Consider the following 139206-nt stretch of genomic DNA (forward strand, 5'->3'; position numbering starts at 1 on the left):
CGTCATCTGTGTATCCGATCTCTCATGCGCAGCTTTATGTTTCATAGATTGTGTTCAAACCCTTGTCATCACTTTTTTTTTAATACTACATTTAATAGTTTCACTGTAATCCTTATGGCAGAAGGTGTAGGTGACACTGATCAGCGACAGGTAGTAAACTCATAGGGTATTATTAGCATAAACAAAGAAAACAGTGTTTAAATTATGAAGACGTGAGGATGTATCATGTGGTGTAGTGTTTAATTTGTCCACCAGATGGCGCTCCAGCTTCACTTACATTGCATGAGCTGCCCTGTGTCGTTGAGGGAGTTCATCAGAGTTATCAGACTGTTTCCTTTGAACACTGTTTCTTTGTTGCTCGTCGTTACAGTACGTCTGTGTTCACACTGAACTGGACTTAAGGGTCAAGCGAATTCGGGTCCCTGATGTGAAACCACCCTAAATCCTAAATGGAACGAACCTTTAAACTTTGATATGATTCTATTAAAAATCTGTTTCAAGCTACAGCAACAAAAATAGATTCCTGGATGGCCTGCATAAATATTTATTTTTGTTTATCAGATTGCAGGAAAACTGTGGCACATGTTCTAAATTATACAAACAAACTGTTTCTGTGCAGTTTAGACCGTGTACAGGAGTTTGCTTCAGTGTTTGATGGCGTCCTTCCTCTCACCTGATGAAAAAGAAAAACTAGGGGCTTTCTGACCGATTTGAGTCGGTGGCGAGCTCAATTTGAAGGTGGGATTTTATAGCCCTGTTCCTCCTTGCCTGCAGTGTGTCACACACACACAGAGGCTGGTGGTCGAGTCATGGTCGAGCACGGTGTGAATGGGCCGAATAGTGTTGGAAAAGTGGGACAGACACCTTAGACCCCTTGGAGGAAGGGGCCTTTAATGGACCTGAAATAAATATGGAGCTTTTTGTTGTTTTGCCAGCTCCACCCTCTTGTCAAAACATTACCAACAAATTTGTGTACTTCAGACAGTGTTCACAAGTTTCTCTGCAGCATAGACTGTAAATATTACTGCAGTTAAAAAACAAGAAATGATCCGATATTGGGCCTCTGGGAGATATTTTTTGTTGCAGTGGTAGTTTTAAGTTTTATAATCTGGTATCGTGACTCCCGTAGTTTGAAGGAGTGAAGAAGATTCCAGATGTTTCTTCAAAACGTTTATTTTATCATCACACAGACAGAAATTAAAAAATGCTCAAATTGTCTCATTTTGGGGTAAAAGCAAAAATGAATAACGGGTCCTTTGTGCATCTGTGACGTCTCCACACAGCCAGGGTCAGTGTGTGTGTGTCACAGACAAAGTCCTCTTGTCTTCAGTATTTCCTTCCATCACAGTGTTTATCCTTGTCTGTTCCTTCCACTAAAGTGATTTTTTAGACATTTTTAATTTCTTTCAAATGTTTCTTATCTTCAGATGTACTGTCGTGATCACAGAGTGATGTGAAGCTCCAAAGGTTCTTCAGTCTGCTCTCATGTTTGAGGTTTAAGGAATTTATTTAAGGACTTAAAGGAGGAATATGTAGCTATATGTAGTAATGGAAAAATTCTGTTTACTGTCGAGGACACATTTGACTTACAGCTCGCTTGACAAATGCTACAATAAGTTAATACGTAATATTCTTGTTTTGTCTTTACCCAAGGATGAAGGTTTCTCACAAATAGCTAGACTTGGAAGTTTCCTTGACATTACTGTTGTGCGACGAGTTGAAGTGACAAAAGTATTTGATATTTGACTGCGCCTGTATCTGCAATCCTTTTATAGGCATGAAGGTTTTTCTGTAAAGCATGTGTATATAAACCCAAGCATATTGGCCCTCACTTATCAAACGTATGTACGGCAAAAAAATGGGTGTACGGTCATTTCCACACAAAGTTCGGCACTTATCAATTTGGACGTGAGCGGAGGGTACGCTCAAATCCCACGCCAGGTCTCAGTTCGTGTACGCACGTGCAGCGAATCTGTCTGTGTCTGAGAATCATATCATACTATAACAGTGCTTGTTAAGACGGATAGATAGAGGTTCACAGATTTATTGTTAGATAAGATATGGCATCTAAAATGTATTTTATATTACGCTCCACCTCTAACGATCTCTGTAGGCTACATTGCTTTTTAAATAATGTTGAGCATCGCGAGCTGTCAAGTGATTTCTTTAATTGTGTATTTTATTTGATGAATGAATGTTTGTTAATCGATTTACTTTAAAGATTAAAGATTAGAGAGGCTGCTTTCAGTAAATACATGTTAAATGTTCAGCGCACAGGAATATCGCTGCAGAAAATACTGAGACAAATTAAAACAGAAAAAAACTTCCAGAGATACTAAATACAACTTTTAGCCTCTGAAATATGAAATATTTAAGAATTCAGAACATTAACATTAGATCATAACTAATCGGTATGTTCGGAGATTAAAATAATAAATACGCTGATGTGCCACATGCGTAATTGGGCAGCAGACGCACAGAGACTACATGTGACATAATAACGAAAAAATAAATCTGGAGGCTGTAAGACGGAGTCAGGACCTTCTTGTATGTAAGTGTTAAAGAGCCCATATTCTGCCCTTTTTGGGATTCGTATATTTAATCTATGTACCTACTTTTGTACGTTCACAATAGCTAAGCCTGTCTGTTTTCATGTACTGCTCCTCCTTGCTCCCTCTACGCTCTGAGTCCATTAGCTACACTCTGCTGAGCCCACACTGTTAGACGCCACGTGGGCCAAGTCTGCTCTGATTGGTCTGCCAATCCGCTCTGTCGTTATTGGTCTCTTTTACCATATTGGGAATGCAGCCACTGGCTTCGTCCGAGGGGAGCATAAACATTAGCACCTTAGCACTACTGTGCTGGCGGCGGATATGTCAGAAAAACATTTGTCTCACCGCAGCCGAAGTTATCCGACACAGATGCAGGCTTGCCTGTACCACTTGTGCGTGATATTGAGGCTGAACCGATGAAAGAAGCCTCTCGCTCCTCGATCTGGGATAATTTCAGGTGGGGTCCAGCTGGTGTCCTCCGGTCCTGGTGCTTCTTTTAAGACCCGCAAAACTAGCCTATATTGTAGCGATCGTACAATCTGACCAGTTTTAAAAAAAACTAAAAGTAAAAAATTGTGATTATATTATAGCCTAGATTATGTACGTTACACGGATGTTTAATTAATTATTAAAAACGCTGCTAGAGTTCGGATATCCACACCAACGCTATTGAGATTTCCATGCAGGCACATTTCTTCTGAAGCTCTTTAATCCTACATTTCAGGCTGCCAGACAACACAATGTTATTCCTCTTTACTTTTCTCTGTTATGGTGTCACTCAGGTCATATCTCGTTTCTCTTCTTTTCCGTATTAAGTATCTCCATGCCGTAAACTTTGGGGGAGAGGACAGCTGAGCCGTGAATAAATAGCGACGTGGTATTTAAATGACGATCTTTTCCAGCCGCAACACCCGGTCTTGCGTACGCTGTGATCAGCCAGATACGCACGTTTCATAGGTCCCACGTGGACCCTGTCATACAATGATTTCTACACCCAAATCTGCGCTGGTTTCTACACCAGATTGATAAGTGAGGGCCAATGTGATTACTTCAAGCTTTCCTTCAGACTGTATTGACACTCTGAAGCTTTGTTCCTTCTACTTGCAAGAAGAATTAAACTAAACAAAGATATTGATTGTATCATGATCCTTTCTTTTGCATTGTTAACAGAAATTTCCAGCACAACACCTAGTGTTTAAAATGGGTACTGCAGTCTAAATTCTAATCATTGTAGAGAGCTGTCTCCCCCCGCCCTCTCCTCTCTCGAGTTGATGCTCATGCAGGTTGCCATGTAGTGAACACTGAAGCTTCAGTGTTTAGCCAGCTCTGCATCTGTCTGTAAACCTTTCTGTGTTCTAACCTCTCTCCATTTTTCAAAAGCATCTCCAATATTGATCCTAGTTTGAGAACGTTTCTGCTCGTGGAGCTTATTAGAAACATGCAGAGGCTTTTTAGGTCGGGTACAATCACTTCTATCTGAATCAGTTCTCTTGTTCGCTTCCATCGCTGCAACACCTGTTGGTTTGACCTGATAACTGATCTCATATCTGGCAAACCGAGGGGCATCCAAAACGGCCGTGTGGGGGTGCCTTAAAACCGTCTACCTTCTCTGGTCCAAACAAATCCAGGACCAGAATCTAAAAACTAGTGTCAGAGGAATAGGAGCGAGTAAGGCGTGCTGAAATAAGTATGAAACAGATGGGTTGTGTTTGAGGCGTGGTTTATGTTTCTGAACCAAGTTTTTAATAAACTATATTTGGAGAACATTTATCTTCATTACCCCCCCCCCACACACACACACACACACACACACACACACACACACAACAGGAGATTAGATCGTAAATAATGAATTCACTGCTTGTGAATAAATTCCTTCAACAGTCAGAATCTGAAGATTTTCTCACTTTTCACCCGATGAATGTTTCATGAAGACTGCCGACGTTCACAACATGAGAATCAATGAAGTCTTCATTGTACAGACACACAAACTCACTGTGTGTGAGTGTGTAGCCCCTCCCCCTGCAGAGTCACACTGTGTCATCGTCTCAAATGGGACAATAAACACACACGCACACATGCACTCACAGGATGGACGTGGTCTCGCCTCACTGCTGTCGCACGCTTCAGACCTTCATCATCCTTGTCCTGTCAGGTGAGAATCAGACTGATGACATCACAACAACACGGGAAGTGCTCGGATTGTTTTTTACAGTTAAAGCTCCAATCGTACACTGTAAAAAATACTGAAGTAGAAAAATGTTCTTTATGTGTCTTATCATTGCATTATTAGGACTCGGGCATTCAGCATGATTTACTGTTCAAGCTTTTATTTGAGTAATTGTATCAAAAATTACTGAGACGTCTGTTTTTGATGCCGTGGTATCAAACAAGTTTTGTTTTATTTTTACTAGAATCACATCAACAGAATCCTGTCCATTATTACCGTGCCGGACTACAACTTCTAAGAATGTGCTCGAGTTAAGGCGTGCAGTGTGACCTTAAGTTTAACAGTAAAAAGAGTGTCGTCATGATGGTAAAAGGCAAAGACAATGAAAAGCAACATTTTCCTTCTTTCCTCATCTCTGATCGAGCCCTCAGCAGGGCTCGGGTCTGTGTGATGCACAGACCCGATGTTAAAACAGAGCTGACTGTACTCTGCTGTTTAAACTGATCACTCGTGGTGAAATCACAGTCAAGCTGTGATGAGAACGTTACAGGTGGCGTCTAAAGATGCATTTAGGACAGTGGTTCTCAAACTTTTTTTTTACCACCTCCGAAAATATTTGGCTCTCCAAGTACCACCATTATGGTAGATGTTAAAATACACTGTAGGCCTATTTCTACACACATTTTACGCAGGAGGTTATTTATTATTGACTGTTGGCAGCCACACTATAGAACTACTAAGGGCTAGCGTTAGAACTGGCACTTAAACTAACACAACTCTGACATTTGCCCAAATCAAAAAAAAGTAGAGCACAATAAAAATGACAACTTTATACCAACAACCTGTTTGAGAATATTTAGTCTCCAGTGTTTCCCACACAAAGACGATACCTGGGCCCAAGTATATTTCCGACCTGTTCTCATTTAATTTTTCATTTATTCATATAATTGCTGCGTGCCTGAGAGAGCGAGAGGGAGCGCGTGAGAGTGCAGGCACCGTGCAACCAGAGCCGCTTTATTTTAAGTCTCTGCGTTCAACATAGCAAAACTGCCTTTTTTTTTAAAAAATCCTTCTCTACTCCTACGGAGTGTTAAGACAACAAAAGAGAGCAGAATCACATCAGCTTCAGAGCAAGAGAGAGAGATAGAGAGGGTGAGCGACTGTCCGTACATGCATCACAACTGAAGCTCCTCCTGGCTCCGTTTTAAAAATGTACAGCTGCTTGCTGCCGATTGTGTGCTGAACTCCAATAAATAACAGAATATTCAGCTGCTTGCTGGTGTTTCAGTGCTGAACTATAACGGAATATCGAGTGGAACTTTTCAAAACGCGAGGCGTACTCCTGTTGTTGTTTATGTCTGTGCATGCGCACGAGCAAAAATTGAGCAGATTAAAGTTGTTTGTTGCAAAAACTAGATTAATTTAGAGGGGAAAACACATTTGATATAAATATAACCCAAAGATACAAGACAGATAAGATAAGAGTATGACAAAAATAAAAAATGTCATTTTATGCTGAACAGGTTTTTAAAAAAAATATATTGTGGAGATTTCTTTGCGTACCACCGGTGGTATGCGTACCATAGTTTGAGAACCACTGATTTAGGATATTTATACCAACATGGACGAGTGCAGGTCAGACGTTTGTTTGTCTCCACATTTCATGCTGTGACATTTTATGTATAAATTAATTTGTTGATTAATTGATTCAGAAATTGTTAAATCATAATGTCTCTCCTCAGCCCACACTAACCCCCAATTCACGCATACTCGTGCGCGCTGCGGTCCGTCAGCGCCACGGTTTTGCTCCGTCGGACGGCTCGCACCCATTCATACGTTTCTGGGACATCAGCGCAGCGGAGCGCACCAATGACACATCACAGGAGAACTACAAGATCCCGCGGGAATAAAGAGAAAAACATGCAAACAACATGTTGTTTTGTCTTTCTGAGGATGCATTGTTGTTAATTCGGTGCCTGTATTGACGTAATGTTGATAAAGTGATGAAAAATCCGATCACGAGTCCGTATATTGTGTTTTAATTTGAAATTGACCGGATGTTCTGTGCGTTTCCTGGTCTGACTTCCTGTCCGGGCTGTGATATTCTGTCCAGCGAAAATAGACTCGTTAAATATAGACTTGAAACGGAGCAGAACGTAGTGCCGTTGGTGGCACGCGCCGAAGACAGGCCGCAGCGCGCCCTGTGTGAGCACAATGATTGACTAGAGTGGCAGCTAAGTACAATGTAGTGCGTGACGCAGACAGACCGCGGCGCGCACGGAGTATGTGTGAATTGGGGGTAATAGTCACACCTGCAGAAAACTTCCTGAAGTGTTCAGGCTGAGCGTCATGTTTGAACACAAACAGCTGAATGTTTCTCTCTTCACACAGAGTTTTTCCTCCAGCCTCCTCGTATTTATTCTGCAGAAAGTCAGAGTGAGCTGATGTGAGAACGCAGCAGGATATAATCAGGAGAATCCACCTGGAGCGAGTGGGAGGGGGTGGTGACTTTTATTCCCTGTGATCGCTGCACGACCATAGACTGTCTGCACGCCACCTCTGCGATATAAGTGCTCTAATAAACCTGCTGCATTATGTTTCCTGTCCCCCTCTTTATTTACCTTTAAACTCTGGATTCTGATCGTTGTCTTCATTAATAACCTGAGTGTTTGGTTTGTGTGTGTTTGTCCGTGCTGCAGGTCTTCACGTGTCCTCAGTTTCCTCTTTTAAAGTGACGGAGGGGGGCGTGGCTTCTCTGTCCTGTCAGTACTCCGTGAAGCGTTTCGGTCTGAGTCGGGTGTGTTGGGGTCGAGGTTGCGGGACCTTCTGGTGCAGCAACATCCTGGTGCAGACGGACGAGAACGGCGTCATCTCCAAGGTCAGGATAAGACAATTAAATACAGAAAAAGAGGGAGAAGAAACAAAGCGGCGTTGGTGTTGAAAAATGACACTGATGCTGAAGTGTAAAATCCTGCAGTTCCTCGAGTGTCCACCAGACGCACCAGACAGACGGCTGGCTGCAGAAGCACAGGAAGTCACGTACACACCCATTCTAAAAAGCCTGTTTTTACAGCAGAGATTAACATGTTTACAGCCTGGTTCAAAAAAACTAATAGGTCTGATTAGCTCATGTCTCGATCAACACACACTGTACGGGGGGTTGAATGTTTTGATGACTCATCCGTTTTGATTTGATGAAGGATAAGAGTTATTCACAATAAGGCGTGTAGCTGACCTGAGTGACAGGCGGGCGCGGTGTAACGGTTTATCAGGAGGTTTAAAACCAGCCTAGGCTCCAGGTCTTGGGCTGAGACAGCATTTCCAGCATGGAGACCACCATTGTAGAAGCTGCGGCTAGGAGTTGCGGCCAGAAGACCATCGGTGCCTGTCGTGGCGGCAACCTTAGAACCCGCTGGTGGACACCAGTGGTGAAGTAAGCCGTCAGGCGGAAGAAGGAGGCCTTTCGGGCTTGGTTGGTTAGCCCAGGGGTCTCTGGAAGCAGCTGACAGGTATCAGGTGGCTCGTAGGGCTGTGGCTTCAGTGGTTGCAGAAGCAAAGACCCGGGTGTGGGAGGAGTTCGGGGAGGCTTTGGAGAAGGACTTTCGGTTGGTCTCAAGGAGGTTCTGGCAAACCGTCCGACGGCTCAGGAAGGGAAAGCAGGGTTTGCCCCAGGCTGCTATCAGCAGGGGTGAAGAACTGCTGACCCGAACTGGGGACATTGTTGGGCGGTGGAAGGAATACTTTGAGGAACTCCTGAACCCAGACAAAACATCCTTTGAAGAGGAGGCAGAGTCTGAAGATCCAGGGGAAGCCTTACCACTAGCCTTGGCAGAGGTCACTGAGGCAGTTAGAAAGCTCCTCAGTGGCAAGGCACCAGGTGTGGATGAGATTTGCCCTAAGATGCTAAAGGCTCTGGACATAGTTGGGCTGTCTTGGCTGACATGCCTTTTCAATGTCGTGTGGAAATCTGGGACAGTGCCTGTGGAGTGGCAGGCTGGTGTGGTGGTTCCCATTTTCAAAAAGGGGGACCGGAGGGTGTGCTCCAATTATCGGGGTATCACACTTCTCAGCCTTCCGGGGAAAGCTTACTCTAGGGTGCTGGAAAGGAGGCTTTGGCCGATTGTCAAACCTCAGATACAGGAGGGACAATGTGGATTCCGTCCCAGCTGTGGGACAGTGGACCAGCTCTTAACCCTTGCAGGGCTTATAGGGGGAGCATGGGAATTTGCTCATCCAGTCATGTGCTTTGTGGTTTTGGCGAAGGCCTTTGACTGTGTCCCTCGGGGGACCATGTGGGCGGTACTGCGGGAATATGGGGCCCCAGGGCCATTGGTACGAGCCATCCGGTCCTTGTATGACTAAAGTGGGAGCTGTGTCCGCATCCACGGCACAAAGTCAGACACATTTCCAGTGTTGCCCCTTGTCACCGGTCCTGTTTGTGATCTTTATGGACAGGATCTCAAGGAGCAGCCAGGGGGAGGAGGGTTTCCAGTTTGGGGATCTCAAAATCTTGTCTCTGCTTTTTGCAGATGACGTGGTTTTGTTGGCTTCCTCAAGCTGGGACCTCCAGCAGGCATTGGGGTGGTTTGCAACCGAGTGTGAAGGGATGAGGGTTAGCACCTCCAAGTCCGAGGCCATGGTTCTCTGCCGTAAAAAGGTGGATTGCTCTCTCCGGGTGGGGAGTGACTCCTTGCCCCAAGTGGAGGAGTTCAAGTATCTCGGGGTCTTGTTCACGAGTGAGGGTAGGATGGAACGTAAGATTGACAGACGGATTGGCTCGGCATCAGCAGTAATGCAGGCATTGTGCCGGACCGTTGTGGCGAAGAGGGAGCTGAGCCTGAAGGCAAAGCTCTCAATTTACCGGTCGATCTATGTTCCAACACTCACCTATGGTCATGAGCTATGGGTAGTGACCGAAAGAATGAGATCGCGGATACAAGCGGCCAAAATGAGCTTCCTCTGGAGGGTGGCTGGGCTCAGCCTTAGAGATAGGGTGAGGAGCTCAGACAGTCAGGGGAGCTCGGAGTAGAGCTGCTGCTCTCCGCATCGAAAGGAGCCAGTTGAGGTGGTTTGGGCATCTGTTAAGGATGCCTCCTGGACGCCTCCCTTTAGAGGTTTTCCTGGCACGACCAACTGGGAGGAGACCTCAGGGCAGACCCAGAATGCGCTGGAGGGATTATATATCCCGTCTAACCTGGGAAGGCCTCAGAATCCCCCAGGAAGAGCTGGAAAACGTGGCTGTGGAGAGGGAAATCTGGGTTGACTTACTGTGCCTGCTACCACCGCGACCAGACCTCGGATAAGCGGAAGAAAATGGATGGATGGATGGAGACCGCCATTGATGGGACTCCAGCGCCCCCTGCAGGAACAGATGGGTGGCGTCACTCAGGCTTCATTAATATTTACAGTCGATGGGCTCAACTATATCAAGATCAAACAATCCTCTTTATTCTCACACTGCTAGTTCGGTCTTTTAAACGTAGTTTGAGGTTTGATTTAAACACAGATCAGAACATTTACGATACCAAAATCAGATCGCTTACAGATTCAGATTAATATTCATCATTTGTAAATAGAGATTAGATCAAACTTAAATTGATGTGGATAAGTCCTGGAGAATCCTGATCCGTTTCCCATAAACTGTCGGATGGTTTAGATTTGATTGAAAGAGAGATCAAACTCAAAGGCTCTGACACCTCCCTGCTACAGGTGGAGGACCGGTACAGGCTGACCGGGGACGTCCTTGACGGACAGATGGATCTTGACATCGTGAACGTGAGGCGGACGGACAGCGGGCCGTACTGCTGCAGGGTGGACATCGACGGGATCTTCAACGACAAGAAGTCCATCATGAACCTGCGAGTGGTGAAAGGTGAGCCACTCTTTGCCCCCTGTGTCGATTATCAGCAGTTTGTCTAACCTGGTCTTTCTCCTCTTTTTACTGGATTTGTTTACCTGTGTATCACCTATGGACCAAACATCTCTGATCCTGTGACTAACTTTCGTCTGTTGTGTTCCTGCACAGCTCTGGTCACAAGTTCTCCTCCAACGACTACCACGACACCAACAACGAATCAAGTAACAGAGCCGTCGTCCTCCACAGGTGAGACCACCAGGAATCTACCGGCATGTTGACCAGTGCACAGGTGATCCTGAAGGACTGCTTCAGACTTTAATATCTGGGTCGTTTGTACGGTTGTAGTAAACTGGAGATCCCTGCTGTCGTCTCAGCTCGACCTGCTGAGGAAGAACTCCACCCTGCTGCGCCCCGACACCATCACCGTGAGTTACCGCCAACCAGAGCTGTGAGACTTACAGCAGACGTCTCTCTCTCTGATCACCTCCATGTGAAGCATTGGGTTTGATATTAAAGAAGTCTAACCTCTCTCTCTCTCTCTCAGGGGGAGGACTCTCTGCCCTCTCTCTCTCTTCAGATCAATGTTCCCGTCCTCTCTCTCTCCCTCACTGTGATGTCCATCGTGGCCGGAGTTTTCCTCTTTCTGGCCTTCAAACGTACATTATCGCTCTCTCTCTATCTGTCTCTCTTTGACAAATACTCTGCTTTATATCTTCTTCATAGAGGACATGCTGCCTGGAGGATGAGGAGAGAGCTCTCTCCTCATCCTCCAGGCAGCAGTATTCCACTAAAATGGTCTTATTTGAGTGACTTTCTGATGTAGCCCTTGTGTTTTTCTGCAGGTGGAATCTACAACAGAGCCCTGAAGGCCGACTGGTGAGCTCCTTTAAGTCCTTTCATTCATTACCTCCATATTGAATTTGAAGTGGCTGATGGTTTGGCTGCAGGATGCATTGTGGAACTTTGTGTGAACTATTCTTTTCAGTTTCTCGTCTGAAGAGCCGCCTCACATCATCTATGAGATCCGGATGAGACGGCCAGTCCAGGAGAACATCTACACTCTGGACTGAGAGCCTCTGATGGAACAAAGAAAATAATTAATGTGGTACAACAGTTAAATAAAGTCAATCAGACACCTCTTCATGAAGTTACAGTATTGGCTGACTTTAAACGTTTTATGAAAAACTTGCTGAATAAAAATCATCAATACACAAAAATCCACGCGTCCCTCACACTTTGTGAAACGAAACAAAACGTACACAGTCCATGAAAATATCATGGACGTTTAATCTACGTCTTTAGTCTTTAAAAAGGTGTGACTAATGGACATGTATTTAACATGGGGCTCTATGATGACAGACTCACTGCAGGAGACAAACTCTAGTGGACACTTGAGGAACTGCAGCTGTAAAGTTGGACATTTTAACATGGGGCTCTATGGGGACTGACTCACTGCAGGAGACAGACTCTAGTGGACACAGGAGGAACTGCAGCTGTAAAGTTGGACATTTTAACATGGGGCTCTATGGGGACTGACTCACTGCAGGAGACAGACTCTAGTGGAGGCTGGAGGAACTGCAGGCTTTTAAAATGTAAGTGTTAGCTTTAGTTTCAGCCCTGTGGGTTAATACTTGTTTTTTACTTTGAAAATATGTGATAAGAATTCAAACATTTAAAGTTCTGTAAACCTGTCATCACACCAACTCTTCAGCTCACCTGTCAGCTGTGAAACACACCTCCTGTGTCAGTCAGGTGTTAGCTGTCTTTGTTTAATCATATAACAGCCTGGAGTGTGTGTGCACCTCCATGTTGAGAGAAGCCTGAGGGAGAGGCGCTACAACACAACACACACACTCCTCTCTGTCACAAGAGCCGACGCAGAGGCAAAGCGCCATGTTGTCATCTGATCTTTGATTCTGATCGCACCCTGCCACATCTGAACACCTAAAATGCGCAATCGTGCTCAGGCATGGTACGAAACATCCGTGCAGTCAGTTTATGTTCTGTGAATGAGTCCAGACCAAACAGCTTAGCAGAGATTTAATTAGTACTTCATTATTTCCCTGTTTGATATCGTTACGTCTGTCTGCCTGCCTGCCAGCCTGTCTGTCTGTCTGTCTGTCCAGAACATGTCTTCCAGTCCTCAGATGAAATGTCACCCGCCGGTCGTTTCTTTATTCTGTAGTTTGAAAGTCAATGGCAGCTCCTTTATTCCCATTATGTTTTTCTGCAGCCATTTAAAGACCTCATTCCTGCTGCTGTCAATGTGTAAATGTCTTCTCCCCTGCAGTCATGAGGTTAAGTCAAACAGTCGTGTTCACAACGTGTTTGTCCTGTCATATTTAATCAAAAAAACTCTTGACACACGCAACACTGAAGCGGTCATGGCAGCTGTGGGAACTCCAATGTGGTGAGAGGGACAAACCCCAGCGTGGAGTTGATGTGCAGACCAGAGATGATCCGTTTGAAGGGGAACCTGCTGCCCTGTAAGTCCGTCTGTCTGACAGGTAATGCTCAGGGTGTTATTTAGCAAACATTACAGAGAGGATCCGTACAGAGACAGACCTCTGAGTAAAAGAGGAAGATAGCAACCTGACTGCTCAGAAACAGACCTGAGTTTGGGGTCTGGCATGGTCTGTTTATGGACAGGTGCAGTCTGGGATTTCTAAATCTGCAGCTGAGAACGGGTCAGTGACCCCGAGGCGAGGAGTCTTTACTTTTGGATTGGCTTTACATCACCTGTGTGTTCACTGTAGGATGTGTGTGCTCAAATGTTCACTTGATGCTTTTCTGCATCTTAGATTTTAGACATCTTGAAGACTTCTTTAAGTCTCTCTGAGAACGCTGAGAGTTAATGATCATAATGAATCTAAAATGAAAAAAGTATGTCTGTTATTCCTGTTTTAAGAGTTACAGATAATTGGCCGTAAAATAAAAACACAATATACAACTGACAATCGTATTTTCTATCATGTTATCAACATGGCGTCAAAACAACAAATCATCCAAAGACAAAGCAACATGTTGTTTGTACATTTTTCTCTTTAGTCTCACGTGATCTTGTAGTTCTCCTGTGATCTTGTAGTTCTCCTGTGCACTTGCATTTTGGAATTGGACCCAGTGGGGTAATGCGAGTGCGTTCAGAAGAACGCTGCTCACACAGATCCTGTGGAATCCAAGTTATAAGTTATGTGGCGCAGTTACCACCAACTCTCAGTAGATGGTCAAAATGTAACTTTGTGAGTGGCTGTCAACGCTGTTGTTTGTGAACGAGATGTTTTCTTGCCGTAAGCAAGTACCAAATACACACCTCACGCAAACTGGAGTCAAGGAACAGGTACTGTGACAAGAACATACATAAATACACCTGATCGTCAGATCGGGCAAAAACAGAAACAAACTAAAGACAAGAGGAGAAGGTTTGTCTGTGCACAGAAGGCTTTGTGAGACTTTCCAAAGATTCTGCAGATCTGATGGATCGTTGGAGTTGATTCCAGAGGGCAGTACTGGTTGAATGGAAAGTTTAGCTGACTTCAGCTATTAATGCCTTTTTCAAGAGGGGCCCCGGGAGCCTAGTGGTTAGTGCACATGCTGTAGTCCTCTTAAGCCAGCAGCCCGGTTTCCAGCCCGGCTTGTAATTCCCCACTCTCCCTGATTTCTAACTCTATCGCCTGTCCTGTCTCTATAATAAACCTTTAATGCCTTTCCCATCCTTCATTTAGTGTAAATGTTACTGTAACATAGAATTATGTTTATTGGTAGCATTGGTTAGCTGTTGTTTAGGTGATGCTAAAGAGTGAAAATATGTGTTTTAACCACACATGCCCTGAGCATGCTGTCTGAGGAAAATAGCTGCTGTGCTGACATGTTTAGAAGATATCTATGGGAACCCGACTCTCTCTTTCTCTTTCAGGTCTAGCTGTTCTCGCCCTGCTTTCTGTAACTGGTGAGTTTTGAACTTTAAAGTACATACATCAGGATCTTAAGTCTTTACAAACACGAACTAGTGACATGCCAACTTCTCCAGGCATGTAGACATTAAAGTCAAAGTGGCCGTGCAGTCCACAGTCTCTCCATATCAAGAATAGAAACATTATATTTCAAGTATCGATCCAGAATTGATGGAAATGAAATGCGATGCTTTCGATAAAGAGAGTAGTTGTTGATGTGCCCTGCAGGTGAATCCAGTTGTAAAACATCCCCCCGATCATCTTTACTATCAGAGGAGAACACAGGGTAAGACAATCTGTTGCTTATGTTTCTGAAAAATTTACCATCATCATCCATGTGTTCTTGTTTACATTACGTTAAAGACAGAGTCAGCAGCTTGTTCCTACAAAATAAATACAGACTTCTCCTAAAGTGAAGCTGCTCCATCGTCCCTTCTGGGCCTCCATACATGTGTGGTGGTGACTGTGTCTGCAGAGACTCTGTCCTCTCACTGGATTTTACTGTTCTGGTTTGTTTTGGTTGACTCGGGACGTTTCTGGGCGGAGCTGGTGTGTTTCCTCCAGCCAATGACAGCGCAGCAGGTGAGTTTAGGAGTGGATACAGTTCAGTGATTGGACACCATTCGAAACTGTGAATATGACGGACGTGGACGTAGCAGCAAAGAAGAGAAAATATAATCACAGTGAGGAGAAACACCAAGTGGATAAAGCTTGTTTTAAAACGAGGGTGAACCTTGTGTTGTCTTTTACCCGTGGACGTGGAGTTGGTCTACTTCCTGTTGGACAGGCAGGTGACAAACACCGGCAGTTAGCTTGTGCTAGCTTGCAGTGTAGCTACAAGCAGTAAACGTACACATTATGTCCTGCAGCGAGGGTAAGCTTCTGTGGGCGATAAGCCCAAGAGAAAGGGTCCAGTTTGAAGGTTGTGTTTACAAACATTACTGCTGACTCCACCTCTAACATCTGATTTGAAGTCAGGGTGCTGCACTGAAAGGTCAACATTGTCCTGTATTCTTGTTTGTGTGGTTTAAGGTAAAAAGTCAACAGGAAGTGATAAACAAAGTGAGGGGTTACAGTCCTGACGCTGGTCTAGGTGTAGGTCTGGGATCAAATTAATTGTGTGTATGACTTTGATTTAAAGGTTATAATAGAGGTAAAGTAACATGACACAATAAAAGCGATATGATTTTTTTGTTCCTTTTTTATAAAAAATACTCTGGATATTTATGTCCCCAAAATGAAGAGAAATAAAATGAGTGTGAGGCCAATGAAAACATTAACACTCATCTTTCACTTTTTCTCTTTTACTCACAACAGTGGAGAAACCGAACCAGCACCTCCCATCTACAGGCAACCAACACTTTCCTTCATCAACAACCCACTCGCTCCAATCAGACGAAACCCAAAGTGTCCCTTTGGCAACAAATCAAAGCTTCCCTTCATCAGCAAACAGAAAGTTCCCAACAGGAACAAACCAACAGTTTCAACCAGGAACAAACTAAACTTCTCCATAGGTGACAAAACAAAGTGTCGCTTGAAACTTAACTCGATTATTTCCACCAACAACAACCTGAAAATACCAAAAATCAAAAAACTAAAGTCTCCCTTCAGATACTCTCGGAGAGCGCCATGTAACAAGAAACCAAACGTTTCAAAAGTTCCCATCAGAAAACAAACAAAGTGTGCCATCAGCAAGAAAACAACAAGTCTCTTTGGCAAAAACTCTGAAGTACCTGCCAGGAAAAAATCCAAGTGTCTTTACAGCAACAAACAAAAAGTTCCTGTTAAGAAAAAAAAAAAATGTACCATCAGCAAAAAGCCCACAGTTACTAGCAGCAACAAACCTAAACTCTCATTATATCCCATCAAGAAAACCTCAAAATATCCCGTCAGCAACAAGCGGACATTAACCATCAGCATCAAACCAAGGTGTGGTTTAAGGACCAACCCAAAAGTCAGAGAGAAAACAAAATGTCCTATGAGCAACAACCCATTAGTTACCATCAGCCGTAAACCAAATGGTCTTAAAGTACCTGCCAGGACAAAACCAAAGTGTCCTTTCAGCAAAAACCTAAAAGTTCCTGTGAAAAAACAAAACAAATGTCCCATCAGCAATAAACCAAGTAGTCTCTTGGACAGCCAAAAAGTTCCAGTCAGAAAGAGAACAAAATGTCCAATCAGCAACAACCCAAAAGTACCAGCCAGGGAAAAATCTAAGTGTCCTTTCAGCAGAAACCCAAAAGTTCCCATCAGCAACAACAAACAACCGAGGTTCCCTATCAGCAATATTTCAAAGTGTCAATTAAAAACCAAAAAAATTGTTCCCTCCAGCAAGAAACCAAATGTTTCCTTTGGCAACAAACCAAAGATGCCGAATACGAATGATTTTAGGATTAAAATACGATTCAGGCTACGCTTTTTTATCAGCTTCAGACCCAGAATGTGTCTCTGCAGAGGATCAGCGTTTCACTCAAGATTCCCGTTCCTCTTCAAACCTCCTCCTCCTCAGAACACACCGAGTGTTTCCTCTAAGTTTGAAAGTGTGATCTGCGAGGGAAGATTGGGCCAGTTTGCATGCCGTAAGTCTCCCTCCCATGCAGCATGGTTTCTCTCCCAGTTGGTCTCTATTTGATGGTCGCTCCTCTGTTTCTCTCTGTAGCTGATGGGCAAAGGATCCAAATAGAGTCGGCGGTCTATGGGCGTCAGAATGAACGCATGTGTTGGACCTACAACATATACAGGAAAAATCAAAACACCAACTGCAGGCGGGATGTCACTGCAATCCTGCGTAATATGTAAGACACAATTTACTGTTTTAACTCTTTGCGAAAAGTTGTTTGATTGTGGTGCTTCTCAATGAGGGCTCTGGAGAGACAAAGACAAGATCTCTTGTAGTTGTTGATCTGAAGAGATCAGGAAGGAGGTTGGATTGTTCCTTTATGTGATGTCAAGGATCCAAGATAGAGAGCTTTCTGTAATTTGTAAGGATCAGTAAAGAAATATGTCAAATGTTAAGCTATGCTTTAAAGGCAGAATATGCAACTTTTTGATCCAGCAGATGTCGCCCTTGAGCACCAGCATGAAACCATAACAACTCGCGCTGTAGTGTTGTGTTAGCATGCTAATGCTAGCAATCTTTATTATGCTCCTGTCTTCACACTGTATGTAAATTTACACAAAATGTCCGTGATCTAAAAACGCTTACGTGACATTCAATTAAGCAGTGAGTACAGTATGTTATTCTTCTTTTCTCTAGTCCCTCAATTAAATAACTTTTATACGCAAGGTGATGAGCCGGCCGGCCGTCCAGGCGATGTAAACAAAGAGTAGCTTCGAGACTGCCTGTTTGTAAAATGAGCACTCTTCATAATAACATAAAGCTATGCATGTGCTGTATTACAACGTTATGTAGAAGAGGTGTTTTGTGTTTACAATAATTTAGGATTATTGCATTCTATTGGCAATGAGACTTTAGTATCTGATTTAAAGTCAGAAAAATAATGCTACAAATGAACTAATAAGGTACAATAGATATTTACATCATAATGAGCAACCGTTTGTTCACTTTAACCTTTTTTACTGCTTTGAATTACTGTTTTACCTGGTCGCACCTCCTGACACCATTAGTTGTAATGACAGAAAAAATGCTGAATAAATTGTTAGTGTTACGGGTACACACAGCCCCACAGCTAAATGCTATCCTAGCGCCTATGCTAAGGCTAGTGAGCCCGTAACCTAAACGCCTCTCCTTACGTGTTGCATAAACGTGAATGTGTATCCTGCCTTATCTGAACATGTGTGCAACTGTCCTGTCTGTTTGAGGGGTGCATGTAGGTGACTCACCCCAAAGATACTCGTACGTGCCGTGACCAGCTCACGGCACGGCACCACACAGCTACCACACCCCCCTCAGGTGTGTCATCAGTACTGACCCTGTGTCTCCTCCTACTAACCACGCCTACCGCTAAAGACACTGAAGTGAATCCTCAAGTATATATATCCAAGTTTATTTCCGACCTGTTTTAACTACATTTTTCATTTATTCATGAGTGCAGGCAGGTGTTTGATGAAGCTTCTGCTTCTTTTCCCTGCCCCTCTCTCTGCTGTCATGACTGTGTGCATCACGGGGCATGCTGAGACACACCAACATTGCTGCACAAACGCACATGCGCACACGCACACACACACGCACGCACACGCACACACACACACACACACACACACACATTGGAGCGCCAGCCACCACATGCATCTTTTTACTTTTAGTGCAACAGCACACAGTTGATCCGTGATCTGTACGGACTGAGTCGGGAACACACCTGATTGACTCAAACACTCAACTTTACTCTGTTCACTCTCAACGTGTCTGCAGCTAATTTAATAATAGCAACATCATCTCACAGCCTGCTGTAGTCTTTGAACATCTCCACTCATTTTTTATACGTATAAAAACGTAATATTAAAATATACCCTAAATTATGATTTTCAAAAAATAGTATGTTTAATAAATAGTATGTCGCCCCCCTGTGGACAAAGCTGTGCGTCATTTGTCTTTGCTGATCTTGCTATCGCTGCTAAACAGTTGGGCAAAACAAACAGGAAAAAAATACTTTATTTAATGTGGTAATATCCTAACTGGCTGAAGTGGAATTAAGGTTTAAGATGTTTACAGAGCGGGGCACGTTGGTGGCGCAGTGGCATGGCGCACGTCCCATGTGTTGAGACTCTCATCTCGAGCGGCAGGCCCGGGTTCGCCTCCACCCGTGGCCCCTCTCTGCATGTCATTCCCCGCTCTCTCTCCCTGGTTTCTGACTCTATCCACTGTCCTCCCTCTGCATTAAAGGCACAAAAAAGCCCAAAATAAATCTTTAAAAAAAAAAAGATGTTTACAGAGCAACTTCAGGACGCTGAAAATGTTGGATTGAAACCAATGGAAGAACATTTTTCATCTCTTTCAGGTGTGACCATAAGACCCTGTGTTACATCTACGTGGACAACAAAGAGATGGGAGGAGATCCGTGTCCACGCACGTACAAATACGTGCAGTTCACTGCCAGCTGTGTGTAACAGGTGAGGCATACATTAGCACCACATTCACACCTCTGCATTGAACTGATGGCTCTGAGCTTCTAAGGCACTGTGTGATTGAATGTGTTCACATGGACTAGAGTCCTGTTCTGAGTCTTCCTTCTGGTTCTGGTCATCTTCAGGTTGTAGTGTTAACCTGCACTCAGAGAAACCGGGTTCTTCATCTCCCTGTATACATGAAAAATACTTGTATCCTGCTTTATGATGACTGCTACTCATTTATGCAGGTGAACATTTAGTAATCTGAGAAACATGTTTACGTGAACAAACACAAAAACAGGAAACTTAAAAAACCCAGTCTAAACCAGGACACTCCAGTCCATGTAAACACTCTCATTTTTGTTGAGTTTTATCTTGTATGTTGTTCAGACACATTTTGATCTTTCTCTCTGCACAATCAGAACCTGAACATTTTCTGTCCACGCTACATAGATCCATCAAGCGGCCCTGACATGGAGCTCAAACTGACTATGAAACCATCGGCCTACTTTGTCCATCTCCAGTTTGAATCAAGTTTGTTTTCCTCAACAGCGCTGATCAACAGACTATGTGCAGTTTGCAAGACAGTAATGATAAATATAGAGTCAGAGCTGGAAGATATACGGATCGGTTTCATCACAGTCAAGACTGTAAAACAATACGGCAATAACATGATGAGTCTGACTTTTGATTTAGTGTTACATTTTGAGTCACACATTAACAGGCTTGGAGGCAGTTCAATAATAAAAGATAAATAAAACATTACGATAATGACATTATAAAATCCTAAGTAAAAGCCAGAATTATTAAATATATTTTGAGTCTAATAAATCCAGCTCCTCTCAAATCTTCCTGCAAACTGTTCCAGGGTCTCAGAGCGTGACAACAGAACGCAGCTGTCTTTATTTTACTCCGTGGATCTGAGGGGCTGTCCTGGTTCATAATCTAAAAGCATCTCTTAGATGTAGTCCAGGTCATAAAGTAATGAAATCATTTTTAAATCAACAAGAAAACTTGCAGGCAGCCAGTGTCAGGATTTTAGAAGTGGGGTAATGTGAGCTCTCCTTCCGGTCAGCATTCGAGCTGCTGCATTTGCATTAGTCTGTCTGTGTTGCTCAGGGACACAAATGGCCTCTTTAAATGATAAAATGCTGTTTTTCTGATGGAGCGTACACGGGGCTTTGAATTAAAAACAGAACCAATATAACACTTCGATTTCTTACTTCTTGGGCCGGGGCTAATCGTAAATAGACTTTAGATTGTATATTTTTTCTTTTCTAGACTTCTGACGACAAAGCATTTTACACCGAAGGTCACACCTACACGTTCACACACTGATGGTAGAGGCTGCTGTGTAAAGAGTCCATCAGTATTAACTCATCGATTCATACACATTCACACACTGATGGTAGAGGCTGCTGTGTAAAGAGTCAATCAGTATTAACTCATCCATTCATACACATTCACAAACATTCACACACTGATGGTAAAGGCTGCTGTGTGGTGAGGTGGGGTTTTGCAGAGCTCATATACGCTCAACAATTGTGGTGGGGGTTTTATGTGGTCACATTTGGCTATTAAATTAATAATAATTAGGATTAATAAATCCTGTATTTAATTAATGTAAACATGTTTTGTTGTTTTACTTTTTGCTATTTATGCTGATTTTATTCCTGTTTTTTTGTTGTAACAACTAAATTCCGCCAATGGGGGATCAATAAAGTTTTATCTTATTTTATGAAAAGAAAGGTCAATGTTAAAAGGACAGAAACCACAGTTAAAAGATAGCGGCATACAGCATTTCCGACAGCCATCTGTATACCAAACAGTCATAGCACAATAAAAAGTGAATAGGACATATCCAAACATATCAGCCATAATGAAGGCAAAACACAGTCATTACATGTACAACGTGTTCTTACATGAACTCACAACAGCAGCTATTGCTATGAAACCTGTTTCTCCAGTTTACTCACAGTGGCATCATGTGCCTATAGAGAAGCACGGGTGTTCAGGGTGTGGCATATTGTAATGTTTGTATTTCAAGCTTGCATCTGCCGACAGGAGAGTTACTTTTCATCCTAGTTTTAAATCGTCCTCTGTCTGACCATGGAGCATCGAAGGAATAGGAGAAAACATAAATACCACTCTGTAGCAGGTTGCCACCTGAAGCTGAATGACCTGAAAGAAGTAGCTCAGGGTTTGGATAACCGGTACTTGAAGAAAGAAAACATCCCTCTTTACCCCCAGCCTGAGTTTCATGTGTCTCACCTGAAACACGACACAAACCGAGATGGATTACAGGGCATCTGGGAGAAGCAGGGCTTCGTGAACCCCTCCAGTGACTCCCTGATGTGGTGGAGTCTGGCTGTGGGTTCAGAGGAGGTGGCGTCAGCTGAGAGGAGGCTCCTGGAGACCACCTACCCGGACCGGACCGAGAGGCAGGTCCAGATGCAGCAGAGCTTCCTTTATAAGTTTGCTTCCTCCCCTGCCTTCTTGAGCAGCTCCAGACTCGGCTCATATCGCTTCACCTTCAGCCTGGAGGAGGTTCTGAGGGCCTACAGCAACCAGGTAACCCCCACTCTCACCCCCATCAGGACCAGTCTGAACAGGATTCAAAGAAAAGGGTCAGGGTATTAAAATATTATCAATGTTCCCGACCACAAAGACAAAATACTGAAGTCATTGCCTCATTCATGGCCTTATGTTCAAGAGAAACAAGAAACACATTTTTCATAATTAAAGGATTTAAAAAGTAGTGAGTCTCTGTCTTCAACTGTCTGAGTCTGACTCAGGGACACTTCATTCCAATATGGAATCATTCCATTCAATATTATACACATTTATAATCTGAATGAAGCCAAAGTCGTCTTTTTACTTCATAGAACAACGAAAAAAGGTTAAGGTTAAGGCCAGTTTGATATTTCAATAAAGCATGTCCTTGTATTTAGAACTTTTAAAATAGTCACTCTCTCTCCCTCTCTCTCTCTCATGAGTTTTTTTCTGTGTACACTGAGGATTTAGACGTCCAGTTAAATCTGTTTTCCCGTCTCTAGTTTTGTGGTGGAGCAGAGCCCGTCATACGAGCGCTGAGGACCAACCTGTACAAACAGGAAGTGATGTACGCTGTGGTGGTCCACGGCCCAGCCCATCAGCAGCTGTATGATAACCATCCGTTACTGACAGACGACCCAGACTCTGTCTGCGCTTACAGAGATGGCCTCTTCCTGTGGAGGTCTGAGGCAATGTGTGAGACGCACAGGTAAGCAGCAGTCTGAGGGACTGACCTTTGAACTGTTTGTTACATGTAACAGAGAACCAAACTATGATGTCTATCCTGTGATGTTCTGTGGGCTTATGGGAAATGGTGTTAATTTAAACATGCATAAAAATCAGAAAGGAACAAAGAATAGAAAAAACATGAACAGCTTAGTTGAGTTGTGGTGTCTCTGAAGGCTTCATTCTCCCCCTGTTTGTTTTTTCTAAATGAAGATGTTGCCTGCAGGCCACGATAATCAAAGACAAGTCAGTAGTCCTGTTCAGACCGCAGTTTCAAGCCGTAATATTTACGCCCCCAGTGACCTTTTTTTCTTCACTCTGAATGTTGTGGAGGCGTAATCGGGGGACCAAGTGATCCCCATTTGTATCATCTTCAGAGGTAGTAACAGACGGGATCAGCTGAGCCAGTGGGGGAGAACAGTAGAGACAGACCAATTAATCAGCCAGCCGAAAATAATGGCTGATATTAGCGTATCCAGTGACTATTCGCATCGGCTATTTTTTTAACTCTGATTTGCGCAAATATTACTTGATTCATTCACCATTCAAATATAATTTCATTTGAGTTTCACTGTATTACACTAGCAGCTCTCTGTCACCAGCATTAATTATTTATTTCTGTGTTTTTTTCAGATATCAGTTGGTTTGTAGAGACGATGAAAAGCAGATGGGAGCGGAGCTCTGCTCAGGGAGGCCACAGTTCTATGTTTGGGATCATGTTGCCATCGCTCTGCATGTGGATGGCCAGGTACCTTCACTATTCTGATGATGAAGTTATGTTTAAAGTTCTACTCCTTACGGTGGCCCTAAAGGTCGAAACACCTCCTGTCCTCCTGTTTCAGGTGCTGAAATTTGATGTGGACCGACTGAGAGAGAGTCTGACGTTCTGTGACAGAGCAAACTCTGTGATCAATCGTTGGAGCTTTTTTGATCGCATCGAGGAAGCAGAAGAGTTTGTGAGGGTGTTCTGGCCCAACTATCCTTCAGCACTGAAGAGGTGATGATTGTGTTTGAATTGATGACGGAAACGGTGACGGAAACGGTGATGGAAACGGTGACTGAAACATTGACGTGACGGTGAAGAAGACAGAGACGCTCAGGAATTGAGGGCCCCTTGAAAATTGATCACAACCAGCCCCGCAACCAGAGCCTAAACCGACCCTGCACATCTTAATTATGAAGAAACAACACTTAAGGCTTAAATAATTGTAGCTTGTGTGAACTGATGACTTTATACACTCGGCAAACTAAAAGTAATTCATTAAACTATATATATGTATATTTTTCTTTTCTAGTCTTCTGACGACTCAAAGGGCTTTTACACAGCAGGTCACACCTTCAAATTCACACACTGATGGTAGAGGCTGCTGCGAAAAGGTTGTTGGGGTTTTCAGACCTCATACGGGGCACCTATTATGTTGGGGTTTTATGTAGTCAAACTTGTTTATTAAATTAATATAAATAATTAGGATGAATTAATTATTCATATAAATTAACAAAGTTATTCATCTGATCTAATAAAACGGGACACCCCCCTTAAATCAGGGAACAATAACCAAATATCACAAAATCAGACTAGAATTTAATTATTAAGTTATAAACCAATGTTATTTATATTTAATCAATACCTACATTCAAATAAATGGAAAGCTCATACACATTCACACACACACACATCTACACCTCATTCCATAGTGTTTGCTTTAGAATGTTTGGGGAATTGAACCCTTGACCTTCGGTTGTGAGACAACTGACTCTAACACTGAGCCACAGCTGCCCACAAGTCCAAGTGCATTTAGTGTAGAGGCCAGTTTCTCTCTCTGAGCCTTTGAACCAATGATAAGTACTTCCGTTTGCCTGGTTAAGCTGTAAAAAGTTGCAAAATATCCCGGCTATAATATCTTAAATAAAGTTAAAAGTGAGTCAATCCCAGTGTCATCAAAAGGCATGGACGGCCACATAGAGCTGAGTATCATCAGCATAGCCGTAGAAAGAGACGCTGTGACTCCTTAATTCTAAAAGTAACACAAAAAATGTACATTCCTCAGCTTTATTTAGTTCCACAATGTATTTATGCTACACAACGAGAATCATGAGGTCAAACATTTTACTTCCAGCTAGACCCACATCTGACAATGCTTAGCTAAGTCCACATTGCTGTGCATAAACAAAACATGTTTACAAATAAACAGTATGAACTCCAGGATATGTACACGATGTAGTTAGCATTACAAACTATAATATATACTATATATACTATATATACTAAGCTATACACAATTTAGAATTTATACCTTTTGCACAATTTAGAATTTATTACTGTAAATATTATTTATCTTATTTTTACCTCATTTTATTTATCTATTTTTACCTTATCTTATTTTACCTTATTGGTTGTATTGCACCGCGGGATGGAGACAAACGAAATTTCGATTCCACTGTATGTCTGGCATATTTTGAAATTGATAATAAAGTTGACTTTGACTTTGACTTTGACTTTGACTTTGATAACGTGCCATGTGTAGCAGCACTTGCTAGTTGAGTGAAAATTGGGCATGAGAAATGGCCAAGCGTGTATGTCTTCAGCCTGGAGCCCTCTTGTCTCATACCGTCTCGCCTCATGCTGCAGCCATACTCGTCTCAGAAATGGTGCACTTAAGCTATACAAGTTCCAGGGTTCACAGCCTCACACCCCGGAACATGAAAAACACAGCAAAAGAGCGGGCTCTGCTGGTCAGTTATAGAACTGCAAACTGTTTGGAGCCAATAGAAACGTATCTGATCAGTTAACGGTCCCTGCTAACTGCAAAAAAATATATATATTGTTACAGCACCCCCTTTAGTTTTTTTTGTAGTACTTCCCTTTTAGTTTGAACTTGAAATTAAGACTTCTTGGTGTGAGTTTGAATATAAGCAGAGATAAAGTTCGATCTTTGTCTGCATCTTTCTGTCTGTTTCATCACGCTTCATCATGTTTCCTGAATGCTGCTATTAAAACAAGGTCGATTATCCATGAACGGCTTCGTCTGTTTATTTAGCGTCTGCGTATTAAATCTTATTTCATTTCATGGTCTGTGGTTCTTTTTTTTTTTGTCCGTCCATAGCTCAAATGATGAGAAAATATTTTTTCGAAAATAAGCAGTCAATTCCAGTCTGATTGATGGATTACCTGAAACCATGATGAGGGAGGAAAGAACGTCCATGTGCTGATTTCATTGAGTTTTGGTCGATCAGTATTTGGGATGAGAACATTTTTATCATTAAAGTTTACAACGTGGAGCTATTATTGTTCCACAAAGAGGTCCACAAATGGAGCTCAGCACAAGTTCTAGCAGGAACACTGTTTATATTCATTCATGTTAGCCCCTCCCTCTCTTCCGCTCCCTTTGTCTCCCTGCTCTGGTGATCAGCTGATGTGGGGCGTTTACTCTTAATGTAATAATCCAACTCTTCCACAACCGCTTTTGACCAGTCATCCTGCCACAAGTTACTTTTCATTTTCGTTTTTAATCGTCCTCTGTCCAAGCATGGAGCCAAAAATGAATGAGAGAAACCATGAATATCACTCTGTAGGGGGTCGCCACCTGAAGCTGAATGACCTGAAAGAAGTAGCTCAGGGTTTGGATAACCAGTACCTGAAGAAAGAAAACATCCCTCTTTACCCCCAGCCTGAGTTTCATGTGTCTCACCTGAAACACGACACAAACCGAGATGGATTACAGGGCATCTGGGAGAAGCAGGGCTTCATGAACCCCTCTGCCAGCTCCCTGCTGTGGTGGAGTCTGGCTGTGGGTTCAGAGGAGGTAACGTCAGCTGAGAGGAGGCTCCTGGAGACCACCTACCCGGACCGGACTGAGATGCAGGTCCAGATGCAGCAGAGCTTCCTGCAGATGTTTGCCTCCTCCCCTGCCTTCTTGAGCAGCTCCAGACTCGGCTCATACCGCTTCACCTTCGGCCTGGAGGAGGTTCTGAGGGCCTACAGCAACCAGGTAACCCCCACCCTGACCTCCATCAGGACCAGTCTGAACAGGGTAGAATGAAGGGGTCAGCAGGGATTAAAGTTCTCAGTCGCTACGACGGATTTCCGTCAATTTCACAATTGTAATATTTTTATTCAGCGTCAATCAGACAAAAAAAAGTTGAGCAGAATGGGGGTTACCTTCACGTGCAAACTGCTGTTTTTAATGGCAGGCAGTTATCTGAATCCTCTAAGACAAGTGTAGTTTGTGTTTGTGTGGCATTTCAAATGTACAGTCGGGAGTTTAAACTGCAACGTGAAGTCCGCTCGGTATAGCCTAGTAGGCTCAGCAGCGCGCACCACCCATCATGTCTGGACCATAGGTCCGGACTTTTTTTTGGCTTCGGTGTGCAACTTTATTTACTCAACCAAAGTTAAATACCGGAGAATGATAATCAGTTAGGCTACATGACGGAGTTTACCATCAGCCAAGTATCATTACCTGCAGGCCGGGCAGACAGTCGCTGAGTGCTCCACTACCGAACACACTCCGTTAGGAACGTGCGTCAAGACAACAGGTGATACAGCACAGTACCCACACAGAGACACGTGACATGAATCACCTTTAAACTGGACCGTTTGATGACACAATTCTTACATGTCATATTAGCTTAACAAGCTAGCACTAGTTTACTTTTTTACTTTTAACGACTGAGTGAGTGAAAGTAATTTTAAAAAGCATCGCTCGAACTCAAAAAAATACCTCTTACTCCACTGAATCTATAGAAAATATTTAGTTTGTTTGCTAGCTAGCCTACTTCTCAGATTCAGATTTATAATGCAAAATAGGATGAATACACTATTTGTCAAAATATCTTTATTATATGCCCTGGGAATTCACAAGGTATCCAGGTACATGTATTTAAATAAATACAAATAAAACAATTTCTATTACTCAAGAAGGATTAGCTCCAGATGTAGCAGTGGCAGCAAAATGAGGGACACATTAATGCATTCAAACAAATAATTATATAATTAATATTCTTTAAAAGGTCAATTTTTCCAAAGCAACTATTTTTGCTTTGTTGTTACTACTTTAGGCTGCTAAAGGTTAAGAAGAACAGAGTTGGCTTATTCCACTGTCCTAATTAGTATCAAAACAAGGTCCCCGTTTCTTATAATTTAATCTCTAAATGGTCCAAAAAACTTAATTTGGATGTTAAATTCGCTAAATTTTTCTTCTAGGGGTGGGGGGGAGTCCCCCGAGGCCCCCCTACCTTCATTTACTATTATATCCTGTAATACTTTCACCTGCTGTGACTGTTAATTTATAAAGGCATGTAATGCTCTTGACTGTAGGTCACATTTGTCAAAAAGAAGCTAGTTCATATCTGTCAGCCTCAAGCTTGAGCTTAAAAAAAAGTTTTATTCCTTAGAAAGAAAACACCAATTATAATAGTTTATTTGCTACTTGTTTTATATGTTGAGAATTTTCAGTGTTCCCAACTACAAAGAGAAAATACTGAAGTAATTTCTTATGGAGGAGGAACAAGAAACAGATTGTCCATAGTTGAAGGATTTAGAAAGAAGTGAATCTCTTTCTCTCTCATGAGTTTCTTTCTGTGTACACTGAGGATTTAGACATCCAGTTAAATCTGTTTCCCTGTCTCTAGTTTTGTGGTGGAGCAGAGCCTGTCATGCGAGTGCTGAAGACCGACCTGTACAAACAGGAAGTGATGTACGCTGTGGTGGTCCATGGCCCAGCCCATCAGCAGTTGTACGCTAACTGTCCGTTACTGACAGACGACCCAGACTCTGTCTGCGCTTACAGAGATGGCCTCTTCCTGTGGAGGTCTGAGGCCATGTGTGAGACGCACAGGTAAGAAGCAGTCTGAGGAACTGACCTTTGAGTTGTCAGGATGTCAATGGGACATGGTTCATTTAAACATGCTTAAGAATAAGAAAGGAACAAAGAGTAGAAAAAACATGAACAGCTTCATTGAGTTGTGGTGTCTTTGAATGAATGTTTTTTTAAATGAAGATGAAGATGTGCCAATATTACTTGATTTATTTACCAGTCAAATGGCATTCCATTTGAGTTTCACTCAAGCAGTGATTCATGTTCATGCTCAGTTACTTTGCAGTCGAGTGACCATCTTAGTTACGATGCTTCTCTGAAGAGAAAAATCAGTCTGAATAAGGCATTTCTATGCTAAGGACTCACTTTTATATTGATGATATATATAGGCTATAGCCATGATATGTGGAGTAGCAGAGTGAACTACTATGATTTCCTCGACTTCATCTTTTGTTATTGTTGATCAAGAGCCCCATGGCGCATCTACATATTGTATCTTTAAGTACTGAGGTTAATTCATTATTCTTTTTCTGTTTTTTTTCAGATATCAGTTGGTTTGTAGAGACGATGAAAAGCAGATGGGAGCGGAGCTCTGCTCAGGGAGGCCACAGTTCTATGTTTGGGATAATGTTGCCATCGCTCTGCATGTGGATGACCAGGTACCTTCACTACTCTGATGATGAAGTTATGTTTAAAGTTCTACTCCTTACGGTGGCCCTGAAGGTCAAAACACAACAATATTGAGTTTCTGGAACATAATCACTTTAAATCTGAACACAAGCTCACTTCTCATGTTGACAATTTGACTGAACTCAAAGCAACGCACGGAAAAAGGAAGTCTTAGCTTGAAGTTGTTTGTGGCTAACTGCTAGCGAAACAGGAAATGACTGAGAGGTTCACGTCACTCCCAGTGACAGACACAGTCCTCAGACCATTTTGCGACTGGTTCCCGTTAAACCACAACCAACCAATAAGCATCATGGGCAGAACTTATCTCTACGTCAAAATTTGTGTCAGAACAAAGGGAGTAACAACAGCTATTACTTCACCAAGCCGAACCATTAAAACCTCAACAGAACAAGCTTGGTGTGTCACTCTAGTCCTGCCCCTGTTTTACACACTCTGCTCTGTCCTCCTGTTTCAGGTGCTGAAATTTGATGTGGATCAACTGAGAAAGAGGCTGACGTTCTGTGACAAAGGTTACCCTGTGATTGCAAAAGAGTTTGATCGCATCGAGGAAGCAGAAGAGTTTGTGAGGGTGTTCTGGCCCAACTATCCTTCAGCACTGAAGAAAGATGATGGTCTTCGCATTGATGATGGAGACAGTGACAGAAACATTGACCGTGACGTTGATGAAGACTGAGATGAACACTCTCTCATCACTCCTGACGTGTGAGCGAGTCGTTACGGCCGACTTATTCAGTTAAAAGACGACAAACAGCTTCTAGCCTCCGCAAACCTGACTGGACATATTCACACGTGATACCAGAACTCAAACTTTTTTGTGTTTGAATTAAACTATATTCGATTAAAGCGCCTCTCTGGAGCGTTTAAAGCATGTAGCAGATTTTTAATAATGATCTATTTCAGATTTAATCATCCCTCAAGAATTTAAGATATTTTAACCCAATCACAGATTTTAAGAATCCTTCAGATTATAATTTATTTCACTTTATATCCTGTAACAGTCTCAGACTCTGTCGTATTTGAAACTGTCATAAAGAGATTCAAGCAAACAGACGAATGTCCTCCATGAGAAATGATCTAAAGGGTTAGGGTTCTTTTTCAGTCTCACTGTTCATTTGGTTAGATTTTTCAGGTTCAGACACACTTTGTATTACGTTTGTCGACATGATAATACCAATTATTCCCCCCGTTTTTATTTAACCCTTAAATCCTGCACTGCTACAGATCATCTGGGTGAACGAACTGAACTGAATCACTTACTGAAAAGAGTCGTTCATTTCTCAACTTCAGTTGCGCTCTCCTCTCTCGGTCTCATGTCTCTCTCTCCAGACCGTAACAGTCGCTCAAAGCCCGCCCTCCCTCTCCCTTTCATGTCAGTGATACGTACTGACTGAACCAACAGGACAGAGTCTGTGTCGCTCAAGCCTGCCCCTACTTCTCCCTCTCATGTCTCCAAAATTGAGGAAGTAGCAAATATTTTATTTAACATTTAGGTGTTGCGAAAATGTATGTGCTTTTTATAGCTGCTGTCAGTTTGCAAACAGCTTTTATATCTAACTTAATTTCACTCAGCTGACTGTTTTAACATCCACTAACAATGGTCTCAATTCGATCATGTTTCAGTCAGTACAGTGTGTGTGTGTGTGTGTGTGTGTGTGTGTGTGTGTGTGTGTGTGTGTGTGTGTGTGTGTGTGTGTGTGTGTGTGTGTCTGTGTGTGTGTGTGTGTGTGTGTGTGTGTGTGTGTGTGACTGAGGCTGGTGACTCGCAGTCTCCCACGTTCACGTTCAGTCAGTGATTCGTTCACTGAACGTACTGAACGGGAGCTCCGACACGAATCACTCACTGACTGACTGAGAGGAAGGAGAGACTCGGAGCTCCCGTTCAGTACGTTCAGTGAACGAATCACTGACTGAGAGGAAGAGAGAGACTCATAAAGTAACCTAAACCCATTATTATTTTTTTAATATTATTATTTTTTAAATCATTTTTTTGCCCTGTTTATATAATTTAAAATATAACTGTTCTGGCATAGGATATATTTGTTGCCATGCATATTTCCTGCTGACATGTAGCCTATATTAAGTTAAATTAATTGTCATTCACGATAATGTTTGCAAACTGAAAGCTGCTTTAACAGGCATATACATTTTCGCGACACCCAGCCTAATTGTTATTAAAATATTTAGTGCCGTGCTTCCTCGACTTTGAGAGAATTGAGAGCCAGGGTTCTTGTTCATTGTACTAGTACGTTGTTCAGTGTACGAATCATTGACTGACTGATGCTCAGTGAGTGATTCGTGTACTGAACGTACTGAACAGAATGGTCGGGGAAAATAAATGTGATTGTTTTAGCAGCTTTCAGTTTGCAAACTGTAGCTTTATCCAACTAAATTCTCAGCTTATTGGCTTGTTATTCACCACCGGCTGTTCTCAGTACGATCACGAGCAGAACTAAAAGTTTGGCCGTGTTTCAGTTTATTAAATTCTGATTCGCAGACAGAGCTGTGGAGAAGTACTGAACGATTCTGTGAACGAATCTTTTGAACGAATCACTTTACTGAACTGATTCTACTGATTCAGTACACTGAAAAGAACTGCTTTTCCCATCACTACTACAGATGTGACCATTTTGGAATTTGTTGATTAAATCTCATGTGTGATTTGTTTGATTTTTTTGTTTTTTTCATTCATTTTATTTCCTCACGTATTTGTCTTATATTATATTAGGTAGACCTGGAGTGTCTTATTACTGCTGTTGGAAATGTGTGTCTGTTAATGGGTCGTTGCTGTGTGAAGTCTGGTACCAGTAATTAAATTCATTCATTAAAGACACAGAAGAAGAGAGTATTTATTCATAATTTACTTATTTATACTTTCCACAACTTGTTCTCTCTCAAGGTTCACATGGTTTCAGTTTGGATGAACACAGAAGATCTTATTTTGAAGGGTTTGCTACGGCCGGAAACTCTAAACTTTACCCTGCATTCACGTGTTGTCAAAATGATCGGAATTGTGATGCTCTAACTAGAATTATTTCACGACAAGGCTCCTTAAATCGAAAGAAGAGCTCGAAAAGTCTGTCGGTTTCATTATTAACCACTTGTTGACATACTTTAGTTTACTTTACGCAAAAAAAATTGGCGTACCAAAGTCTTCACATTTGTAATGTGTAATATAGTAACTACGACATAGGCATTAGTTGTCGACCTAACTTAGGTACAGCACACATAAAATATAACCCATTTTATTATTAGCATTCATATTTTCTCTTGTGTCGAGTGATGTCGAGTTGATGAAAGGATAAGAAACGACTTTCCAGCTCTGGGAATGGGACCGTCCGAGTGTACATGAATGCAGCATTACTACAGCTAGTCCACAGCCTTTAGGAGCTAGCCGGTAAAGGTCTGTCCGGTTTAGAAACAACAAACCTACCGGGAAAAAAATTATAATAAAGTATTGTCAGTGACATTAAACGGACCAGAGAAACTTTAAAGACGCCAAACATCAAATGTATAAACTGTGTTGAATGTTTAAAAGACCATTTAACACCAGCGCGGACTGAGGTCCATCGCTAACAGCTAACTGTCATGTTATAGAAGCTAACCTGGGCTAACAGCTTTAGCCTGTGAGCTAACAGCCTCAGCTCCGCTCACTGAAGGGGGTTATATGGCCGTGACGCCGAGGACGAGGTCCAGTCAGTTGGGAGAGCTGTAAAGGTGAGTCTTTACCTCATAATCAGGTAGATAGGATAGTTTCCAAAGTGACTACAGGTCCATAAACAGGTCCAAGAAACTTATGAATGTTGTAAATGTGAAATTCCTTTTTTTATTTTCTCAGAGATAAATCATGTCTTCTTGATAAATCTGGAGCCTTTTCATTTGCTCTACTGTTCGGCAAACATGTTACCTGTAAAGAGGTACGTTGTACAGGCAGTAGTGGGCTCTGGGTTATATGGTTGTCATGGTAACAGTAGCCCAAGTATGGAAGAAGATTAGGGCCAGAAAAGAAATCCAAATGTTGAGAAACAATTAGAAATAAATCTTTTTTTTATTTCTCATGTCTGACCCTAATCCTGTTCCGTAGTCCTAGACACTCAGTATTTGATATTTTCTTGTTTTTTAATCACAATAAATTAACCAAACTCCCGCACACTGTCAAAGGTGAACACATACGATAAATATATCCTTTAAAAAGTTTCCATCAACTGTGATTGTGATACATATCAGTATCAAATGATGATTCCAGTTACCAGTCTCTCCTCTGTAACGCCTCTGTTTCTAGGATAGGAGTACCTAGGATTCTGCACCTATGTAGATGGTACAGAAGGGGGATCTCTTCGTCCCCCATTATGCCTCCACAACATTCAGATTGAAGGAGAAACTTCACAGGGGCGAAAATCTTGCGTCTTGAAACAGCGGTTTGAACAGGGCCAGTGACATAAACATTCTCGCCATGGAACAGAGTGCGAGCAGCGCTGCAGACAGTGGACAGCGCCCGCAGCCTGGTGATTAAACAAAGCAGCGTTTCTTATTTTTAATTACCAAGATTTGCAGATAAACGCCTGCGCACACTCTGCCGACATGCTGTACTACATCTTAGACGGTGTGCTCTCTCTTTGTGTTCTCCGAAGATCTGTAGTTGTGTTTTAAGCTTTGACTCTTTGGATACCAGCCACCATTAAAAGAACAGTTTGTAAAGTTTTAAACGAGGTATCCGACTGGGTCAAAGTTAAGTTTGACAACCTGAGTCCATTGTGTTGGAGAGATTGTGAGAACATGAAACAGACTTCACACAGACGTGGCAGCAGGAAGTAATCGTCCTGTCTGTTGTGTCATGTTCAGGATGCTCCAGGGGCCATATGGCAGCGTGGACCGGGACCGGCCCCTGATCCGGCTCCAGTTCACGAGCTTCGCTGTGGGGACGGTCCTGCTCCCTCTGACCGGCCTAATCGCCTGCCTCTTCATCTCACTCGAGTACCACTTTGAGGACTCGACATTCACACACTGTCGAGTAAGTCAACACGGGAAGTCAAACCAAAATCTATTTGTTGGCGATCTCTCCCAGAGGACTTAATATCCTCATCAGACGACAGCTGAAGGCTTTATAAAACATGAACACCTGAGTAATAATTCCTCTGCCCTCAGGTATCAAACTACCTCCCATCCATCAGCGCCGCTATCAGCCTGGTGCCAGAGCGCTACATATGGCGCTGCTGCATCGGCCTGCACTCAGCTCCACGCTACCTGGTGGCCATCGCCTACTTCTGCTTTTACCGCCGCCGCTTCGAGAGGCTGCCGGAGCTGCTGCTGAGCGGGTTGGTGCTCCTCTGCAGCCTGGCAGAAAACACCGGCCTTCTGCTGCTCACATATGTGTCGTCCACGGAAACTTACAGTGAGTACAAACGCACAAAGACGAGCTGACCCTTGTCTTCCTGACAGGAAGTGAATTAACACAAAGGTCTGGATTGGACTTAAGACACTCTGACATTGTGGACCTGATTTTAAAGTTTGATCAGTGACAGATGTGAAACTGAAGAATCTTTGTAGTCGGGGTGTAGGGATGCCGGTTCTCTGTATTTCAGGGATCCTTTTCCTTCTTTTCACGTTAGTTGAATAGAATCGAATAAATGTCAAACTGTTCCTTGATTTTGTCGTCTGTTCTGTGCTTGTGAATAATGAAAGAGTCAAATGTGTCTGGTTGGTTAACGAGGTGTGTGTGTGTCTGCAGGTGTTCATAAAAACGCTTTCATTGTGTTCATCGGCAGCTCGCTGCTGCACATGCTCATTACCTGCAGACTGTGGCAGGTGATCAGGAGACACTACGTGAACCCAGAGGTAAACAAACAGCTGTGTGTGTGCGCGTGTATCAGCACACACACACACACACACACACACACACACACACACACACACACACACACATACATACACACACACACACACACACACACACACACACACACACACACACACACACACACACAGAGCGCTGTTCTCCCCCACTGGCTCAGCTGATCCCGTCTCTCCTCTGTGACTACCTCTGAAGACGGTACCAGCGGAGGTTCCAGCGGTCTTTGAATCATTTTTCTTTCTCAGATATATTTATTTAAAGAAACTGTCATTCATTCTGTTTTTCTAGCTTTTAAGTCTGACAACATTTTAAATACTTGCCACGTGTTTTTGAACGAAACAATCTTTGTTATTTTAATGATCGATGGGATCAATAAGTAACGGCAGATCTTCTTCACGTTTCCAAAGCGTGCAGGATGTCACCTGAAAGTTTCTTTATAAACAAGAAATACCCCAGTGTTGGTTGTCGAGGACTTTCATTGTTGTTACCGTGGTATCAAACAGGTGTTGATATAGTTTGATTTGAAACACAATCGTATTGAAGTTAAAAAATATGTTGCCATGACGACCCTGCGGCCTCTCTTATAAACATTGTCGGGGTTTGGTTGGATATTTGGGCTCCGTGATGTTTGACTTTCTCAGCTGAGGTTGTTTCTCTGTAAATGTTTGATATAAACTCTGTGTGTCCTCCTCAGGAAGTGACATCATATCGCTGGAAGCTGCGTCTCTTCCTCTTCAACATCGGCTGTTGTGCGGCGGCTGCTTACTTCTTCAGACGACACAACAAGTTCTGTGAGGCAGGAGGTGAGTGTTTAGCCGGAGGTGTTCTTGCTGCTAAACCGTGGGTTTGTGTTCACAAGCGGCTGCATCATGAGCGTTACTGAAGGATACCATTAGGGGGCACACTGGAGAGCTCAGGCCGTATACAACTACCTTAAAGGGATACTTCACCTGTTGAAACATGAATCTGTATTGACATTGGGTCATATATGTAGTAGAAATGTGAAAGACATTTTGAAGTTGGTGCTTTCTTGGCCGAGAAAAGGCAGAAAGTGTCTTTTTGGCTCGTGTGGATGAAAGACACCAAATCCCAGAATGCACAGCACCGCAGGCCACTCCCACTAAGGTCCTCTAGTTCAGAATCAGAAATACTTTATTATCCCAGAGGGAAATTCGATCGTTACAGTTTCTCCAAACTATACAATATAGCAGTAGAAATATAGTAATAAAAACATTTACAGACATATTTACTTCAACACATACGGCCGTTTCCTCAGCTGATTCAGAAATTTCTTCCAGAATTGATCTTGGAAATTCCTGGCAGAAAACAGACTCTATGTCTGTGTCCATAGGCAAACAGTGAGAGCACCGAGACTACCAGTCCGCCCCAGCTCGAGCCGGCCTGGGCTCCTCGTCCTCACCGCTGCCGACATGCAGGCCCTATGTCTCGAGCAGCCGGCGGCGGCCAGCAATATAGCCGTGAGATGGCTGCTGCCGACAGGCCGGTCTTTTTTCCCCCATTATCAGCTTTCTCCATAAAGCCTGTTAGCATAGCTTCCAAGCAATATGGTGGACATTAAATTTCGATTCTGGAAGTGAGTTCCCACCCACTGATCTGTGATTGGTCTGTAGCTTCAGTGGTCGAAAATATGAAGAACTAGCGCTGTAGTTTCACACCGCTAACCGCATCAGCTTCCAGTGACGCAATATGACAATATTTGCGTCACTGGAAGCTCCTTTTCAGACTTAGAAATACAGAACTTTCCAGTCTCAGGGGGAAATGAGGGCTGGATGCATGACCATTCAAAAATACTGCCAGTTTACTACTGATACAATGCTTAATGCAAATGAGTGAAGTATCCCTTTAAGTGTGCGACTACTCACAGTCCAAGTGTTTGAGTTTAATGAGTGACTTGTTTTATCAGTATCTTTCACCTTGGCACCATTGCAAATGAGGGTTTTCCCTGAATGTGTTTTCAGAGGATTTAAATAAAATAAATGATTATGACTTATGGCTGAATGCGTACGTAGTTTAGTTTTATTGTTTCATTTGTGAGGGACCAGGTACAGTAGGTAATTTTGACGCCTAGTGTTTGAAACGGGTACTGCAGTCTAAATTCTAAACATTTTAGAGAGTTGTCCCCCCCTCCTCCTCTCTCTCTCTCTCTCTCTCTCTCTCTCTCTGAGTCAATGCTTACGCAGGTCGCCATGTCATGTAAAAAAGTATAAATTAAGAATAATGCACACATGATTGTTTTTTCAGGATCCATTTTTCTCTTCAGGGGAAAAAGTTTGAGCAGATCTGTGTGGAGCTTTATGGCCCTGAGAGAAAAGGCATGTTGTGCAACAATGCCCCCTAGAGGTCGACCTCGAGGCCCTGCTCATCTGCTCAGAGCAGAGGTCAACAAATCCCTTCAGGGGTTTGAGGGGCAGTGTCGTGAATCATTTCAAAAACCGGAGAGATGAATACTTAATAAAACGTTTAAGATATAGTGCCTTAGAAGTGTTTGACAGTGGTGATATACTCGTGACTCCTTATCAAAGATTTTAAGGGCTTGTTTGTCGAGTGACTCCGCCCTCTGTGAGTGTGAGTGTGAGCGTGCTGCTGGTCCTCAGGTGTTCACCCTTAGGTGTTCACCTCCTGTCTGTCCTCTCCCTCCTGCAGTCTACACCTTCTTCGCCCTCTGTGAGTACCTGGTCGTCTTCTCCAACATGGCCTTCCACATGACCGCCTTCTGGGACTTTGGGAGCAAAGAGGTGATCGTGGCCACGCCCCCTGAAGACAAGAGATACTGACCTGTGGACGTTTGAAAGACAGGTGACATAAACGTACCAATAGGACGCTGGGACATTATTCTATAACAGTTAGTGACGTCATGAAGGCGTCATGGACATTTTCTGAGAACTGATGCCTTAAATCCTTGCTGCAGGTGAGCTCAAACTGTCCATCATTCCGAACACACCTGTGTGCTTCAGACTGCTTCAAGTCAAAGTGAATCAAAAAATAGTTTTTAAAATCTGCTGTAATAACGTAACGTTAGAAACAACACCAGAACAAACACATGAAGAAGACTCTGGAGAGTTTAAAGGAGAATTCAGTCAATTCAAACCTTGGCCTCAAGTGACGTCACATGGGATTTGTAGTCCACTTCTCCATGTTTCTCTAACTCTAATATGTGTCCCTAGTCCGTCTACAAACCCCCCCAATGATGAGAAAAGTCCATCCTCTCAGTCTTTTGCCTGCTCCACTTCCATTTAGAACAAGAAACTTCACAGACATGTTTTGAGGAGCCCTGAGACTTATTTACACTGGTTGAAGAGGAGGAGACCTTTAAAGTGACCTTTTCCCTTGGCTTGGATGCAGGAGCCGTATCATTGATTCATGTGTGTGTATCTGAGTTTCTCTCCTTTATAAACCACATAGACAACATTACAATTATGTCATATTTTCTAATCGTGGGGCCTTAAGGTTTCAGGTCGACATTCGTCTTTTGAATTTAGATGAAAATATTTTCTCTAAATACAAAACGAGGAGTGTGGAGTACAAACTGAGGAAACGGTCGTTTCTGATTACATTACATCAGAGACGCTGTCCGAGTTGAGCGAAGGAGAAATTTTATCATACTTTTCACGGACTCAGTGAAAACGAGTTCACTTCGGGTGAAGTGAAAGAAATAAACTTAACAAACTGAAGAAGGACCAAAACTGACAACAAACAACAGGAGTATGTTCTTTGTATATTTTCATTCAATAAATATAAATATGAACTTGTTTTCTTTACTCTCGTGATATCTGATGGTCAACAGCAGAACTTTATTATAAAGAACCACTTGAAGCACAAGAATGTTTTTCTATCTCTTTAACCTTCCTTTGAATATTAGAAAAAGGAAATATACATTTGAATATGTTTCATTCGGAAGAGGAGGGCTATGGTGGTTTCACATGAGGGACCCTGACCTGGATCTGAGTACGCTTGGCCCCAAAGTCCGGTTCATTTGATCAGTGTGACCATAAACGTTCCGTACGGGTACCGTGCCCAAGTCCGCTTGAAGAGGTTGTCTTGGGCACGTTTCATGTGTACTCGAGTACGGTCTCAGGGAGATGGAAACGCAATCGTGCTCAAACAAGGAAGAGGGCCGCTATATGAAGTCATTCTAAATTGAAGTTGTTTAAAAACCATCGTATCTGCGCAGCACGGCCCGTTTCATCCTCTAAACTGCACGGTAGATGTGGACGCAGGAAGAGGGTCGGGGTTGGCGTCTCAGAAATAACAAGAACATCCACAGTTAGCAGGATGGACTTATTCCGCCAGTGGTTGCCATGGTTGCTTCTGATTCTTTCTGCTTTTTGGCGCATTATAAAACCCACAGTGTGCATACTGTCCCCTGCTGTATCCGACTGAACATCCTGTGATAATACGCAGACCATCTCTTGCTCGGGCACGGTATGAAACACTCGTGTCTAATGTGAAAACGCCCTCAGAGTTAAGGTCACTGAAAATAATTTCAGAATTCTGAGCTAACACTGGGAAAAATAAACCATTAAAACAGACCTTACGACCACAGACTCCAGAGGAGTCTTAATCCTGTTCTTGATGATGAAGTGTTTTGCATGAACGCCACACTGTGGTTTTTCTTACTGGCCATTATACTTTATACTCAGCTCCGCCAGTCCGGCGTTGGCAGCAGATACACAAGGCTTCTATTTCTGCAGGATGCCGGAGCACGGAGCATCAATTTACCACAGAGTAGATCGAGCAGGACAGGAAGTCAGACATCCAAACAACATTAAAACAACCGGTTTATTTTCTGAATAAAACACTCCGTTTGGACGGTTCAGAACAACGACTGAATGTGTGTTTGTGTTTGTAAGAGTTTTATAACACATACATCGTATTATCTCTGAATCTATAAATACAGAGGGAACTCCTTGTTCTCGCGTCTCCATCTGTCCGGCAGTGCTGCCCCGTGTTGCGCTCTGAGAACGCAGCCTGTGGGTGCTGACTGACGATGGAGCACGGAGCAGTAACAGAGCGGAGCTGACACACAGTGCACACGTATCAGGTGGAATATCTGGGTAAAGGATGAAATCACAACCTTTGTGAAGTTTGGGAAACGGAGCGTCTCGTTTCTGCACTTCTTGATTGGAACAATCTGCTCGTAAAGACTGTCGGTTAAAAAATTGTATTACCGGTAATACAAACAAACTAAAAAATGTTTTAATGGAGACGCAAAGTTTGTTCAAAAACTTTATTGATAAGGCAACACAAACATGATCAGTTAGAATGAACTTGTTTTTACAGGACACATTTTCACTGTAAAAATCTTTCTATTGCACTATAAGAGCTGTTAGCTTTGATGCTAACCTGCAGATCAGATCAGACTGTACGACTAGCAGTTAGCATTAACCCTTGAGTCTACAGACATGTTCAAACGTTCCCCTCCGTCCTCCTGATTTCATCTCATACATCGACGTATAAAAATAAAAATATTCTCAACACTCGTATCATTCAGTACATTCCTGTGAAGTTAAAATCACAAAGCTAACGTTAACTAACGCTGAGAAATAACCTGCATTAAGATCAGATATCACACTCACAGTTCCAGCTTCAGAACAGAGTTTCTGCTGAAGTTTACAAAATCAAACAGAATGAGTGACGGTTTGAAGGTTTCACACATGAAGGACACCTCTCTTTAGTGAGACAGTAATCACACCTGGCTGTGGCTGCCCTGGTTTGACCTGGTTTGGCCTGATGCCAGAGGAGCTGATAAATCAGGTTGGGGAAGGTTATTTTAGTCTGGATTAAACGGCTGCGCTCTGCGGGGGACTGCCAGAATGTGGGCTTTGGTGCCCCCCCCCCCACGTCGGTGGTCTCCCTCCTGAAGCCTGCTGAGCTCATCTTTACTAATACCTTCAGTCCTGGTGAAGCTAAATCTGCTCCATTACGGCTCAGCCTGATCAACCTTTGACAGCATTAAGAGGATCAGGAGTTTCACAGAAAAGACCAGCTCACTGCAGAACAGACTCCCAGCATGCTCTGCTCTCACAGACGCCTCTCACTGACTTAATGCACCAGAGCATGCAACCAAACAAATGGAGAATAAAGCGGAATCAAACCGAGCACTTTGTGCGTGTGAACACTTTTGTTCTTCTGTTTTGCTCTTGTGACAAATAGTGCAAAACTCTTTCTTGAGGATTTTCTTTGGATTCAAACTAAATCTCTAACGATGAGTTACTGTCGGTTTGACCTACAAAGACCATCAGGGTGAAGATAAACGGTTTTGTGAAAGCCCTGCTGGAGGGATACCGGTGTCAGATGGTGCGATGATCATAGCAGAAACCCTCATCCAAGCCTTCATTACCTCCCGTAACCGGGGTAACCAGCAAAGCCCTGGACAGGCTCCAATGTGTCCAAAACAACGCAGACGGAGTCCTCAACCGCCCCAAGCCCTGTCAGCACAAACCCTAATCCCACATCCACCTCCACTGGCTCCAGATTAGATCCCAGATCAAATACAAAATACTTGTCTTCAGTTATAAACCCCTCCATGCCCTCGCCCCTCAGTACCTCTCGGACCTCGTATACCCACACACTAGTCCACAGACCTCTCCGGTCCTCAGTCACTGGCCTGATGTCCATACTACACACCAGACTCTGCACCTATGGAGACAGGGCCTTCAGAGTCACGGCCCCCCCCACCCTATGGACCACCCTCATCTCTGACTTACACACTACCCCATCTTTGGACTCCTCTTTGTGAAATAATACGACATTCAACTGTTCAGGACAAAATCATGAAAGTGAAACAGTTTGTCCACAGGGGTCGCCAAAGTCAACACAAGCCGCGAGTTCCTCAGGTGAGCTTTAAATATCAGCCGTGAAACCTGAGTTTAGGAAACACTGACTGCTGAGTTCTCTCTTTGACTAACATCATGTCTCAGCTATCAGTGCACAGTTTCTTTCTGAGCGACCGCCATCAAATATCTAAGATTTCTGTTTCGGCTTCCTTTATGTAGAAGAAGAAAGACTTTTGTTCCTCACTGATCAGCGTTTGGGCCGGCGTGGTCGCTGATAACTGAAATGATGGATGGATGCTTTTCTACAGCTGGTATCAGAACGACTCCACCTACATGGCTCTTAAGTTTCTTGCTGTGTTGTTTTCCTCGACTGTCAAGAAGCTTGAAAAGATTCAAACTGAAGGTGACAGAAAAAAAAAAAAATCAAAGTGTCGTAGCACTCGCTGCAGGAACAGCTTGAGTCGCACCTTGGACCTCGCCTCAATGGATGGAAAATGTAGGATAAAAGAGATCACCTTGTTAAGTTCTCCCTCGAAGGTACCAACCATCAAAATGCCTCCCTCACTCTTTGGCTCCAGAGATCATGTTTTTGATTTAATCTCATGACTCCTGAGTTCTGTGAAGAGACCCCCAAGAACCCAAAGTTCATACGGACACTTAATATTCTACAAGTCTTAAATCTGAGACATATGTCCTCCTTCAGTCCAGCATGAAGATCGGGTGACATACCCGATCTTCTCCCGATACAAATCTGTCAATGAAATGAGTGATGAATTCAATGACAGCATTGGTCATTTGGACACTGGATACCTCGTGCTGAGGACACAAGATAAGTAACGTTAGGATTAGAATCTTTTGCCAAAGTTTGAGACCTTTTCTTTGATTTCTATACATTCTACATGGGTAATAACGTGTGAACAAGACGAGCAAAACAAACACTTAAACAAAGAGAGCTTCAAGTTCCAGAGGCGTGTTCAGGGTTAAGGGTTTGACACCCAACCCTGGATGACTATGATCTCTTCTCACCAGAACCATCTCTAGAATTTCAAACCAAGTTCTGTGCAGGGACGGTTTTAGACAAACATCTCTATCATTGTGTTGTTAGTTGCTTCTTAAAGTGAAAGAAAGATTTCTGAAGGTGGATTAAGTTACGCTGCTGAAGCCTCGGGGTGTATGCTGGAAACGGAATCATCAAAGTCTTCATCAAGAATATCTTTGTCAATAATCCGATTGGCCGAACGCTCAGAGGCTCATCGGCCAATCACAGTTCTGCAAAGTTCAGTTTTTACATTTTCAATACCCGTTGTTTTCCGTGTCCTCGCTCTGACCGCAGAATGTCACGTGCCTCCAAGAAGACTGTCTCGGGGAGGAGAAGGTCTTGTCTCTTTGTTTGACAGGGCGAATTTAAAAAAAATGTCTTTCTATTTTGGTTGGGCTAGGGGTTTGAGGGTTCCTGCTTCCGTCAGTTTTGTCATCCCAGCCGGCCATTCACAATGATGACTAACACCGGCGTCAGGTCCATCATTTTCTTCAACATGTCCATGATGTCTTCATGATCTCTGGCTCCCTCGATGAACTCCTCCAGGGTCAACTCACCTGAGGGCCACAGGTGAAAAGACAGTGAGGGGTTATAATGTGAAATGGAAAATGGAGAGGTTAGAACTGTTTGACATCTGTCTTTTAGTTTGCATGTTAAAGGCCTGTGGACTAATTTGCTGATACCAGTTAGTCCGAGTTAGCAGCACCATAAAACTGATCTTGAACACAATAACACTTTCCTGTTAACGGAATAACGGTTAATTTATTCTGTGAATAAAGTGGTGTGCATCTTCAACTTCAACAAAGGATCCAATTTACACCTGAGATTTGGTGCATCTGTGTCTACAGGAGCCCCAGAGGTACATATGTTGTGATTTTACTTTTAAGTGATAAAGGTACATCCTTCAGTCGGTCATGTTTTCCTCTGTAGGTTTTGCTCAGTAAAAAAAACAATTATTCCCTATAAAGATATCTCCATATAAAAGCAGAGCCTGTATGTACAGGACATGACTGGCAGAACCAATCATGTTTTAGTCGGCTCTGTATTCAGGAAGACACTCGGTTGATGTTTTCACACAGGCACATAACTCCTGAAAACATCCTGAAGTTTGTGAATGGGCGGGAGTGATGAAGTTTATATCCTGCACGGCCATAGACTGTCTGCACACGACCAGATTGATCGCTGTGCTCGTAATGAAACTGCTTCATCATGATTTTTGTTTGCCAGTATGTTTTTCTGCTATTGTTGAAATTATGCACACGTCGCATTGATATAAAAACAAAATCTGTCATACTTGCTCTGTTGATTCGTCTGCCACTTTCACATTGTTCATTTTACTTTTCTTTTTCCCGTTGTTCAATAGGGAACCTTCACACTGTGAGGGAAGTGAGTGAACTGACAAATCAGGAAATTTTCAGGAGCGCACACTGTATGTAAAAACAGCTAAAGTAGAGAGCAAAAGCGGTGAAAATAAATCCTGGAACTCATCTGCCATCATGTGATCACGTTTAGTTTTTTATTGATCTCGGGTTGCTTGCTGGGTTTTAAATGACCAGGACACGGGAGCGGAAGTTCCCAGCGCCAAACATCCCCTAGCAACACTGGAAGCCCAATTAAATTGACCGCTGCTCCCCGAGGCTCAATCTTTCAGACGATAGCTAATGGGTTTCTGGTGTATAAAGAACAGTATACAAGAGTATTCTGCAGATTGAAAGCTGGTTTGTGACCATCTCAAAGTAACTCTGATGCTTTTCCGACTTTTGCTTGACTTGTTATATATAAGCAACAAACTATACGCAAAGCTAATGCTACGCTAGTGTTAGCCTTAGCATTGAATGCCTCAAAAATGTTCATTACAAGCTGTTGGTTTAATTGACAATATGAGAGTGTTTTTTGGGGTGACTATTTTCCTCGAATGGCCCTACTCTTCGTACTGTTTATGTTTAAAGGTAGTCATAGTTGTAGCAGAACCCTTAGCATAAGTAGCATTAACATTATTATCAGCCGTATCTTGCTTTACCTTCTCCCTTCACGTCGATCCTCTCAAATATGAGCGAGACAATCTCCTCGGGATCAATGTCTCTGTTCCGTGTGATGTCCTGGATGGCCTGCAGGGGGAGACATGCAAAATGATACCTGATACCATGGCAACATAACCTAGACATCAAATATTTAGTAATTTTCCTGTTCTAAAGATCAATACTGTATGTACAAAAACAGTGGCAACATTTAGGTTTGGAAACATACATGTATAAAAATTGCACAGGGTTAGCATACATAGCTGTTTATTAACCCCGTAATGCACAGGGTTAGCATAACTAGCGGTGTTTGTGGAGGCATAATTTAAAAAATGTTTTTTTTCTAGACATGATCACAGATCTGGTTTGTTCTGAGCCTCAGCTTCAGGTGACCCTTGAGAATGGCAGAGCTGGAGCCTTCCCTGACTCAGAGGTAAGCTGTTCCATAACGTGCTTCCTTTGAATAACTAAACATTTTGACCAAACGTTGATCATCTGAGGGGAATCTCAAGGTCACATTTAACAGTTGTTTAGGAGGTTCTAGTCTCTGAAAGCTTTCTGTTGGATGCATTTAGTGAATGTGGTGCAGCCCAGGTCGGACTTTATGGAAATAAAGTTTGTACCTTTGGGGCAGGGCTTTATTTTAATTCAGGATTAAAGTTTAATTTTGTGTTCTCTTTATTTAGAATCCGTCTCTTTTAATGTTTATTTACGGCCTGATTATCCTACGATAACGTTCTGAGATTAGCTCTAATAGTACTTAAATTAAAAATAGTTTTCCAGTTATTTCTTAGATCAAACATTCCTCCAGAGTCAGATGCTCAGAGGGTCTACCTCTCCTCAGCACACTGGTTTCTCTCTCCTCTTTCAGACTGGTTTCACAGCCAGGCTAACTGGGTTGGAGTCAGTCGACCCACTTCCTGAAGCTTCCTGTCAGCTTCTAGATTGAGCTCATTCAGGAGATTAACACTTGTCTAATTTCAGAGTTAATCCAGCCCAGTTCTCAGAGAGCTGCAGCTTCAGCTATGCTGATTCACCCGCAGGAGAAGCTTCTGTAAACCTTTATATCTCTAAGATGTCTCATGCTTATCATTAGAACCCATCACAAAGCAATGACCTTAAGTTGATCTTTTTCTTCACAGCTCACAGTCTCAGTTAATGTTAAATTAATGAGGAAATGTTTGTATCTGACAAGTCCAAAAACTTTGACGTTGAATAAATCAAGAAAATTTTCCTGATCCACTTATTCCTTTATGTTTCTTTAAAAGGTTGTGACTTCAGGAAAGTCATGCTTTGACATTGACCTCCACTATAACCTTCTTCTAACGTTTTCTTTGGTTTGAGTCGAACACGCGTCCTAACAGAAGGAGAGCGTTGGATATCACGTCAGCATGATTGCACGCTCGCCATCCGTTAAATATTCTCTCTTCTGTGGATTTCAGTTTCCTGTTGTACACATTATAACATAGTGGTGCTTTTATTTTGAAGGTGGACAAACTGAAGTTTTCTCCATACTTTGCTTTAATTTGTGGCAGAACCTGACATTATCTGAAATAATGATTTTAACTCCTGAGTGTTTGTGAGTGAGAAAAGAAAGATGAGCTCTGAAGCGTGTTGTAAAAAGCTTTGAGGTCTAGATAAGGAGAAGTGTCGTCTGATTTAAACAAACAAGTTTTATAAGAACACGTTGTTCTTTCTTCTTTTGTGTTTCGTTGAGACTTACAGAGAAGATGGTCTCCAGCTCCTCCCTGTCGATCTTTCCATTGCCGTCCTGGTCGAACAGTTTGAAGTACCACTTTAGTTTCTGGTTGATTTCGCCTTTCAGCATCAGACTAACGGCAGCGATGTACTCCACAAAGTCGATGTAACCGTCCTGCAGACAGGAAACAGGGACAAAGAACATCATCAGTCTGCTGGCCTTTGATAATAGGCCTTTTTATTTGAGTTTGGAAACTAAGTCTGTATTAATAGAAGGAAAATGTGTAGGAGAGCTGGCTGCAGTGTTTGCTCAGCTTCATCGTAAAATCCTCATTCTTAAAAGTTTTACTCTCTGAGAATGGCGAAACATCATTCAGTCACCAGAAGTAGGAGGTTTGGAAGAAGGAAAGGACGTTAGAGGCTGCTTTGTAAAGAGTCCGTCAGTTTTATCGCATCCATTCATAGACATTCAAACGCCGCAGATGAAGCAGGGGGAGCAATTCGGGGTTAAGTGTCTTTCCCATGGACACATCGACATGTGATCAAAGGAGCTGGGGATCGAACCCCCGACCTTCAAATTCTGAGACCACCTACTCTACCACTGAGCCACGGTGTTTTAAAACACAAAAGTTGTCAAAGTCACATACATAGCTTCCTGTTCTGTTCGTTAGCACTCTGGCTGGTCGACCATGGAAACGTGAATCAACACCACTCTATATAACAGGTGAATATACTGTTTCCAGTTCTCTGGAATTTCCTGAATGCATCATTCATGTCTAGACTCATTTACTGCTTTCACATTTGCAGAAAACTCCTGAAAACCTTTCTGATGTTGTCATGCCGACCTGCATGTGTGGACGGATGGACTGATGGAGGGGCGGATGGATAAAAGATACTTATTGATCAAGAGGGAATGCAAAGCCTCAGGTATCAGTTTACAAAAACTCATGAGACATTTGTTTTGTCCTACAACCCCCGCTGCCCCCCCGTCCCCCCATATTAATATTTTAACCTGAAAGAAGATTTAAAGAAACCCTAAAGTGATCAACATTCAAAGCGTAAATGTTTATAACCCTTCAGGATAACAATAGAGTCCTATGTACGACTTAAAACAGTTAAATTAGACCTGTGCAGATTAGAGTAGACCTACTGTTGAGCTGCACAGGTTCAGGTTCAGGTGACTTCATTTGGACCTGTAGGTAGATTTGTTTGCAGCCAGCGAGCTAGTGACATCCATCATGACGCACAGATTACAAAACAGATGTAACAAGAAACAATGCATTAGAGAGAATGTAAATGATTTAAAACCAGACTGACGTGATAGTGCTCGAGGTTCCACCAATCAGGTCACATAAGACATAAGTCCAACTAACAAGATTAATAAAAACATCAATAAATAAATCATCAGCCGGAATAAGAATAAGCGTCTGAAAGGAGATGGAGCCGTTTTTAAATGAGTCTGTGCAGACCTGAAGGTGCAACGTTGCTAATTATAATAAAGTATTGGTCCAGAAACTCCAAAAAGGATGGAGTTAAAAAAACACACCAATCAAATATGAAAATGAAGGCGACACAGACAGAGCTGCTGGGTAAGGGGGGGTTACACACGGAGCACGTTAGGGTAGTTGCTCAGTAGCAATAGCTCAGTAGCTCAATCTATAAGGACTCGGTTGGAGAACCAGAGGGTCCCCAAGGGTTCAAGGAGACCTGAACCCCCAACAACCCTAACGTGCTCCGTGTGTAACCCCCCCTCTGACATCACTCCATTAATGCATGTCCACAAGTCATGAGTGAGAACCATGTCCCAGAATAACAGTGTAAACCAAAGTTTCCCGATGCAAAGCAGTGTGAGGAGCACGTACAAAACAAACGCAGATCCTACAGACATTCAACAAAGCCCATGAACAGAATCCAAAGGTTGTTTCCATAAATTCGACCTCAGAGGAAGAGTTATGTTCAATAACGCGGCAGTACGGACCAATAAGAGCCCACATGTATCACAACAGAGGGAGTCAATCTGTGGTACAGCTGCAGTGAAGATATGAAAACTTGTCAAACATCAGGACACGTCAAACTAATTTTCAAGAATAAAAGATTGAACAGAAATAAAACTGAAGAATTAAAGAGTAAAAATGGAACAAAATCAGATGTTGGCTCTTTACTCGGTCTACCAGCCGATGTGTTTTATATTTCTATTTGTTGAATTTTGTTGCTCAGCTAATTTTCAGTTTTCTTTGATTTTATTTTGAAAGAGCCTTGTCCTCGTCCTGTTTCAAACATGGAAGAGTCCCATCGATGGGGGTCTCCATGCTGGAAATGCTGTCTCAGCCTAACTTTCAGTCAACCTAACGACAGGCTGAGAGCTGGAGCTGAGGTGGGTTTTAAGACTCCTGAGAAACCGTTACACCACACCCACCAGACCTATTTGGTTTTTTGAACCAGGCTGTAAACATGTTAATCTCTGCTGTAAAAACAGGCTGTGTGTATGTGACTTCCTGTGCTTCTGTAAACAGCCTCTAGTGGACTCTCGAGGAACTGCATGATTTTTCACTTCAGCATCAGCTTCATTTTTTTGCTGCTTGTAAATGACGTTTAATTGAAGAGAATTTGTCGTTAAGTCTTTTAATCTCTCTATAAACATCCAAACCGACAGCTAATGAAACTTTCAGAACGCTTCATGTTGTGACGCAGATTTTAATCACGTATCTTTTCAATGTTTCCTCATATGAAAGCTGAAGAATGTCATGTCACTGCAGAGCCTTAAATATCATAATTATTCATATTTTTCATGCGTTCACACACTCAGAGTGTTCTCTTCTGGTGTTATCGATCGGTGATAATTATAGATCCTGTTCTCTGTTTAATCGCTTTTCTCTAATTAATTTGTTGTCCGTCTGTCGCCGTGCACTCTGATCCCATCCAAACCAATTGCTCCTGAGACAGATTAATACGTCGGTTTGATTGATTTGATGATTGATTGATTTGACGTGTTGTTAACTGGTCGGTTAGTGTTTGTCTGAACTGGTTGCACTCTGTATCGAAGCTGGTTAATAAAAACCATCGTTATAGACCAGCAGGTGATCTCCAAATGTCCTTCCGCTCGCTCTCTTCTCAGAACATCCTCCCTGAACTGCAGCGCTCGCTCTGAATCCACTTAGCTCGCCATAAACACTCAACAGGGATCAGACCGTCGCATGCAAACTCTGTAAGCCAATTAGAGAGAGAGATGGAGAGAGAGTGCTGCGTCCACCATCTTTGTCCTCATTTTCACTCTTTGATCTGCACCGAGACCCAAAGTCAAATCTGCTCGTTAACAAGACACTCGATTATAATCCAAGATTGAAGGGTTACCGTTTACTTCACCACGACGTTAACCCTTCAATGAACCCTTACATCAGCGCTCACAGATGCTATATTTCAGACGACTTAGGACGTGCCTGTACTGTCATTCTGAGGTCAAATATTAAAACTGATTGAAAGCTTTAAACGCAGATCAATCTCAGCAAAATAAAATCAAGTTAAAAGACAGATCATTGTTTCTATAGAGGAGCAAAACGTGCACAACCCCAATGTGAGAGGTCGTTAAACATGAGGTGTTTTCAGACAAACAGTTCTGGGGACTTTTAGAGGAAGAACTATCCACTATTTGGAGTTCTCTGAGAACTGCACATCATGGGGACTTTTTTTCTGTTTTCATTCGCAGGAGCTAGTTCCTGCGGTGTGGAATTAAAACAAAAGTGGAGGAGGGTTCCAACAGTTCCTAGAACTATGAAAAAGTTCCTGCGGTCTGAAAATGCCTCCAGACGTCAAACTGTGATGAAAATCAGACACACATGTTATCTTTCCACACTCACTGAACTCTAAAGAGTCTGTAGCTTTCTGGATGGATGGATGGATGGACAGATGGATGGATGGATGGAGGGACTCTTCAGTGTCGCTGAATCAAACAGACAATGTACATGAACCCAAACTGAGTATGGAATATTATACACGTTATATCTCCACTAAACAAGCAGCAAATTCTAGAAACTCGCTCTGTTCATAACAGACTGAAGATCAGGACCTTCAGCTCGAAACATTTCACACCTGCAACATCACCGAGCAAGGGTCGCCATGACAACAGAACTTTGATCCCATTTTACTAAAAATCTAACTAAATCAAAACCTTTACATCTAGACCCGACATCAAGACCACCATATCCAGACCTTGATATGCAGACCTTCATATGCAGACCTTGATATGCAGACCTTCATATGCAGACCTTGAATCAATCCTGAGTCAAAGAGCAGAAGGTCAAAGCATCATCGACCTGCTGCATCGTCCTCCAACACATTCACGCGACTTTAAATCAAGAGGAATGGCTGAGGAGTGTTCCTTCACATATTTAAGTTTCAGAGACTGGTGCTCTTTGGATACAAGAAAAAACCAGGAGACCATTAAAGGACAGATTTGTCGCCTCAAAGATCGGAGCGCGTGGCCTCTCGTCACAACCGATTATTCTTCCAAATAATCCTCAGGTGTTTGGTGTCACTACGATTATTTCACTGCTCCTGATCGAGTTGGACCTCCATAATCTGGAATCATAAATATCATGTTTGATAATTATGATTCCAGATCCGGCTGCCTCTAACAGAATACCAGCAACAGCCAATGAGAGTGAGCAGAGCAAGCACTTTAACCGCTCACAAACATGGCAGCGGACATAAACACAAGTGAGCTCCGAGACGAGTGGAATATTGAAGGAGAGCAGCTTGTGTAACTATGGCAACAAGACGAGAGTCTTTATAACGTCTCATGAAGACGAACCATAACTCTATCCCACAGCCGACTGAACACGACCATCGTCCTCCATGTTTGTTTTTCTCCTGAAGTCAGTTTCAGGAAGTAAGTTTCTGTGAGATCTCGTGAGGTCTGAATCGTCTCGTGAGTGCGTTCAGGGGATTATAATGTAAAACATTGGTTAAACTGTCCTCATATCTATGGTCTCCACGTTTTTGAAATCGGTTAAGATCTGAAAATCATCTTGTGTTCAGTCAAAGTCTTCATCAGGGATCCCACAGAAACAGATCAGGGTCATGTCACATCCTCAGGTGAACCGTGAAGCTAAACCGGTTCATCAAATACTTTCTCTTAACATATTAAACAATATTAAAGCACAGCTATGGAGACGACAATGAAGACTTCTTCAATAATTCATAGAGCAACAAGCAGCTCTACTGTACTCGATTAAATCACCTACAGACAAAAGATCCTAGAGACCAGCTCCCCGAGAAACAAATCCTCCTCCAGGAGCAATGAAACCTGAAACTCCTTTTCCTCATTTCAACACATAACAAGAATGAGACTGTTGACATTTGAATGAGCCTGAATCCTCATCGTATCAAGTTGACTGATTAATCTGCGTCCATTCAAGTCGCGCCCTTGATTTAAGATCAGAAGGAGACTCGCTCCATGTCATAAACTGTCATATCAGCGATCAACGGGCCAATCTCTGGAAATCAATAACATGAAAATCTATTATTTTGTGTCTTGGCATCCTGCACGGCGCCTCCTCTCTGAGGTTTATGGTGTTAAATATGTCAAGATCCGTCAGAGCATTGAAAGCCTCTTCTCAACGACTCAGTGACTGTGATTAAATCTTTGCAGTTCCTTGGAAGAGCTGCTATGATGACCTCTGATAAGATGAACCTTGTTATGTAGTATTTCTCTTTTTTAAGCACTCACACGTTTACTCCAATACTTCCCTATGTTCTTCTACATTCAGTCATGTTACGTAACGTTAAAGTCCAATCTGAACGTTTCACTCATCTTTCATCCAAACAAAATGTTTAAAGTAACAGAGAGAAATACTCGAGTACAGTACAAACACTGTTCATTTGAACTTGCATTCGAACAACTCTTAATATATTAACTGGTGTTTTAATCACATTTCCCCTGAAAATAAAACTTCTCTGATCCTGTCATTCGATTGGAGGGAACTGCTCGTATGTGTCGACCTCTCCTGTTCTGACTGATCTGTACACTCACACCTTTATTTAATATAATTATTCATGTTTCTTTACATCGTATTCATGACCAGTCAATGACCTTTGTACTTTTCGACAGTTTTGATGCTTATCTGACCGATCAAATCCTTCTAATATCTTTGTTGAGCTGCTATCAGACAGAAATTACCGGCCTGATTTGTGATTTTGTGGCTCAGACTGACTCTGCTCCATAAAACCAGAACAAAATCAAACAGAGGATAGTTTGCTCTCTCCTTATCTAAATAGCTTTAATTGAGTGTGTGTGTGTGTGTGTGTGTGTGTGTGTGTGTGTGTGTGTGTGTGTGTGTGTGTGTGAATGTGAGTGAGAGAGAGAGACCGACCCCGTCCATGTCGAAGGTGAAGAACACCTGGTCCACGTAACTGTTGGCGTTTTCGCTCATGCCCTTCAGTCCGAGAATGGCCTTCAGCTCGAACAGCGTGATGAGGCCTGACGGAGACTCCCTCATGAACTTGTTGTACCAGTGGTGCATGTCCTCGGCCAGGATGTCGTCCAGGTTCGAGCCGTGGTTCCCCATTGGTGCGGTCCGAGTGGAGCACCGAGGCCGCCAAAAGCAAAACCTCAACAAAAGATGAACAGACGGAGAGTTTGTCCTCACGCTGAAGGAGAGAAAACAAATATGCCAACGACAGACCTGCAGGAACTTCAGGGGGCTGAGCTCGTCTGACAAAAAGAGTCCAAAATAGTCTCAAAGTTTAAATCCGTGGCCTCGCAGACAAGGCCAGCAGGCCCACGTCCAGCCTGTAGTGAGTCTGCAGCCAAAAAGCAGACCTCAGGACTCTCTAACCCTCTTAGGTCCTGCAGGAAAAAGCACACAGCCCCTAAAATAACTCCCTAATGAGATCAGAGCGTCCTACCGTAGAGTTCTGCTGCCACAGGCCGAGCCAAGAGGCTTTAAGCGCCCCAGGGAGGAGAGAGAGACCACCCGCGCTACAGGAGGGTTATATAACAGACTCACCTGGTTGTCAGAGTTCAGACGTAGAGATTCCCTGCTGGGACTCCCAATCAGGCACCTCCTCCTCCTCCTTCTCCTCCTCCTCCTCCTCTGAGACTGACTGTAAAGAGTAATACTGATAATTAGGCCCTGTTCTGGAACATTTTGGGTCAAAATAACTCAAAGGTACAAAACGTTTTGTAGGTGCTTCATTAAATTTCTTGACAAAGCAGCAAAAAAATCAAGCTACAACATCATCGTGGTGGCAAACAATTAAGTACACTAGAAGTTGTTGTTTTTCAGATTCTCAGGTTATTAAGTGTGTAACGTGACAGAACAGATCAGAGACCTTTTTGTTATTGAGGAAGATGATTTTCTTTTTAATGATTTTTTACCCCACTTGGTCATGGGGAAACCTCCAAGACCAGTGAGGAACCAGGTATGTTTCTCACAGACTCAGATTAGCTAATTGTTGCTAACATGTAAATAAAATAAAGTTCTAATGTGACTGGTTGCAAGAAGTGGAGCTCAGACTTGTTGGACGGTCTGTTAGTCCAATAAAGCTCCCAGAGAGACAGATTATTTTTTTTTTTTTTGGAAAATAGATTTTTTATTTGTACACACTTTGTTGTGTTTTGCTGCTGTGGATAGATTTGTTGGCTACACTGTTCCACACTGCCCCCATGATTTCCTTTTCTGGTGTTATCCCAACGTCCGGTCAGTATCCGTAAACTTCAAGAAGAGGTGCAGATATACAGATGAAATAACCCCAGATTACTGACAGAAGGCTCTGTCTGTATCTGTACGTCTATCCGACTTAAATCTTAAGAACCTTCCCATGTTTACAAACAAAAGCTGATCTAATAAACAGGATTTAGAGGGGATCGTCTCTCTATGTTTACACAAATTCTTCTCACTACTTCAGTTTCTTGTAATTCTCAAAACGAACTGGTTTAATTTGACTCAAAACCGTGAGGATTATATTTGACACCTTCCTCCGTTTATGTTTTGGAAGCTCCTTTCTGACAGGTTATGTTTCGGTTAAGTGTGTGATGAGCATGTCACCTTCCCACCACTCTTGACACGGTTCTGTTTCCAGGTAACCATAAATGTATTCTTCACAAATTGTGTAACTCTCTTCTGTTTGCTTACAACAGCATCAGACTGCTGCACCATGAGCTAAAAATAGGCCGGAGAGAACATTTATATCACCTGTGTACAGGTTTTATAACCAAGATCCCTACATAGATTAACCTTATTAAGGACACCGCCAAATTACCTGCCTGAAAATCAGATCAGACTTTTATTCTTAGTGTTTGTACTCCTCACCGTGTGACAGGAGTGTAGAGCTAACTTGAGCTCAATGAAACTGCAAATCATCATTTATCTAAAGTAATCTGAAGAGAATTTTCCATCCACAGATGATACAGACTGACGGTTTATATGCCAATAATGGTGGAAATATGTGTAATTTAATACAAAATATAAAAATATAAATGTTGTTACAGTCTCAGCAGACGGTCATTCAACCTGACTCTGGTTCTGCTCAAGGTTACCGCCTGTTAAAGATACAATATGTAGATTCTGCAGCAAGGGGGCTCTCAATCAATACTACATAATAATAATAAAAGATGGCGTCAAGGCTAGCGGGGAATCATGGGAATTCTCTCTGCTACTCCCTATCCCCGATGAACTCTGCATGGATGTAGTAAAGACGACTGGGTGAAACCGACTTAAGGAAGAGAATATGTTTACAGACGAGTTAATGTATCTGAGTATAATCTACATCAGTGTTTCTCAAATGGGGGTACACTTACCCTAGAGTAATTCGACATATTGTGAGTTTAAGTTATTCCTTGCCACTTTGACTTCTTTACATGCTACATGAATAAAAATGGATTGATTGATTGACCTTGACTTGACACAGACTGTTGGAAATGTTGACTCTACCTAACGTTTCCCACAATGCAAAGCATCAGGTCAGAGGACGAAATGACGGACAGCAGAGACCACACAAAGAGACCACCAGTTATCTTTGTTGATTCTCTAAATCATGAAAATCTAAATGAATCTCTCGTCAGAGTCAAGTTTGACGTCAGCTGGGCTGTTGATTACTTTCTCATTCCAAGACCAGAAACCAGTTTAGACTCGCCTGGTGAACTGCAGAATAACCACTGACTGGAGGTCACACTATAGACTACTGTTGAACACTATTACTATGTTGGACAGTAGTCTGGAGGCGTTTTCAAGGCCCACCACTCCGCCAGATTGTAGACTCTGTTTCCTAATTATCCTCCACTCAACTCCTGCCTCTGTCCCATCTACTGGGTTCATACATATTGTACTTGTATATACCCCTTATTTTTATTTATTTTTATCTAATCTATTCTGTTTAAATTTGTATTTTGTTTGACCTTCTTCTACTTGTCTGTGCTGCTGCAACGCCCGCATTTCCCCTCTGGGGATCGATAAAAGTATTATCCTATCCTGTCTCTGCTCCATCCCCTGCATACCTCTGACTAACACAATCTTACTAAAAATACTTTTCAGGTATTGTAAATACATTCTTTGGATTCTATCAGAACATAGATGAAGTTCAGCTGGTTTGTTTCCAACCCAGCTAATTTAAAAAGTGAGTGATCTAATGATGATGATTGTAAAGACTCTGCTAACTCCTGAGAGCAGAACCAGCTTTACTCAGAAACATTGTCCGCTCTGTTAATCTGATGAGCATGTTAAATCACCGCACAGCTTTTTTTAGATCCAACAGTTCCAGTGATTCATCCTGAGAGAGAAGTTTAACATTTTCATCAGAGGGAGCATCGTCACACATTCAGACTCTAATCTTCTCTAAATGTTTGCAGGTCCTCTATGAGGCCGACTCGGCCACATCATGAGCGTCTCCAGAACGTGTTCATGTTACATCAGCTTGTTTGGATCACAATCAAATATCTTAACAACTATAAGCTGTTTCATGCACTCCTGAATGTTTCTTGATAATTGAAGTCACAGCTGTCTCTGAATCAAGTCACGACGTAAAAAAGAATGACGGGGGAAAGGGCGGAGGAAGCGATGATGTCAGCCTTAATGTCAGTGGTTTGTGTTCATAATATTCAGTGTGAACAAACAAGTCGAGAAGACATGATGCAGTAGTTTAATTAGAGCACAGAGATCGTAGCGGTCATAGGATATGAACGTCATCACCCCCTCCTCCTCACTCACATTGAAAAAAAACATATCAATTGGCAAAATCAATTTTATCAAAGTGAGATGTGTAGTGAGTGAAATGATAAAGTGAGCTTACTATATGATCAGACATTAAGGAAACATGCTATGTTGAAGTGCTGGCTTCTCTGACAACAATGCAGCAGCCAGTATGTCCTCCTTCTAACTTTAGATTCTGGTCCTGAATGCTCTGGATTTGTTTGGACCAGAGACGGTTTTAAGGCAATCCCACCTGGCCGTTTTGGACGTCCCTCGGTTTGCCAGATATGAGAGCAGTTATCAGGTCAACAGGTGTTGCAGTGATGGAAGCAGCCAAGAGAAGTGGTTCAGATAGAAGTGATTGTACCCGACCTAAAAAGCCTCTGCATGTTTCTAATAAGCTCCACGAGCAGAAACGTGCTCATAATTTAGAATTTAGACTGCAGTACCTATTTTAAACACTAGGAGTCAGAGTTACATACTGCTCCTTTTAGGCATTCATCGTTTGTCTGTTTCTCACTGCATCATTTATGTATTTTCTGCATGTTTGCTGTAAATGTGTTTGGGGTTTTTTTTGTGGTTCATGATCTCATCCTCTTTCACTCTTTGTGTTTGTGCTTTTTCCAACCACAGAATCTCTGAGGATTTAAGTCTTTAAACACACTGTCGGTGTCTGATTCTGTCTCATGCTCGTTTGTTTGTTCTCTGACGGCATGTGAAGCTCTTTTTAACTCTCTTTTTGAAAGATGCTCTCTAACTACTCTCAGTTATTATTATTCTTCCCTCCTTTATTTCTGCATACACGCTCTCTGATCTCTGAGATTTGACAGTTGGATCGTGTTTGGAGCTCAGTGGGTCAGTGTCAGCCCTGAAGCCTTCTCTCCTGTGCCGTAATGAGCCGTTAAGTTCATTGTGCTCTCGTCGTGTTACTTCACATCCCCTGTAGTACACCTGAATGTTTCCTAAAGTGGCGTCCTGCTCCTGTTGATCTGTTTTATTTGGGGCTGCGGTGAGGCTGGATGTGGCAGCATCACAGGATCAAACAGATTATCCAGAAACAGATTTACACACAGCGAGGAGCTGCCAGGTTTCCTCCTCAGGATCCTTCTGCTCCTCAGATTACTCGGACGGGTGGACAACGACAAGAGGGAGAAGAATCCATTTGACACTATCGTTCAGACACACATATGATCCTGTGGCACTGACGGATAGGTGTCGGGGGGGGGGGCTCCTGAGTTGGAGGGGGTCTAGTGCCTAAAGGCATAGCTCAGGAAGTGAACTGGCACCTCTCCAGCTACCAGACACAAACCGGCGACTTTGGTTCCATACCCATTGAGGGTTGGGAGATATTTTAGATATCTTGTGCTTCATTAATTTATCCAATAAGATTGTTTTTCTATAAATCATTTACAGTCAGAAACACTCTCGTCTTTATTCAACCGTTTTATTGCAAACATGGAGGTACAGTTATGCGGAGCGTTGAAGGCTCTGGTCAAAGGATGCTCCCTGGGTTGGCTGAGCAGCACGACAAAGGTTTCCAGGACGTGCAGTGCTGAACTTTACCCACAAGGTAGAACCAAAGGCTTCAGGCAGAAAGGAGGCGGCTGGTTGCTGGGGGGGTTGGAGGCAAAGCTTTCCCAGCAGCAGCAGAGTGTGAGCAGCGTTGGTGAAGCAGAGATCATAGAGACAATAGTTGATTAAATAGTGGATTGATTGATTGACCTTTACTTGAGTTAGTATGTTTATAGTGTTTAAATGGAGCGCCTTGATGAGAGAAGCTGTCAGCTGATTACAGCTGGGACGTGTCAATCTCTTGCTCTCTGTGTTTTCCGCTTTAAAGGAGCAATATGTAACTCTGACACCTATAGTGGTTTAAATGGGTACTGCAGTCCTAATTCTAAACATTGTAGAGAGCTGTCTCCCCCCGCCCCCTCCTCTCTAGAGTCGATGCTCACGCAAGTTGCTATGTGGTGGACACTGAAGCGTCAGTGTTTATCCAGCGCTGCATCGGTCTGTAAACCTTTCTGTGTTCTAACCTCTTTCCATTTTTCAAAAGCATCTCCAATATTGATCCTAGTTTGAGAAAATTTCAACAAAAAAAAACAGAAAATAGACAGAGATGAAAAAATGTGAATTTTAGAATAGACTTTAATTGGAAAATGATGTGAAAAAATAGCCTATCAGCGGAGGTCTTCACTGGTCTTGATTTCAAATCTGGAGTTCGCCCAGTCTGAAACCAAGACAAGACAGACCTTCAAAAAGTGGTCTCGAGACCAAGACCGATTTCAAGTACTACAACAGTAGTTTTCGGGTTTCATTGAATGTAATTGACCTTCAGGGCCACCATAGAGTGAACATATAAAAACACACCATCATCATCATCATCATCATCATCATCACACTTTACAGGACTATTTGCTTCAGTCTGTCGGTGTCATCTTCATTACATTAGATATAAAGACACTCCGCAGCGAACAAACGCAGCAGCTACATTTGATTTAAATGTCCGTCTGCACAGAGTCCAGACTCTCAGACAGCTGCAGGGTCTCCCTCGCAGCATCGCAGGGGCTCTGCTTGCCTGCTGGGTCTCATAAGTATGATGTCTGACACGTCGTCTCCTGTGAGAGAGAAAACACAACAATTAAACATGCACCAACAAAGTGAAATCTGAGGCAGAGGTTTGTTTGACAAAGAAGAGGACTCAGGGAAGCAGAAAGTCAGCACTCACCGCGCTCTTTTCTTCTTCTCTGCTCTCCGTGTTTGTTGCTCCTTCAGTGGATTCTTCTTCATGTTTTCCTCCTGAGTTTTTCTCCGCCTCCTCCTCCTCCTCTCTTGTCCTTGATGAAGATGCCTCCTCTCCTCCTCCTGTGGATGGGATCGCTCCATCCTTTGTGTCATCTTCTCTGGACTCTACATCGATCTCCGACTTCTCTTCTTCATGGGTTTCATTTTTCATTGAAGCGTCTGTTTTTTCCTCCTTCACCTCACCTGTTTTGTCTTCATCCTGCCCTCCTTCTCCTACTCCTTCCCCTACTCCTTCTTCTTCTGCTCTGTCTGTCTTTTTGTCTCCTTGTTCACTCGACGAGCTCAGACCCACCTCGTCTCCGCTGCTGGTCTTCCTGTGGCGGCGAGATGGAGGGCGTCGTCGGGTGGAGTGGCGAGCTCGACTCTGGAGGACCAATGAGAGCAAAGACAGGCAGGTGAGGTCACCTCATTCAGACTTAGTAAAGTAAAAACTGTTACTCTAAGAGGCAGGAACATACCTGCCCAGGTGTTAGCATGAATTTGTTATTTGATTACATCACAGGAACCAGACCAATCAGAGTGCTGGATTTAACCTGAGGAAGAGAACAGTGACTCACCTTGTTGATGTTTGACAGGATGGACCCCTCCTCCGGGATGGGAGGGGCTTCAAAAGAGGCGGGACCTTCCTCTTCGGTTAACGGTGAGGTGGCGACAGGGCTTAGGGGGGTTGGCGTGGATGGGGTGGTGGTTACCGTGGTAACAGGGGCAGAGACAGGTGACTGAGGGGGAAAGGAGGGGGGCAGCAGCCTGAAGCCGGGGCTCTTTGGAGATGGGAGCAGCGCCGTGGGAGAGAGCGCCAGGTTGGCCTGCACAGAGAGACAGTGATGTCACAGTGATGTCACAGTGATGTCACGGTGATGTCACGGTGATGTCAGAGGGCACACAGAGAGACTGACAGGGACCACCTGGACTCACCTGCAGCTTCTCAATCAGAGCAGAGTTCCTCTTGACTTTAACAGGTAGAGTAGAGGTGACACCTTCAGGCTGAACACACACACACACACACACACACATATTTGGTGTTATGTTTGAGGGCCCATGTCACCCCTCAGGCCCACCTTTTGGCTCCTCTCCTGTTAAGATTACAGAGATAAAATAAGTAATCTGTGTCTCACCTCTTGGTTGTCTTCGTGAGGTTTTGGGATCTGTAAGGAGCGAGGAGGCCGTCGTCTCACCGGCTTCTCCTGGTAAACAAACAAACAGTATTATTAAGCCTCCATTCTGGAACCATGTTACCTACATCAGAGAAGGAACAATCATATGTGCACCAGAAAAGTTTGTCACAATATGTAACTCTGACACCTAGTGTTTAATATGGGTACTACAGTCTAAATTCTAAACTTCATAGAGAGCTGTCTCCCCCGCCCCCTCCTCTCTAGAGTCGATGCTCACGCAGGTTGCCATGTGGTGGACAGAATCTAAAGTTAGAAGGAGGACATACTGGCTGCTGCATTGTTGTCAGAGAAGCCAGCACTTCAACATAGCATGTTTCCTTAATGTCTGATCATATAGTAAGCTCACTTTATCATTTCACTCACTACACATCTTACTGATTGGACCTTTAACTTTTCTCTGCTCAGACCGCCTCCTCTCAGACAAACTGGTGAGCGTTCAGACAGGTTAATGGGAGTTTAATGGACTTATGTTCCCAGCTTGCAGCTCCTTTAAGGACTTAAAGAGACTTCAAATAAAGGCAATAAGGCACGAGGAGCGACTTCATCCTACACAACGTCAAGAAACACATTGATTTCTCTGACATCTCTGACTGATGAAAAGTCAACTTCTGAGTTTCTTTATTTCAATTTACAGTAAGAGCTTCTCTCCCTGGTTTAAAAGCTGCACTTCCTCAGATTTTCTCTATAAAGAACATTTTTATTCAATTAAACATATTTCATTCATTCACTGAGCAAAACAGTAAGATCTCAAATCGTGACTGAAAAGAAGCAGAAAGAAGAATAATCTACTCCTCTTTCTCAGGCCAAACATAAATGATGAAGTGAAACGCTTCAGAGAGTCGTCTTCATACAAACACTGACAGATGTTATTTCATGTTCATGTTCAAACACACACACAAAGCACTTCCTGCCTCATTTCCTGTTTTTATTTCAACAAACTTCTGTTGAAACTCTGCCGCACACTGAGACACTTTCAAGGACACTCCGTAACCTCAGTTTTTACAGACACAGTTTTTAACTAAACGTCAAAAATACGACTTTAAAGGCCACATATCATCCTCATCATCCAGAGTAAATAAGTGCCAGAGCTTCTCAAAACATGTGTGTGAAGTGTCTTGTTCTAAATACACTCTGATCCTATATTTGATCATGTCTATAAACCCCTCTATTTCAGGCCTGCTTAGAACAGGCTGTTTCTGTGTCTGTACCTTTAAATGTAAATGAGCTGTGTCTGACCACGCCCCCTCTCTGGAAGGGCTTGGGTGTGTCGGGCTTTATCGCTCCATGTCCTATTGTTTACGGTGAGAAAGCAGACTCAAAAGGGCAGAACAAACACCTAGCTGTGGGAGTGTCACCCACCTGGGGGAGGGGTTACTGCCCTTTGTGATGTCATGAAGGGAAAATTTCCAAACGGCTGTTTGAGCACACATTTTCTGAAAAGTGGAGCAGGGAAAAGACGGAGAGGATGGACTTCTCTCATCATCGGGGGGGTTTGTAGACAGACTAGGGACACATATTAGTGTTAGAGGAACATGGAGAAGAGGATTTTACAGAATATGTGACCTTTAAAGACTCTTTCATTATGTTATATTTGACAGTGGATGTTTTATGTGTCTCTTTTTTGTCCTTTTCAGCAGTGGGTTTGCGTCTCATGTGGTTCTTTCATGTTTATTTGTGGTCTGTTTGGATCTCTTTATTATCTCGGGGGTCTCTCTTTGGTCGTTTGTCTCTTTAAAGTTATCTCGTCGTCCCTTTGAGTCTCTTTGCCGCTGTTTTGCTTCTTTGTGTCTCTGACTTTGTTCTTAGAAATGCTAACATATCGAGGATTCTGTGGCAGAAGGGTTTTGGATCCAACAGGGGTGGCCGAGCAGATCTTAGGGCCCTGTGCCCTCCATGGCCCCCTCTGTGACTCCGCCCATGCAGCTTGCATCCATACTCAGGTGTGTGTTTGTGTGTTATTCACAGATTATGTTTTAAACTCACTGTTTTCTCTCCAGCAGCATCCTGTGGAGGAGCCAAGCCTTTAAATCGTCCTGCGAGGTCAGCCACAGAGCGTCGTGGCAGAGCTTCCTCCTGAGGGAGGGAAGGAAGGAAGGTAGAATGGAGGGAGGAGGGAGGAGGGAGGGAGGGAGGGAGGAAGAGAAGATAAAGTTTGTTAATAAAAAGAAAAACATCTTACAGTTTTTTCCAATTGCTAAAACACAATTTTGCAAACTAGGCTGGTTTTATCAAAATACCAAAATTCACAAAACCACACACCCAAACTGCAAAATACCTCATATATCCTGCATAATGAAGCACTGCAACCAAAACTACATATAGCATTATATTTATATCAAAATAGAGCTTTTGCACCAAATGGCACACACTTCATTCATATTACCAGATTTTTGTCTAACCAACTACACACTGTCGGGCATAATGAAAAGCATTCTCATCTTTAGTATTCTTTGCCATAATACTAAAATAGTTCAAATTGTAGAAAATTCTTCAGATTGTTCACATGCACAGAAATATTTGCAGATACACACACATGCTGTTCAAACATTTATTTTTTTATTTTTCACCAAACAAGTCAGTGCTACATATACCAGTACAGTAAAACGGCTCAAGTTGGGCTGATCTCTGTCCAGCCTCTCGCATTGTCAGCCCATGCTTGATGACATGATCAACTAAGGTTGCTCTGATTTCATTTGAAAGTTGTTGTCTTCTTTGGCCATGAACTCCTCTACCAGCTCTACCCCTACCTCACACTCTTCCTCCCCCTCTCATTCTCACCCTCCCTCTTCCTCATCCTCTCTCTGCAATGTCTTCCATTGTTGTAAAAAAAAGATGCTCACTTGTGGTCTTTTCATAGTGCTTACTTCCTGATTGAAGTGATAACAATTAACCATTGAGGTGTTTGGCCAGGTAGCACATATATAGCCAATTAGCTCATGTAGTGTCATTTTGAATGGCAGTGTTTTGAAATGGCAAACATGTGACTTTATGTCAGATTGTTGTGTCTTATGCAGAGAACCGTGTTCAGTGCATTTAAAAAGTGCAAAATGTGTGTAAAGCAGAAAATGTGTTTAGACTTTTGGAGACTTGAGAAGAGGTTTTGCTCTCTGTGTGTCAGTTTAAATAATTGTGCTATGCATGTCATTTTAGTGTGTTAGCAATTGGAAAAAACTGTAAACATGGCGGCTAAAATTATGACACACAATTGGTTTGTGTTCTATAGAAGATGCACACGCACACACACACACACGAAGAGGATGTGGTTTAACGGTAGTTTTCTCTCACTTTCTGCCTTCAGTTTAGGTCGACGACACGCGGAAAAGAATGAGCAACACTCTGTGTGTGTGTGTGTGTGTGTGTTAGTGTGTATTTGTGTGTGTGTGTGTGTGTGTGTGTGTGTCCTCTGCAATGTGGCTTCATTATCTGTTGAATGTCAGCAATGTGAGACCTTCAGCTGACATGGACGAGGATCAACCTCATGTCAACAGCTGTGTGTAGTATGTGTGTGTGTGTGTGTTTCTGTGTGTGTGTGTGTGTGTGTGTGTGTGTGTGTGTGTGTGTGTGTGTGTGTGTGTGTGTCTGTGTGTGTGTGTGTGTCTGTGTGTGTTTTTGTGTGTGTTTCTGTGTGTGTTTCTGTGTGTCTGTGTGTGTGTGTGTGTGTGTGTGTGTGTGTGTGTCTGTGTGCTATCCTTTTTATTTGCAGATAAAACTGTTGTCTGTTTTTCTGTAAAAACACGGCTACATTTCTTTCAGGCTCACGTGATTTGCAGAAATCTTTATTACGTTCACAGTATTTATTATAATCAATCTATATTCAACTTTATTAATATTTATATTACATATTAGCACCTTTCACACAAACTCAGTCGCAGGTCAGAGTGACCACAAGGGAGTGGACGAGGGATTGACCTCAGTGGTGACTCATGTGCAGGGTGAAACCTCACGTCTGTGTTCGTAGTTTAGGAGCGAGAAGGGACAGAAGCTTTGATCTAAGTGAGGAGGCGTGGTCGACCACGTTGATAGGTTTTACACATTCTTTCAAAAGTTGTGATTGGTTGTTTAAAAAAAATAGAAATCAGTGCTCTCTTACCCGGCAGTGAAATTGATTTAGTCAGACAGTAAAGAACATTTCACTGACTTTAAGAAGCTTGTGCTCGTTTCGATCGCCACACGTCTCCATTATTCAAACGCTCTTCATGTTGCTGTTAAAGCTGAGCGTCTAAATGTGTTCGAAAACGCTGCAGCTCGTCTCTAAACGTACTCCACTGTGTTTCATTGTGCAGCGACTTGTGTTGTCTTTAAATGTGCTTTATGAATACAGGTGGATTGGATTTCTCTGTTGAATTGTGAGCCGTACTTTAAAAGTGTGTAGCCTACACATCACTGTTACTAAGGAACACAGACGGTTGTTAGGGACTGTGGGGGACTAACTGGCATCATATCACTACCTTTCTTACTTCCCTTCTTCTTTCCTTGGCATCATAACAATCCACAAGAAGTGGATAACAGAGGGAGCTTCTCTATCAAACGTCAAGCGTCCTGTTGTTAGTCTTTCACAGCCTTCTGGTGCGTCTCATTGAAATACATTCACTCTGCTAAAAAGCTACCAAAGCTTCAATCAATCATATATTTCTGACTTTAAATCAGACAAAGACACCAAGATATGAGGTTTTCACAGTCATAGTGTACTTAACTCCATGAGAGAAGAATTGATGCCTTTATGGAAAATAAATAAACATGTAAATATCTTTCTGAAGCCGTCAGTAACAGTGAGCGCTCTGTGTGTGTTCACAACGTGTCAGCTGTGGGATCGTTTGCATGTTGGCTGTCAGAGACGGTCGTCACAGCAAAATATCTTCGGGGATACAACACAACCCTGTGATGCATTCAAGGGCTGTCGGAAAGATCCGACATTCCGGCTTTCAGTGGGAAAATTCAAAATTAAGAAACATCAATTCATCCAAACAGTCATCAAATGTCGAAACAGTCATCAAACGTCCAAACAGTCATCAAACGTCCAAACAGTCATCGAACTTCCAAACAGTCATCAAACGTCCAAACAGTCATCAAACGTCCAAACAGTCATCAAACGTCCAAACAGTCATCGAACTTCCAAACAGTCATCAAACGTCCAAACAGTCATCAAACATCAAAACAGTCATCAAACATCCAAACAGTCATCAAACATCCAAAACAGCCATCAAACGTCCAAACAGCCATCAAACGTCCAAACAGTCATCAAAGGTCCAAACAGTCATCAAACATCCAAACAGTCATCAAATGTCCAAACAGTCATCAAACATCAAAACAGCCATCAAACATCCAAACAGCCATCAAACATCCAAACAGTCATCAAAGGTCCAAACAGTCATCAAACATCAAAACAGTCATCAAACATCCAAACAGTCATCAAATATCCAAACAGTCATCAAACGTCCAAACAGTCATCAAACATCCAAACAGTCATCAAACATCAAAACAGTTATCAAACATCCAAACAGTCATCAAACGTCCAAACAGTCATCAAACATCAAAACAGTCATCAAACATCCAAACAGTCATCAAACATCAAAACAGTCATCGAACTTCCAAACAGTCATCAAACGTCCAAACAGTCATCAAACATCAAAACAGTCATCAAACATCCAAACAGTCATCAAACATCCAAACAGTCATCAAACATCAAACAGTCATCAAAGGTCCAAACAGTCATCAAACATCCAAACAGTCATCAAATGTCCAAACAGTCATCAAACATCCAAACAGCCATCAAACATCCAAACAGTCATCAAAGGTCCAAACAGTCATCAAACATCAAAACAGTCATCAAACATCCAAACAGTCATCAAATATCCAAACAGTCATCAAACATCCAAACAGTCATCAAACATCAAAACAGTCAACAAACATCCAAACAGTCATCAAATATCCAAACAGTCATCAAACGTCCAAACAGTCATCAAACATCCAAACAGTCATCAAACATCCAAACAGTCATCAAATGTCTAAACAGTCATCAAAGGTCCAAAAAGTCATCAAACTTCCAAACAGTCATCAAACATCCAAACAGTCATCAAATATCCAAAAAGTCATCAAATGTCTAAAGAGTCATCAAAGGTCCAAAAAGTCATCAAACTTCCAAACAGTCATCAAACATCCAAACAGTCATCAAATGTCCAAACAGTCATCAAACATCCAAACCGTCATCAAACGTCTAAACAGTCGTCAAAGGTCCAAACAGTCATCAAAGGCCCAAACAGTCATCAACATCCAAACAGTCATCAAACGTCCAAACAGTCATCAAACATCAAAACAGCCATCAAACTTCCAAACAGTCATCAAACGTCCAAACAGTCATCAAAGGTCCAAACAGTCATCAACATCCAAACAGACATCCAACATCCAAACAGTCATCAAATGTCCAAACAGTCATAAAACATCCAAACAGCCATCAAACGTCCAAACAGTCATCAAACATCAAAACAGCCATCAAACTTCCAAACAGTCATCAAACGTCCAAACAGTCATCAAAGGTCCAAACAGTCATCAACATCCAAACAGACATCCAACATCCAAACAGTCATCAAATGTCCAAACAGTCATAAAACATCCAAACAGCCATCAAACGTCCAAACAGTCATCAAACATCAAAACAGTCATCAAACATCCAAACAGTCATCAAAGGTCCAAACAGTCATCAAACATCCAAACAGTCATCAAACATCCAAACAGTCATCAAACATCCAAACAGTCATCAAAGGTCCAAACAGTCATCAAAGGTCCAAACAGTCATCAAAGGTCCAAACAGTCATCAACATCCAAACAGTCATCAAACGTCCAAACAGTCATCAAAGGTCCAAACAGTCATCAAACATCCAAACAGCCATCAAACGTCCAAACAGCCATCAAACGCCCAAACAGTCATCAAAGGTCCAAACAGTCATCAACATCCAAACAGTCATCAAACGTCCAAACAGCCATCAAACGCCCAAACAGTCATCAAACGTCCAAACAGCCATCAAACATCCAAACAGTCATCAAAGGTCCAAACAGCCATCAAACGCCCAAACAGTCATCAAACGTCCAAACAGCCATCAAACATCCAAACAGCCATCAAACATCAAACAGTCATCAAAGGTCCAAACAGTCATCAAACATCCAAACAGTCATCAAATGTCCAAACAGTCATCAAACATCCAAACAGCCATCAAACATCCAAACAGTCATCAAAGGTCCAAACAGTCATCAAACATCAAAACAGTCATCAAACATCCAAACAGTCATCAAATATCCAAACAGTCATCAAACATCCAAACAGTCATCAAACATCAAAACAGTCAACAAACATCCAAACAGTCATCAAATATCCAAACAGTCATCAAACGTCCAAACAGTCATCAAACATCCAAACAGTCATCAAACATCCAAACAGTCATCAAATGTCTAAACAGTCATCAAAGGTCCAAAAAGTCATCAAACTTCCAAACAGTCATCAAACATCCAAACAGTCATCAAATATCCAAAAAGTCATCAAATGTCTAAAGAGTCATCAAAGGTCCAAAAAGTCATCAAACTTCCAAACAGTCATCAAACATCCAAACAGTCATCAAATGTCCAAACAGTCATCAAACATCCAAACCGTCATCAAACGTCTAAACAGTCGTCAAAGGTCCAAACAGTCATCAAAGGCCCAAACAGTCATCAACATCCAAACAGTCATCAAACGTCCAAACAGTCATCAAACATCAAAACAGCCATCAAACTTCCAAACAGTCATCAAACGTCCAAACAGTCATCAAAGGTCCAAACAGTCATCAACATCCAAACAGACATCCAACATCCAAACAGTCATCAAATGTCCAAACAGTCATAAAACATCCAAACAGCCATCAAACGTCCAAACAGTCATCAAACATCAAAACAGCCATCAAACTTCCAAACAGTCATCAAACGTCCAAACAGTCATCAAAGGTCCAAACAGTCATCAACATCCAAACAGACATCCAACATCCAAACAGTCATCAAATGTCCAAACAGTCATAAAACATCCAAACAGCCATCAAACGTCCAAACAGTCATCAAACATCAAAACAGTCATCAAACATCCAAACAGTCATCAAAGGTCCAAACAGTCATCAAACATCCAAACAGTCATCAAACATCCAAACAGTCATCAAACATCCAAACAGTCATCAAAGGTCCAAACAGTCATCAAAGGTCCAAACAGTCATCAAAGGTCCAAACAGTCATCAACATCCAAACAGTCATCAAACGTCCAAACAGTCATCAAAGGTCCAAACAGTCATCAAACATCCAAACAGCCATCAAACGTCCAAACAGCCATCAAACGCCCAAACAGTCATCAAAGGTCCAAACAGTCATCAACATCCAAACAGTCATCAAACGTCCAAACAGCCATCAAACGCCCAAACAGTCATCAAACGTCCAAACAGCCATCAAACATCCAAACAGTCATCAAAGGTCCAAACAGCCATCAAACGCCCAAACAGTCATCAAACGTCCAAACAGCCATCAAACATCCAAACAGCCATCAAACGTCCAAACAGCCATCAAACGTCCAAACAGCCATCAAACGCCCAAACAGTCATCAAACGTCCAAACAGCCATCAAACATCCAAACAGTCATCAAAGGTCCAAACAGTCATCAAACAGCCATCAAACGTCCAAACAGTCATCAAATTTCCAAACAGTCATAAAACATCCAAACCGTCATCCAACGTCTAAACAGTCGTCAAAGGTCCAAACAGTCATCAAAGGTCCAAACAGTCATCAAAGGTCCAAACAGTCATCAACATCCAAACAGTCATCAAACATCCAAACAGTCATCAAAGGTCCAAACAGTCATAAAACATCCAAACCGTCATCCAACGTCTAAACAGTCGTCAAAGGTCCAAACAGTCATCAAAGGTCCAAACAGTCATCAAAGGTCCAAACAGTCATCAACATCCAAACAGTCATCAAACGTCCAAACAGTCATCAAACATCCAAACAGCCATCAAACGTCCAAACAGTCATCAAACGTCCAAACAGTCATCAAATGTCCAAACAGTCATAAAACATCCAAACAGTCATCAAACATCCAAAAAGTCATCAAATGTCCAAACAGTCATCAAACATCCAAACAGCCATCAAACGTCCAAACAGTCATCAAACGTCCAAACAGTCATCAAAGGTCCAAACAGTCATCAAACATCCAAACAGTCATCAAACGTCCAAACAGTCATCAAAGGTCCAAACAGTCATCAAACATCCAAACAGTCATCAAACGTCCAAACAGTCATCAAATGTCCAAACAGTCATCAAACATCCAAACAGTCATCAACATCCAAACTGTCATCAAACGTCTAAACAGTCATCAAATGTCCAAACAGTCATCAAACATCCAAACAGTCATCAAATATCCAAAAAGTCATCAAACGTCCAAACGTCCAAACAGTCATCAAATGTCCAAACAGTCATCAAACATCCAAACAGTCATCAAAGGTCCAAACAGTCATCAAAGGTCCAAACAGTCATCAACATCCAAACAGTCATCAAAGGTCCAAACAGTCATCAAAGGTCCAAACAGTCATCAACATCCAAACAGTCATCAAACTTCCAAACAGTCATCAAAGGTCCAAACAGTCATCAAACATCCAAACAGTCATCAAACGTCCAAACAGTCATCAAATGTCCAAACAGTCATCAAACATCCAAACAGTCATCAAACATCCAAAACAGTCATCAAACGTCCAAACAGTCATCAAACATCCACAGTCATCAAACATCCAAACAGTCATCAACATCCAAACAGTCATCAATCGTCCAAACAGTCATCAAACGTCTAAACAGTCATCAAATGTCCAAACAGTCATCAAATATCCAAAAAGTCATCAAACGTCCAAACAGTCATCAAACGTCCAAACAGTCATCAAACGTCCAAACAGTCATCAAACATCCAAACAGTCATCAATCGTCCAAACAGTCATCAAACGTCCAAACAGTCATCAAACGTCCAAACCAGTGGGCGCGCACTGTAGCTGTTCCCACTTAACGTTCTTGAAGCCAAAATACGCCGCTTAGTGGCGCTTCCATCTTGCAATTTTGACGTCATTTGGAGCCAGAGTCTGCGCAGTAGGGTCCGGGGGCAGGAGCCCTGGTAACACGCCCCGCCCACTTAGCGTACTGCCCTGATGACTTACGCAGCCCAGTTACGCCGAAAGCGCTCTGCCGGTCTACGATGAAGAAATGTGTAAGTTCAACAAACCACCGTATTCAAAGTCTAATATTTAAACACACTGTGTTTTTAAAAATCCCGCTATTTTGATCAGTACTGAAAATACGTGGGCTGCTGGGTCCTCTGTTTTTAACGAAATCGTTCTATATTTAAGCTATATTTAAGCTAGGTTAGCACCACAGACCGTAGGCTACAGGTGGTAAGATATGTTGTATTCTGTAAGAAACTGATAGTCTGCAATGTGATTCAAGTCTGCTTTTCTAATATATTTAAGTGAACAGTAAATCAATTGTTTTTTGTATTTTCATTTAGGCAAAGAAGAGATAAAAGCAGCTGGTCTGACATCTTCCACAGAGGTGAAGTGTAAGTTAAAATCATCTGTTAAAAGTTTATATCCTGTGATTGTCAAAACAAGATATTGTTAACAATACAGTCTTCTAAAATAAAAATCACACTGAGTCATACACCAGCTAAATATTAAATAGAAAGGTGATGTTTTCTTTTCCATTTTACAGTCAACAGAACCTAAAAATGACTAATTTCAACCTTCATCTGTGACAGTGAACAGTGAGAAGGCTACCATAGTCATCCTCAGATAAAACACAGAGATCCAGGTCAATATTTAATTTATTTTTCTTAACATGATGTTGCCCTGTGTTTGAAAGGCCAGATGCTGGAGGGTTGTGTTGGATTTGCTTTTCCATCATAGTTTAACAGTCAAACAATCATCCAGGATCTCTTTACTTTATTTGATTTTTGTTTGGATTTCTTTGTTAAATTATTTTTTATACTTTCTCCTATGTCCCAGCAGTTCGACCTGATGGTCTCCCTTACTTATTTTCCACATAGTTAATGAAGCCAGGGGTTGTTTATTGAAGATTTCTTTTAATAAAATGTTTAAATAAACTTTTTAAAAATCTGATATGACTGTCTCTGATTAACTGGAGTACAACGTGTTGGTCACAGTAAAATAATTTAGCAGTTAAGTTTATAGTTCACATTTGAAAAGACCTTGAACTGACATTAATTTCTTCTTGACCAACAACAGCTAAGACAACAGCAAAGCTAACAGACGAGCTTAGCTTGTCACAGCCGGGCTCATCTGAGATAAATGGCCTTCAAACTTATTTAATATTAAACATTTAAAGCCAATAAGCATAGCAATATATGCAAGAGATTCCATTTCAATTTATTCAATCACAGACTTGTCAAACAGTCTGGCATTTTGTGCTGCTGTTTTCAAGAGTTAATAACTGAAGAGAAGAACTCCATCGAGAGAGGACAGGAAACGCTCAGGGGACGAGTCCTCCATGTTGTCAGGGGTTGCTGATGGATCTGAATCTGAGAGCATCTTCTGTAATAAAGAAAAACAATCACAGAGTTAAATGTAAAGTATAATGAATTTTACTGTGATGTTTATGCCTCAGACCTGAAATCAGATCTGTCCTCAGGTCCTGCTAAGCTTCAGGTTCTAAAGTTTGTTTTTAAGACAGGATAACTATTTATGAGGAAAAACAAAATATATAATAAGACATGATGAATTCAATAATATGATCAGCTTTATGAATTTATGTTTGAAGCCAAAAGTGTTCCTGCCACTTTCTATTGAAGATTATTTTAAACTGTCATCACATGGGCCAGCCTGATGAATTAAACTAATCTTAAATATTCTCAGGTAATCAGACAGCCAATTTGTGTGCAGAACCTCATCGGAGCTGGAATCAGAGTCTGGACTGCTGTTTCCTTTGGGCATTGATTTCCTGGAAGACAGAAAGAAGAACAATTTAAACATGAACTTCTTGCAGAACCATAGAGGCTGTTAAAATCTTCTGCTAGTCTTCCTTACATTTTAGGAAGGATTATAAATTGTTACTAAAATTACTTTGATGCCGATAGCAGTTACAATAACACGGTCCAATCATATGAGAGATCATTTTACCTTTGAGTCCTATGTGAAGGCGTTCTCTTCAGAATCAGCACTGCAAAGACAAGATGATGGTGTCCACCTTCACAACCTGCTGCTTCAGTCTGGCTGCATCATGGTCACCTACAGGAACACCACAGAAATGCAATCAAAGTACTTCACTTTATTTATCAGAGGATGTACTGTATGCAAAGTAAAAAAAAATTAGCTGTAATTCCTCAAAAAGATTTGAGACTGCTTTGTTATTTGAGAGCACAGATTGTTTCTTTTCCCTTCTCTCTGTTTGCCTGTACATGACCTTTTAGTGCTGTAAAAGATGCTACAGTAAATCCTGGATCAGCTGTGCGGATGGTGTGACTGTGTGGTAAAGGCAACAATAGCCTGTAGTTTAATCATGGTGTTTCTCTTCGTTAACGATTATTGAAGCGAAATCAAAAATAAATGCATGACATTTAAAACATATTAACATGTGTGGGGAAAACGCGATCTTTATGCCTTCTTTTATTGTGCCTATGTCTCCTCCTAACTACAATAACAGCAGAATGTTGTGTGTAACACTGGTCTCCTGCATTAACACCTTCCTTTCAAAGGTGATAAATACAGACACAGTCACAATCACCGCAATGTTTGTCAGGTTTTGTCAATTTTTAGAACAATTTCTCAATGAGCGTCATAAATTTACAATATGATCAACTTGTGACTGTTGAATTGGTCGTGTGTGGAAGACAATGCAGAATATTTATCAGTTTAAGCAGCATGATGCTCGGTTAATATTACATTACACCAACGCCGGTTGTTGATGTTTGCGTTCACGTTTCGGTTAGTCTCTTAAATCAGTAACAGTTATATTAAATCCGAGCTTACCTTTAGTTTTATCTGGATACATAGAGAAATATTCTACCCTCGTATATAGTCCTATGAATTTCAGCCTGCACGGTGAAAGTACAACCTGTTACTCTCGGTATAGCCCACTTATCACTCAGACTGTAAACATGTTCACATTAGTAATGATGCAGGCCAGATTACAATTATGTGACTTTGTTTTTGCCCTCGATACTTTTTTGAAACTTTACCAGACGTTTTTATTTTTGCTGTAGAATAACTGTACAGTCAATGAACCACATCTATGAGCGGATTTTATATTACGATTCTTGGTTTTAAATACAATTTCAATCACAATAACAATATAACAATATCAAGAAACATAGCATGTCAGTTATTAGGTTTGCTCATTTCATAAAATAAAATAAAAAGATAAATCCTGCTGGATAAGTAACCTAGCTTTACAACATTTCAGCTAACCTTAGACTGCTTATGTGTTAGCTAGCTAGATAACGACTTTAACCAATGACACATAAATCACTTTTTTACTTACCGAAAGAACTGCAAAGATCCCTTAGCTCCCACAGGTCGGTTAGAACAGTTTACTGCAGAACAACTCATTTTCCAGCTCAAAAAAGATGAAAAAACTGAACGTAACATTTGTTATTCACAAAGAGAGCTACGCAAGATCAGTGGCTGTCAATCATCGTCAAATATGACGTAAAATCCCGTTTTTCAACCTCAAATAACTTATTTAAAACAAACTTCACAGAAAAATGAGCACTTGAACACAATGTAGGGTGATAATAACTAATGATCACAGCAGAGTTTAGGTTTGAAAAAAAATTATGTGACGAGTATTTTAGCTTTACAGTTTGACCCACATCCCGTCTGTTATCATTGAGGAGGCGGGGTTTATGACCTATACTGCAGCCAGTCAGTAGGGGGAGCTCTAAAAATAAAAGCTTCACTAGACCGGGGACCTTGTCCCGTCCATTATTTTTACAGTCTATGGTCCAAACAGTCATCAAATGTCCAAACAGTCATCAAACATCCAAACAGTCATCAAACATCCAAACAGTCATCAAACGTCCAAACAGTCATCAAACATCCAAACAGCCATCAAACGTCCAAACAGTCATCAAACATCCAAACAGCCATCAAACGTCCAAACAGTCATCAAACATCCAAACAGCCATCAAACGTCCAAACAGTCATCAAACGTCCAAACAGTCATCAAACATCCAAACAGTCATCAAACGTCCAAACAGTCATCAAACGTCCAAACAGTCATCAAACGTCCAAACAGTCATCAAACATCCAAACAGCCATCAAACGTCCAAACAGACGTCAACAGTCGAGATTAGAAGGAAAATCATTCTGCTCTAAAAGAGCGGACGACACCCGTGCTGCACAAACACGATGAGCATGTTGATGAAATCTGATGCAAAGTTTAACTTCATCACACAGCTGCTAAACACGCTGTCACACACACACACACACACACACACACACACACACACACACACACACACACACACACACACACACACACACACACACACACACACACACACACACACACACACACACACACACACTCTCAACCTGCAGATTCTTTTTTTATTATTGGATCAAAAACAACAAAACATTAAGTAGACAAGTGCTGTTTTTAAGAAACAAAGTTGAAAGTTCCAGCTAAACTAAACTTTTTCATCTTCCAAGAGAAAACACACACACACACACACTCTCACTCACACACATACACACTGAGCAGCAGCAGAGAAAAGTTGTGTGTTTTACCTCCATCCTGCTCGTCGTCTGTCAGCGTTCAAGTTTATGCCGAGTATGTTTGAGCGCGAGTCTGCCTGCAGGTTAAATATAGAAGCTGAGTCACCACACACACACACACACACACACACTCACACACACACTCACACTCACACTCACACTCACACTCACACACACACACACACACAGCAGCTCATGTTCTGTCACATGTCTGTCATTCCTCAGTCGCTCGTTCTGCAGCTTCATGTTGATTCATAAAAATCTGATTAATTTCGACTCTGACACAGAAACCAATCAGACGGCTCGATTCAACAAAACTTTACTAAACACAAGCAAGACCGCTCATGGAGGTGAGGGCTTTCTGGGGCCCAGCTGAATGAGGTTATTGCATGATGGTTTGCAAAAACACAACACAAATTGTGATAACACAATTTAGTTTTACACCTAAATATTCAACCTTTCTTTCTTTCTTTGTGATGTTAACGTCATGAGCGGGTCCATTGAACTTAACTGTTACACCAGTAATGTCAGACGTTGTGAACCCACACCGCGAACTGCACAAAAATAAAGATGGCAAAAAATAAAGGAGGCTTGGGCATTTGACCCCAAAGCAACAATAACACAACTACTGATCCAACACGCATGCACTGATATGATTAAATTACGTCTGCAGAGCGCCCATTCACTCTTTAATATTTGTTTTTACTGTGCACGGTGGTGCAGTGGTTAGCACTGTTGCCTCACAGCGAGGAGGTTCCTGGTTAGAATCCCTGTCTGACCAGAGCCTCTCTGTGTGGCTGGTTGTCTGTCTCTATATGTCAGCCCTGTGATTGGCTGGCGACCAGTCCAGGGTGTAAGCCGGCCTCTCATCCAATGACAGCTGGGATCAGCTCCAGCGACCCTGATCATAATAGTATAGATAATGGATGGATAGATGAATTTAGAGATTCATTATTAAGTCCATTAAGACTCCCAGTCCACTGATGGCACTTTCAGAGTTTTGCTGTTTTCACACTTTGCACAAAACATTCTGAAGTTTTCATGATGAGTTGCAGGTGTGAACAGAATTAATCAAACTTTACACTCCGTCTTTACCCAATAGTTTTTCTGCCAGTATCCTAAAAATGTCCCTGTGAACTCGGAGCTAATGTGAGAACACAGCAGGAAATATTCAGGTCACTTACATTTATACATAGACAGTGCTCTCACTGGTTAGCCTTGGGAAGCTTTGAAATCAAAGTATGACTGAAGGTTTATCGTTTATTTTAAAGATTTTGTTCTTTTTGGATACCAGCGCTCGTTAGAAACCACGTGGACATCAGTCCTCACTCGTCTACAGTACGATATGTGTTTCAGATGTTGTGGTGAATGCGATGACAAGGAGCTGCAGCCTGATGCTGCTCTGCAGGATGCTTTCTGCTCTCTGAAGGGAAGTTGAGCCACTCGACTGGAGAAAAACTTGTCTTTCATTTCTGCTTTTGTGTTTCTTCACTTCTGAGTTTTCACCGACTTTCTACTGATTACACAAGCAGAGCCAGAAAGTGTTCATCAGCTCTGAGGTACACGCTGCTGTTTCCTCTCTGGGATGCAAAACTGTTTTTAAAGATTCTTACAGATAATCTGACAAACAAAAAGCTGTTTGTAGGATAAACCCCACCTCTTTTTTTCAGGTGTATTTTATCTTCTGACCAATCAGGGCGGGCTTGTGGTCGGAGCAGGACGTGGGAGGAGGAATGAAGAAGACAGGAAGAAAAGCTGCTTTATGAAGAAAGAAACCTTATAAGGAGAACGTTTGTGTGTTCAGAGAGATGTTACACAACAACAGCTTCTGTCAGTTACACAAGAAAACAGAAAGAGCAGAATTTAGAGGAGCAATCAGTAAGATGTGTAGAGAGTGAGATGATAAAGTAACCTTACTATATGATCATTAAGGAAACATGCCATGTTGAAGTGCTGTCTTCTCTGACAACAATGAAGCAGCCAGTATGTCCTCCTTCTAACTTTAGATTCTGGTCCTAAATGCTCTGGATTTGTTTGGATCAGAGAAGGTAGGCGGTTTTAAGGCCGTTTTGGACGCCCCTCGGTTTTCCTGATATGACAGCAGTTATCAGGTCAACAGGTGTTGCAGTGATGGAAGCGGGCAAGAGAACTGGTTCAGATAGAAGTGATTGTACCCGACCTAAAAAGCCTCTGCATGTTTCTAATAAGCTCCACGAGCAGAAACGTGCTCAAACTAGGATCAATATTGGAGATGCTTTTGAAAAATGGAGAGAGGTTAGAACGCAGAAATGTTTACAGACTGATGCGGAGCTGGCTAAACACTGAAGCTTCATTGTTCACCACATGGCAACTTGCGTGAGCATCGACTCTAGAGAGGAGAGGGCGGGGGGAGACAGCTCTCTACAATGTTTAGAATTTGGACTGCAGTACCCATTTTAAACACTAGGAGTCAGAGTTACATATTGCTAACGAGACAGATTTGATGTCTTGATTTGGGGCTTTGAAGGTCTTGAATTGGGCATGTCTCTGGAATTTTTTATCTTGTCTGGGGATCTGCAGGACTACAGTATCTTTCTTTGGGTATGACTACGGGCTTGTCTTGGGATTTGACCTGTGACTTGATGGGCTTCATACCAGATTTGGTGTGAAGAGTTGGAATTTGACCTTTGAACTATTGTCTTGACTTGGGCCTTGACTCTGGATTTGTTGGTCATAATGTTGGGATCTGTTATTCTCTCTTTTGGGATTTGACACTCGACTTATTATATTCCAGAGGCGTCTTAACTTTTGATTAAGACCTATTGTCCAGGGACTTGTCTTGGGACTCGTAGGTTTCAGTTGGGACTTGTCTTTGGACCGGACTCTAACACGTTTGTGTAGGTTGTGACATGAAACATGAAGACTCGGTGCTTGATAACTCAGACTCAGAAAAGATTTGTCCTTTGTTGTAAAACATCTTGAGATCCAAGATGGCGGCATGTCAGTCCACCTGTTTTAAATGCAGATAAGACCGAGCTTATGTTGCAGACCGGGTCACTAAATGCACTTATGGTTTTCCCTGCTGGTGGAAAAGAGACTGAGGTTGTAAACTCTTACAAAAACCTGCTGGTAGAGTCAGTGATTTGTCCCTTCATTTCAAACCACATGTTCTGTCTCTGGTGAAAATGCTGAGGCTGAAACTGTTGCTGTGTTTTTCTTTGAATGTAAAATATTGTCTTCTTGCTGCAGCTGTTTTAACTGTTTCAGACTCTGGTGATGTTTTGAATATGCACAGCCTACCACTCGTCCTCGAGGTTCATTACAAACTGTAAAGCTCTGACTCATTGTGAGTCGTACTCTCGGGTTGGATGGCGGGCTCTGGCTACCTGTAGGCTCTTACTCCAGTTCACCTTTATATACACTGTCTGTCCAAAAAAAAGTCGCCACCTGGATTTAACTAAGCACATAGGTAAGAGCCTCCCATTGGATAATTACTGTATGGGTGATTATCTTTCAGCTGGCAACAAGTTATTTAACCACAACTGATGCAATGAGTAGCTTCTCATTTCTTAAACTACTATGTTGAAAGACCCATCATGTGGTTGTGGAAAAGATGTTAGTCTGTTTGAGAAGGGTCAAATCATTGGCATGCATCAAGCAGAGAAAACATCTAAGGAGATTACAGAAGCTACTGAAATTGGGTTAAGAACTGTCCAACACATTATTAAAAACTGGAAGGAAGATTTACCCTGTTCTAGAGTGATCAGGGTAAGAAGAGAGGCAGATGAAGTGATGCACCCATCATGTCTAGTGCCTACTGTACAAGCCTGTGGGGGCAGTGCTATGATCTGGGGTTGCTGCAAGTTGGTCAGGTCTAGGTTCAGCAACATTATGTGCCCAAAGAATGAGGTCAGCTGACTACCTGAATATACTGAATGACCAGGTTATTCCATCAATGGATTTTTTTCTTCCCTGATGGCACGGGCATATTCCAAGATGACAATGCCAGGATTCATTGGGCTCAAATTATGAATGAGTGGTTCAGGGAGCGTGAGACATCATTTTCACACATGGATTAGCCACCACAGAGTCCAGACCTTAACCCCATTGAGAATCTTTGGGATGTGCTGGAGAAGACTTTGCGCAGTGGAAAGACTCTCCCATCATCAATACAAGATCTTGGTGAAAAATTAATGCAACACTGGACGGAAATAAATCTTGTGACATTGCAGAAGCTTATCAAAACAATGCCACAGCGAATGCGTGCCGTAATCAAAGCTAAAGGCGGTCCAATGAAATATTAGAGTGTGATCTTGTTTTTGGCCAGGCAGTGTATATATGGCAGTTCTTTGTCTGTTCCCACACTTCCTCTTTGTTTTTATCATGCAGAAAAGTATTCTTTGCATTCTCAGGACCTCTTCATGCTCTCTGTCCCAAACGCTCGGACAGAAACTAAGAAAAGGTCTTTGGGTTTTCTTCGCCCTCAGCCTGAAATCTGTTGCAGAGTGACTTAAAACTCAAGGAGCTGGAGTCCTTAAAGGTTTTTAAATCTACAACGAAAGACCTGGAAGCAGATTCTACAGGATGTGGATGTTTTTAGCTCGACTGCTTGAACGACTGACTCTCAGATTTGACTCAATGATATGTCTCTCTTAATGCATGTTCGTGTTTTGTAAATTGTACTCTGTTTGTGTCTCCATCTGTAACTTTGTGTTTGTGCTGCCGACGGTCTCGGTCAAGTCTCCTTTAAAAAAGAGTTTCTTAATCTCAATGGGACCAACGTGGTTTAGTAAAGGTTATAAATTTACTTTAATAAAGATTCTGTTAATCCTGGACTAATTAATTTGATTAAAACTCCAGGATAATTTCTGGAATTGTTCCTTAAATTCACTGCAGACGTCAAATGATGAATTTAAGGTGGAATTGTTAATCAATCAAACGTGACAACAGGTGACCCTTAAACATGAAGCTCTCATGTCTGTTCCTCAGAGGCTCTTTGCTGCCACCTGGTGGTCAAACTTCTGCCTCATGATGACATTATCTCCAGAGCAGCTGACACTGCTGACATGACAGGTCATTGAATGCACCATCAAACGCCACCTCTTCATGCCTTAAAGGGTTAATCTGATATTAATGAATTAGAAACTCTTTGTTTCGGAGCTTGTTACTTTCAGTTGTGCATAAAAACTATGAACGTCAAAAACTTGAGGAAAAGAAGCCAAAATATTTATGAAAAAAATATACATTTATGGAAAAAGAAGAGAAACAAATGATCATGATCTGAAAGAAAATATTTTTCAATAAATAAAAACATGCACTGGCATCATGTGAAAGGGTTAGTAGTCCTCACACAGCAGCTCTCACTGACAGCTGCTCGCTATAAATAAACACATTGAGACATTTTGTTCAGAGTAAGTGAACTCCACATCCCACAGAACATCAGGGCGTGTGTGTGTGCGTGTCATTTCCTCTACAGATGAGCGTCAAACAGTGACAAAAAGTTCATCATTCAAATCTTGATAAAAGGATATAAATATAATCTAAATAATAAAATCACTGAAGTCTTGAACTTTAACCTTACTTTGAGACATCAAAACTTTTTTGTCTTTTAAAATGAGAAGACACATTTTCGAGGTTGTCAAAATAAAACGGTGGTTGGAGTTTGTTCAAGTCTTGCAATATGTAACTCTGACCCCTAGTGTTTAAAATGGGTATTGCAGTCTAAATTCTAAATATTGTAGAGAGCTGTCTCCCCCCCTCCTCTCTAGAGTCCATGCTCACGCAGGTTGCCATGTTGTGGACACTGAAGCTTCAGTGTTTATCCAGCTCTGCATCGGTCTGTAAACATTTCTGTGTTCTAACCTCTCTCCATTTTTCAAAAGCATCTCCAATATTGATCCTAGTTTGAGCACGTTTCTGCTCGTGGAGCTTATTAGAAACATGCAGAGGCTTTTTAGGTCGGCTACAATCACTTCTGTCTGAACCAGTTTTCTTTCCATCACTGCAACACCTGTTGGTTTGACCTGATAACTGCTCTCATATCTGGAAAAGCGAGGGGCGTCCAAAACAGCCGTGTGGGGGTGCCTTAAAACCGCCTACCTTCCCTGGTCCAAACAAATCCAGACCATTCAGGACCATAATCTAAAGTTAGACAGAGGACATACTGGCTGCTGCATTGTTGTCAGAGAAGCCAGCACTTCAACCTGAGAAATGTTTGGTTCAAGGTTCAGTTGTACAAAAAGATAATCTGGGCTTTAGTCGTTTTCACGATCAAAACTCATATCAAAACAATATCCAGACTTAATTTGATACCACAGGAACAAACATAGAAGTCCTTGGTACTCCAAAGTAAAACAAATCCTGTTTTTAATTTCAAACCTCTGCACATGGTCTAAATTGATAAATAAATGTTATTGATGATGAAATAACAGAGATTGCAGGACTTTTGTTTTAATGAGAACATTTTATTTAAAGCCTGTTTAGCTAACAAACAATTGGCAACTTATTGACAAAACAGTTACTGTTAATTACTGATGCACCCACAGACTGTAAATATGAATGTTTGAAGCCTGAGTGACGTCACCCGTCTGTTCCTGCAGGGGGCGCTGGAGTCCCATCGATGGCGGTCTCCATGCTGGAAATGCTGACTCACCCTAACTTTCAGTCAACCTAACAACAGGCTGAGATCTGGAGCTGAGGCGGGTTTTAAGCCTCCAGACAAACCGTTACACGCGCCCGCCTGTCAATCAGGTCAGCTACACGACTTATTGTGAATAACTCTTATCCTTCATCAAATCAAAACTGACGAGTCATCAAAACATTCACCCCCACGTACAGTGTGTGTCGATCGAGACATGAGCTAATCAGACCTATTTGGTTTTTTGAACCAGGCTGTAAACATGTTAATCTCTCCTGTAAAAACAGGCTTTTTTGAATGGGTGTGTATTTGACTTCCTGTGCTTTTGCAGCTAGCCTCTAGTGGACACTTGAGGAACTGCACGATTTTACACTTCATCATCGCCTTCATGTTTCAACACCAGAGGTTGACGCTTTGGTTCACCGTACCAGGCTGGAGTTAGCTAACCAGTATATCGCTTCGTGAATAAAATGTGCTGCTTTGAAAATGAAACTGAGACAGTCTGAAGTTTGTATCCACCACTTTTATATATATATATCGAATAAACATAAGTGCTCTTTTTTTATCCACCAACAATGCTCTACATCTGCTTATTAGAGAATTATTCACCCTGACAGAAAGAAGACTGGACAAGAAACATCCTCATCCCTTCTCTACGGAGCCCCACGTGCTGAGGTGAAGAAAAATAAAAAGCTGGTTACAAATCCGTACCCACAGTTTTCAATTGTGCGCAATGTTTCCATTGTTGTGCACACAGTTTACCATCCTCAATCAGTACATACGGACGTGCAATGCAAATTCATGCACACAGAATATTCTATAGAGCTGTGGGCACGGTTTACAAATGTTAGGAAACTGTGCGCACAGATTTGTACACTGTGGGTACAGATGTTTTCGTACCTGAGCCTTCGAGGGCTCCTTACTTAACCTACATCAAGACACAAGATAATCTTGACGCTGTCATATTTTCTTTGTAGAAGAAAAAAATCAAATTTTCTGTTTTACGGTCCGAGGTCTTCCCTTCATTCTTTTTTCTTCACTTTTTGTCGCTGAAGAAATGTCCTTCCATCTTTGAGAGGCGTCCTTTGTCTTTTTTTTTTGTCCAGTTGAGTCAGACTTTGAAAAGTTTACAGAAAAGGATCAAGAGCGGAAAAAACGGTTGTTCCCTGTGTGTGACGGTTCGCTCACCGAGATAAAGATTTGGGATTCGAAACGTGAGTCTGTAGCAGATAAAAGCAGGTCCGTTTGTATTTCAGTGGCGTCCCTGCTTCTTCTTAAAGATCTTATTAAAAGCGTTCCTCCTTCGGCTGCTGGACGACTCGCTCTCCTCGCCCATGTCCTCCTCCACAGGACTCCTCCTGGTCGGGAGCGGGAGGCCCGCCCCCCTCCCGCTGCCTGACGAGCTGGATGAGGCGGATGACGGGAAGATGGCCGGGCTGTTGGTGGTGTTGGACGTGACGCAGAGGGAGCGGGTGGAGCAGGACGAGGCAAGCGCGGCCGCAGAGCCGCCTCTTAGCTCCCCCAGACTGGAGCTCTTCTCCAGGCCTCCTCCCCCGGAGCCCTGACCATGCAGGGGGTGCAGCCTGGAGGAAAGGAGGAAGGGTTGTTTGGAGCTGTAGAGACATCTTGATTCCTCGTGAGAAAGAGGGAGGGCGGAGTCAGAGTCCGAGCGGTTCAGGATATCCCTGAAAGGAAGAATGAGGAAGGGAGTGAGAAAAAGAGGAATAGAAAATGCTAATCACTTAATCTGACTCGATTGACTTGATTTCCCCTGATTAAGCTCATCTCAACCTCACTGATCCTGAGTGAGCTAAATCTCATCGATCTCTGCTCAACTTGACCGGACTTGGATCGACTGAACCTGGTGAACTGACTTGGCTTGTTCTACTAAACACGACCTGACCAGACTGGACTTCTTCCGTCTGGGCAATCCAACTTGACCAGATTTGGATTGACCCGACGAGCCTCGACCTTTCTCGTGTCAAACCGACTTGGCCTAACTCCAGCTGACTTAAGACTGATTTGACTCTACGCGACTACCTTTCCTCTCTCAGCTCGACCAAACAGACCTCACTCATCTTGATCTGACTCGGCTAACTCAACTGGACTTGGATCATCAGGTCACAGATTGACTCAACTCAGCTCCACATGTCTAAACGAGACCGGACTTGGGTAAACTCTACCTGAATATCTCAAACTGATTCTGATGGACTCGACTCGATGATGCTCAACTCAGCTTGATAAAGAATGACCAGACCTGACTAGACCAGACCAGATTAGACCTGAATAGACCAGACCAGATCAGACCAGGCCTGACTAGACCAGACCTGACTATGCCAGACCAGACTAGACCTGACTATATCAGACCTGACTACATCCGACCTGACTCGACTACGCTTGACTTGATGTGACGCAGACGTCAGAGGATTAATAGAATCAGAAAACAGATTTGAAGAGTTAAAGACAGACCAAACAGAGTAAGGAGGAACACAGTGAGCAGGGAGAGTTAGGAGACCAAGCAGCACTCAACCCTGATGATTGTTCAGAAAAACTGAGACGGACAATAAAATCTCATGTTTGGCCTATAAAGGCCCTGACACACCAAGCAGACGCCAAAGAACTGGTGGCGATGAAGGCTACTTTACTGACTTGGTGTCTTAATGAGAGTCATGTTAATCAGTTACAGACAGAACACTCCGGGGTTTCTCCTGAATGAAGGCTGTCCACGTTGTGTACCTGTGCTTGTTCTTGTGCATGAACTATATCGTACTGAAACACACCTCTTGAAAGCATGCCAGGGCCAAGGAAGTGTACCGTTCTTGAGCACGGATCAGAGCACTCATACTAGTCAAACAAACTAGACTTTGGGGGTCAAACTTGCTTTGGCACGGTACGGATTGCCCTACGAGAATGTGCCCAAAAACTCTCAATCCTAACCACTCGTAAACTTTCTGTTCATCGTGGAACTCTTTACATCCGTAAACTTCCTAAAACTCAAAATCTACATTTGAGTAGATGTAAAAACTGTAAAAACGTATAATCTGTGATATTTATGAACTCTAAAACCTAAAAACCTGTCAAACTTTGAATTGCTCAAAGAACTCATGAACTTTAAATCCTTACAACTCGTTAAACTTCTCAAACATGTAAATCATGACCTCACGTGGATTTACCAGAAATATTTCACGAATGTGAGACAACGAAGAATCTAAAAGAGTGCGTAAACAGTTCGCTCAAATTCAGACCGAATCTGTGTCTGCGAGTTAGTCATCATTAGCCGTGTTAGTTACTATCTAAACGAACACATCTAAACTATCTTTACAAGACTCCCATGCAGAGGAAGGTACCCAAAGCTGCCAGAACGACAGCGTTTCCTCGGGCTGGCTGCAGCGCCCCCTGCAGGTGGGATGCCGGACGTCGCCTCCATAGAATGGAAGTAAGAAGAACGGAGGAGCAGAGCAGAGAAATGGCTGGCGCCCTCAGTGTAGGAAGAGGAAGGAGAAGAGTCGGCAGGCGGAGGACAGTACGAGAAAATCGGGGGGTGAAGAGGAGAAGAGGGACCGATCGAGGGGTGAGACAGGGAGGAGGAGAGGGAGGGGGAGGGCACAGGAAGGAACTCCAGCTGGCCAATGGAGCGGCTGCGATTCTGCCGGGGTTGACCACTGGGAGGGCGGGACGATGAGATAAGGCCACACCCTTCCTGTTTTGGTAAATCCCGCCCTTCAACCAACCTCTGAGAGCTGAACATCCCAGCGGGGTCTCCTATCCTCTGTCGCAGGGGCATCAGACTCTGAGCTGCAGCAGAGTAAAGAGGAAGAGTTAGGCTGCAAAGAAAACTAATCATGCAGCATGTTTTCAAAAGAAAATGTGATCTTTGAAATGAAAATTCGGCCGTGACAACATAAACATTTAATCATATCTGCCGCAGACCTGTATGGGGATGTTAGTGTAAGAGGAGAGAAAACCAGGTGCTCAGTGAGGGAAAAGGTGAGGAGGAGGAGGAGACACTTCTGGAAAACATCTAAACAGCTGATAGTCGTGGAGGAAGAGGAAGGTGAAGCTTTGCAGGTGAGGAGGCGTTCACATGTACACCAGCTGTCCGTCATATTCACTAATGTGTGACGCAGTTTGACAGAGGAGGTCAGAGGGAAAAATGACAACTACTCTCTCTATTGAAGTTCAGACTGGCTAACACTTGTTAGATATAGAAGGATTAGAATATGTTTGTGGTTTTTGGGTGAGTTATATGGAGCCTCAAAAGAGACATGAAGTGAACATTTTAAAATGAAAATATGTTCCTGGTAAACAACAAACTCAGCCGTGCTCATGAGAAAGTTTTTTTTGCACATGTAAAACTCTTTGAGACATCTTCAGCTCTCAGAGATGGAAAAGGAACATAAGCTCATCCCATGAGTCAGAATGGCAGAAACTCTCTGGTGCATATGCAATACTTTCTAATGATCACGAGTACCTTTCACATTTGCACGCAGAAGCGTTAGCATGGGAAACTTTCTAGTGCTCAGGTGAGTTTCTGGTGAGCAAGAAATTTAATAAAGTTTTAGGAAGTTTTCAGGAGTTTTGTGCAATCGTGAAAGTGCTTTCTTTCGGAGGTCTTTTTACCTTTGTTTCACGTTGTTCGATTGTGAATTGTGCATAAATTAAAACGCCCTCATAGCATCAGCTTTGTATGCATTTTAGAATGCTAACTTCCAGCTAAAAGATCTGCATTGCTGTTGAGAAGATTATACCAACATCTGCTTGTGAGACAAAAAACAGGGAATCTGTTTTGATTGAACATCTTAGTCTTCAGCTCTCTCTATCTGAGAAAGAATTTTTTCTGAAATATTTTATTTCGAATGTGTTAGCATTGCTGTGAACACAAGTGCTATAACAAGTGCAGTTTAGTAAGTTTGCATAAGTAATGCTAATTAACCCCCCCTTGGAGGTTTAACAAAGATATGTTAGCTAAATGACAAGAGTCAGCTAACCTTCCTGAAAGCCTGCAAGTAAAGCTAACAAGCTAACATTATTATACAGAGTTGCGGTTTTTTTTTATTGATTATTTTCAGAGTACCTTAACCTCAAATCTCTGTGTCAAATATATAGTTCAAATCCTCAGTAAAATGTCACACTGATGTTTTTCTGCTTTTTGACTTTTCTCAGATGTGAATGCTGCGTTCTGTTAAAATCTTTCAATTCAGGCGTCTGAGAGGTGAGAGGTCAGGATACCATATCCTTCAATCAGAAAAAAAATCAAAGGAATTTTCAATGATCCTAGTTTGAGCACGTTTCTGCTACATATTTAATTCTGAAGGCGGTGGACTTCCTGACCGCGTCATCGGACTCTCTTACATGACATAACTGATAAGTTATCGATGATTAGACAGAGGTATGAACCAATCAAAGGGGGAGGGGGGAGGGGCTGGATGGGGGAGGAGCAAACCGGAGTGTTTCCATGACGACTGGGTGTCTGCGATGCCACTCAGGGGCCAGAGGTCGCTCACTCGCCGGTCCATCTGCCACGCAGCGTCTGCGGGGAGCCAATCAGGAAAGAGATGACGAGAAAACACCAGGTCAGGTACACCTGTGTACTACTTTTTAATGCTAATGTCTTGTACAGTGTGTTCCTCATGAGCCTCCGTAAGAAACGTGAAGATTTTAGTGACGCTGTCAGGGGATTTAAAGGACAATTCCAAAGTGAACATTCATTTAAAGATTGTTTTACATGAGATATTCAATATCTCCTAAAATCTCTACTGATTTTTAAAACATCAAATGTAACCAACATGGATTAATTCATCCCATAAAATTGTCCCGATTATTCCCTGTAGACGGACTAACACATTACAATCTGCACGGGAGAAAAAAGTCATACAGAAAAAAAAGAGTGTGTGAAAATTTGTTTGGGACTTTTTTCAGCAGCGGATTAATCCACATTTGTTGCTCGATGACTTACACTGCAGCGTCCCAGGAGACAGGATGTCCTCGTCCATGTCGTCAAGGTCGTCTGAGAGGAGGAGGTGCTGAGGGGTCGGAGGTCGCAGACCGAGGAAGGACGGGTCCAGGTTCAGTGCAGCAGCCAGCGCTCCCAGACCCGGGTTGCTGACCACACAGAAACCTGTCAGAGACTCAATCTGATGCCAGCGGTGCAGCTTCTCCCGCAGGGCCGCCGTCACCTCTGCCAGGGCCTGTCTGAGGGTGGGAGGGGGGAGGGGCGGTAAATAAGAGGATCAGGGGCGGATACAAAACAAAGAACCTCAGCAGCAGCAGCTACTGCTATTAAAAGTGTATCTTTTTGTGCACATCAAAATTCATAGCTTTCAGCTACTTGACCAATGTGGAGGGCAAACAGAGTTTAGAAAAGTAGGGTTCACCATTTTAAAGACGTACTTCCAGTTCAGGGTCAAAGGTCACTCACTTGGCGGAGAGAATCTTGTGGTCGACGTCGTCCAGCGAGGAGCTGTGAGCCACGTGAAATGTTCCAAACAGAGAGCTCCGCTTCTTCTTGATCTTCTCCGCCTGAAACACCCACAGCAACAGCATCAGCATCATCTTCATCAGTGTGTGCATGCTCTATGTGTGTGTGTGTGTGTGAGTGTGTGTCGTCACCCCCTCGCGGGCCTGCAGCAGCTGCCTCTCTGCGCTCTGTTTCTTGATGTTGTAGTATTGAACCTCGACCTCGTGCGTCAGCTGCAGCCACTTCTGCAGAGCCTCAGGGGGAGACCAGTGAGCCCGCGACTCCAGCTCCCGCTCCGCCTTCTTCAGCGCCATACGGACCTACAACACACACGAGACACACACGAGACACACACACACCGGCGACATGTTTCCTTTGTTATGGGAGAATTAGCAGATATGCATGTAGACAATAGCTCAGTTTGATGAATTGATTTTATATTAAGATGACTTCATACAAAAAAAAGTCTCTCCAGTTAACCCCTGAAATCAGTTCATCAAGTAGTGTAGAGTAGTAGAGTCGTGTTCGGTCAGTCGATTGGTCAGATGGTCGGGTGGGTGGGCAGTTAGTTGGTCGGTCCGTCAGTTGGTCAGTCGGTCGGGCGGCTGGTGGTCTACCTGATCCAGCTCCTCCTCGGCGTACTTCTGTCGGCTCCTCTCATTCTCCGTTCCCTCTCGGAGCTCTCGGAGACGCTGAGCTTCCTGTTTGGCCGAGTTGATCTCGCCCCTCAGCTCCTTCTCCACCTTCACCTTCTCCACCTGAACGCAGAGCTGCTCCTCCTGAGCCTTCTGCAGCCTGACGGGACAACAACATGTTATCTGTTTCAGTGACCTGCATGAGAGGCGACAGGCTGTAGGTGTGTCTGAATGGAACAGTTTTAGTTTCTAACTAAAACAAAGAAAGAATGAACAACTTGTTGATTAAACATATTCTAAGTCCTCTAATGGTTTCTAACCCGGGGTCCCTAAGGAAGGCGCCGAAGATCTCTTCTTCCGCATTGTCTTCATTTTTCTACACCAGAGGTTGACGGTAAGTTTAAAGTCAGCTGGAGTGTTTTAAATTGCCAGCAGGAGGCGCTGTGACTCAGTCTGCATCGTGTGTGTGTGTGAGTGGCACGGCCGGGGGGGTGGTCATTGTTGTGACAGACCATGAAGGAATGTGTGTGTGCGTGTAGTATATGTGACCTGTCCTAAGTACAGCAGCACCTGTTTGGATCTAATCTACTGACACTGAACGCACACACACACACACACACACACACACACACACACACACACACACACACACACACACACACACACACACACACACACACACACACACACACACACACACACACACACACACACACACACACACACACACACACACACACACACACACACACACACACACACACACACACACACACAACCTTCCACTTTACAGAAGCTCCTTACTCTATTTCAAAATAAAAGCACACAGCAAGTAAAGGAGTCTCAGCTGACAAAGACAGGACAAACATTCAAAATAGAAGCACAACCATTTCTATTTTTAAATTTGAAATAATGGGATTTAAAATGTGATTAATCACGATTAACTATTGTAATTGACCGCCCTTGTAGTAAAATAACACTAATGTCATAGTAGAGGTTCTGGGAGTTCTGCACATGTGCAGTAACCACACAAGTTGTACTAATTGTATTCAGCTGAAGCTGTGAGGAGGAAACAGAGTGAGCAGAAGAACTGAGAGGTATGAGACAGCAAGTTACAACACGACACACACACACGTGTAATAATGTGTGTGTGCGTGTGTGTGTCAGTGTGTCTGTGTGTGTCTGTGTGTGTCTGTGTGTGTGCAAACTGAGCTGCGGGCTGTTCTTTGCCCATATAAGGACTTCAGACAAAAAGCTTCTGCAGAGACAATGTACACACACACTCACACACACACACACAGTAGATGAGTTACTTCCTCGTGGACACTGCAGTTTGAAGGTTAATTTTAATTATAAAACGTGAGTGTTTCATCAGATGGAGAAGGTGGAGGTGACCTAACAGCTGTTTATCCGTCAGTTTAAATTTAGCATCGAGCTAACGTCAGAGTTTACTATCAGTCATCACTTCTATTGAACCCCTTACTCACTGTTACCACATATTTACAGCCACTAACTACCAAGTTACCAGGTACACAAACTAAGGGAGCTAACTTTAGCATGCTAATCCCTGAGCCTCTAACGGCGTGACACACCGAGCAGACAGCAAAGAACTAGTGGTGACGAAGGCCGACTGTGGCATCGCCTCACCACGCCTCACGTCTTGGCCAAAAAGTTGCACTAGAACACACCGCAAAGACTACAGCCGACGGCCAACCACCACGTACGCTCTGCGCATGCAGGGGAGGAAATAACTCTCCATGCCAGCAGGCGGCGGTAGTCTGTAATTGTCATTCCAAAAAGGGGAAACCGGGAGAGGAAGGAGAAGAACACATACTGTGGCACCGCCAGGGAGCAGGTAGCCTCCAACCGGCCAGCGAGGTGAACACTCTGTATGGGGTGACTGAAGAGGTCAGTGTGCCGGCTGAAAACACCGTTTACGTTACCATTCTACGAGCAGGGTAACAGTTTGGTCAGTGTCAGTTTGTGTCTGTACATGTCGGAGATGCTGCGTCTCCCATGGACTCACTTCTCCTGCAAGTCCATCAGGCTCTCCTCGGCCCTCTGCAGACCCTCCAGGTCCTTCATCAGCTTCCCCAGGTCGTCTCTGGACTTCCTGGTCTGAGCGTAGGCGAACCAGCAGCCGCCCAGCGCCATCAGAACGGAAACGCCCAGAACCAGATCCTTCCACCGGTTATGTCGGCCTGAATACAAAAACAGAAAACACGGACGGACTAAAACAAAGTGTAGCCACATGAAGTCTCTAAACTTCAACATCTGTAGTTCAGATTGAGATTCATGTAACACAAACACACACACACACACTCACATGCACACACACACACACACACACACACACTCACATGCACACACACACACACACACACACACACTCACATGCATGCACACACACACACACACTCACATGCATGCACACACACAGACACACACACACACACAAACAAAGAGCACCAACACACACACTCACACTCACAGACACACACGCACACACACACTCACATGCACACACACAGACACGCACGCACACACTCACATGCACACACACACACACACACACACACACACACACACACAAAGAGCACAAACACACACACAGACACACACACACACTGACCTGGCGGAGGTCCAAACAGCACGATGTAGAGAGCTTTGAGCTGAAGTTTCTGAGCGTGACTTCTGTCTAAAATCTTCAGCACGGACACAGTCAGAGTGGTGTTCTTCACCGCCAGCCTGCAGGGAACACACACACACACACAGACACAGACACGCGCACACACACGCACACACACACACACGCACACGCACATACACAGACACAGACACAGACACAGACACGCACACACACACAGACACATGCACGCACACACAGAGATCATCAATACAAAGTTTGAGCTGTAGATGTAAATATCCACAGGAAGTGACAGCCCAGAGATTCTGCTGAAAAATTATGCGTTAAAGGAAAATCCGACATCTAAGAATTCCTTATGTAGACCAGTAAGAGGATTTTCTCCTTCAGGAACCCATCATCTCCTCCTCGTGTTCTCCTTTCATGTGGTCAGTGTGTGAAACCTTTAGAGCAGTGTTACGTGATCTTATTGATCTGATACTGGCGTCAGTAAACACCCTCATTTCAGCTGCTGTCTCTTTAAGACCCCCCTCCCCACGAGCCCACTCTCTTCTGATTGGCCAGATCTCTGGAAGCCTTCCTGGGGCAGCAGAACGCTGCAGGGCTGTCAGGGGAGGGCTGCTCTCCAGGTCTTCGGAGAAGAGAGTCTATGTAAGAGGTTTCACCGGCTCACGTAGAGGCTTGAAGCCGTCTGGGGAAACGGCTTCAAGCCGTTTAGCGCCCTCTGCAGACTCATCCTGGGATTACTCACTGTAATTCTTACTCACTGGATTACTTACTGTGTGTGTGTGTGTGTGTGTGTGTGTGTGTGTGTGTGACCTGGGTAACGCTCTCCCGTCCAGCTGTTCTCTCCTGAAACTGTCGGAGTACTGAGGGAGCTCCACGCTGTTGATCAGCCAGTCCTCCACCTGCTGCACCGTCCAGTTAAACACTAAACCAGCGCGCACGCACGCACGCACACACGCACGCACACACACACGCACACACACACACACACACGCCCCTTCAGTCTGTGCATGTGTTTATATTGACCTGCAGTTTGTTTCTCTCTTGTGTCATCGTCTCACTCGAGTCTCAAACAAAAACAAACTGTGTAGAGTCCGTCTGTGTGCAACAAACACATTTCAACACGTCTCTCATGATGTCTGCAAACTACTGTGACACTGACCCTTTGACCTTTAGGATACCACATTGTCTTAGTACGATCTCTGTTATTTGAATGATGATCAGGTCTCCAGTCTCATATTCAACAGAGAACAGCGGACTAAGCTAACATATCTCTAATTCTTTCAGCGTCTTGGTCAACTCCAGTTGAGTTGTGCCACGTTCTTCTTCTACTTCTTGCAGCTACACTGTGTCGCACTGCTATGATGTCATGCTGTACAGTAGCTGACACGGCTATCACCATCCAGCTTACACTGCTCTTACTAAGTAAGGCTACGGTGGACTGGAAACACAAACAGGATCAGAGTTTGCCGTACCACACTGAACCAACTGATTGGTGGAAACGCGGCTTAAATTGTACAAACATGTAGGCAACATTTTGGTATCTTGGCAATGTAGACAGCTGCTCTCTCTCTCTCTCTCTCTCTCTCTCTCTCTCTCTCTCTCTCTCTCTCTCTCTCTCTCTCTCTCTCTCTCTCTCTCTCTCTCTCTCTCTCTCTCTCTCTCTCTACGCTGTGTCTCTCCCTCTGTCTCTCTCTGATATTATCCAAAGTACGGCACAAAGTTTCCACTTCCTGAGCAGAGAGAAAGATCAACATCATGCTGACTGATCTGTTCTGAGGAGGGTCTCCTCCCTCCCTCTCTCTCGCTCTCTCTCTCTCTCCCTCTCTCCGTCTTTCTCTCTCCTGAGTTAACTTCTAGATAAACACAATAAATAAAGATGACGTCTGTCTGACCCTCGGAGCTCTTCCAGGCGCTCCACAGGTCCTCCACGCTGATGTGCAGGTCTACTCGGTGGAAGCTGCTGTGTTTGGCTTTGGGGTCGTGATCCTTCAGATCCTCCCTGAGAAACTGAGGGGGGAGAGGGGGGGGGGGGGGGGGGGGGGTGTTAATATGAACCTGAGTGTCGTTTCTCAAGTCTTTATATTCTCCTTTACATCCCAACATCTTTAAATTTTATCCTAAAATAGGGACTAGAATCAAAACAGACTTAATATAATTCTGAGCTTCTGTGTCACCTCGTCCGTCTCGGTCATGTCCACCGTCCCGTCTGCGTCGTCGTCCATCTGTTTGTGGATGCTGCAGATCGCCTCGAAACTCAGCAGAGAGTTTTCATCCTGACAGAGCTGCAGGTCAACCGCACATAGACCTACAACACACAAACACAAACACACCAATGAACCAAATACTAATACTACAGAGTTATTTAAAGGAGCAGTATGTAACTCTGACCCCTAGAGTTTAAAATGGGTACTGCAGTCTAAACTGTAAACATTGTAGAGAGCTGTCTCCCCCCTCCTCTCTAGAGTTGATGCTCACGCAGGTTGCCATGTGGTGGACACTGAAGCTTCAGTGTTTATCCAGCTCTGCATCAGTCTGTAAACCTTTCTGTGTTCTAACCTCTCTCCATTTTTCAAAAGCATCTCCAATATTGATCCTAGTTTGAGCACGTTTCTGCTCGTGGAGCTTATTAGAAACATGCAGAGGCTTTTTAGGTCGGGTACAATCACTTCTATCTGAACCACTTCTCTTGCCCACTTCCATTGCTGCAACACCTGTTTGTTTGACCTGATAACTGGTCGTATATCTGGCAAACCGAGGGGCATCCAAAACAGCCGTGTGAGGGTGCCTTAAAACCGCCTACCTTCTCTGGTCCAAACAAATCCAGAGCATTCAGGACCAGAATCTAAAGTTAGATGATCATATAGTAAGCTCACTTTATCATTTCACTCACTACACATCTTACTGACAGAGAGGAGTTTTTTTTAAAAGCATTAAACCTGAAACTGTCTGCAGAGAGTTCACATGAACTCGTACTGCAGGTACAAAGTCGGAGCGTCTCTCTGTCTCTCTCTCTCTCTCTCTCTCTGTCAGACTCTCACTGTGACAAACGTCCTTCTCTGTCCCTAAGAGCCAAAAACAGCCGCAGGACGAGTAAACATCCATTCATTTCGGCTGCCATCTTTGTTTGGGTCGGAGAGCGGAGACACATCATAGCTCAGTTTCACTGAAGTCCAGACCAGAGGGGGGGAAAGAGCTTCTTTTTGCTTTGAGCCACAACACATGAGGAAGCTAAATGTAGGGGAGATTGGGGACAGCTGAAACAGGTCTTTTTTGTCCAATCAGAACCATGGGAGAGTGATGACACTCGTCAACCAAAAAGTTGATAGGAAGTATTGTCGTTTTTTTCTTCATGACAACAGAAAACCATGGGAGTCTTTGCATCATTGTTTAAGTATCTCGGGGTCGTGTTCACAGAGAGGGTAGGATGGACCGTGAGATTGACGGACGGATTGGTTTATTGTCGGCAGTAATCCAGGCGTTGGGCCTGAGCTTTGGGTAGTGATGGAAATAATAAGATGGCGGATACAAGCGGTGGAAATAAGTTTCGTCTGGAGGTCTGGGCTCAACTTAGAGAGAGGGGGAGGAATTCAGAGTAGAGCCGCTACTCCTTCACATCGAAAGGAGTCAGTTAAGTTGATTCCGGCATCTGATTAGGATTCTCCTGGACACCTCCCTTTGGAGGTCTTCAGGGCACGCCCAACTGGGAGGAGACCCCAGGTAGACCCAGAGTTCACTTGCGGGATTATATATCCAGTCTGGGAATGCCTCGTAGTCCCCCAGGAGGAGCTGGAAGACGTTGAAGAAAGGGCAGTCTGTGTTACTTACTTCACCTGCTGCCATCGTGACCCGACCTCGGATAAGTGGGAAAAAATGGATGGATGGGTAACGGTGTAATATGTAATATTAAGAAAGCAGATTTTAAACGTATCCTTCCTAAAGATGTCAGTGAGAAATACCTTTCTAAAAAGTGAAGTCAAACTTCCTGTGGGTTTGTTGTTCTCAGCTCTGTGTTCACACGTTCTTTAGTTTGTTTGTGTTCCACTCAGAGACTCAAACATGTTTCATTCAAGTGAACCCCTCCCTCTCTGACTGTTAGCCCTACCACCATGTGGGGTAAGAGAGACGGCCCCACCCCCTAAGTGAGTTTTTAAGTTCCAAGTTTCATCACACTTCCTGTTAGCCGCAGTTAGAATCCGTCCAGTCACTAATCTACTGATGCCGGCCGTCGTCATGGCAACGCAGCAGCTTTAAACACACTGTACGAAGTGAGAACTTGATTCATGCCTACATTTGGTCATTTGAGCCTCCAGAGAGTCTCTGCATGATCGCTCAGTATGTGTGTGTGTGTGTGCTCTGTGTGTGTGCTCTGTGTGTGTGCTGTGTGTGTGTGTGTTTTGTGTGTGTGTGTGCTCTCTGTGTAAACCTAAAGATGAGGAGTGTGTGTTGTTTCCCTCTTCTACTTTCAAACTCAAATCTTTTGGAGTCTCCGTCAGAGATGGACGAAGTCTGAACTCAGGTCAGATAAAAACATCTAGTTTGAGTTTGTTTAAAGAGAAGCTGAGCGGACGCTGAAACAACCACATCATAATGAGGATTTATATAAACTCTGATTTCATGACTCGTCACGTCTCTCTGCAGGACAAGACGAAGACAACTTTAAAACGCTTGTTTTCTGAATGGAGTTTAGTTAGACCCTTTCTGACGTTAAGACAGGGGACGCTCGACATCCACAGAGATACACTTTGCTTTCAGCCGGGACACAAACGACACACTCAGCAGAAGACCAACCTGTCAGTTATAGAAACGTCTGAAGAGAGCGCCCCGAGGACGAGCCGTCTGACTTCATGGAAACAAACACAGATGTAAAAAGTTGCAGGAGGTCACAGTTCACTCACTGTATCCATGGCAACATTATACGGAGGGATTTAAAAGCTCTAGATGTGCAGAGAAAAAACTATTTTAAATATGGGGGGTTGGGCACTTTGGGTGGGGGGGCTTAGCTGTCTCCATGTTGTCTGTGGTTTAAAACACGTCACTCGGGCAGCGTCGTCCTGTGAGCCACTGAAACATGATGCTCAACTCCAGATTAAAACATTTAACACAGGTATCTGAGGATGAAGCTTCACGTCAGAACAGACACCACAGAAGAAGAAAGAGAGAGAGAGAGAGAGAGAGAGAGAGAGAGAGAGAGAGAGAGAGAGAGAGAGAGTGGCAGGTGAGTGAGAGGTCTGAGGATTACGGTCAGCAGCTGGGAGGATAAAAATACTGAGATAATAGAATTAAAAAGGAGGAAGGACGAGACAAAGTCACATCAGGCCCGACCGAGCTCATCGACATCCTTGACACTTTCTGAAACCACGTGTTTTTAAAATGACACAATTGGATATCTTAATGATGGAAATACTTTAGAAGTACCAAAAAACTAAAGATCTTCAGTCAGTGAGCTAACCTGAGAGCACAGAACACATTTACCGTTAAGAGTGTACATGCTTTTAACTATGAGTACACGAACGCATGACATCAGCCCGCGTTTCCTGTGGTGGTTTGGAGCGTTGGTTGTTCACGTCCTCAGAAATGAATGCTACGAGTCCGCGAGATGCAATATGCATCTAACCACTAGGAGCAGTGTAGAGCTGAAGGTGATGAGACGGGATGTGGAATGGAGGAAAGTTTGAAAAAAAGTTAACAGATCCAGGGGTGCCTTTGAATTGTCCCTCCTATCTCCTTTCACTATCCACTTTACCTTAACCCCGGGGAAAACGTCATGAGGTTAAGGAAAGATGTTAGGATAATTCATAAAGGACTTAGGAAAAGGAGATCTTGTTGCTCTGACAATCCGACCACATTTCCACTAGGCGACGTCATTAAATGCGACTGGCCGGCGGAGGTTAATGACGTGGGTCTGCCGTGTTGAAACTACAATGTTCAGAATATGGACTACTAAAAGATCATCTAAAAAACTTTCCCCTGTGCCTTTTAACCGGTGAAATAATCCTAATTACCACAAGGTTGGGATTGAAATAAAAGCAATATAGACTACAAGGCTACAAGTAAGAAAAGTGAAACCATCACATTCCTGTCCACTCAGAAATCAACATCAAAATAAATATGATTGTATGAAATTAATTGTTACATTAATGCAAGATATACAGAATGTTTGAAGCATACAAATGTACAACTGCACAAAACATTCTGAATTTAATGAAATATGTTGAATAAAACATCATCTGATAAAAATGTCTCTTATCTTTTTATCTCTTACATGATCTGTGTCACTTTACGATCATCGTTAATCGTTTAAATGTTGCGGCCGCAAGGAATTGTGGGGCGGCATATCTCATCTCCTTTGGTAAAGGATGGTCTAGTGTATCCTATGCTAAAGGAGGTTATAAAGGAAGCATTGACCCACCTTTCCTTAGCTTTTAGAGAATTCGAACAGCTCTTATCATGGCCGCCACTTAAATGCTTCCGGGTCATTTCACTCAGTTAGGAACCTTCCTAAGCAAAAATGACAATTTGAACGCAACCCAGATCAAGTCCACAACTATGCCATGTTTGTTTACATCACAACATGCAAATCCAGGATCGTGTCTGATTTATTTGGTGCTCCCTCTAGAGGAATCCTCCAGTAACACGCGTTGTACCAGTATGTGAACTTTTACGTTAAGGACGCAGCCGCTTGTCTACGTCCCAGCAGCCATTACTAAGCGGAACAAGTCGAAGGATATCTGTGTGTTTCTTTCTGCTTCATGTGGGAAATGGACTTGAGCTTGTATCGTTCAACTCAAAGCTCTTTTACACCACATGTCACACCAACACATTCACACACTGATGGTAGAGGCCGCTGTGTAACGAGTCCATCAGTATTAACTTATCTATTCATACACATTCACACATAAAGCAGCAAAAGCAACTCGGGGTTAAGTGTCTTGCCCAAGGACACATCACACATGTGGCTTCAGGAGCTGGGGATTGAACCCCGACCTTCTGGTTGAAAGATGACTGACTCTACCACTGAGCCACAGCTGCCATGATGTGATTGTTGTAATTTCCTGGAGGTGTTGTATGGAGGGACAAAGATACTGGGAGGCTGATTTCATGCTTTTAAATGGGTCATTTATTTATTTTAATCTTTTAGACATTGTATCCTTTCCTGCGAGCAAGGCTGATGATGACGTTCATATGACGCTCTGGAGGGCGTTCACTGCGATCTTTGTGCTCATAACGAATCTGCTTCTTACTCTCTTCTGCTCACCACGATGGGACATGAGTGAACAAACAACTGAGGAGAAGGTTTCAGAGACAGAAGTCCTGAAGTCTAAAAAAATTCAGCTTGCATGTGTGAGTACGGCTTGTGTCTTTATTTGATTTCACTCACAGTAGATTTTACACAAAACTTGGGAAGTGATGTCACTCTCATTTGAATACCTTTCTCTCTTCCTATTGGCTCAGAGCAGAGGGTCGAAACACAAGTCTGTTTCTGCCAACTCACTTCCTGTGACATCCCCAGCAGGAACTCTCCAGGAAGCTGTGGTCAGCGGCTAACGGTTAGCTGCTACGCTATCAATTCTACCTACTAACACATGTACACACACACAGACACACACACACTGTAGATAAACGAGTTGGGGGTGAGGGTTAGGGGTTAACAGGACACAGGCGGTTGAGGTCAGGTGTTTCTCTCTGAGTTAAATTATGTCACACACTGTTACATGTTTACACAACAACCACAGGTTGCCCTCGTCTTCCTCTTTTCACAGAGAAACAACATATCTATGGTCACACAGCCTCGCAGCTTCACTGTGAACTTATTTGTTCCCTAATGAGAGGATGAGAGCTCAGTGAAGACCCCCTTCGTTTTAATCAAGCCCCTCTGCTCTACTGATAAGTTACACAACCTGCCTTTAAATCAGGGCTGTCAGAATGTCAGGTGTTTCCACGGCAACAGTAAACATGCTGTGTGTGTCATGGCCGCTCTGTCGTCCCATTAGAACTTGTCCTTGTTTATTACCGTTCCTTAGAGCTGTATGACGTCAGCTTGGGATCCCTAACCACTTTCTGTCTCTGTGGTTACGGTAACATAGAGAGGCTGTGTGTCCTTTACCTGAGGCTGCGTCGTCGTTGGAAACCAGATGATGGTGATGGTGGTCCAGGTGGGCGTGGTCACTTCTGTCCAGTGAAGCGTGATCCCCGACACATATGCTTAGCACGCACACACACAGCAGCCACACACACACACACTCCATGTCTGCAGAGAGAGAGGGAGAAAGACGTGTTATGATTTTATAACTTATGATAATGTTAGCTCTCTCAGTTAAAAAAAGTTCACTGTTCACACCTCTGTGGTCGTCAATGTCCCTTCTCCCTCACCGACCAATCAAAACCAAGAAGGGGCGGGACTTCCTGGATCAGCTTTGTCAACAACAAAGGAGAGCGAGGAACTAATCTGACTCGTCTCTTCGAGGGGAGCAAAGAGAATCACTCCCATGATTCCCCGCAAGCCTCGACGACATCTTCTTTTATGGTTTTGACTGAGCACCCCCTGGTGGCGGGATTTACATACTGCATGTTCAATCCCTTTCAGTATATTTAATCGTTTAAGACACAGAGCTCTTTTAAAAAAAAAATATGGTCACTTATTAAGCAGACTTTCATAACCTAGCAACAGTAAGCGGCAATGAGAAGCGCTCTAAACGGAGGTTGTGGGCGCTGCCAGCACAGAAACATCCGGTAATGGACACAGACCCTAACCTCACATTGATAGTAAAGTCTGACCAATCACAATCGTTCATGGGCGAGTTTGGTCAGTGAGATGTTTTGTAAGTAAAAAAGATGGCTGCCGCTGATGTGCATTATTTTGAAAGGGGAAACTAAACACCAGCATGTCGGCTAAAGTGCGTCTACTCTGTAATTTAAAGAAACGGGTTCAGCACATCAACGTGTGAACATGGACAGGACTTGGGGGAGGAGGGGATAAGACACGCCCACTCACTTCTTTGGGCCGTTACCATCAGCCTCAACATTTAGCTCGGTTATTTAGCCATTAGTGACGCCTCGAGAAGAAGCGATGACACTTTAGCGACAGAAATGGTGTTTGAAGTCGAGGCCTTCTCTCCTCCAGAGTTTCCTGTAGACCTTGACCATGACCACAGCGGTCCAGATCAGTTTGAATCATTAGCTAAGGCAGCAAGTGCTGAGGACACATCTCTGATTGGTAGACGCTGCCCCCTGGAGGTTTGAAATGTTACGTCTTTTACATGTTTAAACAAATAGCCCTGTGTTGACACTTAACAGTCGCCATATTTCACGGCTAGTTGCTTAGATTTCGGTTAAAAACATTTCTCTCGATCCACTCGATCCCCTCACAGTTTGCTTTTTATCGAAAGCTGGCAGCGCATAGGTCAACTGCCTCCAGATCAGCCAATAGAAGAATTCAGTTGCAGTAGTGGGTTTCAACCTGTAGAGGGCAATCACACGTTTCTAACACAATAAATATAAATTAAATAGTTTTGGATTTAAAGGTGGAGGTCTAGAGCCGAATTGATCGAGAACACACACAGATGTTTACAGATGTTAACAGCTGGTCAGGGGGTTTCGTTACTCTTTTTAACGATATTAAAGGTTAATACGAGCGAAATATAAATTCCAATTTGTTTTTTACTCGTGAAACTATCAGGTAAAATTAATTTACAGTATTATTTAAAGACTCTTCAGGACTGTTTGCTCGTAGACTCTTAAAACATGTTTGTCTGGATCATTTTGAAGTCTCTTATGATCAGAGTCACGAGATCTTCCCGATTATTAATCAAACAAATACTTAATTAATGCGATCTGAGTTTGTCAGGGAGAGACACGTTCACTGTCTTCTGCTGTTTCCACTGAGCCGGAAACTAAAGTTTGTTTTTGAAGTGAATAAAGTCACATCCCATCAAGCAGGAAGGGAAACATGCAGCCTGATCTCCTCCTCAGCTTCGTTAATCCGTCTTAAGTGAGCAAAGTTCGTCTGGTTTCAGGAGTTCAGATTATTTTTCTGGTGAATAAAGTTTCCCTCAGTCGGAGCGGAGGTCAGAGATCACACAGCTGCTCAGTTTCACACCAACATCCTGAGAGAGACAAGTTTCAGCGCGAAGCTTCATCAGAGAAAACACTCACCTCCTAATCCTCTAATCCATAGATGTGATCACATCTGATCAGGCCTAATCGATCCCAGATAAACTGATCCACAGCAAGTTAACGTGAGGATGGGAAAAGGTTTGTTCTTCAGTTCTCCGCCCAGAACTCCAAACTGCTGCTGAGAAACACACACACACGGAGGTCCGCCTGCGCTGCCTTCACGGACCCGCAGAAAGCTCGAAATTTAGAGGTGTACATCTTAGGGCTTCCAACCACAGGCGGAAGGAAAGTTTATTTATAGAGCACCAACCAACACAAAACAATTCAAAGAGATCTAAAGAGTTAAAAACAGAACATTTATAACATTAATAGTAAAATATATTAAACGATAGGACCAGGAAATATAACATTCGTATACGATTTAGCCTATTTAAGTAACTTCGAATAGAGTCTTAAATGAAAAGTTATCACTCTGAATCACTGACCGACTACAGAGTCTTTAGGTCTCGCTTTCAACAAATTAACAGAAAAGAATCCACCCCAGAACATCTCCCAGAGGGTTTAGGCCATGTCCCTTAGAACTACTGAGGGATTCACTTATCTGCTCTACGCTCCTCCGGTGTTCTAGTCTAATCTCCCTGAAGGACACATTCACCAGCTCGTCTCGCCTTATTAGAAATAGATTCTGTAAAATAGTCACCCAACAGGGTGCCTGTAGCCTAGCGGTTAGTGTACGCACCCAATGTACAGAGGTTATAGTCCTCCTAGCCGGTTCAAGTTGGCCTAAGTTTGAATCTGACCTTCTCTCTCTCTCTGATTTCTGACTCAATCCATTGTCCTGTCTCTAAAATAGAGGCATGAAAAGCTGCCAAAAATGATTACCCACTCAGAACGTTTTCCAGACGCTCACAGTTTACTTCTTTACTTCACGTCTGTGTCGAGCCCAGCCCTAACCGGCCCCAGGAGTCATCCCCCAGGGTGCTGTGGTAACTTCATCCCAACATGGAAGAGGGGTTTATCTTTGTTGGTTTTGTGCATAAAAAAACAAAACAGAAATAAATTAAAAGTATGACGTAAACAGCTGCACTCCTACTGTCAAAAAAACTCAATTAAATGTTAAACTTATTTTATTTAATGTCTGAAAACAGGAGGGTTTTTTTCTTGTCTAAAGCCATGCCTCCTTGCAGCTCCTGACATTTGCAGGTAACTTCAAAGTTCTTGGTCTCAGAAAGGTCAAAACAGTTTTTCTCTGAGGTCTTTCAGAAATCATTCTTCCTCTTCTTCACCACAGCTGGAACTCCCCTTTTATTTCCTGGTTGTCTGATTTCCAACAGCACTTGAAGGTAACACCTGTCTGACACAATGGTGTGATGGCGTCACCAAGTGGTGAGAGAGAGGAGGTACAGACACACTGTACAGCTAGTTTATTTGACAGCGTTTTTATTAGTTCAAAAATGACTCAAGGTGACAACACAGAGCTGTAAAGCAAATAAAACCAACTGGAAACAAACACAAAGACTCAAAACAACGAGAAACTAAACCCCCATAAAGAGACTTGGAGAGTGAAAGAGAAACTCAGACTCAAATGATAGCAGAATCTCAACGTGGCAACAAAAAGACAACAAATACAAACTATTTCAAGAATCTGAAAACCCCATTAAAGACTTGCAATGATGAAACAGACTTGAAAAGCTTCCACAGAAACGTAGAGGTCACATATTCTGTAAAATACACTTCACCATGTTCCTCTAACTCTAATCTGTGTCTCTAGTCTGTCCACAAACCCCCCCAATGATGAGAAAAGTCCATCCTCTCCGTCTTTAGCCTGCTCCACTTTTCAGAAAATGTGTGCTCAAACAGGCTGAGATTTTCCCTTCATGACATCACAAAGGGCAGTAACCCCTCCCCCAGGTGGGTGTCACTCCCTAAGCTAGGTGTTTGTTCTGCCCTCTGAGTCTGCTTTCTCACCGTAAACAATAGGACATGGAGTGAGAAAGCTTGAGGCACCCAAGTCCTTCCAGAGAGGGGGCGTGGTCAGACACAGCTCATTTACATTTAAAGGCACAGACACAGAAACAGCCTGTTCTGAGCGTGGCTGAAGTAGAGGGGTTTATAGACATGATCAAATACAGGATCAGAGTGGATTTAGAACAAGACACTTCACACACATGTTTTGGGGAGCTCTGAGACTTATTTACCCTGATTGAAGAGGAGGAGGATATGTGACCTTTAAGAGAACCTCAGAAACTTTGTAAGCATGTGTCAAGCCCCTAGGCGGGGCTAAACAACATTAACATGCTGATGTGTGATTGGTTCTTTAAATAAGGCTTCTTTAGAAACACGAGACATAAAATGTTTGTTTCCTAACTCTGGGCTGCCCAGTGTTACACACACACACACACGCACACACACACACACACACACACACGCACACACACACACACACGCACACCATAAACTTCCTCAAACTTGCTCCACCACTTCCTCTCTCTCTCCTCTCGGACTTCCTCCTCTTCACTAGCCCCTCCCATCCGCCTCGCGCTAAGATACAGATCCGCTGTCCCTCCCGCACTCACATTGACACACACACACACCGACTCACATACACCCACACGGAGCGGGACATAGCGGAGCTGCGTGCCTGGAGAGGAGGACTGATGACCGGTGAGTCTTTGCTCCCCCCCCCTCCCCTCCGGAGCTCGGGGACCGGCCCCGGTCAGCTGTGTGTGTGTGTGTGTGTGTGTGTGTGTGTGTGGTTTTCCCTCTCTATATTAACTTTTAGTTCGTCATTGATCTCAGGTTTTTTTCCCGTCAGCTGATCGATCCGCGCATCAATAATCTGTGTGTGTGTGTGTGTGTGTGTGTGTGTGTGTGTGTGTGTGTGTGTGTGTGTGTGTGTGTGTGTGTGTGTGTGTGTGTGTGTGTGTGTGTGTGTGTGTGTGTGTGTGTGTTTGTTTGTTGACGTTGATGCAGGAAACTGGAGATGGAGAGAGAGGGACCACTCCCAGTGTGTGTGTGTGTGTGTGTGTGTTAGTGTGTGTTTCTGTCACTTCTCTAAACTTCACGTCTCTTTAGAGAAACATAAAGTTTTCCTACAGAGAAGTGTAGTCAAGTATAATCTGAAGGACTTTGTGAATATTCAGTGAACTATTTGGATGAACGTGCTCAGATAGGTAATGATCCTGCACTGAGAATTATAAGAACTAAAAGTCATGAGATTTAAATGTTTGTTTTGAATCCTAACTAAAGAGTAATTAATCAGGTAATAAACTATTCCTCTACTGACAGGTTGTAAAAATCATCCATGAAGCTGCAAGTCCTCCACAAAGTCTTTATATTATTATCCTCTGACATGTAGATTTAAGATTAAAAACTGAACAGAAAAATCACTAAAAACTAAATAAGAGAGCAGCTTCTTTTTGTCATGTTTTAGCCCTGGTCCAGTTTAACCGGTGTTTTAGTCCTGGTTTGGTGTTTTAGCCCTGGTTTGGTCCAGTTTTGCTGGTGTTTTAGCTCTGGTTTGGTCCAGTTTTACTGGTGTTTTAGCCCTGGTTTGGTCCAGTTTTACTGGTGTTTTAGCCCTGGTTTGCTCCATTTCTACCAGTGTTTTAGCCCTGGTTTGCTCCATTTCTACCAGTGTTTTAGCCCTGGTTTGCTCCATTTCTACCAGTGTTTTAGCCCTGGTTTGGTCCTGTTTTACTGATGTTTTAGCTCTGGGTTGGGCCAGTTTTACTGGTGTTTTAATCCTGGTCCGGTTTTTCTGGTGTTTTAGCCCTGGTTTGGTCCAGTTTTAGCTCTGGTTTGGTTCAGTTTTACTGGTGTTTTAGCCCTGGTTTGGTCCAGTTTTAGCTCTGGTTTGGTTCAGTTTTACTGGTGTTTTAGCCCTGGTTTGGTCCAGTTTTACTGGTGTTTTAGCCCTGGTCCAGTTTTACTCATGTTTTAGCCCTGGGTTTTTCCAGTTTTACTGGTGTTTTAGCTCTGGGTTGGGCCAGTTTTACTGGTGTTTTATTTCTGGTTTGGTCCATTTCTACCAGTGTTTTAGCCCTGGTTTGGTTCATTTTTACTGGTGTTTTAGCCCTGGTTTAATTAAATAATCTTTGGTGTTTTCTCCAATCTTCTCTAATGTTCCAGCTCTGGTTTGGACCTAATTATTAAGTTTTTATCCCAGGTCTGGCCTCATATTATTCTTTGGTTTTAGCCCTGGTTTGGGCCAATTTTCTGTGGTCCTAGTTTCATCATAGTTTCTGGTGTTGTAGCCCTTGATTTTCCCAATAATCTCTGATGTTATATCTGGTTTGGATATCATTTCTGAAGTCTGTAGCCGAGGTATTGTCCCAGGTTAATGTTATAGGTTTTGCTCCGGTTTGGTCAACCTCTCTGGTGTTTTGCCCCTTATGTTCCAGTAAGTCTGTAGATTAGCCCTTGTTTGTTTCAGTATTCTCTTTAGCCTTGCTCTGGACTGATATTGTCTCATTTGGCATGGTTTTACTTCGCTGTTTAAGACCAGTTTGGTCTAACATTGGCTCTAGTTTGAGCTCTGGTCTGGTCTGAGAATCTGAAAGATTTTAATCTTAGTTGAGTTCCATCTTTTGTGCTGTCAAAGTATACTTCAGTCTACTATGGTCTGTTTTACCTCAGTTAGGACAAATATTCTCAGTTAGCCCTGGTTGAGTCCAATTTCTCTATTATTTTAGAACCCATTTGTTCCGTGGTTTTTGTAGCCCTGGATTTGGTTTAAAAAGAAATCGGATTAGAATTGATTAAATTCAGAATTCTCTGGTGTTTTAGTCTTGGTTCAGTCCAAATTCTTTTCAGAATAAATGATCATATTTTCATTTTAAACCCATTATCCTTGTTGGTGTGAAGGCTGAAGTTAGGAGCTCATTGTTGAAACAGTTAAGATGTTCACTGAGTTTCTACTCTGGAGATGTAGATCTTATCACACATCTGTTTATCTGTTTGTCTTTGACTGAACGAGCAGCGTGAACATTTATTTTGGTCACTAGTGAATGAAAATAGATCATCAAAATGTGCATCAAATGTAACCATAAGCAACAGAACACCTTAATCTCTAAGATTAGACAATCACATAAATGGACCATTGGGTGACCTGCTCACGCTTCACTAGATGACATGGAGTTTGTCAGCAGCCACACGCGATCGGATGTGATTCAGAAACATCACAGTCAGGGTGGACAGTTTCAATATTTCCCAGAATGAAACAGGAAGTAAGAGTGTGAGAAACGTCAGAGATCACCAACATAGTACTGATGTGAGTCAGCCAAAAACTAAAAATACAAAAATCTGACACATTTCACATTCCATATTCTCTCTGGTCTAAGGCCCTCTTGGTCCAGCTGGTTATCCTGATAGTCTGTTTCAGCTCTAGTTTGGTTCAAGGTGAGTCATGGACTTCTCTGGTGTTCAGGTCTTCTTTGGTTGCTGGTGTTTGAGCCCAGGTATGCTGCCAGTGTTCATTGGTGTCATAGTTTTTATTTTTGTTATGATAATATTCTTGGTCTTTCTTACCAACATTTAGTTTATTAGCCCTGGATCGGTGAAATATTCTTTGTTCTTTAGAACGTATTTGAATTAGTAAATCTGGCATCTCTCGGCTTGTTTAGTCTAAAACTTACAGGGTCTTTGGTCTGGGTTTGGTTCAGTATGTTGTAAAGTATGTTTGGTGTTTCAGTCTTTGTTGGCTGCAGGACTACATAAAGTTTAAGCTCTGGTCTCCCTGAGATATTATTATGTGTTGTTGTCTATGGTTGGTTTGAAATTCTTTGATGTGTTAGTTTTGATTTGAGTCCAGTATTTAGTTTGTTTGAGCACATTATTCATAACGTCAGACATGGTTTGGTCCAGAATGTGTAGCTGTGTTCAGCCCTCGTTCAGTCTGAGATCTTCTCGTGTCTTTGCCGTCGTTTTATCTCAAGTTCAGCCCAATCATTTCCGGGTATGTCACTCCAACTTTATCCAATATGCTAAGACAACATATTATCAGAACAAGATATGCAATGCCACAGATACAAGAAAAAAAATGCTGCTATTAACTCACTGCTTCAACCACCTCCTCCTCCACCCTCCGATCTGTTCACACCAGACATGTTTGCCTCGTATTTTACTGAAAAGGTTGCAACCATCAGTAACCAGTTTTCTGAGCCTGACCAACTTAGCCCAAAGGCACCAACCAAAAGTGCCTCACTCGACTCATTCTCCTCTCTGACTGAGGACGAAATCTCTAATCTTGTGCTAGACTCTCGGCCCACCACCTGTCCTCTGGACCCAATACCATCAAGCCTCCTGCAGACCATTTCCTCTCTGCTTAATGCTGCACTTAAGCATATCATCAACTCCTCTCTGTCAACGGGTGTGTTCCCCACCGCATTCAAGCAAGCTCGGTTCACCCCTCTGCTCAGAAAGCCCACACTAAACCCAGCCCAGGTTGAAAACTACAGACTGGCTTCTCTTCTTCCCTTTCTGTCAAAAATACTTGAGCGCAAAGTCTTTAAGAAAGTCTCTGAGTTCCTGTCCAGAAACGATCTGTTTGACCCAAATCAGTCAGGCTTTAAGCGGGGCCATTCTACTGAAACTGCACTACTGTCAGTAACAGAATCGCACAGCGCACAGCTTATCCACAGGGGTACCTCAAGGGTCAGTGCTTGGTCCCCTTCTCTTCTCCATATTTCTCTTCTCCATATACACAAGCTCACTTGGTTCAATAATCCGCTCTCATGGCTTCTCATACCACTGCTATGCTGACGATACCCAGCTCTTCTGTCATTCCCGCCAGACGATGTTACAGTCTCAGCAAGAATCTCGTCATGCCTTGCCGATATCTCTAAATGGATGAATGAACGCCACCTTCAACTCAATCTTTCAAAGACTGAGCTCCTTGTCATCCCAGCCAGTCCCTCTATGCAACCACAGATGAATATCCAGCTTTGAACAACCAAACTTATTCCCACAAAGTCTTCCCAGAATCTGGGTGTCATGATTGATGACCAGCTAACTTTTAAGGTTCAAGTAGCCTCGATTGCCCGGTCATGTCGATTTACCCTGTACAACATCAGGAAGATCAGACCTTACCTGTCAGAACATGCTACACAGCTTGTTTGTGATATCACACATAGACTATTGCAACTCTCTACTGGCAGGTCTTCCTACATGCACTATCAAACCCGCAGATGATACAAAATGCAGCAGCACGACTGGTCTTCAACCTTCCTAAAAGAGCACGTCATTCCGCTGTTCATCTCCTTACACTGGCTCCCAGTTACTGCTCGCATAAAATTTAAAACTCTGCTGCTCGCTTACAAAACAGCGACAAAAACGGCTCCTCCTTACTTTAACTCTCTCATCCAGGTCTACTCTCCCTCCTGCCCACTACGCTCTGCCAATGAAAGGCGTCTGATCCAACCTTCACAACAGGGTCCTAAGTCTCTGACTAGACTCTTCTCCTCTGTCACCCCCGGTGGTGGAATGAACTTCCAAACTCCATTCGATCTGCAGAGACCCTCTGCACCTTTAAGAAAAAGCTAAAGACCCAGCTCTTTCATGAATACCTACTAACTTAATGATGATGGTCTCGATATCATTGATGATGATGATGGTAGTGACAATGGTTTTTGTTTGATAACAATGACTTATAAGATGGTTTCTATAGTGATTAGAGCTCTCACGAACTGCCGTCAATGTTGTGCTTTGCCTCTGTGCAATGCCTGTCAGCAGCTGTGTGTCCAATGGGACTCAAAGCTGATCGTTTGCTCTTACTGACATTGTTCCCTTTTTTCTAGATCCTTGCTTGTGTGTTGTACTTACTCTCTGATGTACGTCGCTTTGGATAAAAGCGTCTGCTAAGTGAATTGTAGAATGCTCCCATGTTTTCAAGTCTGGTTTGAGCCACACATTTGTTATCACTCATTTAAAAATGAAGTCCCTTTGTTAGCATGATATGGTTTGATGTCTTTTATCTCTTAAGCCGAGGTTTACTCTAATTATCTGTTTTGTTTAAGTCCAGGGTCGTTGTGTTGTTCTTGTTGTTTTAGCTCTATAGTGTGTTCCATTACGTCATTCTGTTTTAGCCCGAGTGTGGTCCAATGTCTTCTGATGCTTCAGGAGCTGTTTCCGCTGGAGCTTGGTGGGATACTCTTGGTGGACCTGCTTTTATGTTCACTCATATTTGAGCCGTTCAGCATCATGTATTTGTTGGTGTTCTGGCCGTGGTTCAGTCCAATGTTTTCAACCTTTTACAAAGACTTTCTCATGGTTTGGTTTGATGCTCTTGGTTGTTGTAGTGTTTGGTCTGGTTCTGTTCTGTTGAGTTTAAAATCAGAACTACACATGCAGAGTCCTCATACAGCAGACACCTGACAGACAGTTGTAAACCAGGATTTCAGGAGCTGGACTTTGATGGTCTTTATTTTAACCACACACAGTCTAAATAAAGTTCAGCTAATTAAAATCCATTTAAGCAGTTTGACTTGATATAAAGTGTGGCTCAAAGTGCAGACCGAGTTACCTGCCCCTCACTCATGTTTCTGCTGGATGAACAGAGTGAAGGACAAACCCTTCCTGTTTCGGTTTCAACACAGACCAGTTCCTCTTTGGCTGGCAGAGTCTGACTGTTGGGGCCGGGGTTGGGTGGGGGGGATGCTGCTTTTGTAAGGAGCTTTGAACTCTCTCGTGTCAGTAAGAATAGAACTGTTAAGTTAAGATTTGGAAAGATGGGGATATCATTGAACACGTGAAGATTAGCAAAAATGGAAATAATGCTCTGAGTTAGAGGATATGTTTTACAATAAAGATACAAAGATACATCTCCACCCCAAATGCCTCCCAGTTAACAGAACCACTTCTATCTTTGCCCCAGTGTTTTTTACTGGACCTGTGAAGTCACAGTTTGTCAGTGCAGTGTGCAGTGTGCAGTGCGGTATATTTAGTGACATTTCTCACCTTCAGTAATCATCTGATTAAACTGACGACTGGTTTCAACACATCCTCCTGCCTGACTCTGTGTTGCCACATGACTCTTCTATGTGTACTTTCTGACCTGTTATCCCCAAACACCCTGGTTTGGCTCAATTTCCATTGATGCCTGGTTCTGGCTTGGCCTTGGCGTTTTAGCCCAGGTTTTGCCCACTCATTTTTGTTGTTTTTGCCATAACCAATATTTCTCTGTGTGTCAGCCCTGATATTGTGCAATTACCTTGATGTTTTTAAGCCAGGCGCAGCGAAACGCTTCTTGTCCAATGTGCAATCATCTGACCCTATATTTATTCATATTTACGCCCTGGTTTGGCTTCATGTTCCTCGAGGTTTAGCCTTAGCTTGGCCGTATATTCCTTTGTCTTAAGCCTTGGTTCGTCTCAATACTCTTTGGTGTGATGGCTCTGGTTAGGTTCACTAATTCTTAATCTAACAGGGCCTACAGGCTCTGTGTTTAGCCCTGCATTGGGTTAATGTTCTATGTTTTCTTTCCCTGGGTTGGTGTTCATTGTACATGTAGATATAGCCATGGTTTGTCCCAGTTTGTTCTTGGTGTGTTAGCTCTGGTGGGGTCAAATATTCCTTTATATTATATCCCTGATTTGGCCTGAGGTTCCCTGATGCTTGGCATTGGCTTGGCCCATTATTCTTGTCCCTGGTTTGACATAAGATACGGTGATGTTGTTGTTTTGGTTTGGACCAATAACTCTTGGTATTTATCCCTGGTTGGGTTAAGTACATGGACATCTCACCTCATTTGTCCATAAAATACAAAACCCGCTCAGATTGCAAAGTAAGTGTATTTGTTCTCATTTGCTTTTTTTCTCATTATTGAAATTCATAAAAAAAAAATCACAGAGCCATAAATCATTCTGCAAACCTCAAACCTCCATTTTTAGTTTTCCTTTCCCGTCAGGTCTTCAGCTGCATGCTGGCTCGGTTCCTCTGTTGGTCAGGAGATTCCTCCTAAAGCAGCGAAATTAAATGAAAAGACAAAAAAAGAACACAGCTGACAGGACGAAACTAAAGGTTTCTATGTTCCTCAAAAACAGACAAAAAAGAGACAAGTAAACCCACAGAGACATCAGAGCCTCTCTCTCTGCAGTGCCATCCACATGTAGTTGAGTGTGGCTGGTTGTCTCTCTCTGTATGTCGGCCCTGAGAGTGACTGGCGAACAGTTCAGGGTGTAACCCCGCCTCTCGCTCAATGACAGCTCAGCTCCAGGGCCCCTGCAACCCTGAACGGGATAAGCGGTATAAATAAATAATGGATGGATGTATAAACTATCAACACTGCTTTTAAAAGTTTTTAGTGAAGCTAATGTCTCCAGGAGGGCTCAGCCTGGTTGTAACTTCACAGAGATTATGTTGTGTGTGTCGGTTGAGTTTCATCCATTTAAGATGTCTTCTACCTCTTGGACTCATCTCGTAGTGATGTAGAGTAAAACGTCCATGTACAAACAGACAGAGACCCGCGTAGGTGACACTGTCTGAATCAGTGTCAGTGCCCAAACATTGCCAAAGTATTTGTGCAATTTAGACGCAGTGCAAGGAGGAAGAAAGGTTTCAGTCTGGGGAGTCTAGGACTTCTGTTTGTGTTGCCATGGTATCTAAACAGATGTTTATATTGTTTGATTTTTACTAGCATTATAACAAAGTTTAAAATCCTGGTTATGTGACAACCCCACAAAGATAGAATGACATTTAGACCGACTACATGACGTCCAAAAAAATCAATCCACTCTGATGGGGCGTCTCTAATCTGGACTCGATGGTGTAAACCTGGAGATTTTTATTTGAACCTGATCCAGAAGTGAAAAACATGTTTTTGGAAGTGAACCAGTTCTTACTCTGATAAGAAATCAAAGGAGGGTTAAAGGAGTTTTAAAGGAATAACAACCTGCAGAGTTAGTCGAGTTTCATCGTCAGGATCTCGGTGGAAATGCTCATTAAATCGTGTGAACTATATTTCCCCTGACTGAGCCAGTGTACTCTGCGTGTGATGATTCATGTTCATATTTCCATACCTCTAATTCATGTGTAACTATATGCTAATGATTAACTGGCATTAAAGCAAGAGTGTTTGTTTGACACATAGAGGAAGACTGCTTTCACACTCACTGTGTTGCTGCTGCAGGCCACTGACCTCCATTCTTCTTCTTCCTCTTTTTTTATCAAGGTTTTTTTCCCTCGCGCAGTCAGGCCGTCCACACTCTGAGTCTGGTCTGCTTCCACATCTGTTGCTTCTCTGAACAGTTTGTGCTGAAATCAGATCCATGAAGTAGGATCCATTTGGTGAGACAGAGAAGGGAGTGATCAGCACCTGAATGTGTGTGTCACTGACAGGTAGCAGAATAAGGACCTGATATTGATGTAGTTACAGAAATGACCAACAGGGCGTCTGAGAAGTTTAACCCCTTCTCTGTATTTGAAACCCATATTTGGAATTTTTGCTGTTGCTATCTGTTTTTTTTAGCACTAGGAGTGACCAGGAGCTAGCAAATGCTAAGACATACAGCTTAAAAGTGTGATTGGTGGCTAATTCATTAGCTGCTAATAAGATAGTTAGCCATCGTGTTTCCCAAAGAATGCGATGCTATTTGTGGTGGTGGCTGACGGCAGTTTATTTATCAGACTACAGAGGCTCAGGGAGCTCGTAGAAACGATGCAGACACTGGTGGTAAGTGAACGACTCGTAGCAGATAAGATAAAGAAGCTGTCTAATCACTAAGGCCCGCCATGGACTCAGACTTGTTGGACGGTTTGTTGGTCAAATAAGGGCGCGGTCTTACTGGCCATCCGTACGGTGCCCAAGCACGCTTCAACACTAAAGTCCAATTGTGCTTGAGTACAGCATGGTACAGATGACCAGTGTGACTGCGCCCTAAAGCTCAGAGAGAGACAGATTATTAGTCTGATATTTACAGGAAAAATTTTCCAAAAGGCTCCAACAGCACAAACACAGCCCAGAGGTCAAAGGTCAGGGACTCAATCAGCTGAGGGGACAGCTAGCAGACAGCTAGCAGCTCCACTAGAGTGCACTAGAGTGTCCACTAGAGTCTGTCTCCTGCAGTAAGTCAGTCCCCATAGAGCTCCATGTTAAAATGTCCAACTTTACAGCTGCAGTTCCTCCAGTGTCCACTAGAGTCTGTCTCCTGTAGTGAGTCAGTCCCCATAGAAGCATCTATTGGACTTTAAAAGAACTGCAGCCGGACACATAAAGTGATGTTGATGTTTAATGATAAATAATTATTGATAATAATTGATTCATAATAAACTTTGGAAGCTTTAAAGGAATCAGAGGAAACCTTTCCCCTCATTCACTGAACAGACTCTTAGTTTAAGCAATTTTATTTCAACATGAAACCACAACCACTATTTTCTAATGAAAGCTTCCTTTTTCCTCAACTTCATCTGAGTTACAAAAGTACAACGTTACAACACTTCAACGTTTCTCTGTGGGGCCAAATGTGACTCCATCTGTGGAGTTAGATCAGTATCAATATTCACAAATGCACACAGAAGGATTCACAAATGTATTTAAATGTGCACACAAATAGATTTCATTCTATATAAATGTAAAACAAATCCACAAATAAAAAAAATAAGATTCACAAATGTGTTTCTGATTCACACACAAATATTTATAGTTTTGTATATATGTAATAGAAATCCACAAATATATAAACTGTTCATTCTGCATTTACAAACTGTTTGTCATTTGTGTGTGGGATTTTTGAGACTATTTGTTTTACATTTATATAGAATTAAATATATTTGTGTGTGCATTGAAATACATTTGTGAATCCTTTCGTGTGCATTTGTGAATATTGAGACTGATCTAACTCCATATCCATCTGCCGCTGAAAAATAGTCCCGAAGATGAGCACCATTAGTTGTAACTTTTTTAGAATCCAAAATGACTGAAAGCTGACAGACTGATGTGACATTTGTTTGAGTCTGCACAGGAGAGGTCAGAGATTCAGAATGAGGACCTGAACGTGTCAGCAGCTCTTATAACGCACAGTTTACTACAGAAAGAAGGAGCACAATGACGTGGAGAAAAGTGAGAAGCTGTGAGATCAGAGGTAAAAGCTTCCAGCAGCAGTGAGATCAGCCGACCTCCGCCCAGAGAGAGAGAGAGAGAGAGAGAGAGAGAGAGAGAGAGAGAGAGAGAGAGAGAGAGAGAGAGAGAGAGAGAGAGAGAGAGAGAGAGAGAGAGAGAGAGAGAGAGAGAGAGAGAGAGAGAGAGAGAGAGAGAGAGAGAGAGAGAGAGAGAGAGAGAGAGAGAGGAGGGTGGGGTCGACGTCCCCAGAGTCTGGGCTGAGACTCTCTCTTTGCTCACATCTGGAGTCCGGTTTGTTTTGATGATCATTTTCACTCTTTGTGTTCTTTCTCTTCTGGTCTGGCTGGTGTGGGAGGTTGATTGGAGATCGGGCGACAGGGAGACTCAGAATAGGGGCTCAGTCTCGGGCATTGATCTACCCAAACTGATTACAGCCCAGACTGTACCTGGAACGAGAGAGAGATGGGAGAGGCGTGAGTTGAATAGGACTGTGGTGAGGTGACCAGGTGTAAGTAGGCTTGTCAGTTAATTGGAGGTTTTAGGCCTGCTCCCCAACCTAGGTTAATTCATTAACTCCATTTAAAAGCTGGTACCATGACGACCCCAGTGTGTGTCAGGGTTCATCCTCCATCATTGTGTATCTGCATCTTTTGATTCTCTTCAGGCTGATTCTGAACCTGAGCTTGGTCACCTAATCCTGACTTCTAAACTTTTATAAACAACGTGTATTTAAAGAATCCAAATATCCAAAACATAGAGAAACAAAATGCTGGAGGCGGAGCTTATCTTCTCCATCATGAGGAGAAACAAACACACACATTGTCTTTCTGTCTCGTCAATGTAAATAAAGTTTTGAATGTGTGGGAGGAGTCACACACCCAGCTGTGTGTGTGTGTGTGTGTGTGTGTGTGTGTGTGTGTGTGTGTGTGTGTGTGTGTGTGTGTGTGTGTGTGTGTGTGTGTGTGTGTGTGTGTGTGTGTGTGTGTGTGTGTGTGTGTGTGTGTGTGTGTGTGTGTGTGTGTGTGTGTGTGTGTGTGGGGGATAACATCTCTGTTTTGTTTGGAGACCGTTTCCTTCTGCAGAGATCATTTCCATAAACACAAATACTGACAGAGTAAAACTCTCCCCCCCCTCCCAGCAGACAGACGATGGGACGTCACGTGTCTCTGAACAAACTGTGTTGACTGAAGGAAACTGAAGCGTCTCTGACCGCCGCCGGAGGATAACCAATCAGAATCAGCGAAGGTACAAATGATCGACTTTCTATATTTGAATCCTGACATCAGCGACCTCTCATATCAACAGAATCAACCCAGAGTCACTAAAGAATTATTTAAGAGTATTTTAACATTTCACAAACTTTCAGACAATTACAAAAAAACAACATCAGGAACATCCAGGACTGAAAACTGGAGCCAGCCTGTCAGAGCGTGGTAACTAAGCACAGCAGGAGCTCCACATACACACAGTCAGACATGCACACACACACACAGCGCTGTGCTCCCTCTCTCCCCCACAGCCCTAGTTACCACCTCTGAAGACGGTACAGAGGGGGGATCTCTTCGTCCCCCCATTACACCTCTGACATTCAGACTGAAGGAGAAGCGTCACAGGGGCGTAAATATGACGGCTTTAAACGACATGCTGAACAGGACTATTTCCAAGCTGCAGTTCCTCGACTGGCCACTAGATGCTGACTTTGAATGGGAGTCAGTCCCCCGTGTTAAATTGAATTTCCAACATTGTGTGTTTTTTAAGGTTGCTGCAGGCTCAGAGGTCAGAGGTCATCATGCAGACTATAAAGTGCGTGGTTGTGGGTGACGGTGCTGTGGGGAAGACCTGCCTCCTCATCTCCTACACCACCGGAGCGTTTCCCAAAGAGTACATCCCCACCGTGTTCGACAACTACAGCAGCCAGGTGTGTGTGTGTGTGTGTGTGTGTGTGTGTGTGTGTGTGTGTGTGTGTGTGTGTGTGTGTGTGTGTGTGTGTGTGTGTGTGTGTGTGTGTGTGTGTGTGTGTGTGTGTGTGTGTGTGTGTGTGTGTGTGTGTGTGTGTGTGTGTGTGTGTGTGTGTGTGTGTGTGTGTGTACCTGTTTCCATACGTGTGTGTTTACCTGTGTGTGCGTGGTGCATTCAGGTGACGGTGGACGGCAGGACCATCAGTCTGAACCTGTGGGACACGGCGGGTCAGGAGGAGTACGACCGGCTGAGGACGCTGTCGTACCCTCAGACCAACGTCTTCATCATCTGCTTCTCCATCTCAAGCCCCGCCTCTTACGAGAACGTCAAACACAAGTGGCATCCAGAGGTCAGAGGTCAAAGTCCGCCTAGCAACACAGCTCTCATTCTTTAAAGAAGCTGACATGTTGATGGTTCTTTTATATTTATTCACCTGGCCCCTCCCCCTCCTCCTCAGGTGTACCATCACTGTCCCGGCGTTCCTATCATGTTGGTCGGCACAAAGAGCGACCTCCGGAACGACGGGGAAACTCAGAGGAAACTGAAGGAGACGAACCAGACGCCCGTCACCCACCAGCAGGGCGCCGCCCTAGCACGCCAGATCCAAGCCGTCCGCTACCTCGAGTGCTCTGCCCTCAACCAGGACGGCATCAAGGACGTGTTCGCCGAGGCTGTGAGAGCCTTCCTCAACCCGCAGCCCGTCGCCACCAAGAAGCCCTGCGTACTGCTGTAGGACCAAACCGGATCAAACCGGACCGATCCAGGACCCGGCTGCTCCTGTGGTGTCACTTCCTGAGAGACTGAATGAAAGTTTATGCTTCATGTGTTTTTAATGTTTGGGTAGAGTTTTATCTTTGAAGACGCCGAGTGTCTAGCGCTCTGTGGTCGTCAAACGGGGGGGGGGGGGTGTTCAGAACATAAAGCTCGTTGATGTTGTCTCAGCACAATGAACCCGACGCAAAACCGAACGTCCACAGATTTTAAAAAAAAATAAACGATGGTGATGCTGAGCCGGGATGCACACGAGCATGAAGACGAGTAGTTTAGTTGAACCTGATTGGGCGGGACACGTGTATGTTTTCATTATTGGTTTAAATTTGATTGTGTAAAAGATCTCAGAGCTAACCCCGCCCACTTCACAGCCAACGTACGGAAATGTTGAAATCTGACAAATGTTAAGAAGGAAACTTTATGATGAACTTCATCATCATAAAACAGTCTTTCTGAGGACTCGTGTTTCCAGGGTCTTTAAAATGCTCATTTTCTGAACACATCTTCACGCTGCCTTGAAGTAATAATTAAAATCTAATTTAACATCCTCAATCTGTTTCTGCCGTTATTCATGTTGACCTGAATGTTCTGTCGTTCAGCATGAGGAGAAGTGGACGACGACTCAACAAACCAATCAGGGTGAAGTGTGTGGACTGGATGTTACGTGTTAAACATGGTCATTCTTCAAAGTGAAATGAGACGTTCATAAATACAGCAGGGTCCTTCATTACATCACTGCGAGACTACAGGGAGACACTGGTGTTGTAGTCACACTAACCAAGACCGAGACATTTAGAGAACAGACCGAGTCCAGACCAAGACCATAAATATCCCCGAAACATCCTCATCCTGTGTTTAGAGGGTGTGTCACTCACTTAGACCGTAACACCGGGAAGGTTGCATCCATAACCGGGGGATAAAAATCAAACTAAAAATTAATTGAAGTTATTTATTCTTTTAAAAAGAGGTGTTTTCTTTCTAATCGCCGTGATGATGTGGAGACATAACTGATCAGTGGTGGTCTTGACCGGTTTTGATTTAAAATCCTGAGTTAGCCCAGTCTGAGACCGAGACAAGACCGAGTAAAAATGCTTTCGATTCCAACTGAGACCTACAAAAGTGGTCTCCAGACCAGTTTTGAGACCAAGACCGATTTCAAGTACTATAGGAGACACTGAGGACGCTCGTCTACGGTGCGATTAAAGGGACAAAATAGCATGAGATTAATAAAGATAACAAATGCGTTAATTTATTAACTGAGTTAATCGTGATTAACGTGTTTATGATGCCAACTCTATTGAAAACATTAAAGAGCAACATGCTGCCGAATGCTAATGTTAGCCTCAGTGCTAGCATGGCTACACAGGAAAGGTGGTGACGCATGTTAGAGGACGAAGGGTTAACTGAATTCAATTTACTCAAACTTCAAAATGTGATTTTTTTCTTCTTGATACTTTTGTTCAAATGAAAATAACATTTCAAACAGTAATGTTTCCTGTTTTTGTTCCGTGTCATTAACAAGCAGCAAGTTTGAGCTAAATGCTAATGTTAGCATGCTAATATGCGCAAAGTAGTAATGCTAGCATGTTAACATTAGCAGGTGTGTTTTAGCATGCTAGCATTAGTTCATAAACATCCAAGGCTGATGGGAGGTCATGTGTTTTGCAGATAATTCATTATAAATGTCAGTTATAAATATAAGTATGAGAAACATTCAAATGTTGACCTGATGATGGCGCTAGAGGAAACGTTCTCAGGGTTCATCCTGCGGGGGGGCGGTGTGAAGTCTGGACTTTATTTTATCTTCTGCGTGCGTCTGTTTGAGGAAGTTAGTTTAATAAATAACCAGCTGAAAAACAACTTCCTCAAATCATGAAAGGGCTTCATGCTGTCAGATAACGAGGTCATCAAATTACAGACACACACACACTACAGTAACCCTCCCAACATTGTGATCACAGTTACTTTTACTTTTTTAGATCTCTAGATCTCAACAATCCTCAAGACTCTCAAACTTCAGGAGAAACTTCTCGCTGTGAGGGCCACCAGTGAATGAGCAACTCAAGAAGATTTCAGGATCCGGCTGCGTGAAATGTTGGACACATTTTCAGGAGTTTGTGTGAATACGACTTAAAAGGCGCCGAGCTTGTAGCCTGTGTTTCAGGATGTTGTGTTTTCCTCCTCAGAGGCAGCGAGTCACGTCCTCTTCCCATCCCTCGTCTCCTGCAGACTCTCTCACTGTTCAAACACCAGCAGACGAGTTCTGACCTGTTCAGAGTCCACTTCAACACGTCAGCAGGGTTTCTCTTTTTACGACGAGTAGAAGACATCTCAGCATGCACCTCACAGCATCGAGATGAAGAAAGTGAAGGACACTCAGCCTTTTGTAATGATTCATATCTTTATTAGAAGAAGTGATCTTAACATATCAGCACTTATTCTTCTTTAAGTAAAAACTTTATTAAAAGTCACAAATTGTCCTCTTCATCCAGAGTAAATAAGTGTCAGAGTTGCTCAAAAAATGTCTGAAGTTTCTTGTTCTAAATCCACTCTGATCCTGTATTTGATCATGCCTATAAACCCCTCTATTTCAGCTCTGCTCAGAACAGGCTGTTTCTGTGTCTGTACCTTTAAATGTAAATGAGCTGTGTCTGACCATGCCTCCTCTCTGGAAGGGATTGGGTGTCTCAAGCTTTCTCACTCCATGTCCTATTGTTTACGGTGAGAAGGCAGACTCAGAGGGTAGAACAAACACTTAGCTGTAGGAGTGTCACCCACCTGGGGGAGGGGTTACTGCCCTTTGTGCTGTCATGAAGGGAAAATCTCCAAACGGCCTGTTTGAGCACACATTTTCTGAAAAGTGGAGCAGGCAAAAGACGGAGAGGATGGACTTTTCTCATCATTGGGGGGTTTGAAGACAAACTAGAGACACATTAGAGTAGGAGAAACATGGTGAAGAGGATTTTATAAAATATGAGAGATTAGCAGATGTCACTCACCCTTGTAGCTCGGACGGTTAGTTCCTGCTGATGGTCTGGACATGTTGAGAACATGCGTTAGGATGTTGCTAACGGCGTGCTCACTGTCAGGTTAGTGTGAAATATAAACACTGTGAGTATGTTGCCAATATGTTTGTTTGCTGTTTTGGACGCAGCCTCTGCTTTGGGTTGAAATGTCCTAAAAGGGCCACCATACAAAAGAAACTCTTTGGAAGTTAGCATGGTCTATCCTTATTTAAAGCCACAGAAACACATTTTATTTATTGTTGCTTCAGTAAAATGTCTCAACATGTAAACCCCCTCCTCTTAGAATAAAATGAGGCTTTTACTTTGAAATGCTACAGACGTCCTCAGGTCCAGAGAAATGAACTGTCCCACCAGTTATGTCAGAATGAGTATAGCAGTTCTAGGACCTGCACACTTAGGATGAAAGAAAGAAAGAGAAAAGGACGAGGAGCTGGCTCTGACATTTGACCCCAACAACTTCTTTCAGTCAGGCCCAAAGGCTGATGGGAGCCAGGCGGAGGATGCTAATGTTAGCCAGGAGGCTGATCGAATGTGCATACGTTGATTTAAACCAAATCCTGGGAGGGCGATTTCAGGAGGCCGGACATTTCTGCGGACGGGCCTGCTCTCTGTAATAAAGGTTTCAAGTTTACTAATCATTTACATGTAAAAAGTATTTTACATTCTAGAAGTTTATTTAACAATCTGAGCCGTTCACCTTCATCGGGATCGTCACAGACGGGTTTAAGATCCTTTAGACGCTTCAATATTTACCTTTTTTTAACACAAAAAGTTTAGCTAGAACGCTAAACTTTTTCAATGTCCTTAAATCCCTGTGAGGGTCATTTCATATTCGCAGACTTCGTCACAAACGCTTCAGCCTCTTGGAGCTGTTCTCAGATTTGAACAAGAGCAGACCTGTGTGAGTGTTTTCTGTCACAACATGAGGATCCAGTTAAGAGCTGATGAGTAACGATCGCACAACGCTGACAGAGAAAATGAGCTGCTCTGTCTGCGCCGTCGCACAGACACAGGTTTGTTTTGACGGTGTCACATTTCTTCACAAAGAGGAGGTGAAAGAGAAGAGGACGGGTGTCAGTCATCAGCGGCTGTTTGCAGTTTAATTTGATTTAAAATAAATTTTTTAATCCATCTTATAAAACGCTCCAGACTGTGACATCATCACAACAAACTTTGAGGGTGGGGCGACACATTTAAAGCTGTACCAGAATTTTAAATGTAGAAATGAATCCAAACCCCGCCGCAGGATCAACAAACCTTCTGGAGACATTCAGAAACTTTGCAGTCATTTTTATGGAACGTAAAAAAAATGGGTCCAGATTTTTAAAAAGAAACGGAATTTCCCTTCAACATCTCTGCAGTCTTTAAACTTTAAATCTTGACACGACTGAGGATAAATTCAGGATTTAAATTTCCACATCATGGTTCAGGTTCAGCCCCCCCCCCCCCCCCCCCCTCTGTTCGTAACTCACATTTTCTGTGTTTTTTTAACCGGCGTAGTGCAAAACTAATCTGTTCCCAGAGATCCCACACCTTCTCTGACGGCAGGAAGTGATGTCACAGGTCTGTGTTGGTTGACACAAAGAAGAAGAAACTGAAAATCCAGCCGGTAAACAACGACACAGTTGATGGACAGTTTTTGTAAACACGGTGGTCCCTTTGTCCTGATTGGTCTGCACAGTGAGCAGTCACTGTCTGAGGTCTGGTGTGTGTGCAGGAGGACAGGTGAGCTGCAGGTGAGCTGCAGGTGTGTCTGGGGATCTGACCTCTCAGGTTCAGTACGGGACGGCGGCTCACGCCTGTTTGGGTCTCTCCTCATCCCTCAGCATGCTGATGTACAAACGCAGGAAGGAGTAACACACACCCATCGAGCAGTACACCGAGGTCACCAGCAGGGGTAGGAAGGGCAGCTTCTGTTGCCACGACGACAGAGGGAAGATAACCTCACATGCGATGGCGACTGGGATCAGTCCCAGAAGGTAGACGGACTCCAGAGGATGAAGGAGAGAGGCCACTCCGCTGAGAGCGAAGAGTCAGAGATATGATTAGGAAAACAAAGCATTCAAAACAAAGCATTCTGGGTAATGGAGTCATTGTTTAGCAGGCCAAACATCTACAGTCTGTACAGTCATGTTACTGACCAACATGCTCAGGAAATAACGCAGCGGATAAATCTACATTTTGTGTAGTGACGCAGTGTGCAGCAGGACATTGTGTGTGTGTGTGTGTGTGTGTGTGTGTGTGTGTGTGTGTGTGTGTGTGTGTGTATTGGCTGATGAAGGAACAGTTTGACTCTACATTTGTTTCAACATTTGGTGACTAGAAATTCTGTTTCTTGTTGCCATGGTATCCATACAGACATGGATATTGTTGTGTGTTTACCTGTTGCTGTGAAGCTTCGTCAGAGCGATGAAAGAGAAGATCACAAACATCAGCATCAACGCAACTTTGATGGGCAACTCTGCAACACAAAGTCAACAACAAAAATCAACATTGTTTGAGCGTTCATAACCACAGATTGTAAATATGAATCGGGTGAAGCCTGAGTGACGTCACCCGTCTGTTCCTGCAGGAGGCGCTGGAGTCCCATCAATGGCGGTCTCCATGCTGGAAATGCTGTCTCAGTCTAACTTTCAGTCAACCTAACGACAGGCTGAGAGCTGGAGCTGAGGCGGGCTTTAAACCTCCTGACAAACTGTTACACTGTGCCCGCCTGTCAATCAGGTCAGCTACACGCCTTATTGTGAATAACTCTTATCCTTCATCAAATCAAAACTGATGAGTCATCAAAACATTCACCCCCCGTACAGTGTGTGTCGATCGAGACATGAGCTAATCAGACCTATTTGCATGTTTCTAATAAGCTCCACGAGCAGAAACGTGCTCAAACTAGGATCAATATTGGAGATGCTTTTGAAAAATGGAGAGAGGTTAGAACACAGAAATGTTTACAGACTGATGCAGAGCTGGATAAACACTGAAGCTTCAGTGTTCACCACATGGCAACCTGTGTGAGCATTGACTCTAGAGAGGAGGGGGGAGACAGTTCTCTACAATGGCTGTATCCAAATTGCCAAGTACCTACTCAATCTGGCAGTAGTCAGTACCTACTATCCGTGCTGTATACTGTTTAGTATCTACTATTCAGTAGGCGCGCACAGCAGGCAGATATTTGTGCCTACTTCGTGTGATTCATTCAGTATGGAAGTGACGTCATTTACGTTACCCGAACTGGCCGCATCCATGCGTTTTTTTTTTGTTGAGCTTTATTCAAGAAGAGTAATGCTCATATACAGTCAGGTAAACAAAAAACAATATCACAAGTAAAGGACAGATTAAATAACTAAATAACATACAGTACATAAAGGAAAGTAGAAATGAAAGAGAGTAATATACAGAATATAAAATAAACCAATAAAAACACATTTAAATAGTGAAATCGGGGCGCGCTGGTGGCGCAATGGTTAGGGCGAGCGTCCCATGTGTTGAGACTCTCGTCTCGAGCGGTAGGCCCGGGCTCGCTTCCACCCGTGGCCCCTTTCCGCATGTCATTCCCTGCTCTCTCTCCCTGGTTTCCGACTCTATCCACTGTCCTTTCTCTGCATTAAAGGCACGAAAAAGCCCCAAAAAAAAATCTTTAAAAAAAAATAAATAAATAGTGAACTCATTATTTAAATAGAAGAGGAAAGGTTTTATAATAATGCAGATATTTGTTATATTTTCTGTTGTTAATTAAAAGTAGTGATTTCAGTCGGGACTTTAACTCTAGATTAAAAATTGATTAAATTAATCCACGCTCGTTTGTTTTGATTTGGAGGCGCGCGTGACGATTTACGTTTAATTTCGCACAGCATTGTGGGTGGTAAAATACAATTCATTTCCTGAAAAGATGCATCCAATCCATACTGCATAAAACCCGAAAGTTAGAATCCATACTGAAATGTTCAGTATACTGAGGTGGACCCAAAAAATGCATACTGAATGACCACGAAAGTTCATTATACTGAAACTCCATACTGAATAGTACGTACTGCCTACTAAACTGTGGCTATTCAGAAAGGGCCAATGTTTAGAATTTGGACTGCAGTATCCATTTTAAACACTAGGGGTCAGAGTTATATATTGCTCCTTTAAAGATTGAAAATCTGGTATCGTGACCCTAAATAACTTGAAATGGGTTTAAACTCATTGCTTTAAAATCTTTTTAGAGATCAGATTTGAATCTGAATTTGATCAGTTAAAAATAATCTAAATGTATTTATTTATGAAGCCTGTCGACCAAAGTGAGCGAGCTCAGTCCTGTCTGTCAGGTGTTTACCTGCGGGGGTGAAGATCAGCGGGAACAGGGAGTAATGACCCGTGGTGCTCAGGATCAAGAAGATCCCAGCATCCTCTCTGCTCTCCACCGCCAGGATGCTGCAGGAAGAGAGACGGACAAAAAGCCTCCTTTATTACTGATTACTGATTCAAAGAACGATGGTGGACAGAGAAGACAGGGTATACACGTGACATCACAGGAGGCGGGGTCACAGCAGTTACAGCCTCCGGGTGCCAGAAGCTCATACTGCGTTCTGACAGAGCGGTCTGAGGGGAGAGAACACCTGAGCATGTCTGTGATTCTGACCTGAGCGGCAGGATGGCGAGGAGGATGGCCTTCTCGTGGACGTGCCAGCCAAACATGAAGGAGCCGAGAGCGCAGAGCAGCAGGCAGCGCAGGAAACCCCGAGCACCACGGGGACGCCGCCAGATGGACGCCGCAGCTGGCTGCAGAACACAAGTTGGAGTCAGTCACTGCATTTCTTTACTGTGTTTTCCTCTGAATGTACGGTCATCCAAACTAATAATAATAGCAATAATAATAAATTAGACTTTTATAACTCAAAGACACTGAACAAAGAAAACAAAACAATGAAGAAGGAGGAGGACAGAGTTAGTGGTTGTAGGCAATGTAGAAGAAGGGAGTCTTTAGGGATTTCTTGAAGGTGGAGAGTGAGTGAGTGATGTGTTGAAATGTGTTTGTTGCACACAGACGGACTCTACACAGTTTGTTTTTGTTTGCGACTCGAGTGAGACGATGACACAAGAGAGAAACAAACTGCAGGTCAATATAAACACATGCACAGACTGAAGGGGTGTGTGTGTGTGTGTGTGTGTGTGTGTGTGTGTGTGTGTGTGTGTGTGTGTGTGTGTGTGTGTGTGTGTGTGTGTGTCTCTGATGGTTTCTGGAGTGAGTTCCAGAGGGGGGGAGCGGCAATAGAGGAGGCCCTGTCCCCCCAGGAGCCAAGACCAGTGGTTAATCCTGCAGAGGTGGGGGACTCGAGTCACATGACTTGACTCGAGTCGCATGATGCAAATTTGAGACTTGAGACTTGCTTGACTGACAGTGACAAAAGACTTGACTTGACTTATACTTGAGACAGATGACTTGAAATGACTTTACTTTTAGGACTTAAATTTTGCATTTTTCGAGAAGCGAGGATTTATTTTTATTATTTTTTTGGTGGGGGGGCATGATAACTGCAATGCGTAGGAGTGCTTGCAGCATACCAGCAGCAGAGGCTAGGCCAATGTAACAGGCAATCAGGGCGTGATCACACTGGCAATCTGTACCGTGCCTATAAGCACTCTGCACCCCTAAAGCCCGTTTCGTTTGACCAGTGTGATCGCTCCACCTGGCACGCTTCAGAGAGGTGTGCTTCGGCACAGTACACTTCATGCACGAGCACAGGCACAGAGGTACACAACGCTGACAGCCTTCATTATGGAGAAATCCGGGAGTGTCCTGTCTGTATCTGACTAACATGACTCAAAATAAAACACAAAATAGCTTTCATGTTCTCTGTGTTGTGTTGTGTTTGATGTGCAGACGCGGACTCGACTGTGTGTCCCATCTTTTTTGGGGGATACGCTGCAGGACGGGGAGCCATTGGAGATTATGTGGGACTGGGGTGATGGGGTCACGGGTGCAGGAGTGTGTTGATTAGGCGAGCAGCAGGGTTCTGGATATGTTGTAGTTTGTGAGGGTCTCGAGGAGAGGGGTGGGCGGAGGTGGGCACTGTTTCTCAGATGGAAAAAGGCTGTGGTGTGTTTCCCCCTCTCACTCTGCAGCACTGTGTGAAGTGTTTTTAATTTTTTATTCTTCTCTGTCTTGTTCTCAGCAGAAGTCTGCTTCGGTTCTTTTCTGCACCTGGTTGTGTTTCTGAACCGCCCCCTTACGACCTAAGACCGTCTGCTCTACACTGAGTTTTTAATGCTCTTCAAATGGCGTCTTTTCTGCACTCTCTTGCACTTATAAAAAAAGATGGTGACGTCGTTCTTTTGAAGAGTTCATTGGATAAAGTGAAGCGACACAGTAACATCTGATATTAATGAATGGATTCAGACGGTCGAGTCGCAGCTCAACGTGTCTCACCAGGACGGACAGCAGAGTGCAGACGAGTGTGATGGACGGCGAGATGGAGGGGAGGACTGAGTGCTGAAACTCTTGAACCAAGCCGCCCGTCATGGAGGCTCGAGGAAGCTCCGCCTCCTGCAGCAGCTTCAGACGAACACCTGATGGATCATTCATAAAAGAACACACAAAAACTTAAGTAAAACATCCCGTGAGCTGAGTGGACAAGGACAATCTGAGGGGGCGGGGACTCACCGAGCATCGCCAGGATCTTGTCCAGGATGTTGTAGAGGGCCCAGATGTTGGGGGCCCAGTAGGCGTGACAGAGGCCCCTCTTAAAGGGGAAGAGACGGGACAGGACCTGAGGGAGCTGACCCTGAAATCAACACAGAACCAGATTTAAGTTACAAGTAATCCTCTGAGACAAACTGAACAACACGTCCACAGCTCCCGTCAGTGGATCTGTGACTCCGGCAGTAAAGAAGCTTCAACATCGAAACGCTCAGATTTAAAGAGATACTTCCTCTTTTGTTAACAGGTCTCTCAGGTGTGCCTTCCCACAATCCTCTGCACCATTCCTGCACACACACCCTGTATCTGCAGAATGAACTGTGTGTGTTGTTCTGATGTTTGTGACATTCTTCTCCGTCTGTGAGTGAGTGAGTGTGGGTGGAGGGAGACGCTGTCGCTCACCATGGCGATGAAGGGGCCAAAGGACAGAGCGCATACGGAGACCACAATGGCGCCCAGAGCCAGCAGACGCAGCGGACTGAAACTCATCCACCTGATCGAGCCGTCTGAACAAAAACAAACAAGATAACATAGTCAGAACTAACAGAACAATTGGATGCAGAACAGGGCGGGGAGCCAGATGAGACATGGCAGGACACGGGTGATGTGTTCACGGGAGCGGGCGGGTCTGGGTGAGAAGGCGTGCAGCAGAGTTCTGGTCATTTTGAGTTTATTTATCGTACCTTTGTTGTCCTGACTGAAGCAGAAGCTCCTTAGCAGGTAGACGCCATACGCCGGAGCCACGTACAGGTAGATGTGCTTCAGGTTGAGCAGGATGGAAAACAGCAGCGCCCCCTGCAGGTGCTGAGACTGAAACACACAAATAACTGACACATTTAGAAAGCCTTTGAAGTTAGAGGAAGTGTTTAAATACGACACGATTAGATACAGGTGAGCTCGTACCTGCAGGTGTTTAGACACCGACAGCAGCAGGATGCCAAACAGGAAGCCGTTATACTGGAAGTGAAGATCTGAGACAGAGTGAAGGAAGTTCATCGAGTTCACCGTGACCATTGAAAGTTCATTTGCTCTATGATATGGGAAGACGGTTTGACGTTCACGTCTGCAGAGCTTACCGTTTACATGTTGTTGTTTTGTTATTTAGAATCTTTTCTTTTGATGCCATCGATCATTAAAACAACAGATTGTATTGTTTTATAACGGTAGTGACGGAAAGAATAAGATTGCTGATACAAGCGGCTGTAATGAGTTTCCTCTGGAGGTCTGGGCTCGACTTAGGGAGAGGGGGAGGAGCTTAGACAATCGGGGGGAGCTCGGAGTAGAGCAGTTACTCCTTCACATTGAAAGGAGTCAGCTGAGGTGGTTTTCAGGACACGTCCTACTGGGAGGAGACCTCGGATAGACCCAGAGTTCCCTGGAGGGATTATATATCCCGTCTTGCCTGGGCCTCAGAGGAGGAGCTGGAAAACATTAATGGGGAGAGGCTAGCCTGGGTTACTTACTTCACCTGCAGTCACTGTGACTCCACCTCGGACAAGTGGAAGAAAATGGAGGGATGGACCGTTTGACAACACGTGGGATCAAAAAGAGTATCAAATATGATGAGGAGCTAAAAACAGAACATGAGATTTACAGACAGATATTCTCACCAAACTCTGTGAGAACCTGTTGAATATGTGATGGTTCTTTAAATTTAGAAATCTAGATTTAGTGAGTCGTGTCATCTTCTCCTTCTGTCTTTGTTTCTGTCTGCGTTTTGAGTCCCAGCTGAAGGATACGGTCGACGATGAGGAGGCCGAAGTTCCAGAGAAGAAGAACGGCGAGGACGAAGGAGGGTCGATTCAAAACATCCCGAGAACCTTTCTGCTCCTGAACGCACCTGCAGCACCTGGAGGGGGAGGAACAGAGCCAATCAGGACCGAACTGATGGAAACAACATCTGCACACCTGCAGCACCTGGAGGGGGCTATTACAGCTCTGCTCAGAACAGGCTGTTTCTGTGTCTGTACCTTTAAATGTAAATGAGCTGTGTCTGACCACGCCCCCTATCTGGAAGGGCTCGGGTGGCTCTGGCTCCTATTGTTTACGGTGAGAAGGCAGACTCGGAGGGCACAACAAACACCTAGCTGTGGGAGTGTCACCCACCTGGGGAGGGGCTACTGCCCTTTGTGATGTCATGAAGGGAAAATCTCCAAACAGCCTGTTTGAGCACACATTTTCTGAAAAGTGGAGCAAGGAAAAGACAGAGAGGATGCACTTTTCTCATCATTAGGGGGTTTGTAGACAGACGAGGGACACATCGTGTTAGAACAACATGGTGAAGTGTGTTTAGCAGGAAATGTGACCTTTAAACTACTCTAAATTTCTCTCTCTCTCTCTCTGGAACTGACGGTTGTGTTTGAACTCTGTACTCACTCTTTGGCAGCGTAGATAAAAACCAGGTCAGTAAAAATGACCGACAGTCTCTGGAAGAGGACGGTGGGCGGGCTGGCATAGTTCAGATTCTCCACCTGCAGCATGTTTCTGTCAAAGTGTCGAGCTACGTGGGACAGACCGAACTCGAACAATGCGAACAGCGGCGGGTAGTCCAGAGTCCACTCTGAGGTGTTCTGCAGGGAAGAGAAAGACGTCGGTTAATAAACTGAAGCATCATCGTTGAAGGGACAGGACAGTGGATAGAGTCAGAAATCAAGAAGAGAGAGAGAGAGAGAGCGGGAAAGGAGCCACAGGTGGGACTTGAACCCGGTGGACCACAGTCTATGTACAATGGGGCATGCACACTGACCACTAGGCTGCCGGCGCCTCATCTCAGTTGATATTTTGATGAGCTGCAGAAGTGAAAGTGTCTTTTTTAAAGACGTTAGATCTTTCACTCTTTTCAGACTGCGATTCAGTAAACGTGCCGTCACTAAGCCCCGCCCTCATCTCATCTTTGTACGTTCATATTGATTCTGTGACGGTGTAATATTGGCGTCCCAGTCTATGAGGTCTGATTGCGTTACGGCGTTGAGTAAGCACAGAACAGCGGGAGCTCCACATACACACTCAGGCAGACGTGCACACAGTGCTGTTCTTCCCCGCTGGCTCAGCTGATCCCGTCTCTCCTCTGTAACGCCTGTTACGACCTCTGAAGACGGTACAGAGCGGGGGTCACTTTGTCCCCCCCGTTACGCCTCCACGACATTCAGACTGAAGGTGAAGCGTCACAGGGGCGTAAATATCACGACTTGAAACAGGCATGCTGAACAGGGCAGCTGAGACAGAAATACTGTAAAACCGTGCGTAAGTAGCCTAGTGGTTAGTGCCCCATGTTCGGACGCTGTAGTCCTCCAGGCGGTGTAGTCCGGGTTCAAGGGTTCAAGTCCGACCTGTGGCTACTCTCCCCCTCTCTCTTCCAGGTTTCTGACTCTAATAAACAATCCTAACCTATTATAACCTAGTGTTGTGTGTTATACTGACCTCATGGTACCACCTGGACACAGGCAGGCTGTGGGTGATGGCCAACCAGTTCCTGTGCACCTCGAAATCTGTGGAATGACTGACGGAGAGAAACAAACTCAAACCCCATCCAACAAAACGCCACACAAACGTACACTCACGTATTCACAAGAGTAACGAGAGAAAGAACTCTGTGAAGATTTCTTTATGAGACGTATCAAATATTATCAAACGTTATTTAATGATGCTGTTTCCTGCATTTTTGTTTTTATCATCTAAATAATAACTCTTTACCATTTACTGAGGCGTTAATGCTTCTTTTATTTTAAAGGTCCAACCAGTAAGATGTGTAGTGAGTGAAATGATAAAGTGAGCTTACTATATGATCAGACATTAAGGAAACATGCTATGTTGAAGTGCTGGCTTCTCTGACAACAATGCAGCAGCCAGTATGTCCTCCTTCTAACTTTAGATTCTGGTCCTGAATTCTCTGGATTTGTTTGGACCAGAGAAGGTAGGCGCTTTTAAGGTACTTCGTTTTGCCCCCCCCCCCCTTAGTTTGCCAGATATGAGAGCAGTTATCAGGTCAACAGGTGTTGCAGTGATGGAAGCGGGCAAGAGAAGTGGTTCAGATAGAAGTGATTGTACCCGACCTAAAAAGCCTCTGCATGTTTCTAATAAGCTCCACGAGCAGAAGCGTGTTCAAACTAGGATCAATATTGGAGATGATTTTGAAAAATGGAGAGAGGTTAGAACACAGAAAGGTTTACAGACTGATGCAGAGCTGGATAAACACTGAAGCTTCAGTGTTCACCACATGGCAACCTGTGTGAGCATCGACTCTAGAGAGGAGGGGGGAGACAGCTCTCTACAATGTTTACAGTTTAGACTGCAGTACCCATTTTAAACTCTAGGTGTCAGAGCACTTCAACTAAACATATTTTTTAATCAAAACATGCTTATTGTGGTTTTATGTAAATTCATAAACATGTGAACCACCAACCTGCCAAAGGACTACAGATGGAAATCAGCTTGTATCTACAATTTGGCATATGAACATGTTCATCTTAGCAGGTGTGTCATCCATATTTATTGAATAACTATGTAAATTAAATAATTTCTGATTATATAATTATATAATTTAATTCAGAATTTAGAATTGCTGTGGGGTTTTTTAGTTCACAAATCAGCTCTTTATAGAGTCTTTTAAGGAACGGCGCCATCTAGCGGAAGATAAGATGAGATGAGCCGGGACATAATAACACGTCGACTTGTTATATAATTAGAAAATAACAAACGAATACACACGGTTTGGTATCTCTGACATTTATCCTGAAAACGACGCTTAAACAACTTTATTATTGAGTTTAAAGTTGTCTTTTCTAGCTAACGTTAGCTTTTCAGTCTGTTAGCCGGATGCTAACAGATGCTAAATTATCCCCTTTTAAATAAAACAATCGTCTCGAAGCGCAACTGCTCAATGAAACTATGTCACATAAAATATATCCCCACTCACTATGCGCTGATAAACAGACATTTCAGGAAAGAAACTCCCAGTGCTAACGCTGGAAACCAGCTCCAACTGTCCATCACGGGCGCCGCCATGACAGTGACGATGTTGATTTTGTATCCAAAACTTTATTGACAGCTCGGTGAGAGAAACAAGACTGGGCGCGAGAGGGAAGAGATTTCGTGAACAAACCGACATATATATAAAATAGTATCGGTATTCATTAATTATTGTGATTTGTATATTTTACATGTAGAAATGTCTTTCGCTGTCACACACTCGACGATCTCAGTGAGTTTCAGAGGTCCTGCGGTCTTTGAACGCAACAGCAGGACGTTACTGTTCAGAGGTCCTGCGGTCTTTGAACGCAGCAGCAGGACGGACTACTTTACTTTTCTCCTCGAGTCGTTTCCGGTCTGCGTCCTTTCTCTAACAGTGTTTACACGGTTGTTCGGGTTGTTCGGGTCGCTTTAGTGTTTCGGTAAAGTTTGTTAAACTGGTTCACCAGCTTCCGGGATGAACATGCTGCTGCGGCGCTGTTACCTGCTGCGGAGGGTCGGAACACGCAGAGGTGAGTTAAACAACCCCTCAGGTACGTTCTGTCTCTGACCTCGTTGTCACCGGCTCTCTCAAACAAGTGACGTCATACCAACGGAAGCCCACTTTGACAGGTTTGTTTACTTTCTCACTGCGCTCTGGATCAGGGGCGGGTCCACACTTTTTGGACTCAGGTGGCCCACCAAGGACCCTGACTCATGCAGGGGGAGCCTGAATGTGCACACAAACACACACACAATGAAATGAAGCTGACTGATGATTACTACAGAAGCCCCAAAGAGACACACATCCAGACATCTGATTTCACCTCACTTTCCCGTGATAATGAGTAATCTCTGGTTGTTTTTTCAAGCGTTGACTCATTTCTGTCATTCTCTGACTACGCTGGTTTCCCTGTGATAACGAGATAATTACTCAATAGTTGTTATTCCAAGAAAACCTTGTTTTTTTTTTATCTTGAGATATTATAAAGCTAGATGATAGATCATTTGCAGGGACATTCACAAACCATGAAGGAGGACAGGACAAAGTCCTAATGGACCAATAATTATAAAACAATAATATTATAAACGTGTGTGTGTGTGTGTGTGTGTGTGTGTGTTAGATGTCCACATGACGGCGCCCTCAGCGACCTTTGACATGAGGAAAGTGGAGCTGATGCCTCTGGAGCAGAGAAAGCTCACGTTTGACTCTCACACCATGGCGACGGAGCTGGAGAGCAGCGGTGAGAGAATTATGATTTATTTTTAAATGTGAAATAATGAAATTTCAAACAGCCGTATGTGTGATCAGCAGTAAAGATCAGACAGCAGAACACCTCCCACATCTCTGAGTGTATGTTAATTTATTAGATAGATACTTTATTGATCCTGAGGGAAATTCAAGCATCCAGTAGCAGGTTACAAAGACGTACATGACATGAAACATTTGTTAAAAATGAACCACAAACACAACGCCCCCCTCCCATACATATATATTAACCTGAAAAGAATATTTAAGAATACCCCTAGATGAATCAACATTTTTCAGCAATGTTTAAAAAGAATAAAATTATCAAAAAATATGAAGTCTGTTTGTTGTCGTGGTCAGGTTTTTCAAAGCGTCAGGCCGAGCTGATCGTCTCCGCTCTCGTTACCTTGACGACGGCCAACATGGACATCGTCTATAAAGACATGGTGACCAAAGCTCATCAGGTACAATGCTTTTTTTAATTATTTTATACATTTATTCAAGAAAGTATAATAACAGAGGATATAATGACTCTGCCAATGTGAAGGGGAGAGGAGAACTTTTATCAAGAGGACACTCTCTAAACTTGTGAGATAAGTTTCAAACAAAGCTGCCTCTCTGAGCCAGACAGGACGACTCAAAGACAACAACACTCACGACGTCGTCATGGTAACGGCTCCAGAGCGTCTCCACACATGTCGATGAAGTGTGGAGCCACTGACTGATTTCACGCCTGGTTATATTAATACAGTCATGTCAGAGTCATATTTACAGACTTTATTTACGGAGTGTTTTTTTTTTGAAGGCACACAGAGGTGGAATTGTTTTCCTGATCTCTAGAAAGTTTGAGCGTCACATCTCTTATAAAAACTTGCCAGGTAAAATCTATGTGCAGGAAACACTTGGCTGAATAATGGATCGTTTAAATACAGCAGAGACGCAGTTTGCTCTGCAGTGCAATTAGAGGAACATTTAACCCTTTATATGTGTTTGGGAATCAGAAAGCCGTGCTCCCTCAGTGTGCTTTCTCAGTGCGCATCTGTAGTCATACTGGCAGTTACATAGTATTTCCAAGTCTCACTATTCTCTATTTGTGTGTTTGTGTTTGAGGAAATCGCATTGCAGCAGATTGTAGCTCACCTGGACTCCATCAGGAAGGACATGGTGATCCTGGAGAAGAGCGATTTCGCAAACCTGCGATCGGAGAACATGGTACGACTGCAGGGTCGATATCCACCAACAAAGATTAAATGAAAGTCCAGAGGATCCAGATTTTTTAAGATCAATATCCAACCACAGAAACTGGAAACTAATGATCAACGACCCTTTGAAGGGGCCCCAACCCTTATGTTGGGAACCGCTGAACCGCAGTGCATTAGTATTAAATAATGTCAGAGAGAATCTAAACTTTTACTTAATGTTAAAACTAAAGACGTAAAACGTTTAGTGACGTGGGGTTTAAATGAAGGACTGTAGTCGATACTGTTTACGTTGTAACTTTAAGTGAAGTGAAGGATCTTAATACTTCTTTCTCTCTCTGTCTGAATGTTTCGTGTCGTAGAAAATGAAGCGAGAGTTGGAGCAGCTGCAGAACAGAATCAAGGTGAGCAGCTTTGATATAGAAAACATTTGAATAGAAACTTGACTTTGTGTCGTAAAGATTCAGTCTGACGTGTTTGTGGATGTTTTTGTTCAGGAGGAGAGTAGGAAAGTCAGAGCAGAATCCAAACTGGACATTAACCTGGAGAGCAGCAGGATCTCTGACATGGTGTGTACTAAAGAGTGTGTACTGAGGAGTGTGTACTAAGGTGTGTGTACTAAGGAGTGTGTACTGAGTGTGTGTACTTAGGAGTGTGTATTAAGAAGTGCGTACCAAGTAGTGTGTACTAAGAAGTGTGCACTAAGAAGTGCATACTAAGAAGTATGTACTAGAAGTATGTACTAGAAGTGTGTACTAAGAAGTGCATACTAAGTAGTGTGTACTAAGTGCATACTAAGAAGTATGTACTAGAAGTATGTACTAGTAGTGTGTACTAAGAAGTATGTACTAGAAGTATGTACTAAGAAGTATGTACTAGAAGTATGTACTAGAAGTGCGTACTAAGAAGTGTGTATTAAGTGCGTACCAAGTAGTGTGTACTAAGCTTGTGGTCAGTCTACCTGTGATGGTTATGACATCATCCCTAAATCAAATCCACCATGGAGGAAATGAACAGGATTTTTACTTCCTGAACCACAGTGTCGAGCTCTCTACTACTAACGAGATCGTTATGGACAGTTTAAATCTATTTGAAAAAAATATACAGATTGCATTTCTTCTTCTAACCAGCAGAGGTCGACTACTAAATGCTACAATTATAACTTGAACTTATGTACTAGAAGTGCGTACTAAGAAGTGTGTATTAAGTGCGTACCAAGTAGTGTGTACTAAGTGCATACTAAGTATGTATGTACTAAGAAGTGCGTTCTAAGTATGTACTAGAAGTATGTACTAAGAAGTATGTACTAGAAGTATGTACTAGTAGTGTGTACTAAGAAGTGCATACTAAGAAGTATGTACTAGAAGTATGTACTAAGAAGTGCATACTAAGAAGTATGTACTAGAAGTATGTACTAAGAACTATGCACTAGAAGTATGTAGAAGTATGATGTTTTTGTTCAGGAGGAGAGTAGGAAAGTCAGAGCAGAATCCAAACTGGACATTAACCTGGAGAGCAGCAGGATCTCTGAAGTATGTACTAGAAGTGTGTACTAAGAAGTACATACTAGGAAGTATGTACTAGAAGTATGTACTAAGAAGTATGTAGAAGTATGATGTTTTTGTTCAGGAGGAGAGTAGGAAAGTCAGAGCAGAATCCAAACTGGACATTAACCTGGAGAGGTGTGTGTACTAAGGAGTGTGTATTAAGAAGTGCGTACCAAGTAGTGTGTACTAAGAAGTGTGCACTAAGAAGTGCATACTAAGAAGTATGTACTAGAAGTATGTACTAAGAAGTATGTACTAGAAGTATGTACTAGTAGTGTGTACTAAGAAGTGCATACTAAGAAGTATGTACTAGAAGTATGTACTAAGAAGTATGTACTAGAAGTATGACCTAGTAGTGTGTACTAAGATGTATGTACTAGAAGTATGTACTAGAAGTGCGTACTAAGAAGTGTGTATTAAGTGCGTACCAAGTAGTGTGTACTAAGTGCATACTAAATATGTACTAGAAGTATGTTCTAGAAGTGTGTACTAAGAAGTGCATACTAAGTAGTGTGTACTAAGAAGTGCGTTCTAAGTGTGTATTTAGAAGTGCGTACCAAGTAGTGTGTTCTAAGAAGTGTGCACTAAGGAGTGTGTACTAAGTAGTGTAACTAGGAGTGTGTACTAAGAAGTGTGTACTGAGGAGTGTGTACTAAGGAGTGTGTACTGAGGAATGTCTACTAAGGAGTGTGTACTGAGGTGTCTCCCTGTAGTCTCAGTGATTTAAAAGAAGGACACTGCTGCATCTTTGAATGTCTCATTTTACTTTAACAAACTGTCAGACAGCTCAGTCCAAAGTAATATCCACCTTATGACATCACACATTGACCTTTGTTACCGTTCCATTGAGCTGAGAAACAACTCTTAAAACAATCTCATTCAGGTATTGTGTCATTTTTTTTTTATTTGTCAGTTCACAGAGCAGGAGAAGAAACTGATGGAGGCGAGTACAGAGTTTCATCACAAGGTGAATATTTCTATAACACTACAACTAAAGTTCTCATAACACAGCTCAAATGGGACCGCCAACTTTTTCAGCCGCTCTGATTCCGTAAGTAAATTTCCCGGTTCAAACATTCGATTCGGCACCAAAACAGTGTTAAGAATTGAGAGAATGACGAAGGGACAAGACTGTGTACTTAATTTACAACCTGAGGCGAGGAAAACAAGTAGACTGACCACTAGCTTGTGGTCAGTCTACCTGTGATGGTTATGACATCATCCCTAAATCAAATCCACCATGGAGGAAATGAACAGGATTTTTACTTCCTGAACCACAGTGTCGAGCTCTCTACTACTAACGAGATCGTTATGGACAGTTTAAATCTATTTGAAAAAAATATACAGATTGCATTTCTTCTTCTAACCAGCAGAGGTCGACTACTAAACTATACTACTAAATGCTACAATTATAACTTGAACTTAATAAAAACGTAATACTAATGCAACACTGATATAACACTACTAGTGCTCTGATACTTTCTCAGAAATCCGACCTGGAACACGACAACATGGAGATCAATAAGAAGATGGACCTGCAGGTGGCGTCGCTCAAAACCCTCCTCGAGTCTCTGAAGCTGGAGACCATCCGCTACCTGGCAGGTACGCCGTCACACAGTACTCAGAGGGCGGAGGCAGTATTAACACTCCTACAGTAATAAAACTGACACTGTTTGTTCCTTCTCAGCAACTGTATTCTCGTGTCTCGCCATCGCTCTGGGAGTTTACCGCCTGTGGAGGTGAAGAAACAACGGACTGACCACTCGCCTTCATCTGCTGCACAAACTGGTTCCTGTTTCATCACCCGGAGTGGGCGGAGCTTCTGCTGCTGCTACAAATGTAGACATTGTTCGCATGCGTCAACACCCGGCTAGTAAACGGGCCGGGGCGCTCTTATTGGAAGTTTAACGGTAAACTATTAAAGATTGTTCTTAACAAACCTCAGAGATTATAAATAGTCAAACAGGAGGTTCTACTCGGATCATTATTTAAAGTCTCAGTAACGTTTTACTCCTCAATGTTGGAGTTCACACATTTTATTATTTTCAGCCGACAGTCACTTTTATTCCATGAGGATTTTAAACGCTGAACTTTTACACGTTACTATGGCAACTTCAATGTATGAAAAAGCTCGGCGTGATCCTGTCAGTCGTGTACTCGCTGCCGGAGAAATAAAAAGTGCTGCAGTCAAAATGTTCTTAATTTTAAACTTCCTGTGTGAAGAAACCTCCTGTGGACAAATATGAGGCTTTTATTTTGGTGACGCGTCCCTTTAAGAGTTTGATGTGTTTGTGTGTCCTTAGTGTTGCTATGGAAACACAGTGACTGGTCAGAAGCGGATCTTTCACGGTGATCGACCAGTTTACATGTTTGAATGGGAGAATTTGTTTTGTTTTATAAATAAACTGATTAGCAACGTTTTGTTTTTTGTGATATTTAATTTGAACTGTTTCTTTGTGCAGAAACGTCGTCCCCGCCTCACTTCCTCTCGCCACAATAATAAACACAATAAGGAATAACATGAACGCTTACTTCAACACAGGAGAAAAACTCATATGATGGTAAACAAATTAAGAGCA

General features: G+C 43.1%; 11 protein-coding genes and 1 long non-coding RNA gene across 23 annotated transcripts; 7 read left to right on the forward strand and 5 right to left on the reverse strand.

The window, feature by feature from the left end:
• The first annotated feature begins 4580 nt into the window (after positions 1 to 4580).
• Positions 4581 to 11790, forward strand: timd4 (T cell immunoglobulin and mucin domain containing 4). 2 transcript variants are annotated; one of them, XM_065963335.1, is made up of 8 exons: positions 4581 to 4707; positions 7422 to 7600; positions 10432 to 10594; positions 10748 to 10825; positions 10925 to 11004; positions 11124 to 11235; positions 11403 to 11455; positions 11565 to 11764. In XM_065963335.1, exons 1-8 carry the CDS (start codon positions 4644 to 4646, stop codon positions 11574 to 11576), a joined length of 741 nt encoding a protein of 246 aa, XP_065819407.1. In that variant the 5' UTR covers positions 4581 to 4643; the 3' UTR covers positions 11577 to 11764. The 2 variants fall into 2 exon arrangements, with proteins under 2 accessions (XP_065819407.1, XP_020489025.1); XM_020633369.2 differs by having other exon boundaries at positions 4582 to 4707; positions 11422 to 11455; positions 11565 to 11790.
• A 1143-nt stretch (positions 11791 to 12933) lies between these two features.
• On the forward strand, positions 12934 to 20483 carry LOC136182450 (neurofilament heavy polypeptide-like). Of its 2 annotated transcripts, none has more exons than XM_065963294.1 (7): positions 12934 to 13086; positions 14493 to 14525; positions 14758 to 14815; positions 15847 to 17108; positions 17189 to 17324; positions 19488 to 19599; positions 20050 to 20483. In XM_065963294.1, the coding sequence occupies exons 1-6, from the start codon at positions 13020 to 13022 to the stop codon at positions 19594 to 19596; spliced, it is 1665 nt and encodes a 554-aa protein (XP_065819366.1). In that variant the 5' UTR covers positions 12934 to 13019; the 3' UTR covers positions 19597 to 19599; positions 20050 to 20483. The 2 variants fall into 2 exon arrangements, with proteins under 2 accessions (XP_065819366.1, XP_065819367.1); XM_065963295.1 differs by having other exon boundaries at positions 12956 to 13065.
• Positions 20484 to 20654: 171 nt separating this feature from the next.
• On the forward strand, positions 20655 to 25365 carry LOC136182451 (uncharacterized). The gene is made up of 5 exons (XM_065963296.1): positions 20655 to 20942; positions 21011 to 22167; positions 22653 to 22858; positions 23509 to 23623; positions 23718 to 25365. Exons 2-5 carry the CDS (start codon positions 21706 to 21708, stop codon positions 23874 to 23876), a joined length of 942 nt encoding a protein of 313 aa, XP_065819368.1. The 5' UTR covers positions 20655 to 20942; positions 21011 to 21705; the 3' UTR covers positions 23877 to 25365.
• A 973-nt stretch (positions 25366 to 26338) lies between these two features.
• Positions 26339 to 32224, forward strand: LOC109983616 (uncharacterized). Its single transcript, XM_020633412.3, has 4 exons — positions 26339 to 26864; positions 28507 to 28712; positions 29236 to 29350; positions 29836 to 32224. Exons 1-4 carry the CDS (start codon positions 26403 to 26405, stop codon positions 30052 to 30054), a joined length of 1002 nt encoding a protein of 333 aa, XP_020489068.2. The 5' UTR covers positions 26339 to 26402; the 3' UTR covers positions 30055 to 32224.
• A 197-nt stretch (positions 32225 to 32421) lies between these two features.
• Positions 32422 to 38999, forward strand: pgap2 (post-GPI attachment to proteins 2). Of its 2 annotated transcripts, XM_020633274.3 has the most exons (7): positions 32422 to 33095; positions 33661 to 33883; positions 34221 to 34389; positions 34524 to 34770; positions 35107 to 35213; positions 35924 to 36032; positions 37894 to 38999. In XM_020633274.3, the coding sequence occupies exons 3-7, from the start codon at positions 34222 to 34224 to the stop codon at positions 38022 to 38024; spliced, it is 762 nt and encodes a 253-aa protein (XP_020488930.1). In that variant the 5' UTR covers positions 32422 to 33095; positions 33661 to 33883; position 34221; the 3' UTR covers positions 38025 to 38999. The 2 variants fall into 2 exon arrangements, with proteins under 2 accessions (XP_020488930.1, XP_020488929.1); XM_020633273.3 differs by lacking the exon at positions 33661 to 33883 and having other exon boundaries at positions 32427 to 33095.
• Positions 39000 to 42995: 3996 nt separating this feature from the next.
• Positions 42996 to 53665, reverse strand: guca1d (guanylate cyclase activator 1d). The gene is made up of 4 exons (XM_020633411.2): positions 53150 to 53665; positions 46807 to 46956; positions 45086 to 45173; positions 42996 to 43622 (listed from the first exon to the last, which is right to left on the reverse strand). Exons 1-4 carry the CDS (start codon positions 53342 to 53344, stop codon positions 43498 to 43500), a joined length of 558 nt encoding a protein of 185 aa, XP_020489067.1. The 5' UTR covers positions 53345 to 53665; the 3' UTR covers positions 42996 to 43497.
• Positions 53666 to 59095: 5430 nt separating this feature from the next.
• Positions 59096 to 75891, reverse strand: dub (duboraya). The gene is made up of 7 exons (XM_020633289.3): positions 75732 to 75891; positions 62929 to 63018; positions 60886 to 60954; positions 60686 to 60754; positions 60328 to 60576; positions 59694 to 60134; positions 59096 to 59583 (listed from the first exon to the last, which is right to left on the reverse strand). Exons 1-7 carry the CDS (start codon positions 75735 to 75737, stop codon positions 59554 to 59556), a joined length of 954 nt encoding a protein of 317 aa, XP_020488945.1. The 5' UTR covers positions 75738 to 75891; the 3' UTR covers positions 59096 to 59553.
• Positions 72048 to 75073, reverse strand: LOC136182425 (uncharacterized). Of its 3 annotated transcripts, none has more exons than XR_010668689.1 (4): positions 74482 to 75073; positions 73122 to 73229; positions 72888 to 72942; positions 72048 to 72536 (listed from the first exon to the last, which is right to left on the reverse strand). It is a non-coding gene; the product is annotated as an uncharacterized lncRNA (long non-coding RNA). The 3 variants fall into 3 exon arrangements; XR_010668690.1 differs by having other exon boundaries at positions 73122 to 74035; XR_010668688.1 differs by having other exon boundaries at positions 73122 to 75073.
• Positions 75892 to 82838: 6947 nt separating the features above from the next.
• On the reverse strand, positions 82839 to 102401 carry LOC109983544 (stromal interaction molecule 1). 2 transcript variants are annotated; one of them, XM_020633302.3, is made up of 14 exons: positions 102233 to 102401; positions 100185 to 100328; positions 94255 to 94385; positions 93973 to 94087; positions 92891 to 93002; positions 92060 to 92175; positions 91454 to 91628; positions 89410 to 89587; positions 88945 to 89112; positions 88754 to 88854; positions 88292 to 88527; positions 87779 to 87865; positions 86067 to 86130; positions 82839 to 84020 (listed from the first exon to the last, which is right to left on the reverse strand). In XM_020633302.3, the coding sequence occupies exons 2-14, from the start codon at positions 100324 to 100326 to the stop codon at positions 83588 to 83590; spliced, it is 2058 nt and encodes a 685-aa protein (XP_020488958.1). In that variant the 5' UTR covers positions 100327 to 100328; positions 102233 to 102401; the 3' UTR covers positions 82839 to 83587. The 2 variants fall into 2 exon arrangements, with proteins under 2 accessions (XP_020488958.1, XP_020488959.1); XM_020633303.3 differs by lacking the exon at positions 87779 to 87865.
• A 2301-nt stretch (positions 102402 to 104702) lies between these two features.
• Positions 104703 to 118529, forward strand: rhogb (ras homolog family member Gb). Of its 2 annotated transcripts, none has more exons than XM_020633307.2 (5): positions 104703 to 104857; positions 116386 to 116492; positions 117006 to 117165; positions 117385 to 117555; positions 117664 to 118529. In XM_020633307.2, exons 3-5 carry the CDS (start codon positions 117037 to 117039, stop codon positions 117937 to 117939), a joined length of 576 nt encoding a protein of 191 aa, XP_020488963.1. In that variant the 5' UTR covers positions 104703 to 104857; positions 116386 to 116492; positions 117006 to 117036; the 3' UTR covers positions 117940 to 118529. The 2 variants fall into 2 exon arrangements, with proteins under 2 accessions (XP_020488963.1, XP_020488964.1); XM_020633308.3 differs by having other exon boundaries at positions 104708 to 104857; positions 116389 to 116492.
• A 3560-nt stretch (positions 118530 to 122089) lies between these two features.
• alg8 (ALG8 alpha-1,3-glucosyltransferase) lies at positions 122090 to 133270 on the reverse strand. 3 transcript variants are annotated; one of them, XM_065963241.1, is made up of 13 exons: positions 133138 to 133270; positions 131106 to 131184; positions 130062 to 130255; positions 129425 to 129534; positions 128589 to 128656; positions 128369 to 128495; positions 128088 to 128191; positions 127650 to 127770; positions 127416 to 127555; positions 125628 to 125767; positions 125322 to 125419; positions 123386 to 123464; positions 122090 to 123022 (listed from the first exon to the last, which is right to left on the reverse strand). In XM_065963241.1, exons 3-13 carry the CDS (start codon positions 130163 to 130165, stop codon positions 122797 to 122799), a joined length of 1317 nt encoding a protein of 438 aa, XP_065819313.1. In that variant the 5' UTR covers positions 130166 to 130255; positions 131106 to 131184; positions 133138 to 133270; the 3' UTR covers positions 122090 to 122796. The 3 variants fall into 3 exon arrangements, with proteins under 3 accessions (XP_065819313.1, XP_020488960.2, XP_065819312.1); XM_020633304.3 differs by lacking the exon at positions 133138 to 133270 and adding an exon at positions 132601 to 132725; XM_065963240.1 differs by lacking the exon at positions 133138 to 133270 and adding an exon at positions 132601 to 132725 and having other exon boundaries at positions 128369 to 128656.
• On the forward strand, positions 132864 to 139045 carry ccdc90b (coiled-coil domain containing 90B). 3 transcript variants are annotated; one of them, XM_065963242.1, is made up of 9 exons: positions 132942 to 133165; positions 133757 to 133876; positions 134221 to 134345; positions 134992 to 135093; positions 135443 to 135484; positions 135578 to 135649; positions 137541 to 137594; positions 138115 to 138229; positions 138315 to 139045. In XM_065963242.1, exons 1-9 carry the CDS (start codon positions 133111 to 133113, stop codon positions 138368 to 138370), a joined length of 741 nt encoding a protein of 246 aa, XP_065819314.1. In that variant the 5' UTR covers positions 132942 to 133110; the 3' UTR covers positions 138371 to 139045. The 3 variants fall into 3 exon arrangements, with proteins under 3 accessions (XP_065819315.1, XP_065819314.1, XP_020488961.2); XM_020633305.2 differs by having other exon boundaries at positions 132946 to 133165; positions 134242 to 134345; XM_065963243.1 differs by lacking the exon at positions 135578 to 135649 and having other exon boundaries at positions 132864 to 133165.
• Positions 139046 to 139206: the final 161 nt, after the last annotated feature.

This window comes from Labrus bergylta, chromosome 14, assembly GCF_963930695.1.
Source record: "Labrus bergylta chromosome 14, fLabBer1.1, whole genome shotgun sequence".
In the NCBI taxonomy this organism is placed as follows: Eukaryota; Metazoa; Chordata; class Actinopteri; order Labriformes; family Labridae; genus Labrus; species Labrus bergylta.

Bases quoted from the DNA above. Each gene is read 5' to 3' on its own strand.
- timd4 (XM_020633369.2), top strand. From the start codon at position 4,644: ATGGACGTGGTCTCGCCTCACTGCTGTCGCACGCTTCAGACCTTCATC. The intron at 4,708-7,421 runs GTGAGAATCAGA...TCCGTGCTGCAG, and splicing joins CATCATCCTTGTCCTGTCAG to GTCTTCACGTGTCCTCAGTT. The intron at 7,601-10,431 runs GTCAGGATAAGA...TCCCTGCTACAG, and splicing joins AGAACGGCGTCATCTCCAAG to GTGGAGGACCGGTACAGGCT.
- LOC136182450 (XM_065963294.1), top strand. From the start codon at position 13,020: ATGTGCAGACCAGAGATGATCCGTTTGAAGGGGAACCTGCTGCCCTGT. The intron at 13,087-14,492 runs GTAATGCTCAGG...TTTCTCTTTCAG, and splicing joins TAAGTCCGTCTGTCTGACAG to GTCTAGCTGTTCTCGCCCTG. The intron at 14,526-14,757 runs GTGAGTTTTGAA...TGTGCCCTGCAG, and splicing joins CGCCCTGCTTTCTGTAACTG to GTGAATCCAGTTGTAAAACA.
- LOC136182451 (XM_065963296.1), top strand. From the start codon at position 21,706: ATGGAGCATCGAAGGAATAGGAGAAAACATAAATACCACTCTGTAGCA. The intron at 22,168-22,652 runs GTAACCCCCACT...TCCCGTCTCTAG, and splicing joins TGAGGGCCTACAGCAACCAG to TTTTGTGGTGGAGCAGAGCC. The intron at 23,624-23,717 runs GTACCTTCACTA...CTCCTGTTTCAG, and splicing joins CTCTGCATGTGGATGGCCAG to GTGCTGAAATTTGATGTGGA.
- LOC109983616 (XM_020633412.3), top strand. From the start codon at position 26,403: ATGGAGCCAAAAATGAATGAGAGAAACCATGAATATCACTCTGTAGGG. The intron at 26,865-28,506 runs GTAACCCCCACC...CCCTGTCTCTAG, and splicing joins TGAGGGCCTACAGCAACCAG to TTTTGTGGTGGAGCAGAGCC. The intron at 29,351-29,835 runs GTACCTTCACTA...CTCCTGTTTCAG, and splicing joins CTCTGCATGTGGATGACCAG to GTGCTGAAATTTGATGTGGA.
- pgap2 (XM_020633274.3), top strand. From the start codon at position 34,222: ATGCTCCAGGGGCCATATGGCAGCGTGGACCGGGACCGGCCCCTGATC. The intron at 34,390-34,523 runs GTAAGTCAACAC...CTCTGCCCTCAG, and splicing joins CGACATTCACACACTGTCGA to GTATCAAACTACCTCCCATC. The intron at 36,033-37,893 runs GTGAGTGTTTAG...TCCCTCCTGCAG, and splicing joins CAAGTTCTGTGAGGCAGGAG to TCTACACCTTCTTCGCCCTC.
- guca1d (XM_020633411.2), bottom strand. From the start codon at position 53,344: ATGGGGAACCACGGCTCGAACCTGGACGACATCCTGGCCGAGGACATG. The intron at 46,957-53,149 runs GTCGGTCTCTCT...TCCTGTCTGCAG, and splicing joins TCACCTTCGACATGGACGGG to GACGGTTACATCGACTTTGT. The intron at 43,623-45,085 runs GTAAAGCAAGAT...TGTGGCCCTCAG, and splicing joins GATCGACGTGAAGGGAGAAG to GTGAGTTGACCCTGGAGGAG.
- dub (XM_020633289.3), bottom strand. The intron at 60,955-62,928 runs GTGAGTTTAAAA...TTTGTTTACCAG, and splicing joins ATGCTGCTGGAGAGAAAACA to GAGAAGCCGGTGAGACGACG. The intron at 60,577-60,685 runs GTGAGTCCAGGT...CTCTCTGTGCAG, and splicing joins CTCTGATTGAGAAGCTGCAG to GCCAACCTGGCGCTCTCTCC.
- LOC109983544 (XM_020633302.3), bottom strand. From the start codon at position 100,326: ATGGAGTGTGTGTGTGTGTGGCTGCTGTGTGTGTGCGTGCTAAGCATA. The intron at 91,629-92,059 runs GTCAGTGTGTGT...TTTTGTATTCAG, and splicing joins GCTGTTTGGACCTCCGCCAG to GCCGACATAACCGGTGGAAG. The intron at 86,131-87,778 runs GTTTGCTCCTCC...ACTCTGCTGCAG, and splicing joins GTCGTCATGGAAACACTCCG to CTCAGAGTCTGATGCCCCTG.
- rhogb (XM_020633307.2), top strand. From the start codon at position 117,037: ATGCAGACTATAAAGTGCGTGGTTGTGGGTGACGGTGCTGTGGGGAAG. The intron at 117,166-117,384 runs GTGTGTGTGTGT...TGGTGCATTCAG, and splicing joins TCGACAACTACAGCAGCCAG to GTGACGGTGGACGGCAGGAC. The intron at 117,556-117,663 runs GTCAGAGGTCAA...CCTCCTCCTCAG, and splicing joins AACACAAGTGGCATCCAGAG to GTGTACCATCACTGTCCCGG.
- alg8 (XM_065963240.1), bottom strand. From the start codon at position 132,689: ATGGCGGCGCCCGTGATGGACAGTTGGAGCTGGTTTCCAGCGTTAGCA. The intron at 131,185-132,600 runs GTGAGTGGGGAT...TCTCTCCGTCAG, and splicing joins TGTCTGTTTATCAGCGCATA to TCATTCCACAGATTTCGAGG. The intron at 128,192-128,368 runs GTACGATAAATA...GTTTTTGTTCAG, and splicing joins CTTCAGTCAGGACAACAAAG to ACGGCTCGATCAGGTGGATG.
- ccdc90b (XM_065963242.1), top strand. From the start codon at position 133,111: ATGAACATGCTGCTGCGGCGCTGTTACCTGCTGCGGAGGGTCGGAACA. The intron at 133,166-133,756 runs GTGAGTTAAACA...TGTGTGTGTTAG, and splicing joins GAGGGTCGGAACACGCAGAG to ATGTCCACATGACGGCGCCC. The intron at 135,485-135,577 runs GTGAGCAGCTTT...GTTTTTGTTCAG, and splicing joins AGCTGCAGAACAGAATCAAG to GAGGAGAGTAGGAAAGTCAG.